The following is a 143,645-nucleotide window of genomic DNA, read 5'->3' on the forward strand; positions in this document are numbered from 1 at the left end:
TACTTGAAGGGGTTCATTAATTCAGTCTGGAGTGATGGCAGAGAGCTAGTGAATGGGTTTGTCAGGTGCCTGAGATTCCCCCCGTCAGAAACAGCAGCGGGTCCTCCACCTGTGATGTGACTAGGACTATTCTTCCAGTGTTCAGCTTCCCAGCACTGTGCAAGCTAAACAGGCAACAGGAAACGTCCCTCTGTAATCCTGCTTCTGTCTCCACAAGTGGCTAATGGTAAAAGGATGCCTCTCTCCGAAACATTCACCCCTCCACCACCATCTGTTTCACTTTTTGAAGAGTGAAAGATTTTCCTGGGGTCTTCTTAAAATATGAGGGGTTGTGTGATTGCCAATTAGAACCAGTCAAGTCTGAGGTGGGAGTAGGTGGTGGCCGAGCGTAAGTAGGAAAGAAGGACTTTAGGAAATTCAGAGTTTGGGAAAGAAGCTGATTCTCCCCCACTGTGGTCTGTGCTCATATCATGGTGGGCTGGTGATAAATCCAGGTTCTGCCTCTTAGCCATCTCCTAATCCTGAACCTTAATCTTCTCAACTACACAATAAAGGCTAATTACACCTGCCTCAATTGCTATGATGAGGATCAAATGAGATCTTGCTTGCTAGCTCCCCAAATGTCTACCAGTTCACTCACAATCCACTAGCACCCCACAACAGTAAAATAGTTTCATTCACTAAGTTTGAAAGGAAAGTGTTTTACCTCACCGACAGTCCCAAGTTCAAGGGACAGGAAGTGCTTTCATCATTTAATGAAACTCTTCACCAAAACCATGAGGAGACTAGAGACTGTCAGGGCCCCTGAGAAATTACATAACCCGAAAGTCAGCAGACAGCTGAATTTCCCCTCTTAGATGTGCTTTTGTGTCCTCTTCCCTTGGAAAGCAGTGGAAATTCAAAAAATGACCTTAAAAACAAACTGAACAGCTAAACAATCTTAGGTCACAACAAACCATAATTAAATGCTTATAAGTTCAGAGTACTTTAGTGGTAACTTTAGAAACTGGTTAAGAAGCCAGCTTTGTGGATAGTGGGTTAAGTCACTGCCTGTGACACTTGCATCCCATATGGGTATGGGTTCAAAACCACTTTTCAAACCAGTTCCCTAATAATGCACCTGGTAACGCAGTAAAGAATGATCCATGACAGCTTGGGCCTCTGCATCCACATGGGATACCTGGAGGAAAAATCTGGCCTCTAACTTTAGCCTGGCCCAGCCATGGTTATTGTGGCCATGTGGGAAGCAAACCAGCAGATGGAATAACTCTATCTCCCTCCCCCTCTCTCCATAATTCTGCATTTAAATAAACGAATAGATCTCTTTAGAATGTTTTTGGTTAGAGGCCAGCACTGTGGCATGGTGGTAAGGCTTTTTCCTGGGATATCCCCAACATCCCACATGGGTGCTCATTTGAGTCCCAGATGTTCCATTTCCAAACTAGCTCCCTGTTAATGTGCCTAGAACAAAAAAAGAGCCCAAGTGTTGGAGCCCTTGATATGGGAGAACAACGTGAAGTTCCTGCCTCTTGGCTTCAGCCTGGCCCAGCCATGGTTATTGCAGCAATCTGGAGAGCAACCAGCAGATGGAAGACCGCTCTCTCCCTCTCTCTCCCTCTCTATAACTCTGCCTTTTAAATAAATAAACAGATCTTTAAAAAAAAAAAAAAAGAAAAAAAGAAAGAAAGAAAGAAAAAGGATTAAGAAACACAAGAATTTTAGCAAGCAAACATCCCACTCTCCACTTTGACTCAGTATGGCCCAGATAACACCTAAGTACTAGGTGATTAGAGAGAAGTGCCCTTCTCACTCTGGGGAGTGGAGCATCAGGCCCAAAAAGCCAAAAGGTAGAATTCAGCCTGGATCCTTCTGACCTTCCTGTTAACCCGGAAGAGGAACAGGGGCCACTAAGAGGCCACCAGATCAGTGCCAGGTAGGAGCCAAAGGAACAGGGGATTCCTAGGAGCAATTGGCTGGCCTCAAACAGCCGCAAGATCTCGCCCCTCGGTGACTGTGCAGAGCTCCTCCCAAACTGACTGCCGTTCCTCAGCCTAAGTAAGATAATGTAAACAAGAGCCGGAGAGGTGTGGTCGTGCCAAAATAAAACAAATAAATACATATTCCAGGGATGTCTTCCTTGCTCAGTGTTCTGTGTGGTCAGTCCTATTTTTCATCAGAATTACTCAGAGTGGTGAATAAACCTAGGTTTCTCTGTCTAAATAACCTTCTAGGAGAGGCAAAAAATACTCCACCAGCCAAATAATGTATTTTCTCTAGACACCAGATTCAAACCAATGAAATACTTATGAGCAAATGTTTAAAATGTACATAATAGATGCCATGCTCCTTACGACAACTCTCTCCCTCACTACAACCAGTTCACTAATTGCAGGGGAGAGAAATTCTATCCCAGATGAATGAGCTCAATTTCTCACGAAATCCATTAAAACACTTGAGGCAGATTATTTTCAGTCTAGGGGGTCCAGCCAAGTCATCTGAGTCCAGGTTTTCTTCATTCACTCATTTAAAAGTCATTCACAGATTTTAATTTTATATCAGAGTGAATGAGGACAGTTTACAAAGTATTTCAATCTGCTTAACTACATTTTCCCATAAACATAGTTTCACAACTCCCCTGCGTGAGGAAGCATACCTCTAAACCCACAAAGCAGACCCAACAGGAGACCTCTATTCTGTGGGAATCATAGTTCCACATTAAGACTGAAGACACCGCGTTACACTGCATTTATGCTACACTCACGCCTCCAGTTCCTCTCTGGCACTAGCATCTTAGTGTTTCCAAGTCTCCGGGGAAGACACCATTCATGGCATCACCAAACACATCCCAGATTTCTTTCCCCAAAAACTCTGCCCCTCAATATTTCACCCCAAAGTAAGTACCATTATTCCCACATCAGAAAGTGATTCAGGGATGAGAACTAGAAACGGGAAAAGGGATGGGGGGAGGTCAGCGCAGGGTGGTGTTGAGCATTCAGTTCAGATACTTTTTTAGACTAAATATCAAATAATGAGAATGTACCTTTATGATTGAAGAATCAAGTCATACAAATGCGTAAAAGCAAATCAACTGTTTCCAGCAGTAATCAGCGGTAACATGGCAAGTACGTGAGTCTGAGGATGATCAGTTTCCTTTTGAGGTTACATGATAAGCAGCAGCTAGGCAGCTTTTTGCTCCAAGCACTCGCCGTCGGACCCCGTGGCAGCAGAAGGCTCGGGCCCAGGCCCCTGCTCCCTTTATAGGGTTTGCCATGGGAGTACGGGCCGAGGGGCGGGGAGCTAAGAATCTGCTTCATCCTCGCTCGACAAGGGTGCGTGGGCACCGCGCAGGGGGTGGCGAGGGGGCGGCGGGGACGAGACTCGTGGATTTTTTTCTGCACCCTGGAAATTCCCAGGCCGAAAAGGTACCGACCCGAGTCCCGGACATTCCCCTTGCCGGCCAGCTCCAAGACCTGGACTGGAACCGCGAGGCGGAATCAGAGGCAGGCAGCGTCTAGAAACTAAACCCTTTTTCTTCAGGACACTTTTTTTTAAATGTGCCCGTGAATACCGCCTCCTCCTTAGCCAGCTCCTACCTAGCCTTTCTGTTACAGCTCCTAAATGTGGGCCTGGACTGGGACCAGGGAGGGAGGTCGGGAAGTGGAGCTTTTACTGCACTTGTCTAAAGTCTGTGCTTTTCATTGACAAAACAGAGGATCCTGAATCTGCCTCCCGAAGAAGCCTCGTCATGGGAACCTCGGTTTACTTTTTATGGGGGAGGGCGATGATGGAGGGAAGATTCAAACAGTAAATAAGCGCTTGCACAGCCCTGAGAAGCTTTCTCCTGGACATTTTCTTTCTCTGTCACTTCTTTTCCTTGTGGGATACATGCTACTGTAACCTTTCAGCGGGTTCCAGTTTTTAAAATTCATCTTCTGACATTGTTCCAATCCAGTTTTGTAATTAGCCAGGAAATGATGGCTGTGGGGCCCTCCAGTAGGAAGGGGCATGCAGAACTACTCAACAGGTCCTTAAACTTCAGAGACTCGCTCTCACTTAACACAGAACATTAAAAAGGAAATCAGACACATGCGAGTTCATGCTCTTCATAATGTTAAAATCTCAGGGCACTTCCAAGAAACACGTTAGATTGGGGATGTGAATTTTGTGCTCTTCCAGCTTCCGAGTTTCTGCCCTCAACAACTCTTTTAATCTTCTCCATGTCCCAGTCCCCCAGGATTCCCAGCAGCCCCCCTCACTCAGAAACTATGGTCCCCCTGTCAAAGAGCAAACAGCAAAGTGGAAATCCTATTTACTTACTGAACACTGAGTGAGTGAAGACTTCGTTGTACACAAATCTGGAATATGCCTAGTTCAGGATTTCTGACATTAGTGATAAGCTAATATTAAAAAGCTGGCTTGACCCAGATCCCACAAGGATAAAGTACAGGGCAGCAGCTTCAGTGGGGGAAGGGCTAAGGATTACTTCTGCCGTTCCCCTTGAGTGCTGATTTCCCTGTACAAAATGTATTTCCATTTCCTTTAACAGGTTCCAAAAACAGACTCATTTCTGGCATTTAACACATGACTATGTAAAGATTTACCATATTTATCCTTACCGAGCACCCTGATTTATCAATGTGAAACTTACCAGCTGAGGCCAGGAATTGTCAGTCAAGTACTTAAGAAAATTACGATTATTCAGAATGATAAAGTGGATACTGGAAAACCAAAGGACTGTTTGGCATTTGCTAAAGATGACATTTGATAAATTAACTTCTCTAAAATGTAATTTGCATACAAGGGGCTGCAAATTATGGATTCTCCCTTTCACAAAGCACCAAGCAATCACCTGCTATCTGAAATATGATATTCACTTATATTAATATTGTTGCTCCTAAATAAGATTTTTATTTTAATCCAATGGAAGTGTATATTTTAAACATTTAAATAAAGTTTGCTGAGTTAAATACTGCTGCTCCAAAATAAAAATCTGTATTTTAACCCAATGGAAGTATATGCAAATTACAGTTCTAACACCTTATTCATACTTTATTAGAAGCTTACATGTCCAGCCATACTGGTCAATTTGTACCAAAATGATAGCACAACCTGCAGGACTGTCAGGTCAACTTTATAGTGATATTATGAAGACTAACATACAAAACTATTTATACTCTGTTAAATAAGACATAGATCTGAATGACATTCTTTATGATTGCACAAGTCAGCCCTCAGCAGCCACTGGAATTGGTTCCAGAAATCCTCTACTGCTGCCCAGCATACCAACTCCAGACGCTCAAACTCCTTATCTAAAATGACCCAGAGTCAGCTGTTCACCACAGTGGTTAGAAATCTCCTGGCGTATCCACATCCCATACCAGAGGCCTGCTTCAGTCCCAACTCTGCTTCCCATCCAGCTTTCTTCTAACGTATACTTGGGGAGATAAAAGACAATAGTTGAGGCACTTGTGTCCCCGCCACCCATGCAGATCCAGACTGAAGTCCCTGTTTCGGCCTAGGCTAGCCCCTACTATTGGGAGATCACTCTATCCTCCAGATAAAATGAAAAGGAACTATTTAATAAAATGGTATATTCTTTGCACATATATCCTTCCATGTAACTTAAATCACCTCTAGATTACTATACCAAAGAACAAAATAAACGTAAACAGGTATCATACTATACTGTTAAGAAAATAAAGAAAAAAAAGTTTGTACATTTCCAGCACGTTTTATTAAATGATTTTTGATCTGCAGTAGGTTGAATCCACAGCTGCAGCACCTAACAAATTGATGTCCTTGGGTTCTGCAACCATGGTTAAAACACCTGCAAGAAGCCAGCATTGTGGAACAAGTCACCACCTGTAACACCAAAATCCCATATGAGCACTGGTTCAAGTCCCAGCTGTTCCACTTCTGATCCAACTTCCTAAGCAGTGAAGATGGACCAAGTACTTGGATCTCTTTCACTCCTGTGAAAGTTCTAGATGGAGTTCTTGGCTCCTGGCTTGAGTCTGGCCCACCCCGGGCTGCTGGGACCCTTTGGGGAATGAATCAGAAGATGGGCGATCTCTCTCACTCTGTCTGCCTCTCTCTGCCCTTAAATTAAACACACAAATCCGAACCTGGGCCTGACATGGTGGCCTAGCAGCTAAAGTTCTTGCCTTGAATGTGCCAAGATCCCATACGAGGGCTGGTTCTAATCCCAGCAGCCCAATTCCCATCCAGCTCCCTGCTTGTGGTCTGGGAAAGCAGTCAAGGACAATCCAAAGCCTTAGGACCCTGTACCCACATGGGAGACCTTGAAGAAGTTCTTGGCTCCTGGCTATGGATTGGTGCAGCTCTGGCTGTTATGGTCACTTGGGGAATGAATCGTCGGATCAAAGATTTTCTTTTCCATCTCTCCTCCTCTGTATATCTGACTTTGCAGTAAAAATAAATAAACAAACCTTAAAAAAAAAAGAATCTGTGCCACTGTGGTACTTTAGCAAGCTAACCCTCTGCCTGCAGTGTTGGCATCCTATATGGGTGCCAGTTTGTATCCCATTGCTCCACTTTCAATCCAGCTTCCTGCTTACAACCCAGGAAACCAGAAGAGGGTGGTTCAAGTTCTTGGGCTGCTACACTCACATAGGAGATCCGATGAGACTCCTCGCTCTGGCTTTAGATCAGCTTAGCTCTAGTCATTTCAGCCATTTGGGGAGTGAACTAGTAGATAGAAAGTCTCTCTCTTGCTCTCTTTCTCTTTCCCTTTCTCTCTCTCCGCTTCTCTGTTAAAATCTGCCTTTCAAATAAAAAGAAATGTTTCAAAATAAATAAATCAATCAATAAATCTTACCCCCAAAATGCAAGAACATAGCCTCAAATGTTACTATTCATTACATAAAGGTTAAAAGAATTTTGGATGTTGTAGTTTTGAATAATAATGACACTCCTATATTTATCATTGAGAACATATCTAAAACAAACTATTAATTTGTAATCATAATATGTAACCCTGGCTTTATTTTTCAGGAGAAGCTTATCACACTTAATGACTCAAAAAATTGCTCTACTGAAGTGTAACAAGTTAACAGTTGAAAGGGAATGTGAACAAAGGTGGTGAGGTATTCAAACCTCTGCCTGATTGTTGAGTCACCAAATAAATACACCATTTTTCCCTGTAGGCATTCTGCAATGCTGTCTGGATCATTGAACTGGCGCATTTTAAACTTTCTGGGCCTCCACTGGTCTTTGTAGTAGTAACCAGAAGGAAAGGTTCCTGGGCCTTGAAACAGTTCTAGGTTCAAACCCAAACCTGAGTTCTTAATCTACAAAATGGAGGTAACGTCACCCACGCCACTAGAGCACGATCAGAGTAAGTTACCGACAAACCCCTGAAATAACAGACAAGCAGTGGTATTTCCCTCATGGTGTCTTCCCTCAGATCTCAAAGCGTAGAATAGCACCACTTCAGCAGAACCACCCAGTGCTTCTTACAAAGGCTGATTCTGTAACTCCTGGAAGTGTGGTCCCCATTCTGCTTTTTTATTACTATTATTATTATTAAACATTAGCAGTGATCCAGTGTCACAGGGTGGTACAGCTAGCTAATCCTCCACCTGCAGCACGGGTATCCCATTTGAGCTCTGGTTCAAGTCCCAGCTGCCCCGCTTCCAATCCAGCTCCCTGCTTATGACCTGGGAAAGCAGCAGAGGAAGGCCCAACTCCTTGAGCTCCTACACTCGTGTGGCAGACCCCAAAGAAGCTCTTGGCTCCCAATTGCAGATGAGCTGAGCTGTGCCTGTTGTAACCATTTGGGAAGTGGACTAGCAAGTGAAACAGTTGTCTGTGTGTGTCCCCATCTTTCTCTGTAGCTCTTTCAAGGAAAACAATTTTTTAAATCATAAAAAAAAAAAAAACTTTTTGGGGGGCCTGGCACAGTGGCCTAGCAGCTAAAGTCCTCACCTTGAACGTGTGGGCATCCTATGAGGGCAATGGTTCTAATCCCGGCGGCCCCGCTTCCCATCCAGCTCCCTGCTTGTAGCCAGGAAAGCAGTCAAGGAAGGCCCAAAGCCTTGGGACCCTGCTCCTGTATGGGAGACCTGGAAGAGTTTGTAGCTCCTGGCTTCAGATCAGTGCAGCTCTGGCCCTTGTGCTCACTTGGGGAGTGAATCATCGGACGGAAGATCTTCCTCTCTGTCTCTCCTCCTCTCGGTATGTCTGACTTTGTAATAAAAATAAATAAATCAGGCCCGGCGCGGTGGTGCAAGTGGTTAAAGGTCCTCGCCTTGCACGCCCGGGATCCCATATGGGCACCGGTTCTAATCCCGGCAGCCCCGCTTCCCTTCCAGCTCCCTGCCTGTGGCCTGGGAAAGCAGTCGAGGACGGCCCAAAGCTTTGGGAACCTGCACCCGCGTGGGAGACCCGGAAGAGGCTCGTGGCTTCGGATCGGCATAGTATCGGCCAGTTGCGCTCACTTGGGGAGTGAATCATCGGACAGAAGATCTTCCTCTCTGTCTCTCCTCTCTGTATATCCGCCTTTCCAATAAAAAAAAAATAATAAAAATAAATCTTTAAAAAAATAAATAAATAAATCTTTCAAAAAAACTTTTTAAAAGAAATGATCCTTACATATACTAAATCTTAAAAAAAATCAGTAAAATTTAGCTACTTCATATATTTAATCATTTGGTCCTCTTCAGACTCAAAAATTTTTTCTTCCCCATGAAATACTTTACAGATATGAGGGTGGTTCTCAAAGAATGCAAAGGATGAATTTCAAAATCCTGTATTCTATGTCAAATACACAGGGTTTTTTTTCCAACCAGTTCTTTTAAAGCCATATTCTTCATGTTTTAAGCATCACAAAAGCTTCCCAAGTCTTCTTACATGTCTGCTTAGGGATAATATTATGCTATAATCTATTATGGCTCAAAAAGAAAATAGGACTAAGTAAATTATTTCAAATTAATTTTAACTCATTTAGAATTGATAAGTTAAATAAAATTCAGTATTCAATTTTTTTTAGTTAGTAGGAATACAACTTTTAACTTCCAAGCATAAGAGAGCATGTTTATCCTTATACTTAAATCAAGAAAAACCTTGACTTTATTTAATAGCTAATTAATTTACAATTATATTTTAATTTCTGGTTTTGGTATATAATTCGAAATAACAATCAAAAAAGAAACATTTAAAATCAGTGGAAAGGAAGCTTTCACAGCTTTTATGATACAAGTCAATTCTTAAACTTCAAGCTTAAGAACATAAAAATAAACTTCCATTTACAGATTTCCCTTCTTCAGATCCAAAAGTAGTTATTCCAGGATACGTTTTCATCACATAAAATGTAGCTGAATCAAGTAAGAATCATTCAATGCAAATATCAATTCAAAGCACAAATTTTATGTGTACTGCTTTCATATTTCCTTTTAACTTCTTTTCTAGATAAAAGCAGAAAATCATTGATATTCTTATTACAGAATTCTGACTAAGCACACTGGCCTTTTCAAGTATTTCAGAACAAGTAGATCATCAAGACAGACTCCTAAAATAGAGCCAGTGTGTTCCCAGGTGCCTGATCAGCTGCCTTCTCCAGCTCACCCCTGGAGACAGACCACGTGAGTTATCCAGGCAGTCATGCTCCACTTCCTATATAGCTGATAAGCTACGAGCACTCCACCAACAACCAAATGAGTTCCTTCCATTTAAGTCAGAACGTGCTTCACATATTCTTTCGCATATTAATTTCTCTCCCCAAGAGAAGCTACTTTAAATATACCCATTAGCATCTCTGCTTATAAGAGCAATGCAGTGTATAGTTGCTGTTAATAAGATTTCTATCATGGCTATGTCAATTGGAAAACAACTCTAGGCAGACACAGATGTGACCACATTTTCTAAGTTCCTGAGAAGTCACCAGAGTCCAGCTCCACTTGAAATGTACATAACAGCAGCAGGTGTCTCTCACAAGGGTCACCTGCATACTTTCTCAGTAATGCAGGTCAACTGGGAAGGTCACTGAATGTGATTCCTCTGGATTCCTCCAAGGCAGGTTAGCCTTCCACAGGACAGACAAAAGACAAGAACATATCCAGCTGGTTCTTCACAATCACTTCGTCTGGATGAAGCTTGTGGGGCAGGTAGTGGGCTAGAGTCATCTCCCAGGCATCGACAAGATATACTCCAACGCCCGAGAACATTCTGCGCAGGATGGTGTCTAGCTGAAAGTTGTACCAGTCACTGTTGAAAAGGCTCACCTCAGGTCCCAGCTCTTGGGCATTTGCTGTCCGGATGACCACCACAGTTTTAGGACTTCGATCCAGGAGCTGAACCACGGCTCGCCGGATATTCCTGAGCCTCCGGATATACACTTCCAAGGGGAAGGTACTGAAGTGAGACCATATGGCTATGGCAACCACTGTATTCTTTCCTCCCACGATGCCATTCAACTCATTTGCCACATAATGAAGCTCACTGCTAAACACAGTCGTGAAGCGGATGGGGGGACCATGGCAACGGTATTTGAGCAGGATGTTGTGTTTCTGATCCACTGCAAGGAAGGGACCCACATTCCTGGGACTGCCCAAATTAAATTCCATTAAGTCTGAAACAAGGAAAAGAGTTCCATTAAAATGTTCAAACGAAATATAAATACATTGATTACTCTTCATGGAGCAGCTTCAGAGGTTCAACAAAAAGATACACTACAAACATAAAGAGAATACTTCATTGCTCCCTGCCCCTTCTCAACCACTGGAGCTCTATTGTAACATTTATTACTAAGTTACTCCATAAATGTAACACTAAAAGAAACAATATCAGAGGGAAGCTTGCTCACTCCCTCTCTCTATAGATAATTCTTTCTTTTTTTTTTTAAGATTTACTTATTTTTTATTGGAAAGGCATGTTCACAGAGAAAGAAGAGACAGAAACATCTCCCATCTGCTGATTAACTTCCCAAATGACTGCACCAGCTGGAGCTGAAGTAATCTGAAGCCAGGAATCTGGAGCCTCTTCCAGATCTCCCACACAAGTGCAGGATCCCAAGACGGACTCCTTTTGGCCCTTTACCACTACCTTCCCAGGCCACGTGCAGGAAAGACGATGGAGAATGGAACAACTGGGACATAAACTGGTACTCATATGGAATCCTGCCACTTGCAACGGAAGATCAGCCCACGGAGCCAGGCTCCAGACCCCAACTTTGACTTTTAAATACCTTTTTTCTTAAAAAAAAGTAACACCATCTACATCTATGTCTCTGTGTCAAAAACAAAATAAAATGTTTACCTCTAAATATCACCTAAAGAAATGTTTCTGATTGCCCTGAATAGTTGAAAAAAAAAATCAACGTGGGAGCTACAGATTATTCTTCTGACAGATGTTATTATTTCTTCTAGAACAAGGGCTATTCTCTCTTGAATGAGTACATATTAGCAACCAAACACCTCTTTTTGCCATTCATATAGATTGAACTAGGGGTGAGTAAGCTAAGCCAACCAAACCAAGCACAGAAAGACAAATACTGCTTTGACCTCAATTACATGTGGAATCTAAAAGCCAGTCTTATAGAACCAGAAGTAGAATGGTGGTCAGCCCAGGCTAGGGGGTTGAGGGACAAAGCAGAGATGCTGATCAGTAAGTACAAGCTTTGACTCAGGAGGAATAAGTGTTCAAGACTGTTGGCACAGCATCATTGCTTTAATTAACTACTGTGCATTTCAAAATCACTTGTCAAAGTAAATATTAAATAATCTCACTAGGTGATAGATATGCTAATTACAATAACATAATCATTCCACAATATATACATATATCAAAATATCACCTGGTATCTAATATACACAATTGTTTGTCAATTAAAATGTAAAAACAAAACAAAGCAATTTAAACTGTAATTATAAAAGAAAAATACCAAAAATACCAATCCCTTTCTATAATATGCAAAAAAAAAAAAAAAGCAATATTGTGGTACATCAGGTTAAGCCACTGCCTGCAATGCCGGCTTCCCACAGGGGTGCCAGCTCAGTCCTTGTTCTACACTTTAAGTTCAACTCCCTGCTAATGTGCCTTGGAAAGCAGCAAGCAATGGACCAAGTACTTGAGTCTCTGCCATCCATGTGGGGAGATGTAGATCTAGGTGCAGCCATCTGGGGAGGGAACCAGCAGATGAAAAATATCTGACTTTGAAATAAATAAATAAATCTTCAGAGAAGAAAGAGAAAGGAAGGAAGGAAGAAAATACTGCTATGTTTCCTTTGTCCATTTTGCCATGTTGAAAAAAAAATCACACATTACAAGGCAGCTTCTATCTCCATCATAAGAACATCTAATAGTAGCGGCAGTATTTAGAACTCACTACTCTCTTTCTCCCTTTATAGATATTTAATCATGAGGAAGCACCATATAAACCCAAAATGAAATACATCCTACAAATTAGCAGACTGTAACTTTCAAAGACAGCCAGGTCATCAAAGCCCAGACTGGAAGAGTCAGAACAGACTTGACGATGAAGTACAGTATGTGTTTTTACATAAGCCCTTTACTGTAAGACATGAGGAGGACACTGGCGACCCTGAAATGTGAGCTGAGCGTTCGGCAGCCGTGTTTTGACTTCTGTGGTTGCACTAAGAGGTTCTGTTTCAACTTCCAGCTCCTCTGAGATGTCCTGAAAGCCCAGTAATCTGGAACCCCTTGTCTCTCCCCTAAAAATCTGTCCAACCCATGCCTAATGATAAAAACATGATCTGACTCACATCCCGACATATTTTCAAAGGCCCTTAGGAATTAGAACACAAAACAGACGAACGTGTTGGCAGTCCAAACACTCCCCAAGCACCACATTAGTGCCAATTATCACAGGTGCCACATGGCAGCAATGTTCAGGTGGAGCTTATAGTCATCAGCCTTCCAGAAGTAGCAGCAGATTACAGCTGTCTCACATTTTTTTACAGTAGGTTTTAGTTTTTCACCCTGCAGTCCAAGGCTTCTCTGCTGGAGTGTCCTAACTCATTACTACTAAGCTTAACATCTAGCCCCACCTAAATGGAATAAAACGCAGGCTACTATTTTCTATTGATTAAGATCAGACACCCACACAGTCGGGTTTTTTTTAATTAGGTGAGATTCTGTGGGTAAAGGGTACAGTGGAAAATAGTCAGTGTGATCATTATTATCAAAGGAAATACCAAGCTGCGTCATTCGAGCTCACGAAGCAAACAGTTATGGAACCTGCAAGATCCTGCCTGGTCAGCATTAAACCATGTGTGCCCCGAATCATGCTGTATAAACTATTTCCCTTTTCCTGATTTTTAATTCATGCTTTAACAACTAGCAAAAAACACAGACAAGAATTTATTTTTCTACATTCTAGGGTAATATTTACCACTTCCTTTCCATCTAAAAATTAAATCTGAAACTAAGTTGATATGATCAATGAAAGCTGATGAAAGATATCGCCAACAACAGCTCACAGCAAACCATGGGAATTTACTTTATGAAAAGCCCTGCCCACTCATACAGGGCCATCAAAAACAGTTCCCACAAAACAGTTTCCTAGTTCTTTGAATCGGAAAGCAGGGTCTTTATTTCTGCTGAGCAGGATCCATCCCTTCTCTGACCCATGTAAACACTTCGCAGCAAAGAGGGACTGCCCACTGTGAATGCAGGATGGGCCTCCAGCAGCCCCACAGCCAAGCAGAGAAACATGTTAAGAAGTGAATGACACTGTACCCAGGACCTTCAGTAGGATCCTAGCTACAGCCCACTGTCACACCAATGGCAGGCCCAACGGGACACAGGGATGGCTTTGCTACAGATGCATTTCAGTGCACAAGAGCTAAAATCTCCCTCTAGTAAAATATATTATAGAGTTGGACCAGACAATGCTAAAAGGAAAATACAAATGCCCACCTCTATTTTCCAACCCAGAATGCTAAAATGAAAGCAACTGTGACGTTACAGTATCTGCTCTCTTATACACAGAATTGAAACCCTAGGAATAAATGACTTGTCCAAGCTCACAGAACTAGTTAATCCTTGGTATGAACCCCAGTGAGAGTCCACTATACTCACCAGTACAGCCCAGTTGCACTATTGACCAGAAACTCTCACATCCCTCCAGGGCTGAAACACCTCTTGAGTCCAGCACAAAGTAACTGTTCCCCTACCTGATCCGTTTCTTCACACACCTGAATCTGCTTAAATCAGAGTTGAGTTCACACATGTAGGAAGCAATGAAAAACAGTTACCAACCTGGAACAAAGGTGGTGAGGTATTCAAACCACTGCCTGATTGTTGAGTCACCAAATAAATACACCATTTTTCCCTGTAGGCATTCTGCAATGCTGTCTGGATCATTGAACTGGCGCATTTTAAAGTTTCTGGGCCTCCACTGGTCTTTGTAGTAGTAACCAGAAGGAAAAGTTCCTGGGCCTTGAAACAGTTCTAGGTCGTTAGATTCTGTAAAGAAAAATGAAAATATATGTACATATTCAGAAGTTCTCCTCCAACAACAGATGAAAAGTGTTCCAAGAAACACAATTATGACCATATGTCAGCATATGAGCAATAAATTTTGATTTTCATATTTCCAGACTTATCCCCTCAACACAAAAGAAAAATTTTTCTTTGTACAAAAATGAGAAGATCTGAAATGAGTTTGGAGATGCTGTTGGACATAGCGAAGGAAACCACTTGGAACAATTCCTTACCAAAGCCACATTTGTCCAGCATTATCCCAGAACAGGTTCTCATTCAAATGCTGTGAGGCAAATGGCACCTTATATTTATACTTTACATATTCAGACTAACACTAGTCTACTGTGTCTCAGCGAGTAAGTTTAATCCATGGATCCTAAAATCAGATTTCACCTTAAGAACCACCACTTAATACAGACAACAACTGATGATCTAGAGTCTAGAGGATTGCTTAGTATACAAGGTTAAGAAGGTCTTTTTGGGGCCCGGCACGATGGCACAGTGGTTAAAGCCCTCACCTTGCACGCCCAGGATCCCATATGGGCGCCGGTTCTAATCCCGGCAGCCCCACTTCCCATCCAGATCCCATATGGGCGCTGGTTCTAATCCCGGCAGCCCCACTTCCCTTCCAGCTCCCTGCTTGTGGCCTGGGAAAGCAGTCGAGAACGGACCAAAGCTTTGGGACCCTGCACTCATGTGGGAGACCCTGAGGAGGCTCCTGGTTTCGGATTGGCTCAGCTCCAGTCGTTGCAGCCGCCTGGGGAGTGAATCATTGGACGGAAGATTTTCCTCTCTGTCTCTCCTCTCTGTATGTCCGCCTTTCCAATAAACATAAAATAAATCTTTTAAAAAAAAAAAAAGAAGGTCTTTTTGCATAATGACCAATACAAAAATACACCAGCAATGTGTATTCAGGGTTATGTCAAGCTATACATGCGATGCAGGCAACGGGGCATCTTGCGGTAAGAGACTGAACATCCTTCCACTCCCCAACACCTCCGCTTGAAAACGCCACTGAGCATACAGCACACTCTACACACTGCAAAACTGGCAGTGATGTCGAACACCTCTTGCAAATGTACTGTGCACTAGCATTTGGAGCAGTTGAACATACCGCTCACATAATGTTCACAATGACCCTCTCCAAAGTCATATACTCCTATAGCAGCTTTCCAGAACAGTCCCGTAACTTGACCAAGATCCCAAGGCTGAGCTAGTAAGTGGCAAAGCCAGGATCCAATTTAGGCAGGTGAATTCCAAAGTCCACATGCTTAATCGCTGCGCAAAACTGCTTCTTGCAAATAAATGTCTAGAAGGAACAGGTGTTTGGTCTGGCTGTTGGGATACCCGTGACCTCTCTCTCAGAGTGCCTGAATTCAATATCCAGCTCAGCCCCGGACTCCAACTTCCCGCTATGCAAAGCTGTATTCCAGCTGAGGATACCTGTGGCCATGCGAGGATAACCAGCAGATGGAGTTCTCTACACCTGCGGCTGCTGTCAGTATAAGAAATCGCATTTTAAATAAAGGAGCAGACATTGCTGCCACTCATATCCCAAATCAGATTTCCCAGTTCAGTCCCGCCTCCTCCACTTCCAACTTGGTTTCCTGCTAATGTACACAGCGAGAGGCAGCAGGTAAGGCTGAAAGGGTTGGGGCCTTGCCACCAAGGCAGGAGACCCGGACTGAGTTCCAGGCAGGCCTGGCTTCAGTCTGGCTCCACACTGGCCTTTGGAGAGTGAGAGAAAGAATGGAAAATACCTCTGTTACTCTGTCCTTTAAATCAAATAAAAATGAACAAACACAAGTTTTTTTTTTTTTTAAGAAAAATCTCTATTGGTATCAGTCATTTTTATTTTTTGGTCTTTTTGTTGAAAGCACACACTTACTCATTTGTTATAATTATTCAAATCTACAATCTCCAAGAAACTGCCATTTTGAATCACTTCCTGACATACCCTGAGGTCCATCTTTAATTACAATCCAGTCATTTCATAGTTACTTGTTAAACTACACTTTTAAAAAATACATTTACATGACCAGAGATTTAAATTTGAATCTTCTTTGTGATTATTTTCAGGTCACATGATTTCTTGATATTATCTGTTACTCCAAGTAATTGTGGATTGTGCCCTTTCAAGAAAACATGTTATTTGATAAATAATACACATCCAATCTTCTTCTCAGTCATCTGCTAGTTCTTTGCAGGCTCAGGGCCCAAGTGAAAAAGTAAACGATGCTGGGCCCGGCAGCATGGCCTAGTGGCTAAAGTCCTTGCCTTGAATGCACCGGGATCCCATATGGGAGCCAGTTCTAATCCTGGCAGCTCCACTTCCCATCCAGCTCCCTGCTTGTGGCCTGGGAAAGCAGTCGAAGATGACCCAGTGCTTTGGGATCCTGCACCCGTGTGGGAGACCCGGAGGAAGTTCCTGGAACATCGGATCAAAGATTTCCTTTTCCGCTTCTCCTCCTCTCTGTATATCTGACTTTGTAATAAAAATAAATAAATCTTTCAAATAAAAAAAAGTAAGCAATGCTTTTCCAAGTTTTACTTCACAAATGTGATCATCAAAGCAAAATGGGGAGAGGGCAGGAGAACACAGAAGAAACTGATTCGGCTTATTCAAAAACAATTTCCCAACACGCTATCAGATGTGGGTTCACCGTGTGACTACCTGCTGCCCAAAACTCCCTCACTGTATCAGCACATCAAGGTTACACCGCCAGAGAGCTGCAAGACACCCGAGCACCGCAGAAAACATGTACTAGAGTGAGAATTTAAATGGATTTTGAAGTTACAATTTTTACCATTGTTAATTTGGTAGACTTGGCATATTATAAAGAAAAGTACATCCCACGCAGGAAACAATTACCACTTCTATTCAAACGCTTATTAGGTTTACCACTGGAGTTAAGTCAAGCAAAGCAAATCAATTACTGAACTTGACATTAACTCTTTAAACATGCCCAGCACTGCACAAGTTTTTAAAGTGAAATGCATGGCCTATGCTGCCCCCTTATGATCACCCAAGACAGAACACTTCCTGATTTTCAACAGAACTTTAATTTTAAGCATTGTGAGATTGTTCTCAAAGTCAGTTGTTCTAAGAATTCAGAATACATGGCCATGTAAGTTAACTGAGATGTAAAAGTCTCTTAAATCGATAGCATATCCCTGATGAACTATTTATGTGGAACAAAAGTAATTAAAACAAAACAGGCCTCCACACTTTTGTGGCTATTGTGAATATTGGTGAAGGGAAAAGTTTACAGGAAAACTTAGAGGCAGATACGCAGAAGGATGCATATGAAAATGGCTATGGAAGATTAGAAGGGACAATTTTGATTATAATTGCATGTTCTGAAATGTCTTAGCTTCTCTTTTAAAATCCCATTTTTACGTCAAAGAACATCATCCATGTCTTCTACTACCAAGACTGAGGGCTATTTGGGCTACAAATGGGAACGCTGGGACTGGTGCGGTGGCTTAGTGGCTGAGGTCCTCACCTTGAGTGTACCGGCATCCCATGTGGGTGCCAGTTCTGGTCCCAGCAGCTCCACTTCCCATCCAGCTCCCTGCTTGAGGCTGGGAAGGCAGTCGAGGACAGCCCAAGACTATGGGACCCTGCGCCTATGTGGGAGACCTGGGGGGCAGTTCCTGGCTCCTAGCTTTGAGTCGGCACAGCACCGGTTATGATCACTTGGGGAGTGAACCATCAGACAGAGGATCTTCCTCTCTGCCTGTCCTCCTCTCTGTATATCCGTCTTTCCAATAAAAAAACAAATAAATCTCTTTTTAAAAAAAATGGGACAAATGTGAAAGAAAAAGGCAGAGATGAATTTCCCTAAACTGTAACTCTTACCTGCATGGCATCATCAGCAGAACTAAGAAGAGCAAAGGACAGGACACCGGGAAGTTTACGTGAGCAGCCCCCCTCCCGCCCGCAAAATGGGAGCGCATGTCTTCCAGGTTAGAATGTTAGGGTTCCTCGGCTACTTACCTGTCATAGTCTAGGGCTCACAAGTGCTAGCAAAAATTCACGTATAATCCTAACACTGGAAAGCCTGCGAAGAAGTAGATGCTTGCTCTAAATGAAGCAGTCCACATGAACTTTTGGAAGTGTGGTCCAGCAGTTGAGCTGACTCTCGGGATGCCCACATCCCATATCGGAGTGCCTGAGCTGAAGCTCCCACTTCTGCTCCCCATCCAGAATCCCACGAAGGTACACCCTGAAAAGTGGCAAGTGGTGGCTCAAGGAGGTGGGTCCCTGCCACGCACGTGGGAGACCTGGCTTACTTCCCAGCTCCCAGCTATTGCGGGAAGCAAGTGAATCAACACACAGTGTTCACCTGCTCTCTCACCCTCTCTCTCTCCCTCTCTGTCAAATAAAGTAAGTTTAAAAAAAAATTACCATATTTGCCTTCAGTTGGAACTGGGAGTAGTATCAGTCATGTCAAGCAGTTCACTGAGGTCGAAATAGACATCTTAAAATAACTTCACCCATAGAAAGATTAGCTAACACGTAAATCAGAAAATTTCACAGGGAAACAAATATCGAAGTATGGGATTCAAAAGTGAAATAACATAAGTAAAAAGATTACCAAACCTTCTCAGAGAATGAACACAGGAAATACAAACTGGGTGACCTACAAAATATAGTGCCAGAAAGTGAGAAGTGTTAAATAAAGAAGAAGAGAGATTGAGAGGGCACAGAAGGCAAACTAGAAAAATTCCCCATTGCCAAAACTAGAACAATAAGGGCTCAATGACCTGGATTATAAACTGAATAATGAATGATAAATCCATACTTACATAAATAAGCAAATACAAAAGATACATTCTTCTTTGCTAGAGATCTCCAATTATTAATCAATAAGTTAGGTCTGCACCAGAAAGCCACAGAAGACATCGTCACAGGCAAGATTTGCTGAATGCTAAGTTTAGTATGTGGAAAGCTTAAGCAAAAACAGTATTTGCATAGCAGGAAAGAAGGGTGGAGGGAATGAGCCTTTGTTTTAGGACTCTTTAGTGCCCCCTGATGGTAATTAGGGTGAACTTCAGTGAAGGTCTGCCAACCACCTGAAAGTCTTTTTTTTTTTTTTTTGAATGAAGAGTAATGTTTAATTAAATTTTTTGTATTACATTTGGTTGTATAATACAGTTTCATAGGCTCTGAGATTCACCCAACCTCTCCTTGTATCCTCCCCCCATGGTCAATTTATCTACCTAGTGGCAGTATTACAGTTCAAATCCAATCCTCATTCTTTCATTGCAAGCATATACTTTGCGCAGTGTCCAGCATCTTACTGTCCAGATAAGTTCAACAGTTTCTTGGGCAAGCCATCTCGGGTCTGAAGGCAGAGCTGGCAGAATATCATCCTGACCAATTAAAAGCCGCAACATGACATCAACTACTGTTTACAACCTTATGGAGTTAAATGGCATGGTACTGAGTGACCAATATATAACATAAAAGCAAACGTCCTCCTCTCTCTCCAGCTACAGATCTACTACAAGATGGTTATCTTAGTCAAACCCAGTCGAGCCTGCTCTGATTTATGGTTAATTTCTCCCTGTAAAAACCCATCAAAATCCTCACTAGTTACTGAATCACTGTCTTCTCTCTCAACAGAACCGCATGCATTTCACAAAGCCAAATCTCTTCCCAGCTCACTTCCAGATCTGTCAGGCACAAGTTAACCATAAAAACTTCCCCAGCTAATCATCCCCTGGGACACACAGTCATCTTAAGGTGAAAGCCAGAAAGTTCTGGCTGTGGGAAAGGAGACTAGATCTGATAGTGGGACGGGGCTTCCTGACGATGTCATACCTGGACAAGTGTGAGTTCCAGACAGATAAAAGTATTTCCAGACCCAGAGCGGTGGCCCAATGGCTAAACCCTTGCCTTGCATGCACCGGGATCCCATACGAGCACTAGTTCGTGTCCCTGCTGCTCCACTTCCCATGCAGTTCCCGGTCTGTGGCCTGGGAAAGCAGTAGAGGATTGCCCAAAGTCCTGGGACCCTGCACCCATGTGGGAGACCCAGAAGCTCAGCTCAGCTCCAGCCATTGTGGCCACTTGGGGAGTGAATCAGCAGATGGCAGATCTTTCTGTGTCTCTCCTTTTCTCTGTAATTCTGTCTTTCCAATAAAAATAAATATTTTTTTAAAAAATAAAAAAGATGAAAATATTTATGCTAATGATATTCCACGTATGTCTCCTCTAAAATTAGTAATACATCTGGGTCAGACAAATGAAGCATAATTCTTTATCAGGAAAATTTGGGAGTAAAATTGTGGGTACCAGAGATTCGAGAGGCAGTGAGTACATCTAGGTCACAAGCAAATTTTATTCAGTATGTCTGGTATTTTAAAAGTTTGAACTGTATATCACTGCTTTAAAATCTGGTGGCAGCACATTCAAAATTTATGACTTGGTTTGTCATGAAAAAAATAATAAAAACCTTACAGATTTGGCCTCAGCGAATTTGTTCCTACACAGTAAAGGAATCAGCAGGAACTGAAGACAGGCCTTTGCCACCCCCAGCCCCCCAATATGAGGCTTGCTCCTGAACCCCTTCCCCACACTCACAGCATGAGCATCACTAGTACCTATTTTGCTTGATCCATGTGCGTTTTACAGTGGTTCCTGCGGCAACGGGGTTTGTATCATCACTGTGCAGGATACTATTGAATAAAACTCTTTCGCTCAAAGAACCTTCCCTGCCATCTACATAAGCCTCCTTAAAAACATTCATGCTTTCTAAAAATTAGCATAACACACACACACTCTGGTTTTCATTCTTTTTTAGGGATCAGAATCCCCTGAGAAGTTTAAGAGACAGACTTCTAAACCCCACCAGTTTTTGATCTGAAATTCTAGCAAGTCCCCATTGATGGCGCTAATAACGTTGGTCCAGAGACCACACTTGCATGAACCACTGTTTTCCAACTCCATGTTTCTTGTTCTCCATGATAATTTTATATACTTTCTTGAGCATCTCTAAAACAATGCTCAAAATAATCTATTGTGATAACAGATACATCCTATATCCTATAAAAAATGCTGCCCAATACAGCAGCCACTAGCCGCACGAAGCTATCGCAAGTGTCACTGAAGAACTGAATTTCAGAAGTAGTTTAACATTCTCATTTTTTTAAAGAATTATTTTATTTTTATTGTAAAGTCAGATATACAGAGAGGAGGAGAGACAGAGAGGAAGATCTTCCATCTGATGATTCACTCGCCAGGTGACCACAACGGCTGGTGCTGCGCCCATCTAAAGCTAGGAGCCAGGAACTGTCCCTCTGCCCAAAGTCTCCCACACAAGTACGGGAACCCAAGGCCTTGGGCCTTCCTCGACTGCTTTCCCAGGCCACAGGCAGGGAGCTGGATGGGAAGTGGAGCTGCTGGAACCAGAACCGGCGTCCATATGGGATCCCGGCGCATTCAGGGCGAGGTCTTTAGCTGCTAGGCCACAGTGCCTGGCCCAACGTTCTCATTTAAACCAGCACATATAACTAGGAACTACCATATTGAACAGCACAGCTCTAAAGGTTCTTGAAGAACCAAAGAGGTTGGGCAGAGGAATACGACTTTTACATCAGACTAAGTAGCAAAGCCTGCAATTAACATGTAAAGTATAACCGAATTTTTAATAACCAAAAAACTATCTTAATAATGTAAATTGTGCCCGGAGGTTACCATGGCATACTGAAAAGGCAGCAAACATTTCTGTAACATCAGGGAAATAACAAAACTTCAAACCACTCAGCAAGAAAAGTCACCATTCTTGAGCTCACTGCTCATCTTACCTTTCGCTCTCCTGGGAATCACAGTCACCCAGTCAGGTCCACTAGAGTTGATGGGCATTTTGATGTTGACACCACTTTAAGAGGTATAAAAAAAAACAAAAATTTAGAGCCATAGACATTTATTTTCAATTATCTGTCTGTACTTACAGTTGAAAGAATGGCTGTTATTTCATAGAACCTTATTACTTCAAAACAAACTTAAAAATAATAACCGAAACACTGAATAAACTAGGCCTGCTATAGTAATTGAAATAATGGATCCAAAAATTGAAAAAGGAATTACACAGATTTTTAACAATTTTTCACTGTACCATAGCCAGGTCCAAGAGTGCCAAACCCTAAGTGAGCAATTCTGAATAGAATGATTTGCTCTCAAGGCCAACAAGAAGGCCTATTCTGTCATTAACTAATTTTCAGGCTGCCTGTGTTTACGCTGTTGAGTCACGAGGTCGATTCCTCAGGCCTTGCCAGCTTCAATGTCTGCTCCCCTTTCTAAAACACATCACCTTGAAGACACGGATTCAGCTTTTCATCTTCATCACCTAGGCCAGGCCCATCCCAGAGCTCAGGCTCAGTAAGTACTGTGAGATTGCTGCATAAAAACCTGGAGGAGAGTAAAGGCCGGGGCACGAATACAGACCTCCCAGCAGAATTATTCCAAAAACCAGATCACACTCATCAGCGTTCTGACACTAACTAAAATTGAACAATCAAAATGTTGGCTTTCCAAAATCCTGGCATGGAAACATGCAGTCACGATTTGTATTTTCCCCTCAATTTCAGGAGATTTGTTCATTCAGGAAAAAACTCTTCAGCTACCACTATGCCCATGTGAGCACTGTCCTTGATGCCAGGGCTATCACAGTTCACAAAACCAACAGCAGCTCCACGGCCATGGAATGCCAGTCTAGCTGGACAGACAGAAAACAAATGAAGGAAGTATATATGGGCAGTTACATGACAGAATGACAGAACTCAGACAAACATTTAGGGGAGAACAAGATTCTAAGAAAGCATGTATCGACAGCTCTGTCATCTGAGTTTCACAGTAAGAAAAGGAAGAAATGTAACTTATTTCTCTATAATTACATAATTACAATTCTACCATAATGTTCCTATAAAATATCTGTAAGAAAATAACCTCTATAATTTTCATGCAAAAAATATTTAACATCAAATTAATCATGTAGCTACAATAAAGTAATTCCAAAGTAAAAAAAGCAGAACAAGCTAAAGAGTTCTTCCCAATTAAAGAGATAACTAAATACAATGTATGACTACAGACAGCAATAGTTAAAACTAAAAGACAGCCATAAAACACAGTACAACAAGTGGAGAAACTTGAATACACACTAGATAACAAAGATTATTGCTGTATCAGAGACAAATGTTCAAAGTAAGGTAATTCCGCGGGCCCAGAGCAATAGCCTAGTGGCTAGTCTTTGCCTTGCATGCACCTGGATCCCATATGGGCACTGGTTCTAATCTTGGCGACCCCACTTCCCATCCAGCTCACTGCCTGTGGCCTGAATAAGCAGTCGAGGATGGTCCAAAGGTTTGGGACCCTGCACCCATGTTGGAGACCCAGAAGAAGAAGCTCCTGGCTCCTGGCTTCGGGTCAACTCATCTCCAGCCATTGAGGATGCTTGGGGAGTGAATCAACAAACAGAAGATCTTTCTCCCTGTATATCTGACTTTGCAATAAAAATAAATAAATATTGAAAAAAAAAAAAAGTAAGGTGATTCTTCTGTTACACGTTGGAGACAGCCATGTCCTTTGCAGACATACACCCATGAAGTGCAGTCCTATGTGTCCACTCCAACTCCGTCCAGGCCGGAAAAGCCATTACATCCACACATACAATAAACACACAGACACAGAGCAACATACACATGGCAAAACATTAACAATGGGGAATCTGGACAAAAGGCTGCTGTGTTCATTATTATTATTCTCACAACATTTCTAAACATTACTTTAAAAAGACTTTCTGGAAAAATTGAGGTTTAATTTTTTTAAAAATATACAACATTAAAAAGAAGAAATCATACAAAAGTAAAGCTTAAGTGATAAATTCATTCTTACAGCCCTTTCAGCTCTATTCATCAAGATCTTTCAAGGAAAGTCCTGCTGCCCTTCCCCAGATCCATACTTTTTTCCCTGATGGATTAAGGACAAAAATTATTTCGCCTCAATCTTCCAACTGTCATTCAGAGAACCAATATCAAGGCTAAACTTCTTATATTTTGATAAATAAAGTTATGAGCCCTCAAGAAAGGAAGGTAAAAATGGACATCAACGTAACACACTCAGGCCATTCCATTCACTAAAAAGACTAACTTCTCTACCTTTCGCTTTTTCTTTTCAGATTCTAGCATAATATTTCAGAACTTGTGCACAGTGAAAAATAAACAGGAAGACAAAAATCAATTATCTGGACTCTATCAAATATTTGGTTTCCAAAAATGTATGTCCTTTCAAATACTGTTTTCCCAGAAAACTCCCAGGGAAAGACATTCGCTACGATTTCACAGCAGTATGATCTCAAGCAGCCGCAGCCACGCCACACCAGTAAGGACAGGATGAAGATAATACTCTTCTAAATTCATAGGTGTTTTATTGGGGTTTTTTTTTTAAAAGATAGTTTAAAAAAAAATTTCCCTGAAAGCAGAATTACAGAGACACATAGAAAAATCTCCCACCCACCAATTCACTCCCCAAATGGCTGCAACAGCCAGGAGTGGGCAGGTGAGTAGCAACGAGCTCAAAGTTTCTTCCGGGTCTTCCACAAAAGGTGCAGGGGCCTAAGCACTTCAGCCACCCTCTGTTGCTTTTCCAGGCATGTCAGCAGTAAGCCAGATCAAACATACAGAAACCAGTACTCAAACTGGTACCCACGCGGGATGATGGGGCTGCAGGCGACACCTTTATCCATTACAGCACAGCGCATAATGTTTTTAATGGTAGGACCTGCCATATTTTAAAGCCTTTCATTTATTTAATTATTTAACCTTTCTCCCACTATTTCCTATGTGGAATTTGAGTAAGTTACAAGTTGTATTTTTTCCTTTGCTCCTAAGCAGCTCAGCAGACTGACAATACCAAATCTAAAAAGGGGCTGATTGACTACCGCAGTCCTCACATATGAGAAAAAAAAATCTCACTGCTGAGACCTGAGCCCAGAATTAAAACTAAATTTTAAAACCAAACTAAAGGGTTAAAACTAAGACTTTTGTTTAGATTTAGATTTTAGGAATTATTTTGTTTAGTATAGTAAATACAACATGGTGAAGTAACTACACAGAATATTGCTTCTTCTGCTAGCCCTCCAAAACAGCATGAGCTGAGTCCACTGTTATAACATGTCAATATTTTATTATAAAGGAATCCTTCAGATCCGTATACCTTATTAAGTAGCAACTGTCCCTTCCTCAGGTTATGCATGGACACAAAACACAAAAGCTTTTAGAGTCTCTATCACTATTCAACAAAAGTACTTTTCGGCTCGGGGGTTTTTGGTTGTTGTTGTTGTTTTTTTTTTTTTTTTTTTTTTACTGGAAAGTCAGATATACAGAGAGGAGGAAAGAGAGAGGAAGATCTTCCATCCATTGATTTACTACTCAAACAGCTGCAATGGCTAGAGCTGGGCCGATTCAAAGCCAGGCGCCCAGAGCCTCCTCCAGTTCTCCCACACGGGTGCAAGGTCCCAAGGCTTTGGGTTGTTCTTGACTGCTTTCCCAGGCCACAGACAGGAAACTGGATAGGAAGTGGAACCAGTGGGATTAGAACCGGTGCACATAGGAAATCCTGGTGCATGCAAGGTGAGGATTTTAGCCACTAGGCTACCGTACTGGGCCCAGAGGTTTTTAAAAGTATGTAATACATTAAAAAGTAAAAAACATTTCTTAAACTAGTGATTAAAGCATCCATGTCCGACGCCAGTCCCCAGCTCCTGCCCCTGACTCTGGATTCCTGCTGATGTCAACCCTGGGAGACACAGAGAAAGCACAAGGGTGCATTCCTGCCACCTGTGAGACTGTGACTGCTTCAGCTCTGAGCTTCAGCCACATCCCTGGGCCAGCTGCTCAGGCTCCTGGGAAATGAACCAGGAGCTGGGAGGTCTTCGTCTTCCCCCATCTCTGCCTCCCAAATAATACATTTTTGAGAAAAGTAGAAAAGGTTTAAAAAAAAAAGACAAAAAATGTAAAAAGAAAAAAATAGAAAAGGTTCCTAAATAAATAAATAAATTGTACTTTTGTACTTTTGACCATACAGTTTTTAAAACTTTTTACTCCATAGGAATGTTATTTTATTTAAGAACACAGAATGGGAAAATGCAAGATGTAATTTGCATACACTGTTCATTCCATTTTGCATATGAGTCCATATATGGATCATTAGGATCAAAATGTTTTATGCTTGCATTTGAAATAGAAACTGGACCACCACAATGCAAAAATTTCAATTTTTCAATACATAAACACGGGTGGGCACGGCTGTATGACAGTTTCAGCCATCGCTGAAGACACCCACACCCCACTGGAGTGCTTATCTGCCAATTCAGCTTCTCACACATGCTCAGCAGCAGCAAAAAACGGCCCAGGGATGGGGGTCCCTGCCATCCACGTGGAACACCTGGACTGAGTCCTGTCCCCTAGCTTTAACCCAGCCCAGCCCTGGATGTTGTGGGGACTAGGAGGAAGGAACTAGCAGACAGAAAATGTATCTCTCTCTTTAATTCTATTTGTCAAATAAAAAAAAAACCTCAAGCAAAATTTTAAATTTTAAAATTTTAAATGCACAGTAGTGTTATGGCATTCCTGTTTTTCCATACTGCCATATTTATACTTTTCTCCTATGAATAAATATCTTTTAAAAACAAGAAAAACAGTACTTAAAAAGCTCTTTAGTTGTTAAAACATGAAGTTAAAATACCAGCCTGATTACTGGAGTCCTAGTATCCCTGTTCTCAGGTGACTTTTCAAAGATGTTTTCTGTGCACAGATGATCTTCTCATAATCTACAAATATGTGCTGATGTTCTAAAGTGAAACATTGACACGTGGGTGAAAAGAATCAATATTCAAATGTAAAAAGATCCTTAACTGGAACCGCAATAAGCACTAGGCCTCCCTTGGAAAACGCTAATAGAAAACACAGACGTGTTGGTTTTCTGAAAAGAACACACAGCCACAACCACAATCTCCCACGCGGGCCGGGGAGAGGGGCTCTGCACCACGCCCAGAGCCAGTGACACCCACCTCTGGAAGAAGGCGCTCTCCGCGCCCGTCAGCAGGCCTTTGAGGTATCCGCCTTTGAAATGGTTGATCCTGCTGCTGCAAGGGAGCTTCTTTGGCTTGACGCAGAACCAGGGCTCTCCTGTATAGAGATCTGTGAAGTTACAAAGCGGAAGACTCCCTGGGAGACACACGTTGCACTCAGTCGTTTCAGAAATTCTTCCTGAACGGAAGAGACTCTTGAAATAAACCCTGTCTGGTTTCTCTTCTTGTAAGTGCTGTAGAACTTCGATGCCCTCGCTTGGGTGGACCAGTGATATAGACACTTTAACTTTGCCTGGCCAAAGCAGAGTAAAGAAAACCTTGTAAAAGCCATTCTGGTAGTCTACCACTCTGCCCACGGCCCCTGCCTGCAGCCTGGGGGAGTGGATCCTGGCCTGTAGATAGTCTCCGCCGTACTTCTTGGGCCTTCTTTCAAAGTCCTGAACGTGCACCAGTACTTCCAGCTGGCTTCCTACCCTGAAGAAGGCTGCAGAGTTCAAGATGACAAAGTAGCTGGAAGAAGGATCAGTGCTTTTCACAAAGGGGACTGGGCCCACTGGGGGTCCCTGCCACTGCAAGGATGCCAGCAACGAGTCCTCCTCCACACGCTCCCGGCTGGAGAGGGTCTGGTGCTCATAGCCGCAGTATGGATGCCGGCTGACCCCTGTCGCCTGGGAGGAAGCAAACTGGCCACTGCTGTCGATGAATGTGGCGGAAACAGTCTCATGGTCCAAGTACTGAAGAGAAAGACACAGAAGAAACCACCACCACAATAAATCTCCAGATACTCAGCCGCACAAATCTTTGCATAAAATCAACTGAGATGACATTATTTCAAAACTATAACAAACAACGTCAACAGGGCTACCTTACTTTAACACAGTGAATTCCAGATGAGCAATACATTTGTAGATGTATTCCCACAATTTTGTGAGGTTTTCTTCCAGGAGCTCTACCAAGCTCTCACAGCCACGCGCCCCTGGCAGGGCAAATGCCTGAGCAACTGTTTTTCTTAACAAATCCTGTCCTCAAGGGAAATTTCTACCTGACCAAACCCATTCATGTTCTACCTCGGTCTAACCAACCCAGGAAAACAGAGAACATTCTATTTCAGACCCACTTAACCTCCTCTCCACCTAGCGGGTGAGAAAATACAAGACCCGGTGATGATCTTCTCAGCCAAGGAGCACGGGCTCACCCAGGCAGTCAAGAACTTCCTTTCTTCCAACAATCTGCTACCACACCGGTAAAGACTGACTTACCCAGAATTCCTTTGACTCTGTACATCATATGCAACAACAACAAAAAAAACCCTGCAAGGCCTGCTAAAAAGGCCAGAATGAATGAGCATCAGAATCAGATGATATAGCACAAAGATATAGCACAGAGAAAAAGCACTAATGCCTTTGACAGGCTCCTTGGAAAGTTGGACACAACTGAGGAAAAGAGTGAGCTTATAGATCGGTCCTCTAGAAATTTCCAAACCGAAAAGCAAAGAGAAAAAAAAGACCAAAATCTCAAAGCTGTGGAACAATTATCAAATGTGCAGCATTTGCATAATGATAATAACAGAAGAAGGGAAGAACAGGAGAAATACTTTTTAAAGCAATGACTGACAATTCCCCCAAAGTAATATCAGTGACCAAACCACAGATCCAGGAAGCAACCTGCATGACAGGCTTCCAAAAAGCTGCACTTAGGGCTTGTCGTATTCAAATTGCAGAAAATTTAAAAAAAAAAAAAAAAAGATCTAGGCCTCCCGCGTCGGCAGCCACTGGAAAGCCACAGCTGTGGCTCTGTACTACCCGTGCCTGTGGACATCTGCAAGAGTCACAACGTTACCAAGAATGTGTGCAAGCCAAGGCACAGCCACCACTGTGGGTACCTTGTCATGCACACCAAGTTCATGCAGGACATGATCCAGGAAGTGTGCGGATCATGGAGCTGCTCAAGGTCTCCAAGGACAAGTGGGCCTTTAACTTCATCAAGAAAAGGGTCAGGTTACACATCTGGGCCAAGAGGAAGCAGGAAGAGCTGGGCAGCTCCTGGCAGCCATAGGAAAATAGCTACCAAGGAGGACCTCGTGTCCTCTTCTGTGTAATGTACCTCTCTGGGGCCTTACCACAGCAACCACTGGCACATGCAAGATCTGTGGCTGGGATCAGGCCTGCTTGGGAAACAAAGGGGATGCCCGGACTGGGTTGTGGTTCCCACTGGTGAATGCAAGGACTGGAGTGGGGACTGCGCTCTGGTCTGGACATGGCTGCAGTTTCCCCCGGCACAAGGGAGCTGGGGTATGTCAGACTGGGTTAGACTCCTGCACTCACTGGAGTGCATGAGAACCTGCACTCACTGGAGTGCGTGAGAACCAGAGCAGGTGTGCAGCACAGGCTAGGTTAGGTTTTTGCCACTGATGAGCCAAGTGTGAGCTGTGTCTGCATGTGGACCAGGCTTGGTTGGGCTGTAACACCCAATAATACAAACCGGAATGAGTTGAAGGCCAGTCAGGAAAGGCCACTGTTCCTACTAGGACAGGAGGTTGACTAAATAGGGCTGGCCCATGGAACCACCCATGTGAGCGAGATCTGGCACTGAGGGAAGTTCTGATGGAGGAACCTGGGCAACTCCTCTGGCAGGACATAGTCAATGCAGGTGAGCACAAGAACCATGATAGAGAGCAGTCCAGACCCGGGGAACAGTACCCACCAGCACACATTTGGGACAGGTCAGGGGTCAATAAGGCAGGGCCAGTTCACAAACCCGCTGGCGAATCCAAGCACCAGCACAGAGTGTGGGTTGCTCCAGGTTCAGTCACAATGCACACCAGTACACATGAGATCTTGGACTAGGTACTGGCTGGAGTGGGCTATGCTGTAGCCTCCACCAATCTGAGCTGGAATTGGGGGTGGGCTGGGCTGGGCCAGGCTGTAGCACCCAGTGACAAAGGCCGATGTGAGGTGGGTCATGCCAGTTTGGTTCAAAGCACCCAACCAGCACACTTGAGACCTGGGAAGGAGGGGACAAAGCTTACTAGGATGGCTGTGAGGGGCCACTGAAGAGCTTGAGTTGGGATGGGGGCAGGCCAGGCAGGGCAGGACTTCAACACCTGTTGGCCTCATGTGAGCTGGACCAGGGAATAGCCAGGCTAGGCAGACTGTTTCTACTGGTGTATGCATAAGCCAGAGTTGGTATGGGTTGGTTGAGCTCTGCAACAGCATCAGCTGGCAGATGCTGGCACGGGTGGCTAATTCTGTCAAGTTAACCTGCAGGATCACTTGGAGAGTGCATGATCTGGGAGTGGGGCCAGTAGGGAAACAGTGGGCACCTCCCTCTTAGATTGTCACTCTGTCTGGTGAGCATGAGAACCAGGACTGACGCAGGCATGGCTAGACAGAGTGGCACCTGCCGGCATGTGTGTGGGCTGGATAGTGGGGTTGGTTGTGTTTATCTAGACTTCAATGCCCACTGACATGTATGAGAGCTGAACAGGATGTGGGACAGATTTGACCAGTCTGCTGTACATACTGGCAGGCACAGGAACCAGGAAAGAGGGTGGGTCTGGCAGGGTTATTGTGGGTTGCTCCGATTAGGCTTCAGCTCCCATTGGTTTGCGTGAAGGCCAAGCATGTGGTGGAGAGCATCGGAATGGGTTCCAACACCCATTGGTTTGTGTAGAAGACAGGGCTGGAGGCAGAACTGACTCAGCAAATGCAAACACCAGCAGATGTATAGGCTGATTGGGCGACAGATTGTGCTGCACCCTGTATTGGCAAGCACACACAAGAATCAGGTCTGGGATCACCTCAGATGACATTTCTTTGGGGATCCCCTAACTGAATCACTGGACTCAGAACCCCAACCATGAAGAAAATTGCAAGTTCCATGGTCTGACTGTGGAGTGCATGTATCAGAGCTGGGTCTCCTCAGTGGTTCAGAAGGAGCAGTAGACAGCATATCCAGGTGCACATGGAGGATATGGTAGTACATTGGAACCCTCAGAGAACACCTAGTACCACATGAGAGGACAGAACAAATCAATCAACTACCCCAGTGAAGTGTTAGCAGTAAAAAATCTGGGCAAGTGGAGATGCTAAGGTGGACTACATTAGCCAGTAGATTCTGAAGAGATTTCATCGTACTTGGAATGATGAGATTGGCAGCAATTCAGAACAGTTAAAATACTGAAACCACTTGAGCAGTGCCTTCGGAGTATGCCCCACATCGGGGACCCTGGGATGGTTGGGAGGGTAGGTGTGGCTTCTCCCTTTGTCTACCTCCTTCCCCCAGATACAGGGAGGAAAAAAGAGAATGTGGAAACAATGGTCTTACCCACTTTCCTGTAGCCCTTGACCCTCTGATCCCTAATCTACTATGTAAAGATCATCAAAATAAAAAAATATATATATATATATATATATATCAACAAATAAGACAAAATAAATCATACTCAAATGTGGTCCTTTTTAATGAGAAATGAAAGAAAAATTATTACTACCACCCTTTTATATTATGTGACATTCTTGCTTAACATTGAGTCTGTGCTTTATAGAAACAATTCAACATTTTTCTCATTGTTCTGGGCAGGCACCAGGGTTCCTGGTGAGGTCCCCTCTCTTCCTGGCTTATGAATAGCCACATGGCCCTTCCTTGCTTATTTTCTCTTCCTATTCTTTTTTTTTTTCTTTTTAAGACTTTTTTTTCTGGAAAATCAGATATACAGAGAGGAGGAGAGACAGAGAGAAAGATCTTTTCTCTTTTGATTCACTCCCCAAGTGGCCACAACAGTCAGAGCTGCGCTGATTCAGTGCCAGGAGCCAGGAGCCTCTTCCCTTCTCCCACATGGGGGCAGAGTCCCAAGGCTCTGGGCTGTCCTCCATTGCTTTCCCAGGCCACAGGCAGGGAGCTGGATGGGAAGAGGGGCCAGCAGGATTAGAACCGGCGCCCATATGGGATCCCAATGCATGCAAGGCAAGGGCTTTAGCTGCTAACCCACTGTGCCGGTCACTCTCTTCCTATTCTTACAAAGGCATTAACCTCATCATGAAGGCCACATCCTAATAACCTAATCAAAAGCTAATCATCAGGATGCCAGTGTTGTGATGCAGTTAGTGAGTTAAGCTGCCATCTTCAATGGCCAGCATCACAAATGAGCACCAGTCGAATCCTGGCTGCTCTACTTCCACTTCAATGCCCTGTTACTGATGTGAGGATGCAGTGTAGTATGCATTTCTGCTTCCAGACAAAGATGGACTTACAATGAAACTGTTTACTATATCTTGACAATAGGATGTTGGACTCTCTGCCATTGTCCATGCCCACAATGATGGACATATGACTGTGTATGAAGAATTATATGTTGATATAGAGGAACTAGATGGGGGGAGGGAATTGGGGAAGGGATAAGGGAACATGGAACTGTATCATAAAATGATAATAATAATAACAATAATAAAAAGTTTAAAAATAATAAGGGGAAATATAGTGAGGAAGGAGGGGAGGAGAGAACGAATGGGGAAAGATGACCTCTATGCATGTAAATCTGTACTGAGGGGAAAAATAAATTAAAAAGATCTGATTTTTTTAAAAAAATGCCCTGTTACTGTATTTGGGGAAACAACAGAATATGGCTCAAGTTCTTGGGCCTTGCCACCCACATGGGAGACCCTGACAAAGTTCCAGCCTCCTGGCTTCAGCCTGTCCCAGCCCTGGCTACTGCAGACATTTGGGAAATGAACCAAATGATGGAAGAGCTCTCTCTGCCTCTCCCTCTCTTTAACTCTGCCTTTCAAATATACAAATAAAATTTTAAAAATAGTTATCTCCCAAAAGGTCCCTCCTTCAAACACCATCAAACTGATAAGGGTTCAATATACGAATTTAGGTGGGAGCACAAATATCCTCCTTCCTCCAGACTTTAGGCATCACTATCATCTACAAGTTAATAAAGACAACCAAGTCAGAGCCAGCAGAGCCCTCTGCTCAACAGCCCCCTCTCTCCTTCAGTGTGCTCATGCAGCAAGTACATGACTACAGCAATATCTACAATTTCACCGTGCCTGACAAAATAGAGAAAACTGCCTGCTCATTTCCTGGAGGATATGTGCAATGTTGCCAGTATATGTCTACACATTTGTGGTTGCTCAAATAGCAGATCAGTTCAACATCAGACCATAACAGTCTACAAGTGGTTCCCGGCTAATCCACCTGTACTTTTGGCTAACTACTCCCATGTATATTTCCCTACTGCTGTCTTTGCTGCTACTGCAGCCCTGATGTAAAGAAGAGTTGGGGAGCTGGATAAAGATATGGGAGTGAACAAGTGCTTTTGCTGCAGAAGCAGTGGATATGGGCACCGAGAACCATATCCCGACTGCCAAGGAGGTCTCAGGGAATGTGAGTGCCCTCACAGACTCTGAGGTCACTCATTTCCTATCAAATTTCCCACGTGGGATGGAAGCTGCCCAGCACCCTGCTCATAGGGTCTGATGACATCAGGTAGCCAGGAGCCCCAGGTGGCTTGCAGAGATAAATTTCCTTTTGTACTTCAGGTCAGGAGCTTTCTATGGTCCTCACCTAGTTCCAACCTTGGCTCCCAGGCCTCTCTAACAGCACTCATCAGTGTTGCTCAGGAGCCCCGAAATTAGTTCAGATATATTAGGTTTGGAACAGTCAGGAAAAAGGCCAGCTAGCCTACAATCACTTAACCTGCACATACTGATAAGGCTTCCTAATTGACTTCTCCTAGACTTCACTACATAGGATGTAGAGCTCAGTTCTTCCTCACTCACTGAGTTGTTGGGGATTTCTCTGTTCACCTGCCTAAGACTTTTCTATTCTTCAACTGTTAACATATGACTTACTAGAATTATAAAACTTTTTTGATTATCCTAAAATTCACAAAGTTTTGTAGAATCATGCTTGAATACTATAAACTGCAAAGTTTAAATTGTGGATTAAGATTCTCCCCAAAAGAAAGGCACCCTCCTCCTTCACTGCTGGTGGGAGTGCAGGCTAGTACAACCACTGTGGAAATCAGTATGGAGAGTGCTTGGAAAATTGCAAATAAATCTGCCATATGGCCCAGCTATCCCACTCCTAGGAATATATCCAATAAAAGTGAAATCTGCATGTGAGAAGGGGATCTGTAATCCTATATTTGCAGCAGCACAATCTACAATAGCAAAGACATGGAAACAATCCAGATGTGCGTCCAAAGGAAGAGTGGTTAAAGAAACTGTGGTACATCTAATCTGTGGAATATTATTCAGCTATTAAGAAGAATGAAATTATACTATTTACAACTAGGTGGCCCCAACTGAGAGACCATTATGCTCAGTGAAATGGGTCAATCACAAAAGAACAAATACCATACGTTCTCTCTTATATAAGGAAACCAACATGGAAAGTGTAACTTCAATAATCCAATCCATACTTTTTTTGCTTGTTTGTTTGTTTGGCTATATCCCATGTGTTTTGATATTTTTTATTTCAGTTTTGTTTATTCCAAATAATTTCTTTCCTCCTGTCAAAAAAAAATTATGATTATTATTATTACTGTTCCCCACACGCACTGAAAATAGCAGGTCCATAGGAAAGAAATCTACCTGCCTCCTTTACCACCACCACATCCTGTGTACATCACCGTTTATGACCACTAGAGGTGCTCGACCCTTACTGAGCAAATGAAAACAAGCCCTGGAACTAAGCACCCTAATGTCCAACATTTCTTCAGAAAAGCTAGTCCCACATCCTCATAACCCGCCTTGGTTATGAAGGCATGTGCTGGGTACTCACCTCAACCTGGGTCACATTGACGACCAGCACCACCACCATGAGCACTGCAAGCAGACCGCACAACAGCCGGATTTTGGAAACACTGCTCCACATGGTCTGGCTGTAGCTTCATCACCCATGGCCGACACCATGCTATCTTCATTGCTCAAAACTCCATGTCTTTATTTTCTGGACGGCAAACAAGCTTTCAATTTGCCTATCACACTGGTACCCGTAAGAGTTCTTTTGGTAGAGACTACAGTTGATTGAAGAAACACATTTTTCTTCAACTAATTCCTTCAAAGAGGAAATATGAGAAAACATTATCAACTGCAAGCGCTTAGATGGTAAGAGAAGAAAAACCACATTCTCTCTTCCTTAACCTTATGCAAGGCCCAAGTCACAAGGAGAAAGCAAAGAGCCAGAATACAGTAATATCCATTCCACATTCAGATGACCTCCTCAGAGTTCCCTCTCACCATTCTGGGCTTCACTGTAAATCCAGCAAAATCTACTACTACAGTAAAAACTTATATACTCATATACTACTTATATATACTTATATAATACCCTTTTACTTATTTAGATTTTACCTTTTAAATGAATAAAAATGAATGCCTTCAAACTCAGAAACTACAAAACAAAACTGTTAAACTTCCAGAGATATAAATAAAAAAATAATTTCCCTTCCCAAATAGCTTGACTTTTGCAACATTACTGTATTAACTAAAGAACATTATGATTAATACATTAATATAACTATTAATTATAAAATTAATATAATTACATTAATAAAATGTTTCTTTCACCATAATATAATGATGTTAATGTAAATATTAGCATTAATTTTTTTAATTTTAATATTGTTTACATAGTTGAGAGGGATGCACACCCATATGGGTCTCTACTTAGGATGGGATGGGTATAGCTGATGGACAGAACAAATGTTTCCATTTTTTTTCTCCTAGTCTACAGGGGGGAAAGGGAAGGGAGCCATTCCTTGCTTTCAAACTGCATCAGAATCAAGGATAGAGAAGGTCATCCTTAGGAACCCTGATGGATGGGGGACAGGGGACTGGCACAATGGCTCAATTGATTAATCTTCCCCCTATAAGTGCCAGCATTTGCTTATGCCCTGGGGAAGTAGTGGAGAAGGCTCCAAAGCCATGGGACCCTGAACCCATGTTGGCGACCCAGGAGAAGTTCTTGGCTTCACATTGGCTTCGTTCTGGCTATTGTAGCCATTTGGGGAGTGAGCCAGCAAATGGAAGATCTTTTTCTCTGTCTCTCCTTCTCTGTGTAAATCTATCATTCCAATAAAAATAAATGAATAAGAAAGAAAGAAAGAAAGAAAGAAAGAAAGAAAGAAAGAAAGAAAGAAAGAAAGAAAGAAAGAAAGCGAGCAAGTGCAAGCCAGCCAGCCAGCCTGCCGGATGTGGGGAAGAGTGCTCTGAGGGTGTTACTTGAGTGGTTTTGATAGTTCTGACACCACTGGCTTCATTGCACCAGGATTGAGAAAATCTTTACAAGGTCTACTGGCTGACCAAGTCTACCTTAGTGCATCCACAGACCCAGGAACATGCTGTAAAGCTTGGACAAGACAGTGGTCCATGCTCTCTGCTTTCCATCCTGACAAGGCTGTGGGCGAGTGGTGCGCCGGGACCTGACCCCACGTGTATGAGGGGCCGCCACAAGATGGCGGCTGGCCCAGGGCCAGGAGGCGGGATTTGTCCCACCAGCAGGTAAACAGGAAGTCACAGGGATAGGCTAGCGATTATGTCATTGCTATTGGCCTATCGGGTAGTGCCCAGTGGACCCACAGAGAGAAGTGATTGGTAGAGAACTGTATATAAGCAGCACTTTCGGCAATAAACCTTTTCATTGGCCTGCCCCTTTTCGTTCGTCTCTCCTTTCTTGTTTGCCTGTTCGTTTGTGTGTGTGTGTGTTCATTCAGTGTGTGTGTGCCGGTTGTGGTGGCAGTTCCAGGCCCTCGAGATTCGTCGTCACTTTTAGTGTCACCGCAGGATGGCGACACAAGGCCTCCTCAGCTGGTCTAGATAAGCTGGCTGTCATGTTCCCCATAAACTTCCGGACATGCTATCCACTGCAAAGGCATCAGCAACTGAAGAAGCCTAGTTCCAATACATGCATTCAAGATCAGACCACATAGCATGTGACTTTCCCTGTGGCAGGGGTCTGAGTCCACCAGTCCAGTTGAAAAGCCCCCAAAACACCTCACCTGGGGTGACTTCAGACTCGACCCATGCGCACCAGCTAGCGCAGGCTGAGGTTTGGTCCATCACCTTCATCAGTCAATGCACTTAATAGTAGATGCAGCTGCCTGGTCAGTTCCACTCCCAGCCCCATCTCTCATATGAACTGGGGTACTGCAGCCCAGCCCACCACAGGTTGTCTTCACGCACATCAACCTAGTCAGGGCATCTCCCAATAACCCCTACCAAGTCCACACCTAACCCCAGTTTTTGCATGTACTGCAGCCTAACCTAGTCCATCCCACATCTCATCTGGCTCTCTTCTAAACCCGTGAATACTATTTCTTAGCTCAGCCTGGTCTGCTCCCAGACGTAGCACACACATATACCAACAGGTGCTGCCACTTTGACCAGTCTAGCCTGCTCCCAGCCCTGACTCTTCGGCTCACCTGTGGGAGCTGCAGTCCAACAGGGGCATGCCCACAGTTTCCCTACCCAGTCTGCTCCCAGGCCCAGGTCTTGAACACGTTGGTTGGTGCCTCATTCCAGTCTTATGACCTATCTGCAGTCTGAGCTCTCACTGGCAAGCGTTACAGCATAGCCCAGCAAAGCACAGACCACACCCTGTCTTGGCTCTTGTCATGTTTGTGGGTCAGAAGGTCTGGCCCAGGCTGACTTGTACCTTGACCAAGCTCAAACAAATGCAGGTAAGTGTTACAATCCTGCCTGGTCTGGTCCACCCCCAGCCCCCACTACTGTGCTCCCTAGTGGGAGTTAAGGCCTAGCAGGGGAGTTCCCCAACTTCCCCTATCAAGCCTTTTCCAGCTCCAGATCTCATGCATGCCAGCAGGTGCCACAACCTTGTTTGGCATAGTCTGCCCTCAGTTTTGGCCTTTGCATGTACCAGCGAGTGCTGCAGCCTGGCCCTGCCCGGCCTCCACCTAGCCCCAGCTCCCCTGAGTGTCATGTGAGTTCTGCAGCCTAACCCAGTCAGGTATGCCCACCAGCCTCAGCTTCTGTATGCATTAGCAGGCAGCAGGCAATGCTACTTAGCCCAGCCCAGGTCTCCCACATGGATGGATGCCTTGGCCTGATCCAGACTTGTCCTCCAGTCCCCCCACCACACCTATAAACCACCACATCCCAGCTCCCTCGCTTATCTGCAAGTGCAGTGGTCCAGTCTGAGGAAGACCCTAGAAGTTATTCCTTCCCTGTGAAATATGCCCTCAGCTGTTCCCACTAACAGCACGTCCCTAGACACCAATGCCCAAGCAGTCTGCAACTCCTCCTCCCCCAACCTAAGGGCTGGGGTGGTGTGTCCTGGCCCAACATTCTCTGCCTTCCTCACATATCTTTAAAGAAAAAAAAAAAAGGCAGGATAGACAACTATGCTGGCACAATGGTATAGTTAACATTGAGTTGGCATCAATCAGGCCCAAAATGTCTTGCCTGCTACAGCCTGCTTTTCTCCCAGCAGTGTAACACCTTAATAAAATAAAGCAAAGTTTAGGGGCCCGGCGTGATAGTGTAGTGGTTAAGGTCCTTGCCTTGCATGCACAGGGATCCCATATGGGCGCCGGTTCTAATCCCGACAGCCCTGCTTCCCATCCAGCTCCCTGCTTGTGGCCTAGGAAGGCAGGTGAGGACAGCCCAAATCTTTGAGACCCTGCACCCACGTGGGAGACCTGGAAGAGTTCCTGGATCCTGGCTTCGGATTGGCTCAGCTCCAGCCATTGCAGTTGCTTAAGGAGTGAACCATCGGACGGAAGATCTTCCTCTCTGTCTGTCCTCCTCTCTGTATAATCTGCCTTTCCAATAAAAATAAAATAAATCTTTAAAAAATAAATAAAGTTTATAAAAAATAATTTAGCTGCCTCATGCACAGGTGAGGCTTTGGGTTGCCAAAAATTTGGGATATCAGAAATTCAGAGGACACCAGTATGGTTCTGAGCTATTTATCAGCAGCTCAGTGGTAAATACTCAGAGGTGTTTTACTCAGAGGTAAATGATGTAGAAGGGTGATCAAGGCCCCTTACAACTAAAGGCTTCTAGTGACTCAGAAGATCCAACCTCTTGCAATACACAAGCAGAAACCTGACTTTACAAGTGGCAGACCCACTTGTAAAAGCAGATGCTGTCTGCACCTACCAGTCACATGAGAGCTGGGGTGCGGTTGGGTCCAACCAAATAAGTTACATGCACTGATACACGCACTGGTTAGTGCAGGGATCAGGCTGAGTCTGGACCCTGCACCAGCTAATGCACAAGAGAGCCAAGTCTAAGGACCTCCTGAGGGAGGTTTCTTGGGAGACTCCCCAGATAGACCTCAGGAAAAATCACATGGGCACATGGTCTGACCTCAGAGTACATACTGCAGGACAAGCCACCTCAGCTGCTACCTCGTGTGTAAGAATGGAGAACATACCCAGATGCACAGAAAAGGCAAGACAGTCAGCTCATCTAAGGCAACAGAGGAATCCGAGTATCTCATCAAAACACAGAAAGCAGGACAGATCAAACAACACTCCAGCCTAGATAACCACATTGGTCTATGGGCACACGGAAGTAGACAAGAGCAGCCAACAGGCCTTAGAAAGAACTTTTCACCTCTAAACAATCAAGGTCACTTCTCAGAACAATCAAGGCCACTCAAGTAACAACCTCAGAACTTTCTTCACCACATCCAGGTCTCCAATGTAACATCCTCTCCTGGGCTATGATGTAGTCTGAAGGCAAGGAGCGATGTACTCTCCCCACACAACAAACACAAGAGGAAAAACTGAATCATTTCTCACCCACCTTCCCCCTCCAAACCCGACCCTCTCCACCTTAATCAAAAGCCCACGAGTGGGCAATGCTCTTACCTTTGTAATCATTATTAAAAGAAAAATTTAAAAGAAAGAAAAAAGAAAAAAGAAATCCAGAATTTTAAAAAAAAAAAAAAACATACTGCCTGAGGAACACTATACAGACCTCTCTTGGAAAAGATGTATTTGTTTTTCATTTTATTTTATTTTGATGTTGTCTACATGGTTGACAAGAAGGCAGACCCAAGAAGACCACTGAATAGGGTGCGGAGGGTTGAGGTATGGTGGAAGGAAGGTGGGACAAATGCTCCCAGTTTTCCTTTTCTCCCCTTTTCTCCTTTATGGGAGAGGGGAGGAAGAAAGAGGGAGGAACCCCAACTGCTAAACTAATCAGTACTAATCAGTGGATGGGGATGTCCACTCGATGTCAAAAAGATGAGTTCTAGAATGTTCACACCTGTCACCTTCAAGGCAATTTTTATTTTCTCCTTTATCTCATTTACATCCTATTTTTTAAACCAGGAAATAAAGGTCATAAATGCAAAAAAATAAAGTTGATTTCTAAAAGCAAAGATGAAAAATGTGATATATGCTGGGGAAAAAACAATCCCATTTAAAATCAACTATTTCTCGGGCCCGGTGTGATAGCACAGCAGTTAAAGTCCTAACCTTGCACATGCCAGGATCTCATATGGGCACCGGTTCTAATCCCAGTGGCTCCACTTCCCATCCAGCTCCCTGCTTGGACCCTGGAACTGCTTGAGAGACCTGGAAGAAGCTCCTGGTTTTGGAGCAGCTTGGCTCTGGGCATTGCAGCCACTTGGGGAGGAACTCATAGACAGATCTTTCTCTTTGTATATTTACTTTTCCAATAAAAAGAAATAGATCTCTTTTTTTAGATTTTATTATTTATTTTTATTGGAAAGGTAGATATACAAAGAGGAGAAGAGACAGAGAGGAAGATCTTCGGTCCAAAGGTTCACTCCCCAAGTGGCCGCAATAGCTGGAGCTGAGCCAATCTAAAGCCAGGAGCCAGGAGATCTTCCGGGTCTCCCACACGGGTGCAGGGTCCTAAGGCTTTGGGCAGTCCTCCACTGCTTTTCCCAGGCCACAAGCAGGGAGCTGGATTGGAAGCAGGGCCGCTTGGATTAGAACCGGCACCCATATGGCATCCCAGCGTGTGCAACGTGAGGACCTTAACCACTACACTATCACGCTGGGCCTAAAAAGAAATAGATCTTAAAAAAAAAAAAAGTCTGTACTCCACATCAAAGTACCCGGGTTTCACTGCTAGCTTCAACTCCAGATTCTAGCTTCCTGTTAATGTGGACCCTGACAGTTGGGAGCGATGGCTCAAGTAATTAGGTCCCCACCACCACGATGGAGACTGTATTGCATTCCAGGCTCCCAGCTTTAGCCACAGTCACTGTGAGCATTTGGGGAATGAACCAGTAATTGAAGGGGAGCTCTCTCTCACAAATAAATGTATTACATAACTGGCTGTTTATATATATTAAATCCAACCTGAAAAGTCACTCTCAAATCTTAGTTGGGCCTGGCAGCGTGGCCTAGTGGCTAAAGCCCTCACTTTGTTCGCACCGGGATCACATATGGGCACCGGTTCTAATCCCGGCAGCTCCACTTCCCATCCAGCTCCTTGCTTGTGGCCTGGGAAAGCAGTCGAGGACAGACCAAAGCTTTGAGACCCTGCACCCGTGTGGGAGACTCGGAAGAAGTTCCTGGATCCTGGCTTCGGATTGGCATAGCATTGACCATTGTGCTTACTTGGGGAGTGAATCATCGGACGGAAGATCTTCCTCTCTGTATATCTGACTTTCCAATAAATAAATAAATCCTAAAAAAAAAAAAAATCTTAGTTAAAGGTCAAACATTTATAAATATCAAAGCAACTAAAAAACATACAAACCAAAGACAAAAAGCTCCAAAGGTTATTTTTCCTAAAAGTTTAGAACAATCTTGTGGTTAAATAATGTATCCTTCCACTTTATAAGAGATAGCTGTAGAGATCTCAATAAAATGCATGATACAAGGCATCTTACCTGGAGCAGTCTTGTTTTCAAATCTTTATGAAATATTAGAACACCATTTATTTGTGCTTAAGTTTTATGTACAAAGGATAAACAACAAACAAAAACGCATGGTGTGCCTTGCAGGTGCAGCCCCGTATTTGTTGGGACCAGCCTGTCACATTTTGGCTGACACTGCCCAGTTCAAAATGCAGGGGCACGTGAAAATGAAGGACCTCCTTAATGGTCTGCAGCAACAATCCTAGACTGCCATCAGGTACCCGACTTCCTACTCCGACTGCACAGGGAATCACAAAGCGCCTGCTTACCTCACAACTGTCAATAACACAAATCAAGTATCTCAGTTTAGACACTAAACAAAGAAAATTAGCAACTCCAACCTCTGGGAAAACACTGCTCTCAGGCCAAGACAACAAATTAGAGGACAGTCCCTCTCCCAAACACTCTGCTAGGATCTACGTAAGTGCAAGAGTGCCAGTCCGAGCAAATATCTGGATCTTTTTTTTTAATTCAGAAAGGCGGTCCCCTACAGCAAAACTAAAAGGACAGAGTGACACAAAACACATATTTCAAACTTTCCAAAAAGCAATTGTATTTCTCACACTGCTGAGGAAGGCCCGGAAACTTAGCAGGGTAGGGTGGACAGATGGAAGAACTGGGAACCCACGCCAAGACTAAGACAACAACAGGCCAATCCTTAAACAAAGATGAAGTAGACAGAGATCTGCAAGATTTGCTCTAAGAGGTTCCATTCCTCTTCGTGTACCCCCACCTTGCAAGCCCAAAGTGCTGACTCACCTAGCCCTTCCAAGGCTGCCCTTCCAAGGCAGGATCCGATGGAAGGTTCAAAATGCATACAATGAATCACAAAGCCCCAAGTGCTATCAGGCAACCAAGACGTAGATAAATCAGGTATACTGTCAGGTCATGGTGTTTACCCTACACAAATAATAAACATTTGGAAACTTTTTAAAATACCAGTGGGTGGTTCCCACCCACCCAATTGCAACAATACAGGCAGAAACACACCCAAAAGGCAACTTCCTGAAAAGGTCCCCATACAGCCGCACAGGATAAACACCAGCACAGAGTGTCAGCGATGCTATTTGTGTCCGTCGGTAACAGCCTTTCTGAAAAGATGCCTGGGTTGTCCCGGAGGTCAGCCCAAACTGCAGAGCAATGCAGACGGGCAACCCTACTTCAATGGAACAAACAGCACTTCAGGAGCGCATGTGAGAATGACAGACGCCAGAGGACACTAACACAAAAGAGAGCAGAACCAAACCCCGTGGAGGAATAGCATGCGCTGCCTCACTGCATGCAAAACAATTAGTTCTCAGGGTCTGGGAGTCCCGCCAGCTTCAAATACACCCAGATGTTCCAAACGATAATTAACCACAATAGGGGCCGGGGGCGGGCAGGCCCACCAGAGCAATGTGATTCTGTATCTTTAGGAAATGCGGCAACAACCTCTCCTAGAATGAATTGAAAGAAAGAAAAGTGTACGAAGCATGTCACATACACGTTATAAACCTTGCGTGAGAATCCACCACCTAATGGGCTCTGATATAGCAAAGCTCAGCGACCACAGGCTGGGCTCTCCACATCACACCTTGTGAAGACCCACGTCTCCCCACGGCAGTCCCCTCTGCGGCAGCAGCCAAGAGGCAGCGCACAGGGTCGGGGCTGGGCAAGCGGCGTGGTCAGGCGCCCAGCAGCGGGGTCGCAGGGGTCCGAGGCTGCGGCGTGGCAGCGAGCAGAGCGCATCGCGACGCTCACGCCCCCCACCACCGCTCCCTCCCGGCCTGGGGCGCCTCGGGGCCAAGGCTGAGACAGCCCGGACCTCCAAGTCGGCGACCGCCTCGGGCCGCAGCCCCACCCGGCAGCCCGGGGCTCCCAGCCAGGACCCTCCCGTCAGGGCTGCGGCCGGCGGCTGCGACCCTCCCGTCAGGGCTGCGCCTGCTCCTTCGCCCCTCGGCCGGAACGCACCCGGCGCGCGGAGGGAGGCGCTTTGCAGCCGAGGGGCGCTGGAGCAGCAGGCCCTGCCCGGCGCCCACACAACCCTGCAGCGTCTCGCCCACCTCGCAGTCCGGCCGCGTGCGCTCGCATCTCTCCCGGCCGGTACCCGGCCGCCCTGCCCAGTCGCGGAGGCATCGAAACATCGGCTCTCGGCTTCCTGCCCCGGCTGCGGCGGCTTACCCCCGACCCTCAGCTCCGATTGGACAAGCTCCTGGGAGGGGCGGGACGAGGATGTTGATGGACAGCAGCACGCTCTTAGCGCAGTCGGCCGGGTGGGGAGGACTCGCAGCTGTCGCTCTCCCGACTCCTGGTCGCCACACCAGTATGCGGGAAGTGACCCTGCTGCTCCCGAAGAGAAAGCCGGATTCTGCTCGGGGCGTCCGCCTCAAACCTTTTTCTCTGGTCAGCGAAGTGCCCAGAACCAGAGACGGCTGCGCTTGGACAGGCATTCTGTGTGGTGAGGAAGTTTTCGTCCCTGAGACACACTATCGGCCAGGCATGAGCTGGGAAATAACCCAGCCTGGAATCTGTCCTTGCTTTGGAAATAATTGATTTCTTCTCTTCGCCCTTAAAATAGCCTTCCTTTTAGTCTTACTGTGCGTAATATGGATCTCCTGGCAATAAAGAATATTCTCCACCACCACCCCCCTTACACCCCGATTCTGGATCATGCTATTTTGGCAAAAGTTGGTCACGGTTCTGTGAAATTGAGGAACCGAGAGTTTTGTTCAGAAGATAGCCAGAAGCTTACTGAGGAAGCTAGAAAATGTTGTTATTCCCTGTTTCTCAGTGCCCCGATACAGAAGAGTTAACCGAATTTATGTGAGAACGGTGACCCAGAAAGTAAACCAGCAGCCAGACGGTTGCTCCAAGGTTGAGGAAGAAGAATTAATATAACTCATAACTGACAGGAATTATTTTTATATTTGTTGACCACAATGGACCCTATGTGCTCATTTTCATGGCAGGCATGCCACGCATGAGTAACCAGACGCATAAATGGGATAAACGACGCTAGGCTGTGGTTAGTCATTTCTGGGTAGCCACTTCTTTCTCCTTCTGCCTTGGGGAAAAAAGTCTTCTGGGATCTCTAGAATGAAAAGCAGGACCCAGACTCTTGTCTGTCTCCTTAACCCAAGGTGTCCTTGCGTGTCCTATGCCAAAAGGAATTGCAGGCCATTCCAGGGACTCAGCAACCCTGCTCAGCCCAGCTCTGCCCAACCCAGCCCAGCCTTGTTGCATCCACTCAACTGCTAACAGAGTATTACTCACACCAGTGACAGTCACAACAAGCTATAATTACAATGGGAGGGAAGGCAACGGACCAACCTGCCGGGACCAACACCGCTTACCAGAGTGCAACCACTAACAGCACATTTGCAGTTTTTATAGGGGCAGTTTACAGTGGTTTGCATAGTGTAGCAAGAGAGATGGCATTGCACATTCCTTGCCTATCTCAGCTGGGCATCCTGTGCTGACTCCCCTCCAGTCCAGCAGTCCAGATAACCATACTCGGGCCTCGGCAACATCCGTGAGATAACCGGACGTGGACCTGAATCCCTGGGAACTGGGTACCATTCATGTTGAAGGTCCCATAGGAGGCTCGGGCTGTGAGCCTACATGGTCTCATACAATTTCATAGCCAAGCAGGCAAAGCAGGAGTTACAAAAGCAAGAAATATTGCAGTTTAGCAATGAGCCATGTTTACTCCATTTTTATTTCAATTCTACAGCCTTATCAGCCCAATTGGTCACTTGTCAGTGCAGCTAACCGAAGGCATGCCTAAGGCTTGCATGGTCCCAGCAACTGAAATGCAAAAGCACTTTGCACCTGGCAGCTGTGGTTATAGATCACAGAACTGCCGTCGCTGGTGCTGCTGTTCTCAATACAGAAAAGCTACGTGCAGCCTGCCCAGCTTCCTGCTCTGTGTTTTGCGGTAAATACCTACTTTCCCCCACCACCCTAATGTCAGTGATTGTCTGCTATAGGTGGACTCCCCGTCATCCATCCTTCATAAATTGGCCGACAAGTGGCAAATATTTAACAGATTGGTTAATGGTGATTTCAAAGTCATTGTTTTTTTAAATATTTATTTATTTATTTATTGCAAAGTCAGATATACAGAGAGAGGAGGAGAGACAGAGACAGGAAGATCTTCCATCCAATGATTCACTCCCCAAATGACTGCAACAGCCAGGTCTGCACCGATCTGAAGCCAAGAGCCAGGAGCTCTTCTGGGTCCCCCACATGGGTGCAGGGTCCCAAGGCTTTGGGACATCCTCAACTGCTTTCCCAGGCCACAAGCAGGGAGCTGGATGGGAAGCAGGACTGTTGGGATTAGAACCAGCAACCATATGGGATCCCGGCACATGCAAGGCAAGGACTTTAGCCACTAGGCTACTGCGCCAGGCCCAACTTTGTTTCTTAATAACAGTACCATCATAGGCAACTTAAAGGACTTCTCTGAGCATCTTTCTTTTGGTTAATGAAAAATTAAGGGAAACACCACCTACACCTAGAAATAAATGAGATGGCAAATAAAAAAAAAATACTGTGGTAGGCACAGTAGTTCAACAGGCTAATCCTCCACCTATGGCAATGGCATCCCCTATAGGCAGCAGTTCATGTCCTGGCTGTCTACTTTCAAATGCAGCTCCTTGCTTATGGCCTGAGAAAGCAGAGGATGGCCCAAGTCCTGGGACCCTGCACTCACATGGGAGACCCAGAAGGGGATCCTGACTCCTAGCTTTGGGTTAACTAAGCTACAGCTATTATGGCTGTTGGGGAAATGGGCCAGCAGATGGAAGATCTCTCTGTCTCTCCTTCTCTCAGCAAATCTGCCTTTCAAATAAAAATGAATAAATCTTTACAACAAAAGTAAATGGGCCCAGCACAGTAACCTAGTGGCTAAAGTCTTCACTTTGCACATGCCAGGATCCCATATGTGTGCTTGTTCAAATCCTGCAGCCCCACTTCCCTTCCAGCTCCCTGCTTGTGGCCTGGGAAGGCAGTCAAGGATGCCCCAAAGCCTTGGGACTCTGTACCTGCATGGGAGACCCAGAGGAAGCTCCTGGCTCCTGGCTCTGGTTCAGCTCAGCTCCATTTGTTGTGGTCACTTGGGGAGTGAATCATCTCCTTCTCTCTGTATATATCTGCCTTGTCAATAGCAACAAATCTTTAAAAAGAAGGAAGGAAGGAAGGAAGGAAGGAAGGAAGGAAGGAAGGAAGGAAGGAAGGAAGGAAGGAAGGAAGGAAGACAAATGAAAAATGCATAGCCCAATGTCAAAGATCTCTTCTTCAAATTGAACTTCTTATCTCAGGTTGTGGAATTTTTTTATATTTTATTTTTAATATTGTTTACATAGTTCAGAGGGATGCATACCCGTGTGGGCCTCTGATTAGAGTGGGGAGGATCATGTATGGAGGAAGGTGGGTGGGACACAGGCTTCAGTCTTCTTTTTTTTCTCCTGTGTCTGCAGGGTAGTAAGAGGAGAGGGCCACTTCTTCCTGGCAGACTACATCAGTGCTTGGGGATGGGGGTATTTTTTTTATGACGCCCCAGAGACCCTAATGTGAAGAGTGTTCTGAGGATGTTATTTGAGTGGTCTCAATAACTGCAAGATATTGTTAGTTTCATTGATACAGGGTTGAGAAAATTTTTCCAAAGTCTACTGGTTGACAAAGTCCACTTTAGTGCATCCACAGACCCAGGAACATGCTGCAAAGCTCGGCCAGAATTGTCCAACCTATTCTGCTTTCTAACCTCTGATAAGGCAGTAGATGTCCCCTGCTGGCCTAGATGAGCTGGCTGTCATGTCCCCTGTGTGTACCTGGGCCTACTGTCCACTGCGAAAGCATCAGCAACTGAGGAGGCCCAGCCCCAGTATATAGTATTCCAAGGTGGAACTGTGATTTTTCCTGTGGCCAGGGTCTGAGTCCAGCAGTCTGGGGGTTTCCCAGGAAAGCTCATCTGGGGTGACCTGAGACTTGACTCTCTGTGTACACCAACGAGTGCAGGGTCAGGTTTGGTCTGTCACCTGCACCAGCCAAAGCACATACTGGTGAATGCAACCGTCTGATCAATTCTCCCTCAGCCCCATATATCACGCAAACTGACAGATGTTGTGGCCCTATCAGCATGCCACAGACCTAGTCCTCATGCATATTAGCAGGTGCTGTGGTCTAGTCAGGGCAGCTTCCAATAGCCCCCATGAGGCACCCCCTCAACCCTGCTATGGTCCAGCCTAGTCCAGCCCACATCCCATCCAATGCTCATGCATACCCACAGGTGGTGATCTTAGCTCAATCCAACCAGCCTCCAGACTTGGCCCTCATAAGTATGCTGACAGGTGCTGCCACCTTGTCCAGGCTGGCCCACCCCCAGCCCTATTTCTTGTACTTACCAGTGATAAGTACAGCCTAGCAGAGAAATGTTCACAGTTCCCCTGCCAGGTGTGTTGTCAGCCCTGGATCTTGTGCCTGCCAAGGGGTATTGCAATCCAGCCTCCAGCCTGACATGACTCACATCCAGTCCTGGTACTTGCCAGCTACTGCTGCAGCCTAGCTTGGCTACACAGCATCCATTTTTGGCTCTCATAAACACAAATGGGTACCAGCCTGGTCCACAACCAGACCCAGCCCCGCCCCGCCCCTCCCGGCATCCCTCCCCCCCCCCCAAGTCGCAGCTCAAACACATACCAATGAAAGCAGCAACCCAGTAAGGAAGTCCCTGAAGTTCCCCAACCAGGCCTGCTTCTAGCCCTAGGTCTTACACATGGCAGCAGATGCTGTGGCCCAGACTGAGATGAACTACTCCCAATAATCTTGGCATTCAATAGCAGGTGCTACAGCCTGGATCAGCCTGGCCTGTCCCTAGTCCCAGTTCTCGCCAGCAGGTACAGCAGCCTCGCCCAGCCTGGCTCACCCCCAGACCTCATGTGAACTGGTAGGTGTTGCAGTCCAATCCAGCCTGGCCTGCACCCTGTCGTGAGTATAGCTTGTGCCAGTGTGTGTGTGAACTGACCCTGCCTGACCCACCCTCAGATCCAGCTCACACATGTACCAACATATGCTGCAGCCCACCCTGGTCTAAGCTGCCCCTAGCCCTGACTCTCACACTCACCAATGAGAGTTGTGCCTAGCAGGGGAGTTCCCCAAGTTTTCTTTCCAGGCCTGATTCCAGCAATGAATTTTGCATGTGCCATTGGGTGTTACTACCCAGACTGACATAGCCAGCCCCCAGTCTTGGTGTTCACTGGTGGGTACTGTGGCCTCAACCAACTGACCCATATCCATTCTGGCTCTCACCAGTAGGTGCTACAACCTAGGCTAGCCTGGTCCACACAGATACAATTCTCATGTGACCTGGTGGGTGCCATGGCCTAGCCTGGCCTGCCCCACACCTATTCTAGCTCTTGGGAGTCAGCACATGTTGGAGCCTAGCCCAGTTTAATGCTGGGCCCACAAGCATGCTGGTGGGTGATAAGGCCTTGCTCGACTTGGTTATCCCACAGTCCCAGCCCTCATATTCACCAATGGGAGCTGTGGTCCAGCAGGGGAGTCCCCATTGTTCCCCTATCAGACCCATTCCCAGACCAAAGTCTTATGCATGTTTTGACCCAGCCTGGCATGGTCCACCTGTAGCTTTAACTCTCAGTAGCAGATGTTGCAGCCCAACCCAGCTGAGCATGGCTTACACTCTGTCTTGGTTCTCATTCATTCCAGTGAGTGCCAAGGCCTGGCCCAGTCTGGCCTGGCCTAGACTCTGCCCACACAAATGCTGATCACTGCTGCAACCTTGCCTCAGTCTGGCCCACTCCCAACTCTGGCTCCCATGCTCCCCAGAGGGAGCTTGGGACTAACAGGGGAATATACCAATCTCCCTACCAGTCTTGTTCCCAGTCCCAGATCTCACATGTTCCAGCCAGGGCAGCAGCCCTGCTTGGCATGATCTGCCCTCAGATTCAACCCTTGCTTGAGCCAACAGATACTGCTGCCTAGCCCCAGCCAGTCTTCTAGCCCCAGCCCCTGCTCCTTTGAGTGTCAGATGAGTTCCTGTCAGGTGAGTTCATGTTCCAACCTGGTTCTGCCCACCACCACCCCAGCTCTCCATGTAAATTGGCAGATATTACAATCTCAGAAGTGAGTCCACAATTCTTCTGTAGAATCTTGTCCCAGATCTGGTTCACTCACATTCTAGTGGGTGATGTGGGCCAGCCTGACATGACCCACCCCATGCTCCAACACTCGCAGATGAGTACTGCAGCCTAGCCCAGCCAGGAATGACCCCCAAGCCCTGGGTTTTCCATGCCCCAGCAGGTGGCAGGCGATGCTATTTAGCCCAGGCTATGTTTCCCACATGGGTCAGTATCTTCGCCTGACCCAGACTTGTCCTCTGGTTTCCCCCCTCTACACTATTCCATCTTAGCTCCCTTGCCTGCCTCTGAGTACAATGGCCCAGTCTGTGCTAGATCCCAGAATTCATGCCTTCCCTGTCAAACATGCCCTCAGCCACTTATACTCCAATACATATCCCTGGAATCTGCAGCTCCCCCACCTGGCGGCTGGGGTGGTATATTGCAGGCCAGAACATTTATCTTGAAGAAAAAGAAAAACTGGAAAAGAAGGAGGAAGAAGAAGGGGAGGAGGTGGAGAAGAAGGAGAAGGAGAAAGAGGAGAAAGAGAAGGAAAAAGAGGAGAAGGAAAGAGGAGAAAGGAGAAGAGTAACTGACCCTCTCTGACCACTTAGATGGTTGTGTTAGTAAACTGTTTTTAAGCATAGCAATGTAATTGAGCCTATTCGGGTTTTTTTTTTTGGGGGGGGGGCTGTTGTTTTCACTTATTTGGGGTCAGCCTGACTAGACTACAGCCAGGGCTGCGAGCGCAGTGGACCAGGAGTATACACCAACCAGTGCACTGTAGTCAGGTGTGAGGACCTTCTAGATGGGGTTTCTTGGGGGAATCCCCCAAAAACCACTGCACTTGATTCCCAGCCTCAGGGCAAAATCACATGGGCATGTGGTCTGACTCCAGAGTACACGTTGGAGGAGTGGGCTGCCTCAATCGTTGACTCCTGTGCAAAGAAAGAGAATATACCTGGATGTACATGAAGTGCAAGGCAGCCAGCTCATCAAATGCAACAAAAGATTTTTAGTACTTCCTTAAAAGGTGGAGGGAAAAAGCAAGTTGAATAACACTTCAGGCCAGGATTTACAGCAAGCACCTAGGTCTGTGGACACACTCAGGTGAACATGGACAGCAAACAGACCTTAGAATAGACCTTCTCATCTCTGGTGTAATGAGATCCTGCAATTTATCAGAACCATCAAGACTGCTCAAGTAACACCCTCAGAACATTCTTGCCCTCATTGGGTCTCTAATGAAACATCAGATGACTATCTTCATCTCTGGGTATTGATGTGATCTAACAGCAAGAAGTGGAGCACCCTCTCCAACCCTCGTCCCACATGGACACAGGATAGAGAATGGAAGCATTTCTCACTTACCTTCCTTCTGGCCACACAACCCTCTCCATTCTAATTGGAGGCCTGCATGGATCCATAAGCACCTCACCTTTGTGATAAATATTAAAATACGTTTTTTAAAGTCTTAATATTTTGAATGTCTGAGTTACACAATGGGAGAGAAACATAGAATCTTCTATCCATTGGTTCATCCACCAAGTGACTGCAAAGGGCAGGTCTGAGCCAGGCCAAATCCAGGAACCTGGAGTGTCATCTGAGTCTCCCACATGAGTTGTAAAGGCTCAAGTGTGTGGGACATCTTCTCCTTTTTTCCTGAACCATTAGAAGAAAGCTGAATCAGAAATGGAGCAACTAGACATGAATTGGGTGCCCATAAATAATGTGATAGTTTAAGCCTGTGATGCTGGTATCCCATTCAGGCAATAGTTGGAATCCCAAAGGTTCCACTCTTGATCAGGCTTCCTACTGTTATACCTAGAAAGCAGCAGTAGATAGCCCAAGTACTTTTGTTCCTGCAACCCACATGATCACACGAGAGACCAGAATGGGAATCCTGGCTTCTGGTTTCAGTCTAATCCTAACCTTAATCCTTTATTTAGATGTCACCAGTTGTTCTGTTAATGTCCTTTTCTGTTAAAATATACCATGATGCACTTAAGCACTTTATCTCTTTAATCCTTTCCAATCTGTAGCGGTTTTTCAGTTTTCCCCTGTTTTTCATGACCTTGGAACTTTTGGAAAGCATTGGCCAGGTGTTGTGTAAATTGTCTTTCAGTTTGCATTTGTCTACTATTTACTTACGATGACACCGAATTTTGTATTTGGGAGAATATCAGAATGAAGTGTTCTTCACTTTTATTTGAAAGACTGAGAAGAGACAGAGAAAAAAAGACAGATACCCCATTCATTGGTTCACTCCGCAATTGCCCACAATCGTCAGGGCCGTGCTAGGCAACAACCAGGAGCCTGGAGCTCAAACATGTCTCCCAAGGGTTTTCATGATGACTCTTCTAGAAGTACACACATGGACACATCCCAAAGCACCCTCTTCATCTTTTGTGAGCTTTCTTTGTATTATTTTTCTCTTGCTTTTCTTTTTTGTTTGTTTTGTTTTCTTTGTTTATCTATTTTTTATTTTTTGATGTTTTTTGTTTATGTATCTTTTTTTCTTCTCTATTTTTTTTGCTTTTCTACTAGTAGTGTTGTTCTGCTAAGAGCTGATAATTTCATATATAAAAGGGAGATAATTATGTTACTTCTTGCATTTTCAATCATATATACTTTTAATTTTTGACTTCTTCCTTAAACATCTGATTTCTTACATAAATAACTGATTTTTGGCAACTTCTGACTGAATACTCTTTTTTTTTTAAAGATTTATTTATTGTTATTGCAAAGTCAGATATGCAGAGAGAAGAGACAGGAAGATCTTCTGTCCGATGATTCACTCCCCAAGTAGCCACAACGGCCAGTGCTGTGCCGATCTGAAGCCAGGAGCCAGGAACTTCCTCCAGGTCTCTCACGCAGGTGCAACCCAAGGTTTTGGGCCGTCCTTGACTGCTTTCCCAAGCCACAAGCAGGGAGCTGGATGGGAGGGGGGGCCACCGTGACACAAACTGGCACCCATATGAAATCCCAGCGCGTTCACGGCTAGGACTTTAGCCACTAGACCACCACACCGGGCCCCTGACTGAATACTCTTACCATATTACTACTCACCTATACCCATGGGTTCTGCTGCAACCTTTGTAACTCTGCTGTCTTTTCTTCATTTATCATTTTTGTGTCACATACAACTGCATTAAAACAAATTTTGCATTCACTGTGCTTCTGTATATGTATATTTTTCTGATTGATCTCACTGTACTGATCTACTCATGATTGCATGCACCTAAACCAGTCATTAATCCCCCCAGTATGGGGCCCAGCTAGGTAGCCTAGTAGCTCAAGTCCTCACCTTGTACATACCGGTGTCTCATATGGACGCCGGTTCTAATCCCGACAGCCCTGCTTCCCATCTAGCTCCCTGCTTGTGGCATGGGAAGGCAGTCGAGGATGACCCAAAGCCTTGGGACCCTGCACCCACGTGGGAGATCCAGAAGAGCTCCTGGCTTCGGATTGGCTCAGCTCTGGCTGTTGTGGCTACTTGGGGAGTGAATCATCGGACAGAAGATCTTCCTCTCTGTCTCTCCTCCTCTCTGTGTATCTGACTTTGCAATGAAAAACAAATAAATCTCTAAAAATAAAATCCATCCAATCTGACTGCTTAATAGGAATATGACTGGAAAAATGAAAAGCAATTTTTTCTTGACATATCTGTGTTGAATTAAAACATTTGCTGTCTGGCAAAACTGTTGTGTACTTGTCAGATTATATCCTACTTACTCATTGCCAAACCTTTCATAGACATATGAGAACTTCATGAAAGTTAACCTCTGGAAATTCTCGCTAAAAGGACATCAGGATGGGTACAACTCAATAACACACTCTATGGCTTAAGTAGTGCAAGTATTAATGACTTGCTTTATAAAAAATATTGTCACGTCTGAGTCACAGTGCCTGCTGGCTCTTCTTGATGTCACTTGAGAAGAAAAAGTAGCCTATGAACTGACTTTTTCAAAATTCTCAGGCTATAAACTCCATTGTTTCTTCTGTATGGGCTCCTTTAATGAGTTCAGTAAAGATTGTTCCTTCGCTTTCCGTGAGGCACTGATTCCCAACATTGCTTGTCATGGCCCTAGCTGCACATCATTCCACTTCCCCTCTCACTTTGCATAGCTCCCTGTACCAGCTGCCACTGGTCGAAGAGCTCACAAACATACCCTGGCAGTTTCCTAAAATTAAATATACATCTATTTTTTTTAGCTGCCACACTTCTACATATTTATTCCCTCAAAAAGTGAAAGTACAAGGAGTCGTCAACAAGTTCATAGAAAATATGTATTATGAAAAACTTATGCATGAATTTTAAACTTTACCCAAAATAAACTCATACTAATTTGCTGTTACATGTCTGAACAAGACATAGTTGGAGGCACTGAGAAAAATAAGACATCAGTTTGAAAAGTCCTTATCAGGGCAAGATGAGGTTTGGTAAAATAATAACCAGCATCAGAGAAATAATGATCTCATTGATGCATTATAAGGTTTTGGGGGATAATGTCACAAAGATATCAGCAGTTTTCAAATGTAAAACTTTTTTTGAAGCTTGGCTTTCTTAAGATTTATTGGAAATGTAGATATATAGAGATGGAGAGACAGAGAGAAAGATCTTCCATCCACTGGTTCACTCCCCAAGTGATTACAGTGGCCGAAGCTGAGCCAATGTGAAGCCAGGAGCCAAGAGCTTCTTCCAGGTCTCCCACACGGGTGCAGAGTCCCAAGGCGTTGGGCCGTCCTCAACTGCTTTCCCAGGCCACAAGCAGGAAGCAGGAAGGGAATTGGAGTAGCCAGAGTATGAACCAGCACCCATATGAGATCCCAGCAGTTGCAAGATAAAGATTTAGCTGCTTGGCTATCACACCGGAGTCTTAAGATTTATATTTTTGTTTGAAAGGTAGATCAATAGAGAGAAGGAAAGAGAGAAAGGTTTTTCATCTGCTGGTTCACTCCCCAAATGGTTGCAAAATCCAGAGCTTAGCCAATCCAAAGCCAGGAGCTTGTTCTGGGTCTCCCATGCAGGTGCAGGGTCCCAAGACTGGGCTGTCCTTGACTGCCTTCCCAGGCCACAAACAGGGAGCTAGATGGGAAGCAGGACATGAACCAGTGCCCATATAGGACCCAAGGTATGCAAGGTGAGGAATTTAGCCACTAGGCTACCACACCAGGCACTGTCTTTTACTCTTTATAGATAGATCATCACTTACAAAGTAGTCTTGAACTTAATGGCATTTATGTTGAGAAATAAAGTCTATTTTTAAAATCTCTTCATTTCACTTTCCATACACTTCCTGAAGCCCCTTTTATGTTTCTACAAAGACATATCCCCAAAAGTTCATAAGCAGCTTCATTTCCAACAGTCCAAAATTTGGAAACACCCCAAATATCCAACAGCAGATTATAGATAACAAATTAAGGCAAATATATACAATGGAATTCTACTCTACAATAAAAAAGAATCAGCTGAATCAAAAAATGACTGAGTAGAAGGAACCAGAAAAAAAGCAGAGAGAAATGCTGTAAAGGGCACGAGTAATCTTCTGAGCATAATGAATATACATATTGACTGTTATGATGACTTAATGGTACATATATATGCCAAAAATATCAAATTGTCCACTTTAAATATGTGCAGTTGACTGTATGTAAATGATATCTCAACAAGGATAAGGCTTATGGGATATGTATCTCCCATCTCCCGATTCCTTGTTCATCATGATTCCCAGCACACAGTGTCTCCACCAGCACCTGGGGATAAGAGCTGCTCTTCCCCACCCAGACAATTCTGCAAGTATCCTAGAGTTAATGAAACTCAATGAGTGTTTCTGTTTCTACATACCCATTTTATAAGGCTTCAACCATTCTATTACAAATTCACTTTATTCAATGACAGTCGGAACATTCCTTAAGACAGTTTTGTCTGAATCTTGTTCTTAAGTTTATCTACCCATTAGCAGCGAGAACACAGTATAATAATCATACTAATAGTCACTAAAATAAACAGGTGAAGCACTCAAACGTATAAACCTTTTATTTAAAATTGGAGAATCAAAACAAACTAAATAAGTATAAAATATTAAGCCTTCATAAAACATACCATACCCACGTCAAATCATCTACTTTTTCCACAACAAAATTAAAGACAAATCTGTAATGAAATTTACTTTTACATTTTTATTGACAACATTAAGACTATTACAAAACACTCAAATGAACTTGAAAATGAACAAAACCATTACAGAACAATTCCTGCTATTCACGAAAACCAATAAAGGAATCCAGACTCACTTAATTTTAAAGAAAACTATTTCTCATAGCAGCTGTGAGGACTGTTAACTCGACTTTTAATTTTAATATGGCACATTGGCTTAATCTGTGACAGCAATATCAAAAGTTTACAGTGTTTCTCACAGGCCTTTTCTACTTCAGTTTGTGAATGAGGGTATCATACATTTAGGATTTTAAACATTGCAGTATGATAAATATCTTCTAATAAAAAATGTGGCAAAAATATATATTAAACATTAAGTCCTTTTTCTAATCTTGAATGGGGAATTTATCAGCACATTCATTTTTTATTATGTCCAAATTGTACAGGGGAAGGGAAGAAGGGCTAAATTTTATATTATTAATGTTATAAATCCAATTCTAACATTTTGCAGAAAAAAAGTATAAAAGGAGACAATGTAATATCCTAAGCTCCATTTTCCTCAAAATGTTGATTAAAAGTGAAACTAGACTTGTCCTACATGGATAAAAGGAAAATAAATTATGGTATGTTAAATTTTAAAATATTCCAAAAGAAATGAAAGCACACACTCAAGAATGGCACCCATATTACCCAAAATAAAATTATTTACATATATACAAATAATTGTGCGGCTAAGTAAATGAGCATTTTCCTAAACCATGCATATTGTGAGGTCTCTTATAATTAAACTTATAAAACCAAACTAAGTTATGTACTATCAACTCTCATGGTTAGAACTTCACTCGTCACAGGAAGAGTTAAACATTTATCTTTTGCCTTCTAAAACTGAAGATAAAATATAATGAAACTCAGAATCTTACTAAAACATTTTACTTGTCTCTGCAGCCTGTCATACTGCCTTCATCAACTAAATGAACTCTAAGATGCAGTTATTTTTCTCCATAAGAATTATTTTTGCTATTGCTCTTTAAAGCCATTTTAATAGCACCTAATTTCCTGAAAAGATTCACTCAGGACTCTGAAAAGTTTTTCTGTGAACACCTCTATTTGGTGCAGGATTATACTTCTTAGAGGGGCACTGAGTCACTTAAGTGTAAAGGCTCATGCAGAGGGTAGAACATCATTTTGGAATACAAGTACAAGTTTTCATAGTTTATTTACCACTAACTTAAGTAAATCAATTAACTTCTCTTGATTTGGCTTCATCTTTTTAAACAGATTAGATTATTTCCCTAAGTTTTTTTCTACCTATCACATGGTATGATTTTGTGCCTCTGCATGAATTTCTTATTGATAAACTGTATCTTCCATAAATTAAGAAAACAGATAAGATTTGAAATGGCACAGCTGAACTAAACTTCTCCCTGTTAGAAAAACACAAAGACCATGTTCAAAATTCAGCTTCCCAAACCACCTCTCCCTAATCCAGAGGAATCAACAGCCCAGAGTTAAAACCAGAAATCCTAGGTATATAAATTACTTTGAAATTACAGTGTAAATTCATCAAAATATATTAAGTCTATGTCACGGCTTTCCTACAAAGATTTACATTATTTTCATTCTGTCTACATTCAAAATAATCTGCACAGTTAAGAGAGGCAGTTACTTGATATTCTTACATTTGTTTTCCTACAAAGATTTACATTATTTTCGCTGTATCTACACTTAAGATAATCTGCACAGTGAAGAGGGGGTTACTTAATATTCTTACATTTTGAAACACTAGTAAAACTTAAACATACATGAGGAACAGAATTTTAATAACTCATTCATGTTTTGCCAAATTTTTGACAGTATGCTTAACCCTGTTTTTGACTTAGAAAACAAGGCAAAGGTAAAAGGAAATCCTAATAACATGCTGATGAGCAAATGAATTTTGTCATGTTTTGGCATTACTTTAAAAAAAGAGAGGAAAGGAAAGGTGTTAGCAGAAATTTATTTAGGTAATACTGAACCAGACATTTCAACAGTTTTCATGAAAAAATTATTATGAAGTATTATTTTGGTACTAGTGCAGTGCAAATTGGTTTGTCTTTGTTTAACTACAGGCAGCAAATGAGGCACTTAACTGTAAAATAGAAAAATAGGGTATTCAAAATCATTCACAAAAGATATTAGCAGTATTCAAAAAATTTAAAAATTCAGTTTTAATTTAACATGCATTCAGTGTTATACGTACTTCACTGGAGAAAATACTTTTAAAGGTAAAACTGTTGTTTTGTTTGTAAGAGACAGAAAACATTCCCTTTTCATGGAATTCTAGATTTCTGAGAATGAAATCCAAGTCTTTTGACCTGAGTGCTGCATATTCATAAACCAAGAAAAACACACCTTATCATACTGGAGAAAGGTTTATAACTATCAGTGAAGTATACCACGTAATCCTCAACTTTATCCTAAAGGATCAGAAGTTTTTATGTTTTATGACTTCACCGAGAGGGATCTAATGATTATAACAGAATAATAAAAACTTATTTAGCACCTAAATTTGGAGAACACTGAAGTATTGCTACAGTTTTAAATAGCTATATATCCATAGGTTAGGGAAAATCAGGTCTGATTTATTCAATGACATTATAACACATTATAACATTCTCAAAGATCAAAATGCCAACCTACAAAAGTTATCTTTGATTTACAAGCACCTTCACCTAAAACATTCAAACACAATCTATTTTTTTTAAGTTACACATTCTTTTTTAACAAGAAAAGTGTGGTTTATTTTTCTCTTCACTACAATCAAATTGCCTTTCAAATGTGGCACTATTTCAGAGAGTTAAACACAAAACAATTCTTTAAGCAAAAAGTCACTAATATTCTACCACATATAATATTGTAAATATTCTCTCTTGTGAGGCACAGGTCAAAAGAGAAGTGACTGATCTCGGACCCTCTGCTGAAATATTATAAGCAGGAACTGAGAAGATGAGCTTGCGTTAGTTTTTGACCATATATTGGCACATAAATGCTTATCTGTAGGGTAAAAGAGCATTGATAAAAAAGATAATTGTTACACCAGGAGATCATTCTAGCAAATGCAATATAAATGACTCCTTTCTTTTTATCAAAGACAAATGTGCTTTTGTTGCCTAAATAAGCTTGATTATAATGCTGGATGGAGCATTTTATTTTAAATGTTAAAACTAATGTACAACATTAAGTTTTTTATGAACCAATTTAGTCGTCTCCACTGAGGAACCCTTACCTTTTCTTCCTAAATTTGGTTAAAAGACTTTCTTTCCCTCAGAAAGGAAAAAAAAAAGGCTTTATAAAAACATATTCTCATGCTATGGAAATGGGCAAATTTCAGTAGTTCACAATCCTCTTCTTGTTTGTATTCACTTTAACACATGCACTCCTTGCTACATAATTAATCCCCTCAGATTTAAAAAAAATCAAAATCCTCTTACACCGTTCATTTTTCTATTCTCTTTCAAATAATTGATTTTATTCTTGAAAGGAAATAAGCACATGAAAAGACATAGGAACACTGATACAACTATTAAGAAATAAAGTGCATATAGCTTTAAATATAAATATTGTTTGGTATGTTACAGCCAAGTAAAAAGCTAGCAAAATCAAAACAAGACTCAGCTCACTACCTAGAATCTGAAAAATATGGGACAAGAATATAAATTCAATATAAATAGTAACAAAGTTGGGAGAAGTATTACCTTTCAAAAAAAAAAAGAGTAACTAAAATGCTCTTACAGTTAAGGGCATTTCTGCTTCCCAAGAAACCAGGCATGCTAAACTGTAGCACCAACATGCAAAGCCTGAAATGCAGAATCACATTCTGGCTGCTGCCCTTGAACTTCTGCGTTTGATTCACAATTCTCTGGTGTCTGACTGATTTCACCTCGTACAGTAGGAGACAGCCGGTGAGCCCCGTGTTCAGAAGCACTGTCAGACAAGGGATCTAACTTTTCCTGAGAATAAGCAATGTGAAGCTTCCTATCTCTCACGTCTTCCTCACCATTTGTCCTCTCATCAGCTTCTTCCAGTTGCTGAACTGAAGTTAAATACTCTTCAAGCAGACTATTATCCTGCTCGTCGTTTGAGTTCTCCTTATTCCATTCACCATGTTCTTCACTGCCATTCTCTAAGTCTGATTCTTTGCCATATTTGACTGTGTCAATGGACTTTTCCATTATGGAACTTTCACTGCCTTCTGTGGAACTTTTTTCAAAATCCAAAGAATTCTGTAAACATTGCACTTGTTCTGTTAAAGAAGAATGAAAACCAGAGTCTGGAAATTCTAGTAAAGACTTCTCTTGTGGAATTTCATTAGAAGCAATGAGGCAATCAGAATTTTGATCACAAGATGGCTCCTGCCTTTGCGTGGGTAATGGAGATTTAGATGGCACGAGGGTACTGGAGATAGGAGGTATATCCACATGACAGGAATTTAGATACTGGTCCACTGTCTGTTGCCAAACTTGCAGAGATCTTACCTGTAGGTCAGGGGATACAGTTTCATTATAAAATAAAAACCATAGCTGTCTTACAAATGTCCCCAGAAGTCATGAAGTTGGTAAACGGCAGGACTGGAGTTAGGAACTTCAAGACTCCCGTTATGCTTTCCAGGGTGGTGTGCCCTAAACCAGTGTGGTGGTATGCACCCTTGGTAACAGAAAGCCCTCTCACAAGAGTGGGGAAGGGTCAAAGCAGTTCTCCTGCTTGTAGTAGAAAAAACAATCCAAAGTACAAACAGACATGTCTAGCTAACTACAGGGTCAATTCTATGCTCAGCACACAATGAAGTCTATTCGATTAGACAGATTAGTTTATTAATATAGATATGTCCTGTAAAAATAAGTCTCATTTTAAAGACATTCATGTAGAGATAAGTTTTCAAGAATGATCTAATATGCTATACAACTATGTATAATATCTAAAAATATCTCATTCATATTAATATATTTATATTTTCTAAGTATAACAAATTTATCAAAAATTAACTGTAAATAAGAAAGCAACGTACAGGATTTTTAGTTTCCAACTGATCATTATCCAAGATAATCCCTGACAGCAGTTTGATATGTAGCCTTCTAAACTCCTTTCTACGTATTTTCAAATACATTGAGTGTTTAAAATCAAGCATCCTGGTGTTTTTTCATTAGGCAGTGTAATTTTGGAGATCTTTCCATGTTGATCTACACTCTAACATTATTTTTAACTGCTCCCTACTGCTATCATTCTATAACTTACCATTTTCCTACTAACAATAATTACAAAATCTTAAAAATCCAACAGTTTTTAACTTTATAGGTTAAATCCTATTATAACAAATTCCTCAATAAAAATGTTTCCATGGGTGGGTGTTTGGCAAGAACACTAGGTATACTTGCATCCCCTATTGGAGTTCCAGCTTCCTGCTGGTATTCTGCTTTGGAAGCAGCAGGCGATGGTTCCAGTACGTCAGGCTCTGCCGTGTGGGAGACCCAGGTTGAGTTCTAGACTCCTAGCTTTAGCCTGAACCAACTCCAGCTTTTGGCAGGTATTTGGGGAGTGAATCAGTAGATAGAAGATCGCTCTTTATGTCTGTCCTTTAAACAAATGAAAATAAGTATATAAAAATTTTAGGCTACACCTCCAAGAGGTGATTGTTTGCTAGCAATTAAAATGCCTTTTGGGATGTCTGTATCCTGTTTCAAAATGCCTGGCTTCAGGTCTTGGTTCTACTTCCGATTCAGCTTCCTACTGTATATCCTGCGAGGCTACAAGCTCTGGCTCAAGTCCTTGAGTGATTGCCATCTAAGAAACATGAGCTGAATTCCAGGATTCCATCTAACACAGCCCCATCTATTGCAGACATCTGGGGAAAGAATGAGCAGATGGAACATGTCTGTGCTTCTTTCTCAAATACATAGATAAAAATTTTAAATATAAATGCCCACTAAACTATCATTATGAAGTGTCTGATATAATTCTAATAAAAGCCAATCACCTAAACTGTCCCTAAAGTACTGTATCAAACTTATTCTCCTAAGTAGTCATGCAATTTTTAGGACTTAAATATTGTGTTATCACATATCACATTAGTCACTTTTCATCCAGACTTCCCAAAAAAGATAGTTACATAAACTTAAAAATTGGATTTTTAACATTTATTTGAAAGTCATGGTAACATTTTTCTTTTTTTTAATTTATATTTTTAATTTTGAATTTTATGACACAATCTGGGATATTTCCACAAATTCTCACCCCCTGACTCATTTTCCCCATATTGCACAGTAACATCTTTCAATTAAACCATTTTCCAATATCCACAATATTGAGAAAGGTGCTTTAATATACTCAGCTACTCTGTGATTATCTCAATGAGACTGAAATTTTTCTTTGTTTGTAATTAGGTAAATCAACAGGATTAAGTTTACCTGATTCCAAAGGAATTTAACAGCTTCTTCTTGTACAATGTTTTTAACACGTTCTTCATCTCTTTCTTTTCTTAACCTAAAATAATTCAAAATGTATTACTGACTGACAAGGAAAAGTGATTTGACCTACAATTCCTGCTTAAACTACCTAATGCAGATATGGGGGAAAGATTCATAATCTTAGAACAGTTCTTTTGTTTTTAGACTGCATTTAAAGTAAGATCTGAGTTTTAAATGATGACTCAAAACAAAGCCAAATGAGATACAGCTGAAATTCATATATTATTTCTACAATGTATTATCAGTGACAGAGATGAAAATAATATTAAAATGCCTTCAATTTCCTGGTCAAAAACACAAAAGGGGCAGGAAGCACAGAACGATGTAGTGAGTCAAGGCCTTCTGAATAGTTAAGGATTAAACTTGAATTAAGTACTCAGAATCACAGCTTGAGACATCTCTTTTAAGAGTCTAGCAAGACCAATCCCATCAAACCTTGCTTCTCTTTTTGTTACAGTCCTTGATCACTCCCTGCTATATACAGAATTCAACATCCACCACTCTCCCACATTCATTAAAATCTTAGTTCCACGTCCATGCCATGATCTCCACACCTACGCCTATGAGAAACATAAGCCTCCTATTTTCTTTCTTTCTTTTTTTTTTTTTAAGATTTATTTGTTTGAAAGGCAGAATAAGAGAGTAAGAGAGAAATGTGGGTATGTGTGTGAAAGAAAGAATCATCAGTAGACTGGTTCACTTTCCAAATGGCCACAGTGACTTGGCCAAAGCCAGGAATCTCTAATTCCATCCAGGTCTCCCACGTGGGTGGCAGAAGTCCAAGCATTTGGGCCATCTTCTGTCGATTTCCCAGGCGCATTAGCAGGGAGCTGGGTCAGAAGTGGAGCACCTTATTGCCAATGAAAACAAAGATGGTCCAAAAGCTTGGGATCCTGCACCCATGTGGCAGACCCAGAAGCACCTGGCTGTGGAGCAGCTCAGCTCCAGCTGTTGTGGCCACTTGGGGAGTGAACCAGTGGATGGAAGATCTTTCTTCTCTCCTTTTCTCTGTAAAACCAATTCTCTGCCATTTAAATAAAAATAAATAAATTTCAAACAAGAAAGAAAGAAAAGAAAAGCAGCCAGACTTAAACTGGTAACTCACTCGTGCTGGATGCTGGCAATGCAAGCAACAGCTTACCCCAGTAAGCCCCAACAGGTTCCTTTAGTGAGTGATCCATTATCACCCAGTCTACCACCACTACTTTATACTTAACTATTTTATACCACTACTTTATACTTAATTCCTGACTCAATTCTCTACTTTCCTTAGCCTCCCCAAACTTTCTCCTGTGCCATCTGGAACTCCCACAGTGATTTTTAAGAGCAAATTTAGTGACAGGGGAAGTTGAAGTACAGCTCCCTGCTAATGTGCCTGCTCAACATTTAGTGCACTACTGCAGCTATGTACCAGTTGCTCTGCTGAGGATGGTGATATATAATCTTCACCTTCAAAATGTTTTTAGGGTGCCAGCATTGTGGTATGCTTGGTTAAACTGCCACCTGCAATCCCAGCATCCTATATGGGCACTAGTTTGAATCCTGGCTGTTCCACTTCTGATTTAGTTATCTGCTAATATGCCTGGGAAAGCAGCAGAAGTTGGCTCCTGCCACCCATATGGGATATTCAAATAGAGTTCAGATTCTTGGGTTCAGTTTAGCCCAGCACTGACTGTTGCAAACATCTGAAGATTGAAACAGGGCTTGTCATGGTAGCCTAGTGCTACAGTCGTTGCCTTGCATGCACCAGGATCCCATATGGGTGCTAGTTCATGTCCCAGCTGCTCCACTTCCCATCCAGCTTCCTGTTTGTGGCCTATGAAAGCAGTAGAGGATGGCCCAAGGCTGTGGGACCCTGCACTCGCATGGGAGATCCTGAGAGGGCCCCTGACTTCAGATCAGCTTTCAGTCAATGTGCCTAAGGAAAGCAGAACACAACCCATGTGTTGTGCCCCTGCACCCACATGGAAAAGCTGGAAGAAGCTCCTGGCTCCTGGATTTGGACCAGCCCACCTCTGGCCATTGTGACCATATAGGGGAGGGAATCAGCAAATGGAAGTTCTCTCTCCCTCTCTGTGTAACTCTGCCTTCAAATAACAAAGAAATTTTGAAGAAAAAAAAAAGAAGAAATGATCAAAGAACCTGAATAGACAGATATTAAAAGAAGAAATATACATGGCCAACAAATATATGCAAAATGTTCAATGACACTAGCCTTCATGGCAATGCAAATCAAAAAAATCTGCATTTCAAACAAATAAAGTCACTCTTTCAAATAAATAAATGAAATAAATCGTTTTTAAAATTTGCTATTGGTTCCCAACTTTACAGGATTGGAGAAAAAAGTCATAAATATCCAAATATATTCTCTCAACACACACACACATATTTATACACACACATACATAAATATGTACACAAATACATACATGTCTACGGTTAGAAATTATAAAAAGATTTTCTTGTTATTTGGTTTATGTTAAAGGAATACTGAATTTTAATCAGCAAAGAAAACATCTTAGCTGTACATACTAAGACTGAAAATGTACATTTACATTTTCATGTTAGAAGGGAATACTCAGGACGTTAAAAAAAACAACTGACATTCCCAAACCAACAAAACAGATCTCCAATGGGAATTTTAACCCACCTCCGTATTTCATCAGTTAAGCAGACAATGTGCTCCTGCATCCTGCGCAGCCGGATCTCACAGCGCACATCTTTGGCTTGAGGGTTGTACTTCCGGGCATAAAAACCCCGCCAACAGGCCTGAAGCTTGGTGGCCGCGTCACTCAATTTCTGAAGCACAATTTTATCTTGTCCCAAAGCAACGGATCTCTGGGTTAAAACCCTGCAAGGAAGTTTTTCTGAAGCTGTTTGAGACGCGGCTTCTTCACTAACTGGCTGCGAATGGGGAACATCCTGTCTGACTGACTCAGGAGATGTGAGGTTACAATTACCATCGTTCAACATGGCGCTGATGACTGCTGGCTCAGGACATGGTAATAGCCCACCTTTCTCATTTGCCTCTGTGCACACCTCACTTTTTATCATTTCAACAGAACTCTCTTTTGAAGCCCATAAAGCTTTTTCTTCTTCCTTATCCAAGCTCTGGCTTTCTAGCCGTATCACAGATCCATCTGTAATACCATCGTCTTCTAGGCTCAGGTTAATGCCCTGTAATCTTAGTTCAACTGTAGGAGAGACTGGAGATAGTCCTGATGCAACTGGCATAAAAGTAGACTCTGAAGAGAGAAGGCTACAGTTTAACTTGTCCTCATCTGTCTGTATGTCTTCTAGGTGTAGATCATTTCGAGAATATCTTGAAGTATGCACAGAGGCTGCGAGGTGATTCTTAACAGCATACAGTTGGTCATCATTACTGCTTATCCCAACCCAAGAATTCACTTGAACGAAGGGTTCTGGAAGAATCAACACAGCATCATTTAAACCACTAAACAGTTAAATAATTTTTTCAGTTATATCATTTGAATGAAATCTAATCCTTGAAATATAGTAAAATGCAAGAAGCCTTCACTGATTTCCCCCAACATGTCTAATATATCAAACCGAACATTCTTAAGAAAATGAATTATTGCAATAATGATAATCAAAATATCAGGTCTATGCAAAAGGTAGCAGCGTTTGTTTTAAAAATTGTAAACCTGATGTAATAACATACAAACACATGCACATATCCACAAAAGCACCCAAACCATTACTGAAGTTACCAAACCAGAAAAAAAGTTACTAAAAAGTGTCCTTTTTTTCCTGCTTTATGACAGTTCACAAATCAAGCAATCTGGAGAAAGGGATCAGAGAGCAACCAGTTTCTTACCACTTTCCTGGACTGACTGGGAATCCTGAACGGGACTGGCACGCTCAGGCGCAGGGTTTGCCCGTGCTTCAACGGGAACAAGGGAAGACAACTCTTCATTCTGGCTTTGCTTCATCAGCTGCCTCTGATGAAACCTAAAAATCAGTAACATCTGCTGGGATCTAACACAATCCATAAGTGGAAGGGCTTTCTGCTCCTAAGTAACACTGCCGAAAACGTAGAAATGGACAAGTTTTCAAAGTACACGCTTTTTTTTTGGTGACATTAATTTATTTTAGTTTCACCTACTTCAAAGACAAAGCAACAAAGAGACAGACATCTTTCACGGAATGGTTCACTGCCCAAATGTTTCTAACAGTCAGCCAGGGGCCCAAGTACCCAAGCCGCCATCTGCTTCCCCAAAGCATGTGAGCAGCAGGAAGCAGAATCCAAAGCTCAAGAGTTAGCACTCTGGGCTGAGAAGCTGGCATCACAAGCAGCGGCTGACAACTACGCACAAAGCCCACCACCGCAGCAGGCACTGTGCAGCACCGTCAAATTAAAACTCTGATTCTAAGAACGAGACAGAACCCTCACACACACACAATTAACACTTGCACAAACATTCAAAAGCAGGTGAGAAGTAACTGAATACTTCTACCTACGCTCCTGTTTTTGTTTTGTTTTCCTTTTTGCTGTTTTAGGTGGCGGTGTTCTAACAAGGTGCATTTAGTGGCTTTCTATTTATTTATTTATTTTTAGATTTATTTATTTTTATTGGACAGGCAGAAATACAGAGAGAAGGAGAGACAGAGAGAAGATCTTCCATCCGCCAGTTCACTCCCCAAGCAGCTGTAACAGCTGCAACTGAGCCAATCCGAAGCCAGGAGCCAGGAACTTCTTCCGGGTCTCCCAAGCAGGTGCAGGGTCCCAAGGCTTTGGGCCGTCCTCAACTGCCTTCCCAGGTCACAAGCAGGGAGCTGCATGGGAAGCAGGGCTGCCAGGATATGAACTGGCGTCCATATAGGATCCCGGCATGTTCAAGGTGAGGACTTTAGCCGCTAGGCTATCGTGCCGGGCCCTCAGTGGCTTTTTAATGCACAAGTAAAACATATTTCTTTCCTTTCCTTCCAGCTTTTGTCTTTTCTATTGTTTTCCTTATTACTTTTAAGGCTGGACTGCATTTTTGTCAATTGTTTTTTGTGTTGTTGTTTTTAAATCTCCCAGGCTTTAGAGACTCTCTGTTCTGTGCTCTGATAAGGCCCCCACCCCCAAAGGTCAAGGCACCTCGGGTGTGGGTGTGGTGAGGGGGCACCTGGGCATCCACGCTTTATCCACCATCTCCAGGAAGTCCTGACCACACTCCACAGTGTCAGTTTGAGTATTCAAACTCCTCTTCTGCATTCTGAGATTATAGCTCCCAACCAATCCTGTGCCAGGCACCCCCAACCTCACCTCCAGGAAGACTGCTTCCTCAGCCTAAACAGCATTTTAAAATAAAACTGCAAACATAAGCATCTTTCTAAGAAAAAAATAAGATCTTTTTTCTGTTGGTTAAAAAAAATCTTTCCTGTTTTCCTTTCCAACTATCTCATCTCCTACAATCCTGGCTGCCTGAACCCTCTCTCATCTGAAGAAGAAAGGGGTGGGGGGCCCTGACTCCTGCCTGGGTCTTACTTCCTGAGGTGCAGCTGCTCCTGTGTAGCCCTGTGCAAACAGCCCTCATCTTGAAGGACGACCCTGGGAAGGGCTAGGGGACCCTGCTTAGAAGGTAGGATGTCTGTCTACCACCAGGACTCCACAGTCACATCGTTGGGGGTGGGGGGTTCCCAGCTGAACAGCCTAGGCAACGAACTTCGACATTGGCGAGCTGAGCTTGCCTGGGACTGATCCAGCCTTTCCTTGGTTTACTGGTTGATATGCATACATTTCCTTAATCTCCAAAGGTAAAGCAGAAGGAACAGCTACTTCAGGGAGCACAGTGTCTCTCCTTGCTGGGCCCCAGAGGTGGAGCTGCTGCAGGTGTGTGCCCCCCAGCCTCTACACGCAGTGCCCCCAGGACTGGCCCTCAAACACTTTCACACATCCACAAAGCCTCACCAGATTGGAAATAATGGTTTTGCTTTCATTTCTTTTGTTCTTTTTCTTTTTTTTGCACCTGACATTTGAAACACAAACATAACACAAAACACCCCCCCTACAAACAATGACAAAAACATTCTCCTCTTCCTAGTTAAGTTGGCAAGACCCTCCTCAAAAGATTTTTGTTTTCTGAAATGCAGGCATTCAGTACTCATGCTTTTATCACGACTTTAATTTAAAATATAAAAATAAAATCCATCCATAACTATACACAGTAGGTGACTGCGGGGGCAGGGCTGGGTAAAGGCAGGGGAGAGGCAGCATTTCGGGTCCCTGCAGAGCCTGTGGGCCCCAGGACTGGTTGGCAGTGAAGGCAGGCAGTGCTGGGGGAAGCCAATTCCCAAGGTGTTCCTCTGTGGGCTTGCAGCCCCGTTCCTCCTGGATACCCAGAGGGCTTTGTCCCTCGAAGGCTGGTGGCCCCAAGTGGCCAGACTGATATTTCTTATTTTTAAATATTCATATTTTTAACTTACTTAAAAACCCATATAAGGGGCAGCCACTGATTGTAATGTCTATATCTCAGGATATTGTCTCGGCACCAATACTCACCCAAGATGACAGCAAGTAATGCTTCCAGAAAAGAGAGACCTGGATTAAGTTTCCAGCTCTCCAGTTTCAGCTTAACCCAGCCCTAGCTGTTGTGGGCATTTCAGAAGTGCATCATGGGCCCGGCGCCATGGCCTAGCAGCTAAAGTCCTCGCCTTGAACATCCGGGATCCCATATGGGTGCCAGTTCTAATCCCGGCAGCTCCATTTCCCATCCAGCTCCCTGCTTGTAGCCTGGGAGAGCAGTCAAGGATGGCCCAAAGCCTTGGGACCCTGTACCCATGTGGGAGACCTGGAAGAAGTTCCTGGATCCTGGCTTCGGATCGGCATAGCACCGACTGTTGCGGCCGCTTGGGGAGTGAATCATCAGACAGAAGATCTTCCTCTCTATCTCTCCTCCTCTCTGTATATCTGACTTTCCAATAAATAAATAAATCTTTAAAAAAAAGATTATCAAATAAAATAATTTAGAAAAAAAAGTAAATTAAAGATTCAGGAAGGGCCTGGCACAGTGGCCTAGGGGTTAAGCCCTCGCCTTGAACAGGCCAAAACCCCATATGGTCACTGGTTCTAATCCTGGCAGCTCTACTTCCCATCCAGCTCCCTGCTTGTGGCCTGGGAAAGCAGTCGAGGATGGACCAAAGCCTTGGGACCCTGCACCCATGTGGGAGACGCCGAGGAGGTTCCTGGCTCCTTGGCTTTGGATCGGCTCAGTTCCGGCCACCCGGCCACTGAAGTCACTTGGGGAGTGAATCATTGGACAGAAGATCTTCCTCTCTGCATATCTGACTTTCTAATAATAATAAATAAGTAAATAAATAAATGTTCAGGGAAAACAAACAAACAAAACACAGGATTTAAGCCTTTTTCTTGGCAAGGGCCCCAAAAGGCCCAGCACACGGCTGCAACACTTGCCTTCAGGGCACTATCATCAGAACAGATATTTTCACCTGTGAATCCTTCAGCTGCCACAGATGAATGAGCTTACCTCTGTTTGCTCAGAATCTTCTCCAGTTTGGCATCCTCTGCAGTCTGCAGGCCCAGCGCAGAGGTGAGAGGACAGACTGTAGCCAGATACTGGACAAGCTGAACGTGCTGACCCGGCCGGTATGCTCTCCCTTTGCCTTGACTATAGAGCCATTCGGCTTTCAGACTGAAATTTCAACAACAAAAGAAGAGATGACACGATGTAATCAAAATATATTGCTGATAATATATTACCTTTATGCTGGATATTTCTTAAGAATAAGATTTTCCCAAGTTTTAAAAATATCTCTTCCCAACTCACTTTCATTGCTTGAATAATGTTTTAGATATTCTTCCCCATAGAGTTGCGCTAATGATTCCAAGTATTTTAAAATTACTTTCAAGGAAGGGATCATATTTTATCCATTAATTCTGTCAAACTAAGGTACTTAAAAACATCAATTACATCATCAGCTATTAGATCATACTAGCTTTTTTTTTTTTTAAAAAAAAAAAGGTAATTGGTTATAGCTGCAGAATGCTAGTAAGCTTCCCCCAACTCATTTTTAAAATTTATTTTTCACTTATTTGAAACTCAGGGATTCAGAGAAAGAGCAAAGATAGAAAATCTTCCACCTGATGGTTCACTCCCCAAATGGCCACAATGACCAAGCTAAAGCCAGGAGCCCAGCGCTTCTTCTTGGTCTTCTATGTGAGTGCAGGAGTCCAAGTACTTGTGCCATCTCTTGCTGCTTTCCCAGGGGCATTAACAGAGAACTGGATCAGAAGAGAAGCAGCTGAGACTCAAACTGCTGCCCATCTGAGATGCTGGTGTCACAAGCAGAAGATTCATTTTTTAAGAGCTGACAAAGGGTGAATATTGTGGTACAATGGGTTAAGCCACTACTTGAATGCGTCCATCCAATACTAGAGTACCTGGAATTGAGTCCTGCCTCTAATTCCAACCCAGTTTTCTGCTACTGCATACCCTGAGAGGAGCAGAGGATGGCTTGGGTCCCTATCATTGCATGGAAGACCCAGACTGGAGTTTCCAGGCCTTCAGCCTAGCCCAACCACAGCTATGTGGGCATTTGTTATATATTAAATATATATATTACATTTAATCCTAACACATCTTATAGACAAAAAACTTAGATTCATAGAAACTGAAGAACTTACCAAAGCCACACAGCTGATACATGGCAGGGAAAGATGGGAAGCGTTCCCTTAGCTCTCCTAACTAGGTCACTCTTTAAACTACACCCTTATTCATGTTCATATTCACTTCACCATGCTACTCCTCAGGTATTAAAATACTGCCAGTCCTACTGCCATAGAAAAATCCCGATTTTCTTTTCTTAAAGGAAGATCCAGAGATTCTAATTCAAGTTAACTCCATATTATAGCTTTAGAACTACTCATGGTTTAAAAAACCATCAAACTATTAAAGGAAAACACAGGAAATACTCTCCAAGAAATAGGAACAGGGAAAGTCTTCTTAGAAAGGACACCAAAAGCACAGGCAGTTAAAGACAAAACAAAAAAAAATGGGTCTACATCAAACTAAAAAGCTTCTGTACAGCAAAGGAAACAATTAACAAAGCTAAGAAGCAACCCACAGAATGGGAGAAAATTTTTGCACACTACACAAGTGGTAGGGGACTAATATCCAAGATTTACAAAGAGCTTCAGAAACCCAGGGACAGTAAAAAAAAAAAAAAAAAAACAAACAAAAAAGAAAAAACCAAGAAACTGAGAAAAAATAGGAAATGAACACGAACAGACATTTTTCAAAAAGAACAGATTCAAATGGCTAACATACATATGAAAAGATGCTCAGGCTCCCTAACCATCAGAAAGATACAAATGAAAACCACGTTGAGGTATACCTAACTCCAGTCAGATTGGCCTACATTCAGAACTCAACTATCAACACCTGCAGAGTGGATGTGGGGAGAAAGGTACCCTCCTTCACTGCTGGTGGGAGTGTAGGCTAATACAACCACTACGGAAAGCAGCATGGAGAGTATATAGAGAATTGCAAATAAACCTGCCATATGACCCAGTATCCCACTCCTAGGAATATACCTAAAGGAAATGAAAACTGCATATGAGAAAGGAATCTGTAATCATGTACTTACAGCAGCACAATCTATAATAGCAAAGACACAGAAGCAATCCAGATGCCCATCCAAAGAGAAGTGGTTAAAGAAACTATGGTACGGCCCAATGTGTTAGCGTAGTGGTTAAAGTCCTCACCTTGAATGCACCAGGGTCCCATGTGGGTGCTGGTTCTAATCCTAGCGGCTCCACTTCCCATCCAGCTCCCTGCTTGTGGCCTGGGAAAGCAGTTGAGGACAACCCAATGCTTTGGGATCCTGCACCCGCATGGGAGACCCGGAAGAGGCTCCTGGCTTCAGATTGGCTCAGTTCCAGCCGTTGTGGTCACTTGGGGAGTGAACCATCAGACGGAAGATCTTCCTCTCTGTCTCTCTTCCTCTCTGTATATCTGCCTTTCCAATAAAAATAAATAAATCTTTAAAACAAACAAACAAAAAAAGAAACTGTGGTACATCTACTCCATGGAATATTACTAGGCCACTAAAAAGAATAAAATTATACAATTTGTGGGCCCGGCAGTGTGGCCTAGCGGCTAAAGTCCTCACCTTGAACATGCCGGGATCCCATATGGGTGCCAGTTCTAATCCCGGCAGCTCCACCTCCCATCCAGCTCCCTGCTTGTGGCCTGGGAAAGCAGTTGAGGACGGCCCAAAGCCTTGGGACCCTGCACCCATGTGGGAGACCTGGAAGAAGTGCCTGGCTCCTGGCTTCAGATCAGCACAGCACCAGCAGTTGCAGTCACTTGGGGAGTGAATCATCGGATGAAGATCTTCCTCTCTGTCTCTCTTCCTCTCTGTATATCTGACTTTGTAATGAAAATAAAATGAATCTTTATAAAAACAAACAAACAAAAAAGAAATTACACAATTTGCAACCAGATAGTCCCAATTAGAAACTATTATGCTCTGTGAAATAAGTCAATCACAAAAAGATAAACACCATATGTTCTCTCTAATATAAGGAAACCATCATGCAGATTGGAATGTACACTGATGGAGCAATGGAGACTACCACGTCCAGATGTGAAGACACATGCAGCATGCATCCCTACTTCCAAAGAAAAGATGGACTCCTAATGAAAGTGTTGGACATATCTAGACAATGGGACGATAAACTCTGACACTGTACCAGCAGTGTCGGAGCACTCTCAAATAGTAGAGCGTTGAAATTGTAACTCCTTACGAAATAATGTCCTGTTGTGACAATGTAGGGAAAATCAGCTGGGTGGATGGGAACTCAGGGGGAGGGGAATCCCAGACTACATAGAACTGTACCATAAAATTCAAAATTTTAAATAAAATTTTAAAAATAAAGAAATAAACAAAATCACAGCTATTTTCAAAGTAACATTTACTGTGGGAAAAAGGAAAACCCATGCTTTTATTTAGGGAAAACTGGACCTAACAAATGTTCTTCACCCAACACCAGTTTGTAGCTCCCAGTTCCTAGTCCTCTTTGCCCCTATAGACCCACACAATACTTCTGGGGAGAAGCAAATGGGAATTGCTGTCTGTAACGTATTGTTCATCCTCCCACTAGAAAACTCAAGTGTTTCAAGTATTGGAATGAAGGACAAGTAAAAATGAAAAAAAAAAAAAAAAAAAAAGAAGAAGATGAATAGCGAGAAAATGTCCAAATGCAATGAAAGGTACTATGGCTCAGAGTGTGATGAGGCATAAACAGAATGAAGTCATCCCAACCCCCAATCTTGCTCCAGCTTCACTCTGCCTTGCCAAGCCTAGTTCCTTACTTCCTGTAAAGCTTTAACTCTATTGATCACGAGCCAGTGTCCTGAAGCCCCCCACCCTGGATCCCAGCTTCAAGCCACACACACCATCAATTATAGGATAAAGGAAATGACCACTTCTTTTAGTTCATAGGTAGAAGAAAGGGAAGACTCATCAGCAGATCTGCTACCAGTTCCAAACTGCAACTCTGCCTGCTGTTTCCCAGAGTTATCATATTAAAAGGTAATTAGGTTCTAAGATATTATGAATACTACCATTACAGACAAGCTTTTGTAGGACTGAACTGAGATCCTATATAAGCCTTCTATGCAAAAATGTCAAGCTCCAAATTAAAGATTAATAAAAGCATTTTCAGAAATCAAACTGTTCTATGTTGGACACTATGTTGTGCTCCCAAGTGCCAATCCCAGAAACTAATATTTCTTATTCTTTTTAGAAAGCAAAAAAATCCTAAACAACCAGCACATGTTGTGCTACGTGACTATACTAATGCTATTAATTTCTAAAAGCACATTTTAAGAAATATTCAACTTATTAATCTGCAGTAAGCTAGAAATGGTCTTTTCAGCAATTTCCATGATTCACATGATGTTATAAAGAAGACATGTTCACCTTTCCTTCTGAGAAATCACATATCCATCTAGGACTCTGAGGTTTAAGCACCAACTGACAATGTATGGCCGATAATCAAACCCTGGAATGGAAGGTGTTGCCATCACACAAGGATTGTTCATGATCGACAACTGCTCCAATTCGGTTAACGATGCCAAAAATGAGATCTGGAACAAAAGATACCTTTGTTGGATAAAATGGATTATTCAGTATCAAGCACAGGGTTACAACTGATTACACATCTTTGGCAGCATTTGAGAATGTAACAATCCCCTCTTGTACTGACAAGTGACAAATAATATTCTTCTATTATCCATGACTTTCCAAAATTCCAACAATATGGCCGTCTGTCCCTGCTGTACAAAGTCCTTTACAAAATATCAGTGCTATTTCCTAGCAAAGAGAACTCTATTTTGAGAACATAACAGCAGCCAGGGGAAAGTATTTTATTAAACCCTATATCACAGATATGTATCACTAGTCACAGCCCGATGGAAGAATAATTGTACTAATACAAAAGAAATTAATTCTTAATGATACGCTGACATTAAGGAAAAGCAGAAAGAAAAATTATATTCATCTGGAACAAAGTGGTCTCCTTGATGCCAGTCTCTTCCCAGACACAGTCTAAATGATATCATAACCCTCTCCTGTGTCTCTTCTGAACTTCCTACCTCCCTGAATCCCACAGAATAACCTCAAATTTTACCTCATTTAAGTCCCGGACTTCATTTTCTGCCAAAGAAAGAATAGCAAGACTTCTGGGTAGATAAGTGGGTGCCATTCTAAGAGTAGTGATAATGTTTCCATGTAAAAGCAGAGTCTTGAAAGCAAAAACAGTATGAATTATTAATGGGAAGATTATACATCTATGTATCTTGATATCATCAAAATTATATATAACCTATTTTATTATGCTTTTGAGCATACACAAATCAGATCGTTAATGCCAAAATGGTTCTGGGTGGCCTTCTTGTCCAACTCTCCTTTTCAGGTCAACATCCTAAGCTCACAAAAGTCTAAAGGCATGTCTAAAAATACTTCCTTAGTGGAGCAACTATTATGCTGTGAGATTTAAGTTACTAGACATTAAACAAATTCCAACATAGTTATTCCTATCTTTTTCAAACATCAAAATAGAATGTGAAAAGTGAGGTAAGGATGTCATCAAAGAGCTAGCATTGCAGCATAGCTAAGTTAAGCTGCTGCTTGCAACACCAGCATACCATGTGAGCACTGGTTTGTGTCCCAACTGTTCCACTTCTGGTCCCTGCCAATGGCATGAGAAAAGCATGGAAGATGGTCCAAGTTTTTAGCTATCTGCCACTCATATAGGAGACCCAGATGAAGTTCTGGGCTCTAACTGGTCACACGTGGCAGGGTCAAGACACTAACCAGCATGTGAGAGAACTTGGTCCAGGGGTAGACTTTGTGGAGGAAGTGTGGGCCCAATCCTGTGGAAATACAAGTCCCACAGGTTAGCTTGCGAGCTGGGGTGGCAATGACCATGGCACTTGCCATCACTTACAGGTAAAGAAACCAATAAAGTCTGGGCAGGTCAAGGCAGTAGCACCCAAAGGTGCATCCTAAAATAGGATGTGGGGTGGACTCAGCTGCAACTGGAAGGGGGTGGATCAGGCAGGGCCAAGCAAACTTCAACTCACAAGAAAGAACAGAAATCAGGATGGAGCTCATGTCATGCCGAACTAGGCTCTTACACCGACTGGTCTGCACCAGCCATGGATACTAAATCACAGCATCAAAGGCAAAGGCTGAAACAAGTGAGGGGCTCTGCCAAGCTGGGTCAGAGCAATCACAGGCATGTGCATAATCTAGGGATGGGAATAGACTCAGATGGGGAGCAATAAGAGTGCACCCTTGCTGGGTTGGGGTTTCCACAGGAGAGTGCAGGGACTGGAGTGGTGGCTGCGTGCTGGTCTGGATATGGATACAATCTCCCTTGGCACAAGTGTGGACTGGGGCTGGGTGCACCAAGCCAGGCTAGACTCCAGCACAATCTGTTGCTGTGGAGAACGTGGGTAGATGTAGGATGTACTAGGCTGGGTCTCTGCCCCTACTGAGTCATGTGTGAGCAGTGTCTGGGTATGGACAAACCTTGGCTGGACTGAAACAGCCAACATCAAGAACTGGAATGGACTGAAGGCCAGCAATGAGGGCCCGTGGAACCACCAGTACACACAAGATCTGGCATAGGGAGAGGTTCTGATGAGGGAGCTTGGGAAACTCCTGTGTCAGGACACAACCCTACAGATAAGTGCAAGAACCATGATAACAAGCAACCCAGACCAGGCCAGAGGAAGATACCCACCAGCATACATATGGCATAGGTGGGGGGAAGACCAGGCTGAACCCGTTCACTTCACCTACTGGCAAATCGAAACACCAGAACAGAGTGTGGGTCGGGGCGGGTTTGGTTGAGACACAAACCAGTGCACGTTACGGAATGCCAAGGTGGGGTGAGCCGGACCAGATGTAGTTGCAGCACCCAAACAACACATGTGAGAACCAGCGGTGGGTAGGGGGAAGGAGGCAAAGCCGGTTGGGGAAATGTGGGCTTCCCTGTTAGACAACCACTCTCACTGGAGAGCATGATTTGGGATGGGGGCAGACTAGACCAGGCAGGGCTACAATATCTGTGGGCCTCATGTATGCTAGATCAGGGAATGGCCACCTTGGGCTGACTGTTCCTACTGGTGCTAGTAAAAATTAGAGTGAGTGTGGGTTGGTTGGGCTTTGCCGTGGCATCAGCTGGCAGAGGCTGGCACTGGGAGCTTAATCTGTCAAGTTAAACTACAGAACCACCCGGAAAGTGCATGATCTGGGAGTGGAAGTGGCCTAGTAGGGAGATAGTGGGCACCTTCCTCTTGGGTTACCACTCCCACTGGAGAGCACAAAAACCAGGACAGGGGCAGGGGTGGCTAGACAGAAAGGCACCCGCGAGTAGGTGTATGGGCTGGATAGTAGGGTTGATTGGGTTGAACTAGGCTTCAATGCCCATTGACATGTACGAGAGCTGAATGTGGGACAGACTGAATCAGTCTGCAGTACATACTGGCATGCATGGGAACCAGAGGAGGGAGCAAGCCTGGTGGGGGTTATGGGGAGTCACCCCAACTAGGCTGCAGCTCCCACTGGTTTGCGTGAGGGCCGAGTATGAAGTGGGTAGGACTGGGCTGGACTGCAACACCCATCGGTTCATGTGGAAGACAGGGCTGGAAACAGAACTGACCCAGCAATTGAAACGACCAGCATGTGCATAAGCTGATTGGAGTGACAGACCTGTACTGGTAAATTCACACAAGAACCAGATTTGGGATCATCTCAGATGAAGTTTCTTTGGAGATCCCTTCAACTGAACTGCTAATCTCAGAACCCCAAGCATGAAGAGACTATGTCAGCCAGTGGATTCTGAATAGATTTCATCGCAATTGGAATGGTGAGATTGGCAGCAATTCAGAACTGTTGAACTATCAAAATTGTTTGAGCAGGACCCTGGGAGCGTGCCTCACATCAGGGACCTGGGATGGGTGGAAGGCTGGGTGGAGCATCTCGCTTTGTTTTTCCCCTCTCCCCAGATATAGGGGGAAAATGATGATATTAGAGTGGAAACAATGGTCTTATCCACTTTCCTGTAGCCTTTGACCTTTTGTACCCTAATCAACTAAGTAAGATATTTAAAAAAAAGAAGAAAAAGTTCTGGGCTCCAGGATTCAGCCTGCTCTAACTCTGGCAACTGCTGCTGTGTGGAGCGTGAATCAACACATGGAATTTCTCCCCTTTCCTGTAATTCTGACTTCAAAAAAAAAAATCTTTTATAAATAGGTCATGAAATAAGCATGTAAATTTTCCAAAAGCTACCCATAACCATAACATGCAATTATATTTTCTTAGGAACTAAAATCCAGAGCAAAGCAGAATGTAATCATTGCAGATGAAGTTAATTAACATTAAGTCAGCAATAACCAGGAGTAAACTCAAGCCTCTGAACACCCAGAATTCTGATCAGCTAATCATGCCTTCAGTAGCCCTCAGGTTCATTTGAATTCTTTTAGCAACCATCAGGACAGCATCTGGTGGCATCAAATTGTTTAGAATAATTGTTGCTAAAAATGACTGCTGCTAAAGACCTGGGGAAAACAGATCTGAACCGCTGCTTTGGGGCCCACTGAGGTCATCTAATGATAACATCAGACGAAAAAAAGGAAAGGGCTCATGTGTGTTTTTTGGAAGCTGCAATTCCAACTATTACTTACCATATAACACACTCTTCTTTTTTTAAAGAAAAGATTTATCTTAATTTTATTTTTAAATCAAATATACAGATCTGTCCGTTGATTCACTCCCCAAGCGGCCCTAATGGCCACTGCTGAGCCAATCTGAAGCCAGGAACTTCTTCCAGGTCTCCCACACGGGTGCAGGGTACCAAGGCTTTGAGCTGTCCTCAACTGCTTTCCCAGGCCACAGGCAGGGAGCTGGATGGGAAGTGGAGCTGCCAGGACATGAACCGGTACGCATAGGGGATACCAGTGCTGCAAGGCAAGGACTTTAGCCACTAGGCTACTGCACCAGGCCAAACACACTCTCTTCTATACAAAGTGTTATATACTATATGTTTACTTTTAAATTAAAATGAAAGAGTTTTGATACGTAATTATTATTATTATTATATAAGTGCAATCTTCAGTGTCCAAAAAACGTATGGAAAGGATAAGTGTTTGGCACAGTGGTTAAGGTACCACTTAGAACTTCAGCATCCCACACTGAATTCCTAAATTCAAGTCCTTGCTCTGCTTCTGATTCTAGCTTCTTCTTTTTCTAAGTTTTATTTATTTTCATTAGGAAGTCAAGAATTTACAGAGAGAAGGAAAGATAGAAAAAGGATTTCCCATCCGTTGGTTTACTCCACAGCTTTCCGCAACAACCAGGACATGAACCAGAACCAATACGCAACCCCAGCATATGCAAGGTGAGGACTTTAACCACTAGGCTACTGCGCTGGGCCCAGATTCTAGCTTCTTAAGACTTACCATGGGAAGCATCTGGTGACGGTTCATGTAATTGGGTCTCTGCCATTCAGTTGAGACCCAGATTGGGTTCCTAGCTCCTGTTTTTGGCCTAGTCCAGCACTGGCTGCTATATCTAGGGAGTTAATCAGGACATGAAAAATTCTCTCCCTGAGCCTTTTAAGTAAAATAAATATAAATAATATAACAACAACAAAATGATTCAGGGTTAGGAACAATGTGACTAAAGTCCTTGTCTGGCATGCTGAGTTCCCATATGGGCACTGGTTCATGTCCCAGCAGCCCTGCTTCCCACCCAGCTCCCTGCTAGTGGCATGAAAAAGCAGTGAAGCATGGCTCAAAGCCTTGGGACCCTGCACCCACGTGGGAGACCCGGAAGAAGCTCCTGGGCCCCGGCGCAATGGCCTAGTGGCTAATGTCCTGGCCTTGAACTCGCCTGGATGCCATATGGGTGCCAGTTCTAATCCCGGCAGCTCCACTTCCCATCCAACTCCCTGCTTGTGGCCTGGGAAAGCAGTCGAGGATGGCCCAAAGCCTTGGTACCCTGCACCTGTGTGGGAGACATAGAAAAAGTTCCTGGCTCCTGGCTTCGGATCAGCTCAGCCCTGGCTGTTGCAGCTACTTGGAGAGTGACGCATCAGACAAAAGATCTTCCTGTCTCTCCTCCTCTTTCTATATCTGACATCCCAATAAAAATAAATTAATTTAAAAAGAAAACAAAAACAGATTCAGACCTGGCACTGTAGCCTAGTGGCTAAAGTCCTCGCCTTGCATGCCAGTATCCCAAATAGGTGCCAGTTCTAATCCTGGCTGCCCCGCTTCCCATCCAGCTCCCTGCTTATGGCCTGGGAAAGCAGTCGAGGATGGCCCAAAGCTTTGGGACCCTGCACCCGCGTGGGAGTGCCAGAAGAAATTCCTGGCTCCTGGCTTCGGATTGGCTCAGCTCCAGCCATTGCGGCTGCTTGGGGAGTGAACCACTGGACGGAAGATCTTCCTCTCTGTCTCTCCTCCTCTCTGTGTATATCTGCCTTTCCAATAAAAATAAATAAACTTTTAGGGAAAAAAAAAAAGCTAGATTCTAGCTCAGGAATGATTATGCTAAGCCTCATCACCATGTTATACACTGCATAACTAAATCTACTAGCAGTGGTGAATTAAGCATGAAGGGAGTTCAATCATGTTCAGAGAATGGCAAAAAGAATTAACCTGCAAAGGTTGTGTTCCCTAAAAGTTCATGTGTTAGGAATCTAATCCCCAGGTTCACACGTTATGGGAGGTAATTACAATTGGATTAGGCCAAGATGGCATAACAACGTCAGTGACTTTATAAGCAGAGGAGTAAGGCTGGAGCTAGCATGCTTGCTTGTCCACCATCTTACGATATATCAAAAAGCTGTGCAGATTCTGAGGCCTTGCTTGGCTTGCCCAATGTCTAGAACTAAGAACCAAATAAATTCTTCTTTATAAACAATGCAATTTCAAATACTGTGTTAAAGCAACAACAACAAAAAACCAGCACACTGGCATAACTATAGTAAGCAGTTTCACACGAAATACAACAGTTCTTGTATAAAAGTAACAGTAATTTCCACACTAATTTCTAATATTCTAATAGCATTCTCATGATAACGAAACAATCTGCTTTTCACATGCTGCACATAAACTTAGGATAATCACTCACTTTCTGTTGGTATCTTGGTGTAAAATTTCAGAAATGACATAGAAAATGTGCTTACCTTCAGGGACACCAATTTAGATAGGTCACCTATCTGGGGTATGTTGTTGTCGGATAAATCGAGATGCTGCAGAGCTGTGCAGCTATTGATGGGCTCCATGGCCTACCGCAAGAAAAGTATGTCAATAAGTGCAGATAAAGTGAAAAAATGCAATTCCCTAATCCTGGCAGCTGAAGAAAGTCCCCCATCTCCCTTCAAGTAGCAGAGCTTAGCAACAAAAGAGCAGACAGTATTAACAGAACTTACAAATTGCTGTCACATCGCTTCCACCTTCGTTTTCTAAAACTAGAGCCTGCTAACTGGCTCATAACATCCTAGATGCTGCAACTTGAAGAAACCTCAGTAATAACCTAGGACAGCTGGTGCAGAACACAGTATACAAGAGTGAAGCCAAACCACCCCGATTTACATCCAACCTCTGCAACTTCCTGGCTGTGAGATCTTAGATAAGTTATCTAACTTTTCTGTGATTCTGTTTTGTTATCTCTGTAATCAGCATATACCTTTTAGTCTATCACGAGATAGCATGTATTAATATGGACAAGGTGTTTAGCACAGTAGTCACATAAATTGTCCAATAAAAAGCAGCAGTTAATACACCTTAATCTAGCCCCTTCACCCAGCCTATTAAAAATAAGACAGAGATACAGAAAAGTACTAAGTAGCGAATCAAACTACAGATCTCCTAACTTTCATAACAGTATATTACCCACTACACTATTAAAATTTACTTAAAACTTAATTCAACACAATAGACTCCCTCCTAACAATTGTATTAGTTCATCTATGTTTTGTAATATATATTCTTCATTCACAATCAAAAGAATATTAAACCATTATGTGTTTCCAAATGCTGTGTTTTTAATTTGCTAACAGAAATTATCTCTGGGGAGTGGGATGAGTACTCTGTTTTTCTATATGTATCTTTTTTTTTTTTTTTGTTCCAACCTGGAATATGACCCAGAACCCGGGCAGCAGTAGTTAAAAAAAATAAAAAGGCAGACAGAAGGGAAGGAAGGAAAGGAGAAAAGATCAGGGAGCTGGGAGCAGTGAACAGGGAAGGGAAACCGGACCCAGAAAGCTTTCCGACGGCCTATAGTCTAGATATACACGCATTTTAAAACCTAACAAAACCGCTCACCTTGAGATTATTTCCTGCCAAATTCAGCCATTCCAAATGTACTAGTTCCTTCAGCCCTTCCACATAGCCAATGCTATTATGAGGCAAATTTAAAACACGAAGTTGGGTCAGTTTCGCCACACCCATCATCCGTACAAGCCGATTATTAGCCACTGACAACTGTGGAAAGGAAAAACAGTTATTCAAAAGAACAATATATATATGATTTTCATATTATGGAAGTTTAAAAACAAGGTTTGTTTAGAAGGTCAAACATTCCTGAATACACAAGCCCAACTTATACTTCTCACAGTTATGGGGATATTTCAAAAGGTCATGGAAACTAAAGATGAGATGATCCTGCTGCAAAACAAATTTGAAATCCATGAATAGTTCTTTCATAATATGAGATTTCATGAACTTTTTTAAAGTCTTCATATGCATGGAACATGTTGGATAAAGCTCAGTGAGCAAGTCTCGTCCAGTTCCTAGAGATATTTTTAACACATCAGCAACCTGAGAAAATTTAATTCCACGAGAATGGAACTCAAGGCCAATATTGTGGCATAGCTAGTTAAGCCACTGTCTGTGAATGCAGCACCCCATATGGGCACCAGTTCAAGTCCCAGCTGCTTCCACTTCCTATTCAGCTCCACACTAATGACCTGAGAAAAGCAGATGGCTCAAGTGTTTGGGCCCATGACACCCATGTGGAGACCCCCCAAAATTCCTAGTTCTTGGCTTTGGCCTGGCCAAGCCCTGGCCTTTGCAGCCATTTAGGGAGTGAACCAATGGATGAGAGATTTCTTTTTCTCTCCCTTTAACTCTCTCAAAGAAATAAATCTTTAAGAGATTAAAACACTGGAATCCTATTGTCTCAGTCAAAGCCTAGAACAAGACATAAAAGAGGGACCCAAGAAACATTTCAGATGAATAAATGAATCAATTCTCTATTCCCATGATATAAAAGGTTATCTTCATAACATAGTATTTTGCTAATATAAAATGTTTTCTTTCTTTTTTTTAAAAAAAGATTTATTTTTATTATTTTTTATTGGAAAGGCGGATATACAGAGAGGAGAGACAGAGAGGAAAACCTTCCGTCCGATGATTCACTCCCCAAGTGAGCGCAACGGCCGATGCTATGCCAATGCGAAGCCAGGAGCCTCTTCCGGGTCTCCCACACGTGGGTGCAGGGTCCCAATGCTTTGGGCTGTCCTCGACTGCCTTTTCGGGCCACAGGCAGGGAGCTGGAAGGGAAGCAGGGCTGCCGGGATTAGAACCGGCGCCCATATGGGATCCCGGGTGTGCAAGGCGAGGACCTTTAACCACTTGCGCCACCGCGCCGGGCCCAAAATGTTTTCTTTCTTAAACAATGCTCTTTTCCTATTCTGCCCTTAACGTAACACATATGCATTCAACCGCAGGAGAAGCTATCTTATAAAAATTTAAAGCAACATTTACTACTCTCAAGGACTGCTGAGTTCTTGTCAGGTTATTTGGTTTTATTTTGTTTAACAACAAATTGGTCCTGTAGAACTAATCCCCAAATAGCAATACCCACCTGTATTAATCGTTTGCATTTCTCCAGATTTTCCAATTTAATAATCTGATTTTTATCCAGAATCAAGGTGTGAATGTCAGCTTCACAGGGTAAATTTGGACCTAATTTCTGTAATCCTTGCCCTGACCAATTGACCACTGATCCTTAAAGACAGAAGGGACTTTGTTAGAAAACACAAATAAAACAAATACAACTTCAGTAATTTGTAGCTAGGCAATATCAGCGTTTTTAAAATGGAACTAAACTTTCCATGGGAATAACAAAAGTATACACACTATTTTGAAAATTACAATATAATTAATTTGCCTGTAAAACAGAAAAATACACCTATCTCACAAGGTTGGTATGAGGCTTAAAAGAGAAACCATAAGAATAGGACACATCCCCAGTCTTGGCACCCAGCATTAATAAAAACACTTCAGTATATAACATTCAGTCCCAGCCACACCCGACCCAATTTCTGGAACCTTCCAAGATCAGCCACCACAAAGCTAAACTTGTTCCAAAGACTAAGAAATCTTGACTTCCACTCCCAACAACACTGAAACCACTGTATGGCTTTGGACAGGTCATTTAGCCTCCTCAGAACCATTGTGCTATTAACAATAAAATCTGTACACAGTGGGATGTGGAGGGAGCATGCAAAAAATAAATCTCGGAACCATTAATTAACTACTGTAGCATCTTAGACAAGTCAATGATCTATTTGGGGCTCACTTTCCACTCTGTAAAACGTGTTCTTCCAAATGAACTCAGAAGTCTCCATAAATGTTACCTACCCTTATCGTCTTGCTGGGCTAGAAGGTGCAGCTTACCAGAAGCAGCTATTGGAGGGGGCGGGGCCAGCGAACCAGCCAATTTCAAATTTATGCCTGAAATAGGACTACTTGGGCAAAGAATTAGGCGAGACTATTTCCCACTGTGTAATGGCTCTCACAACGTGAGAGATCATAAGCTCCTCAAAGAACTGGATGAAAGCTGTACTGGTCCCAGAAAAACACACCAGCTCTGCAGAGAATTCCAAGGGTCGTCAAACCTCGTGGAACCACCGACCAACTCTGCTCCCTACAATCCATAGCTCCTGGACAAGGAGTTCCTGGTCCACACTGTGGACACTGGCCTCATCCACCGGCCCTGCTCCCGACTGGGACGGTCCTGCCCAGCATCCGAGCCGTAACCAAAACAAAAGCTCACGTCCAGCGCCTCCAGAGTGGGATCTCCCAGCCTCAGGAGCCCCCACAGCCGCGCTCTGCTGGGCGGCCACCAAACCCGATCCCAAGACCGCTTCTGAAGATAAAGGACAGCAAACTGTGCAACCTAAGTCGCCCCAGATCTCATCACGGCAACCGGTTACTTCAAAAGGAGGGTGCTAAGTCAGTATACGGAGTGGTGTTCGAGAAAAGATTTCCTGAACGTTCTAGGATCCTAGGGGAAGGGGGGTTGTATGAAGCGAAACAGAGAGACCGTACAAATTCCACTTGCGCACCCAGAACTCAAAGTAATCGCCCAAGAACCGTGACAGCGGCTCGAAACCCACCGCCCAGCCAGCCTTGGTAGCGCGGGAGTGGAGGCGCGGGACCACGCGAAGGCCCCTGGGAGCTGTAGTTCCTTGCTCAATCCTGGCTGCAACCACGCCGAACTGGGCCGCGTCCGAGAACCACAACTCCCAGAAGGCAGCGCGCCCCCACGACGCCCACAGCTTCCCATCAAAAGAATTGGTCCAAAGCTGCACCTCGAAACCCCGGCTTCTCCTCTCCACTAGGCAACTATGTAAATCAACTGGATGGAGTGAGCTGTGCAACTCAGGAGTGAGAACCGTCTTACCCTCTCCGGTAGGCAAAGTCGCGTCGACGCGCGCCACCGCCATACTTGGCGCTTGCTAGTAATCCCCGGCAACCGTCCTCCAGCGGCTCCGCGGAGCGTGTAGTCTGAAGGAGAGAGCCGGAAACTACGACTCCCAGGATGCACGGCGCCCGGACTGCCCAATGGGCTCCCTACATCTACTGATGGGAAACCGGGGCTAGAGTGTGAGAGCTGATGAGCTCCGGGGCCCTAGTCAACAGCCTTGTTACAGAAAAGATAGACCTGCATTGTTACCTGATCTTTTCACGGCCTGCCCAGGTGTGTGCGAAAGTTCACACTTTCACGACAGGAAAGACCATAGGACGTTACTCAATACAGACGAAATTTGATTGCTTATTTCTAGAAGTCTGTACGGACCCTGCCCCTTGTTTTGACACTTCTAAATGAATTGAACGATTTCCATTCTGCTTTCTTGTTGTCAAATGGATACGTTTTATTTGAAGATTGCTACTTACAGAAGTAACAAACTATTGTATTTTATGTGGTTATTCTTGCATATTTAGAATTTTTGCCTTAAATTTAACTAATTTTATATGTACGTTAAACCCAATACCTCTGTCCAAACTGGGGAGTCTACTAATTAAAGCTGTGAACGCTGCAGCAAGATAGTATTTCTTTGGCAGGCCCAGACCTTACAAGACTTTGTTTTTTTTCCCTTCAGCACAGTTCACCCGATCCCTGTAACAGCCTATCGCCCTGGCCTGTCTACCCCATCTCTAGTTCACCCGCCACTGCTATTAGCATCCTCTGAGTAAAACAGTATCTCTTAGTGTGTTAATTCCCTCCCCCAAAATGTCCCACTTGAAATTCTGTTATCAAGAGCCACACTGATCTGACTTTCCCGACATCCGTTCCATTAGATTTTATTTGGTGTTTTTGAGTAAGGCATTGACATAATGAAACTTCCTTTTTAAAAAGGTTACATTGCTCGTATAACAAAGATAAACTTGAAGAATAGTGGCAAGAAGGACACCATCGAAATACTGGTGGTAGCTTCTAACATAACCGTTTCATGAAGCTAAAACACCAGGCAGATAAGAAACTGGAACATTTGCAAACACCCCAATTTACCTTGACAACATGACGATGGCCTTGAACTTCTATTTGAAAGTAAATATAATAACTTGGAGATTTTTTTAAGTTTTAAAATGAAAATGTTATTAATATAAAGAATTCTGAGCCTGTAAATATTGAGGAAATGTGCAATCTCAATTTTAAAATGTTTTTATATAAAGGTTTAGATATTTAAAATCCAATATTCCGGGGCCCGGCACAGTGGCCTAGCGGCCAAAGGCCTAGCCTTGAACGTGCCAGGATCCCATATGGGCACCGGTTCTAATCCCAGCAGCCCCATTTCCCATCCAACTCCCTGCTTGTAGCCTGGGAAGGCAGTTGAGGATGGCCCAAAGCTTTGGGACTCTGCACCTGTGTGGGAGACCCAGATGAAGCTCCTGGTTCCTGGCTTTGGATCTGCTCAGCTCCAGTCATTGTGGTCACCTGGAAAGTGAACCATCAGACAAAAGATCTTCCTCTTTGTCTCTCCTACTCTCCATATGTCTGACTTTGCAATAAAACATAAAATAATCATCTTCAAATATAAATAATAAAATCAACTATTCCTTGGTTAGTATCCATTGGTAGAATAATGGTCCTGTTTCCCTTTTCTTTCTTTCTTTCTTCTTTATTTTTACTGGAAAGACAGATTAACAGAGAGGAGGAGAGAAGAACGATCTTCCATTTTCTGGTTCGCTCCCCAAATGGTCACAACAGCCAGAGCTAAACCAATCTGAAGCCAAGAGCCAGGAACTTCCTCCCAGTCTCCCACATGGCTGCAGGGTCCCAAAGCTTTGGGCCATTCTCTACTGCTTTCCCAGACCACAGGCTGGGAGCTGGACGGGAAATGGGGCAGCTGGAACACAAACCGGTAACCACATGGGATTCTCGTGCACGCAAGGTGAGGATGTTAGCACTTTCTTATCTATGAACTATGACATGGAAGGAGAGATGGCCACCATAAAATATCTACTCACAGGTTATCTAGAAGCTCCCAGAGAACATTAATTTTACTCATTATTAGCTGTTACCATTATTAAACTCCTGTTATGTCCTAGGTTTTGTGATTACATATATTAAGTCAAAAATTTTTAAATGAATTTCATGAGACCACCTAAGTCTTTTTTTTTTTTTAAGATTTTTTTTTTATTGGAAAGTCAGATATACAGAGAGCAAGAGAGACAGAAAAGAAGATCTTCCGTCCGTTTGATTCACTCCCCAAGTGGACACAATGGCCAGAGCCAAGCCAATATGAAGCCAGGGGCCTCTTCCGGGTCTCCCACGCAGGTGCAGGGTCCCAAGGCTTTGGACCATCCTCGGCTGCTTTCCCAGGCCACAAGCAAGGAAAGCAGGGATGGAAAGCAGGGCTGCCAGGAATAGAACCAGTGCCCATATGGGATACCAGCATGTTCAAGGCGAGGACTTTAGCCACTAGACTACCGCACTTGAGCCTTCAAGTCTTTTTGTAAAGATTTGTTTATCCATTTATTTGAACAACAGATTTAATGAGAGACAGACAAGAAATCTTCCCAAATGGGCACAACAGCCAGGGTAGGGCAAGGTTGAAGCCAGAAGCAAGGCATTCCTTAGGCTCTTGCACTTGGATAGCAAGGGATCAAGGAGTTTCGTCATCTTCTACTGCCTTCCTAGGCACATTAATCAAAGACTGGATCAGAATTGGAACTCAAATTGGTGCCCATATGTGATGCTGGCACTGCAGGGTCCAATTTTTCAGTATTCCCATTCCTACAAGTAGATGTCATTAATTTCTGTTGTAATTGCGAGATGAATACACTTAGTGAAATTTGAATTTCAGATCAACAATGGATAATATTTAGTGAATGTGTATATCTTGAAATATAATTGTGTGGGCCCAGCGTGGTAGCCTAGTGGTTAAAGTCCTTGCCTCACATGCTCTGGGGTCACATATGGGCGCCGGTTCTAATTCTGGCAGCCCCGCTTCCCATCCAGCTCCTTGCTTATGGCCTGGGAAAGCAGTCGAAGATGGTCCAAAGCCTTGGGACCCTGAACTTTCATGGGAGACCTGGAAGGAGTTCCTGGCTCTTGGCTTTGGATTCATGCAACACCAGCCATGGCAGTCACTTGGGGAGTGAATCATTGGACAAAATATCTCCTCCTCTCCGTATATCTGACTTTGCAATAAAAATAAATAATTAGATATATATATGATATATATGTCTTGCAATATATGTCTCATGCAATATTTAGGACAAGCATACTAAAAAGACATTTCTTAAGTAGAAATTCAAACTTAACTTGGTGTCATATTTTTATTTTCATTTTACTTGTATTGTGACTTTCTTGCAACTTAACAAGAGGTAACCTATCAAGGACAGAGAGATTTTAGAATCCACGTGCAACCAAAATTGAATCAGAAAAGGTGTTAGCTGCATATATATATTTCGTTATACTTGAATGAATGTGTAGGCACATTCATATGTTTGGAAAGGATTCTTATATGATCCACAAGAAACTATTTACTATAGTTGAGGAGAATCTCGTTAATGAATATTCACATAACTTTCTAGTCATATGAATGGATTATATATTCAATGTATTCCATTGTAAAAGAATGTAGGACTTGTGTTTAGCCTAATGGTTAGGATTCTGGTTCAGAATTCATATCTCATATCAGAGCACCTGAGTTTTATACCAGTCTACCTCCTGATTCAGCTTGCTGCTAATGTAGGATCCTGGGAGGCCGTGATGACGGCTTGAATGACTGGGTCCCTGCCACCCCCATGGAAGACCTGAATTGAATTTCTGGCTCCTGACTTTACCTCAGCCAAGCCCCTGCTCTTACAAGCTTTTGTAGAGTGAACTGTTTCTGTTTGTATCTTTCTGTCTGTCTCTCTGCTTCCTGGATGCTCCCACTACTGATTCAGCTCCATGCTAACAGCCTGCGAAAAGCAAGTGGCCCAGGGTTTTGGGCACCTACCACTCCCACGGGAAACCTGAAAGAGCACCTGATTCCTGGTTTCAGCCTGGCCCAGCTCCGGCCATTGTGGCCATCTGAGCTAATGGAGTGTGTGTGTCCCTCTTTCTGTGTTACTCTTTCAAGTAAATAAACAAATCATTTACAAAGGAGAAAGAATAAGAGTGGTTGTGGCACCATTGAATAAGTGCCTCCACTATTCATATAGAGGTGCAACTGCTTGCCCACAATTCTCCACATTAAGATTTCAGGAGGGTGGACATAACACTCTTAAAGCACCAATCCTAAACCAAATGCGAAGTCAGGATCAAACTGATGAATACAAAAAGAGCCAGCCATCTCCAGACAATATTCTGACATATTGATTTCATTTTCCCCTGTATAAGCTGTAGGAAACAGAAGGGGTGAGAGACAGATATTTAGCTTAGTGGCAAAGATAACCACGTCCCATTTGTGAGTACCTGGGTCAGTATTTGCTTTGCTCTTGACTGCATCATGCTGATACAGATCCTGTGAGGTAGAGGTTCATGTCGCATACATAGGAGCCTTGAAGTGCCTTCTTGGTTCCTGGAATCAGCCCCAGCCATGCCCAGCTGTTGTAGCCATTTGGAGAGGGAATTAGTGGATTGAGCTTTCTCTGTCCCTCTCTTTCTGCCTCCCAGTAAGTAATGTAAAAGTGAATTTGGGACACTGAGTTCTGCTCTCCCAGTATCCAGGTCCTTCCCATATATGCTCACACAGGTGTGGAAGAAGCAGTGAACATGGACTTAGGGGCAAGTGTCGTAATTACAGTGCAGAAAGAATTCTAGAGAAAGCCAGGGTGGTATGGAAGGTAGCTAAAGAATATGGGCAGCACGGTCTAGGCTTGGAGGAGGAATCAGCAAGTCTAGAGTTAGGGACTGGGCTTCAGCCTCTTTCCTGAGTGAAGGGGGGAAAGCCTCTAACTAACAAACTTCAGATGCAGCCCTTCCAGACAGGCTAACAGACTGAGCAGAAGTCAAGGTTTATTCATGCATAACAGAACCAGCCAGGGGAACCTTTCTTTAACAGTAGAGATTGCAATGCTGCCTCCTGCTTTTAACTTCTCATTGTGGTTTGCATGGATTTCTTTTTAAGATTTATTTACTTTTGGGGCCCGGCGCGGTGGCGCAGTGGCGCAGTGGCGCAGTGGTTAAGGTCCTCACCTTGCACGCCCCAGGATCCCAAATGGGCGCCGGTTCTAATCCCGGCGGCCCCGCTTCCCATCCAGTTCCCTGCCTGTGGCCTGGGAAAGCAGTCGAGGACGGCCCAAGGCTTTGGGACCCTGCACCCGCGTGGAAGACCTGGAAGAGGCTCCTGGCTTCGGATCGGCATAGCATCAACCGTTGCGCTCACTTGGGGAGTGAATCATCGGACGGAAGATCTTCCTCTCTGTCTCTCCTCCTCTCTGTATATCCGCCTTTCCAATAAAAATAAAATAAATCTTTAAAAAAAAAGATTTATTTACTTTTATTGGAAAGGCAGTTTAGATTCACAGAGAAGAGAGACACAGAGAAAGATCCTCCATCCTCTGACTCACTCCCCAAGAGACCACAGCTGTCAGAGGTAAGACGGATCCGAACCCAGGAGCCTCCTCTGGGTTTTGGCTCCTGCACGATCCCAAAGCCTCAGGCCATCTTCCACTATTTTCACATGCCATAAGCAGAAAGCTGGATGGAAAGTGGAGCAGCGGGGACACAAGCAGGTGCCCACGTGGGATCTGGTGCTTGCAAGCTGAGGATTTAGTTATTGAACATCATGCCAGGCCTGCTTTGGTGAATTTTGTCTTTTTTTTTTTTTTTTTTTTTGTACTTGAAGAGAATACCTGCTGCTAAGTTGCCTGGTTCTTTTTTCATGACAAATCTGTTTATGAGAAGTTGGAGTAGCTTGTAGGAGACTCTGCCATCAAGCCTGGAACGGAGTGGGCCCATGGCTACTGGCCAGTAGAACACCGCAGCTTCTTGGTGACATTATATTGATTTTGGATCATTACATTTTTTTATGGTAATAAAAAGTTCCTTGGAGTCTCAAAAAAGGTACATTTAAAAATAGACAATGAAGGGCCTGGCGCGGTGGCGCAAGTGGTTAAAGGTCCTCGCCTTGCACGCCCGGGATCCCATATGGGCGCCGGTTCTAATCCCGGCAGCCCCGCTTTCCATCCAGCTCCCTGCCCGTGGCCCGGGAAGGTAGTCGAGGATGGCCCAAAGCTTTGGGACCCTGCACCCACATGGGAGACCCGGAAGAGGCTCCTGGCTTCAGATTGGCATAGCATCAGCCGTTGCGCTCACTTGGGGAGTGAATCATCGAACGGAAGATCTTCCTCTCTGTATATCTGCCTTTCCAATAAAAAAATAATAATAAAAATAAATCTTTAAAAAAAATAGACATTGAAGTATAAACAAGTTCTTCAGTTGAAAATTAAGCTAGTTTATTTATACCTTGAAGATTTTAGTACTTAAAAGCTTAGACGGGCAAGCCAGGCTAAGCCAGCTCATATCACCCGCTGGCAAATTGGAGAACCAGAATGGTGTGGGTCGTGCCTGGACGGACTGTAATACCAGCCAGTTCACATTAGGGCTGGGACTGGGGGGCTGGTTGGGCTGGCTATGCTGTATTCCCCACCAGCGTGAGCTAGAATTGGGGGTGGGCCGGGCCAGGCCAGGTTATAGCACCCACTGGTAAATGCCGAGGTGAAGTGGACCATGCCATACTGGGTCACAGCACCCAAGCAGCATACCTGAGACCCACAGGGAGAGCGGGCAAATCTGATATGGAAGCTATGAGGGGCTCCCCTGCTGGGCCACTATTCCCACTGGTGAGTGTGAGAATTGGGATTGGGGGCAGACCAGGCCGGGCAGGGGGCTACAACACCAGTTGGCCTCATGTGAGCTGGATCGGGGACAAGCCAGGCTGGGCAGACTGTACCTGCTGGTACATTCATAAGCCAGAGTGGTTATGGATTGGTTGGGCTTTGCGGCAGCATCAGCTAGCAGATGCTGGCACATGGAGTAAACTCTGTCAAGCTAAACCGCAGTACCACCTGGAGAGCGCAAAACCCGGGAGTGGGAGTAGGCCCATTAGGGAAACAGTGGGCACCTCTCTGATGAGCTGCAACTCCCGTTAGTGAGTGTGAAAACCAGGACTATGGGAAGGCATGGTATACAGAGTGACACCTGCCAGCACGTGTGTGGGCTGGATAGTGGGGCCGGTTGGGTTGAACTAGGCTTCAATGCCCATTGACATGTAGGAGAGCAGAATGAGATGTGGAACAGACTGGACCAGTCTGCTGTTCATGCAAGTAAGCACGGGAACCAGGGCAAGGGTTGGGCCTGGTGGGGGTTATTGTGGGTCACTCCACAATATGTGAGGGCCAAGTGTGTGATGGCCAGGATTGGGCTGGACTGCAACACCCATCAGTTTGCGTAAAATACAAGGTTGGAGACAGAACTGACCCAGCAATTGCAACTACCAGAGTATGTATAAGCTGATTTGGCCGACGGACTGTGCCGGGCCCTATACTGGTATGCACACACAAGAAATGGGTCTGGGATCACCTCACATGAAGTTGATTTGGGGATCCCCCCACCCCAGCTGAATTGCTGAACTCAGGACCCCAACCATGAAGAGAACTGCAAGTTCCATGGTCTGACCATGGAGTGCATGTATCAGAGGTGGGCCTCTTCAGTGGCTTAGATGGAGCAGCAGACAGCATATCCAGGTGCACATGGAGGATACGGCGGTCCATCGGAGGCTGCAGAAGACAGCTGGTACCATAACAGAGGACGAAGGACAGAACAAATCGATCAACTACCTCAGCCAAGCATTGGCAGTGAAAATCTGGGCAAATGGAGATACTAGGGTAAACTACATCAGACAGTGGATTCTGGAGAGATTTCATCATGATTGGAATGGTGAGATTGGCAGCAATACAGAACTGTTGAACTATCAAAACCACTTGAACAGGATCCTTGGAGCATGCCCCACATCGGGGACCCTGGGATGGGTAGGAGGCTGAGTGTGGCTTCTCCCCTTCTCTCTCCCCTTCCCCCAGATACAGGAATGAAAAAAAGAGAATGTGGAAACAGTGGTCTCACCCACTTTCCCCTAGCCTTTGACCCTTTGCATCTTAATCAAATATGTAAAAGTTAACAAAAATAAAATTTAGACAAAAAAGCTTAGAAGGGGGACTAGAAATAGGCAAATCCTCCTTTTGCAACACTGGCATCCCACATGAGCACTAGTTTGAGTCCTGGCGATTCCACTTCTGATCCAACTCTCTGCTAATGGCCTGGGAAAGCAGTGTGGTATCCTGCTTTGGAACCCTGAACCCGCATAGGAGACCCAGAAGCTCTTGACTCCCAGCCACAGACCAGGCTTGCTGTAGCCATTGATGGCCATTTTGGGGAGTGAATCAGCAGATGCAAGATTTCTCTCTGTGTGTCTCTCCATCACTCACTCTGTAAATCTGACTTTCAAGTAAAACAAATATATTTTTTTAAAAGCTTAGAATGTTTTTTGAAAGTGGTAGTTTTTGCTCTCCACTTTACCTTTGATTCATTTTTTAAAATAGAACAGATGTGATGGTTGTATGTGTAAGTCAACGTGGCTGAGATATAGCTTCCAGATATGTGACAAATCTGTGAGAGTGGTGAGATTAAAATCTAAACCCATGACTTGGTTTTTTAAATATATATTTTTATTTTGCAAGAATTTTGTATTAGAGTTTTAGAACCAATACATGTACTCCAAGATCATACTGCATATTTTTCCCTATTGCTGGGATTTGAGTCCAGCAATCTAGTTGGGAAGTCTCCCAAGCCATCTCTCCTGGAGTGACCTCAGACCTGATTCTTGTGCACACCGGCTAGTGCAGGATCAGGTTCAGTCAGTCACCCCCCACTGGCATAGCCTGTCCTTCCCCCAGCCATGGCTGTTGCACTGACCAGCAGGAGTTGTGCCTAGCCTGACAAGAGCTCTTACCCATGGGTACCACCATCTAACCCAGCCTGGCCCATCCCCAGGCTCACATGTGAGCCAGCAGGTGCCTTGGCCTGGCCCAACCTGGCCCACACCCATTCTGACTTTTTTTTAATAAGATTTATTTACTTTTATTACAAAGTCAGATATACAGACAAGAGGAGAGACAGAGAGGAAGATCTTCTATCCGATGATTCACTCCCCAAGTGACTGCAATGGCCGGTGCTATGCCGATCTGAAGCCAGGAGCCAGGAACTTCCTCCATGTCACCCACATGGGTGCAGGGTCCCAAGGCTTTGGACCGTCCTCGACTGCTTTCCCAGGCCACAGGCAGGGAGCTGGATGGGAAGTAGAGCTGCTGGGATTAGAACCAGTGTCCATATGGGATCCCGGATGTTCAAGGCAAGGACTTTAGCCACTAGGCCATGGTGCCAGGCCCCCATTCTGACTTTCATGAACATCAACAGGTACTACAGCCTTGCCGAACCCTGACTACTCCTAATCCCAGCTCTCACACTCACCAGTAGGAGCTGCAGCCTAGCAAGGGAGTCCCCAGAGTTCTCTTACCTAGCCCATTCTCAGACCGGGATCTCACGCCTGCCAGCAGATACAATGGCCCTGCCCTCATTCCCAGCCTTTGGATATACTGATGGGTGCTGCGGCTTGTCCCGTCCCAGCCTCCTTTCTACCCTCAAATCCCATGAGTGTCAGGTGGATTCCTGTCAGACAAGTTCCACAGTCCACTCTGGCTCAGTGCAATGGATACTGCAGTTCCACAGAGGCAAGCCTACAAGTCCTCTACAGAATCTGCCCTCAGATCTGGTTCTCTCAGGTTCGGGTGGATGCTGAGAACCAGCCTGACATGGCCCAAACTCTGCCCTAACAGTCACTGGTGGGTACTGCTGCCTAGTGCAGCTTGCCATGACCCCCAGCCCTAGCTTTTGCATGTGTTAGCCGGCAGTGGATGATGCTGCTAAGCCCAGCCCAAGTCTCCTATGTAGGCAGGTGCCTTGACCTGCCTGGGGGCCAGGGTGGTATGTCCCAGGATGGCATTTCCCAACTTTCCCACATATCTTTAAAAAAAAATAGACAACTATGCTAGCACACCATAATAGTTAACACAGATTTGGCATTAATCAGGCCCAGAATGCCTACCTACTATTAACTTATTTCTCCTAACAACGTAAGGCTTGCCTAGGTACAAGACAACCTAGGCAGTCGCCCACAGCTGGGGCACACAGTTTTTCAACCTATTTTTTTAATGTTCTGTTTATTTTATTCACTTGAAAGTGAACCCAGGATTTCCAGTATGGGTTGTAGGTACCCCAAGTAAAAGCTACACATCTCCTAGTTTTTGTATTTTTTTAAAAAGATATACTTATTTATTTATTTTTTCATAAAGAGTTAGAGAGTGGGAGAGACAAAATCAGAGACAGAGAGGTCTTCCAGCCCTGGGTTCACGCCTCAGATGGCCACAATAGCCAGGGATGCTCCAGCTTGAAGCCAAAAGCCAAGAGCTTTATGCAGGTCTCCTCTGTGGAAGACAGGAGCCCAAACACTTTGTCATCTTCGGCTTTTCCCAGGCCATCAGCAGGGAGCTGGATCAGAAGTGGAGCAAGGAGGACACAAACTGGTGTCTGTCATACCACAGATGCCTGTCCCAACCTTTGCATTTTAAATGACTGGGAAAATATTAAAAGAATAAATGATTACATGATATTCCCCGAGAAACCTTGCCTGGGATGACCTGACTCTTGTGTGCACCAGCCAGTGTAGGGTCAATTTCAGTCTGTCACCTACAGCAGCCTACATGCAAAATGGTGGATGCAACTGCCTGCTCAGTTCCATCCCTCGCTCCATCTCTCACGGGTGCTGTGGCCCAGACCAGACCAGCCCACCACAGGCCCGGGCTTCATACACACCAGAGGGAGTGGTTAGAATGACCACTGCTAAGTTCCACCAGGCCTACTCCAGCTCTGGTTTTCGCATGTGCTGGCATATTCTGTGGCACAATCTGTCCTGAATCTCATCTGGCTCTCCTACACACCCATGGATGCTGGGGTTTGGTTCAACTCGATCTGCCCCCAGATCTGGTCCACAAGTATGCTGACAGGTGCTGCCACCTTGGCCATCCTGACCTCCCCCAGTCCTGGCTCTCCTTTTCATTATCAGGAACTACAGCTCCACAGACGAGTGCCCAGTTTCCTTATAAGGCCCACACTAGCCCTGGATCATATGCCTGCCAGGGTTACTATGGTCCAGCTTAACATGATGTGTACACAGTCCTGGCACTTGCACTTGTAGCCTGGGCTACCTCCAGACTGCCCCAACCCAAGTCAGCTCTCACACTCACCCGTGGTAGCAGCAGTCCAGCAAGGGAGCCCCCAAAGTTCCTCCAAAGGCCTGCTCCCAGCTCCAGGTCTTGTGAATGTCAGCTGGTGCTGGTGCTGTGGCCTAGTCTGACTTGGCCTGCCCTTAGTCTTGGCATTCAACAGCAGGTCTATGCCTGGCTCAGCCTGGGCTGCCCCCGGTCTCAGATCTTGTCAACAGGTGCAGCAACTTAGCCCAGCCTATCCCAACATCATCCCTCATGTGAACTGGCAGGTGTTATAGTTTGGCCAGGCCAGGCCTGTGCCCTGTCCTGGCTCTCACTTATACCAGTGTGTGTGGGGGACAGGCCTGGCCCAGCCCACCCCAGACCCAGCTTATACGTATGCCAATGGGTGCTACAGCCCTCCTGGCCTGGCCTGCCCTAACCTAGCTCTTGTGCTCACCAGTGGGAGCTGCAGATTATGAGGTGAGTTCCCCAATTCCCCTGTCATGCCCACTCCCGGCCTGGTGCTCACGTGTGCTACCAGATGCTGTGACCCAGCACGACAATGCTGGCCTCCAGTCCTGGCACTCACTGGCCTGAGTGACCCGCACCCTTTCTGGCTCTCAGCTACAGCCTAGCTCAGCCTGGCTTAAACCTAGACCTGGCTCTTATGTGACCTGATGGGTGCCACAGTCTATCCTAACCTGACCCACACCCATGCTAGCTCTCACGAGTGCAGCAGGTACTAGAGCCTTGCCCAGTTTGACCCACCCCCCAGACCTAGCCTATCTGCATGCTGATGGGTGCCACAGCCTTACCCACTCAGGTCCACTCACAGCCCAGCTCTCACACTCACCAGTGGGAAGATATAGCCCAGCAAGGGAGTCTCCAGAGTTCCTTACCAGGCCTATTCCAAGCCCCTGGTCTTGCATGCGCTGGCAGATGTTTATCCTAGCCTGGCATGCCCTACTTGTAGTCTCAGCTCTAGCTGGCAGGGGTTGCAGCCTAGAGAAGCCGTGTGTGGCCCGCACCCTGCCCTGGCTGTTGTGCACACAAGCGGGTGTTAAGGCCTGGCCCAATCTGACTCACCTGCAAACCTGGCTCACACATGCCAGTGGGTACTGCAGCCCTGTCTGGCCTCACTTGCCCCCAGCCCTGACTCTCATGCTCATATGCGAGGGCTGCAGCCCAGAAGGGGAATTCCCAAAGTTCTCCTACCAGACCCACTCACAGTCCCAGATCTCATGCATTGCCACAGGTGCTACAGCCTTGCCTAGCCTGGCCCAGCCCCCTACCAGTCCCAGATCCCATGAGTGTCAGGTGAGTGCCATGGTCCTGTCTGGCTAGGCCCTTCAACACCCCCAGCTTGCCGCACATACTGGTGAGTGCTGCAGTCCAGAAGATGCAAGCCCACAAGTCATCTACAGAATTTGCACTTAGATATGGTTCTCTCACATTCTGGTGGGTGCTGTGGCTCAGCATCTGCTCTGACATTTGCAGGCAGGTACCGCAGCCTCACCCAGCCTAAAATGACCCTCAGCCTCAGCTTTTGCATGTGCCAGTGGGCAGGAAGTGATGCTATTTAGGCTAGCACAGGTCTCCCATATGGGTGGGTGCCTTGGCCTGACCCAAACATACCCTCTGCCTTCACACCTCTGAATCACTGCATCTCAGCTCCCTTGCCTACCTGCAAATGCAGTGACCTGGCCCATGGAAGACTCTACAATTCATTCCTCCCCTGCAAAACATGCCTTCAGCTTCTCCAACCCCAACATGTCCTCAGACCTGCTTCCCTAGGTTATTGGTAGCCCACCTAGGGGTCAAGGTAGCATGTCCCAGGTCAGCGTTTCCCACCTTCCCCACATATCTTTTTTTTTTTTAAGATTTATGCATTTTTATTACAAAGTCAGATATACAGAGAGGAGAAGAGATAGATCTTCCATCTGCTGGTTCACTCCCTAAGTGGTCGCAATGGCTGGAGCTAATCCAATCCGAAGCCAGGAGCCAGGAACTTCTTCCAGGTCTCCCATGTGGGTGCAGGGTCCCAAGGCTTTGGGCCATCCTCAACTGCTTTCCCAGGCCACAAGCAGGGAGCTGGATTGAAGGGAAGTGGAGCAGCTGGAACATGAACAGGTGCCCATATGGGATCCCAGCATATGCAAGTAGTGGGTTAGCCAATAGGCCATTGCATCACCACCCCCACAAACCCATATCGCAAAAAAAAATTAGAATAGTCAGCTCTGCTGGCATACCATAATAGGTAACTCAGATTTGGCATTAACTAGGCCCAGGATGCCTGCAGCTACTGGCTGCTTTTCTCCTAGCAATGTAAGGCTTGCCTAGATACAAGGCAACCTAGGCAGCTGCCTTCAGCTGGGGAATAAACAAATATTAAAAAAAAAAAAAAAAAGAAAAGAAAAGAAAAAGAAATGGGCTCTCGGGGTCCCTCTAGTGGGGACGGGAGATGTAACAACTGCGCTGAGCAGAATCAGGACACAGGATGTCGAGGCAAGAGGAACCAACGCAAGCTTTATGAGTTATAATAGCTGGGCAACTTATACCATAATTTTTGCAGGGCAAGCAGGCAGATGAAAGTTACTAGTTAACTAGACAATAGCAGACAAGCTACTCTAACAACAGATCACAAGGGACTGGAAAACAATCACCAGGTCTCAGGCAACAGGATAAACAAACAGGAGTTACAGGAACCAATACTGGTAAACAAACAGCTCTAACTAGAAAAGGAATCTACCAGAACATTGTCAGTACTCAGATACATTCAGGCCACAATCAGTAAGAGAAGAGGAAGATGGTGGAGACGCCTCACACCTCTCCAGGCACACTCAGGCAGCAAGGCGGCCCACAGTCTCAGCGGCAAGTTTGCTTCCTGTATAACTCTGCTGAGAACGGCTGAGATTTGGGGTCCCTCGGGCATTTGCTGTTGTGACTGAGGGGATAAATGTCCACAATGGGCACAGTATATGAACAGGCATTTTTCAAAGCATGAAATTCAAATGTCCAACAGATACAGGGAGTAAGAACATGCTCAGGATAACTAACCATCAGGGAAATGCAAATAAAAACCACAATGGGGTTGGGGGGAGCTCGCACCATGGCATAGTAGGCTAAGCCTCTATCTGTGGTGCAGACATCCCATTTAGGCAACTGTTCCTATCCAGACTGCTCCATTTCTACTCCAGCTCCCTTCTTACGGCCTAGGAAGGCAGCGGAGGATGCCCTGAGTCCTTCGGTCCCTGCTCCCAGGTGGGAGACCCAGAAGAAGCTCCTAGCCCTGACTTCAGTTGGGCTCAACTCCGGTCACTGCAGCCATTTGGGGAGTGAACCAAATCTTGTGGTGTAAGTTAAAACAAAAAGCAAGATCTCCACACCAACATAAGTCTGCAAAAAAAATAATTACTAATTTGGAATCCAATTGTAGTACCAGGTGCCTCCCAGGAGATGGCGCACCTGCATTACCTTTTCAAAATAGGCTACATTGCAAAAGCAAAATTGGAATTTTACAACGCTTAGCATTTTAATTCTACTAGCATCACTTTCTTTTTTTTTTTTTTAAGACTTATTTATTTTTATTACAAAGGCAGGTATACAGAAAGGAGGAGAGAAAGAGAAGAAGATCCTCCATCCGATGATTCACACCCCAAGTGAGCACAACGGCTGGTACTGCACCAATCCAAAGCCGGGAACTAGGAACCTCTTCCGGGTCTCCCATGTGGGTGCAGGGTCCCTAAGCTTTGGGCCGTCCTCGACTGCTTTCCCAAGCCACAGGCAGGGAGCTGGAAGGGAAGCGGGGCTGCCGGGATAGAACCGGTGCCCATATGGGATCCTGGGGCACTTTCAAGATGAGGATTCTAGCCACTAGGCTAGCGCTCTGGGGCCATGTACAGATTTTTAAAAAATAATTTTTTATTTGCAAAGCAGATTTACAGCAACAGGACAGAGAAAGATCTTCCCCTGGCTGGTTCACTCTCCAAATGGCTGCAGGGGGCAGTGGTGGGCCAATCCAAAGGCAGAAGCCTGGAGCTTCTTCTGGGTCTCTCCTGTAGGTAAAAGGGCCCAGGGACCTGAGCCATTTTTTTTCACTGATTTCCTAGGTACTCAAGAGGAAGATGGATCAGAGGTGGAGCCGTTTGGGCTCCAACTCCTGCCTAAATGGGATGGTCGCACCACAGGAGTCTCAACCTGCTATGCCATGGTGCTGGCCCCTCATGGAATTCTAACTGCAATGGACTGTATCTCCTTCGATTCAACTATTCAAAGTCTTTTAGTTTACTCTCTCTTCCTCCATTGCTTAAATATTGTCATTTTCTGATTCCTACTTTTTTCTGATTCATGCTATGGTCACTAGTAGAAAGGGTATATCCAGGGCCCGGCGCAGTGGCGCAAGTGGTTAAAGGTCCTCACCTTGCACGCCCGGGATCCCATATGGGCGCCGGTTCTAATCCCGGCAGCCCCGCTTCCCTTCCAGCTCCCTGCCTGTGGCCTGGGAAAGCAGTCGAGGACGGCCCAAAGCTTTGGGAACCTGCACCCGCGTGGGAGACCCGGAAGAGGCTCCTGGCATAGTATCGGCCTGTTGCGCTCACTTGGGGAGTAAATCATCGGACGGGAGATCTTCCTCTGTCTCTCCTCTCTCTGTATATCCACCTTTCCAATGAAAAAATAATAAAAATAAATCTTAAAAAAAAAAAAAAAAAAAGGGTATATCCAAGTTACACTTCAAGAAACTTTTAAATAATAAAATGAGGGCCCAGCACGATCGCCTTGAATGCACAAGGATCCCATATGGTCATCGGTTCTAATCCCAGCAGCACCAGTTCCCTTCCAGCTCCCTGCTTGTGGCCTGGGAAAGCAGTCAAGGACGGCCCGAGGCCTTGGGACCCTGTACCCATGTGGGAGACCTGGAGGAGGTTCCTGGCTCCCAGCTTTGGATTGGCTCAGCATGAGCCGTTGCGGTCACTTGGGGAGTGAATCATTGGATGGAAGATCTTCCTGTCTCTCCTATTCTCTGTATATCCACCTTTCCAATAAAAATAAGTCTTTAAAATAAAAATAGGGCCCGGCGGCGTGGCCTAGCCTTAAAAGCGCCTGGATCCCATATGGGCACCGGTTCTAATCCTGGCAGCTCCACTTCCCATCCAGCTCCCTGCTTGTGGCCTGGGGAAGCAGTCGAGGACAGCCCAAAGCTTTGGGACGCTGCACCCGTGTGGGAGACCCAGAAGAGGCTCTAGGCTCCTGGCTTCAGATCGGCATAGTACCGGCCGTTGTGCTCACTTGAGGAATGAATCATCAGTTGGAGATCTTCTTCTCTTTCTCTCCTCTTTGTATATCTGACTTTGTAAAAGAAAATAAAAAATAAAATAATTAAATAATAATAAAATAAGTAATACAAGTAATAAATATGAATATGTAAATAATAAACATAAATAATATAATAACACATAAATACATACAATTTTTTAAAACTGCCCAACAGTGGACAGTGTGTGCTGCACTGTTCCCTGTCAACAGCGCACGGCCCAGTTGCTGGGACGCTGCTTGGGGTCATGATCGTCTCAGGGCAAGAACCCAGACCTGACCGCTGAGCAAGGAACAGTAATTAGAAACTTGTGTCCATCCCAACACAGAACATTCGTAGAGTAATAACTGTTCCACAATCCCTGGCAGGGTTCACTGAGGCTTTGTTGGGTCTGTCATATACTTAAATTCCAATGCTTTCACAGGAGTTACCTGTAACACCTATGTTGCATCACCAACTTAGCTTCAGTATCTGCCTGCAGAGAGGCCAGCCTGGAACATTAGATGTTACCCCATGCATTTGTCTGTTTATTTGCAAGGCAGAGTCACGAGGAGGGAGACAATTGCCCTGGCTAGCTCACTCTCCCAGACTGCAATGACTGGGGGCCAAGCCCAGAGCCAGCAACTGCAGCCTGGTGTCCCAAGTGGACTGCAGCAGCCAAGCACTTGGGCCGGGTTCCACTGCCTTTCCAGGGATGTTAATAGGGCGCCGCACTGGATGTCCAGTAATGGGGACTGGAGGTGGTACCCGCTGTGCCACATGGCTGGTCGGAACTGTCACCTTACTCCTGAAACCTGTTCTATTCTATTCCACTGTTCTGAACCTAACTTCCTACTGCACATCTATCTTCAAGTTTAACGGGAATCTTGAGCCCAACCTTTCCAAAAGCAACACTCTGGGGGCAGTTTTTGTGGCCTCACTCTTGCATCCCAAATGGGCCCAAGTGAGCCCTTACTGCTTCACTTTCGACCCAGTTCCCTGATAATGGGTTGGGAAAGCAGCAGCAGACGGCCCCAAATCTGGCCCCCTGCACCCACGTAGGAAGCCTGGAAGAAGTTGGAGGTGCCTAGCTTCCAACTGGTCCAGCTCCAGTTACTGGGATCATTTGAATTATGAACCAGCAGATTCAAGCTATCACTCTGGCTGGCTGGTTGGGGAACGATTCACTTTTATTATTTAAAACTTTCCTGTTGGATGTGAGGCATCTTCCATCCCACAGCTTTTTTTTTTTTTTTCAGATTTATTTTTAATTGGAAAGGCAGATTTAGAGAGATAAGTGTCTCTGCTCCACTGGTTCACTCCTCAAGTGGCCACAACAACCATAGCTAAGCCAGTCCGAAGCCAGAAGCCAGGAGTTCTTCCAGGTCTCTCCCACGCGGGTGCAGGGTCCCAAGGCTTTGGGCCGTCCTCGTCTGCTTTCCCAGGCCACAGGCAGGGAGCTGGATGGGAACCGGGGCCACCGGGATTAGAACCAGCGCCCACCCGGGATCCCGGCCTGTGCATGGTGAACATTTGGCCGCTGAGCCATCACGCCGCTGAGCCATCACGCTCACTTCTAGGCCGACAGCAGGGCGAGGACCTCAGCCTGGAGGGGGGCGGTGGCCGGGAGCGCAGCCCCGGGGCCGTGGGTCGTCCACCGCCACAAGGCTCGCGCACCCTGGTCTCTCTCCTTCTCATTGCTTGCAGGGAATCGCTGGCCCTAGGATACCTGACCCACGCACAGCGGACACCCATCGTGCTCCGTCACAGACCCTAGGACGCCTCCGGCCGAAATCCTCAGACGGAACGCCGTCTCGGACGGCTCGGAGGCGTGCGTGGGACGTCATCACCCGGCGCGGCGTCTATGACGCCACAAAGGGGCGGGGATTCTCTGGAACCATATAAGGTCTCTTCCCATGATCCTCCTCTTCCCTTCGCCATCTTTCCTCTTCCAGGGGAGCCGCCGCCATGAAGTAAGCAAGAGCCAGGCCTCCAATCTGTTCCCATCCTCGGGCAGGGCGTTTGTCCCGTGCCTTAGGAATGGCTTCTCCGCGCCGTAGACACCCTCCCTGATGGGTTTTCGCTTTTTGTTACAGGGTTGAACTCTGCAGTTTCAGTGGGTACAAGATCTACCCCGGACACGGGCGGCGCTACGCCAGGACCGACGGGAAGGTACGAGGCCTCGTCGGCTAAGGGCAGCGCTGGGGCTCGCGGGAGGAAGGGCTGTCCTGATCGTAGACGGGGTCGTTGGTGTCGGAAGCTGCGACTCGTGTGCGGTGTTGCGCCAGCGGCGCCCGCGCAGCGCGTCGGTCTCGGTGCGGGGGGATCGGGGTGTCCTGGCTGTACCCGCGATGTCCGTGGACCTGGCCGTCGTACGGGCACCAGGTCTTCGGTGGGGGGTCGCCCTGGCTTCCCCCGTGGTTCGGCTTGCGTGCTCCGGGGACAGATGAAAGGCGGCACCTTCCCTGGTGCAGCCCTCTTAGCTCCCGGCTGCGTGAGATGAACTTGGCGGTGTCCGTGAGCCACCATTTCCTTAGAGGTGAAGCTAGAGCATCGACGTCCTCAGGACTCCACCCGCAGCCTTTCCTGCTTTCTACAGTGGAGTAATTTGGAATGTCTGTCTCCAGGTTTTCCAGTTTCTTAACGCAAAATGCGAGTCTGCGTTTCTTTCCAAGAGGAATCCGCGGCAGATCAACTGGACTGTCCTTTACCGAAGGAAACACAAAAAGGGGCAGTCGGTAAGTGGACTTCATTTTGACGGTGTGAGAGGTAGATAGGTAGGTTGTTGTATGAGCACTTTTTGCTCCTCTGTGAAGGTATGCCTCGGGGGGAGGGTATGCGGAGTTGCTGTGAACTGAAGCATCAATGACGTGGAAGTGGACAGTAGGTCTAGGCGGGCTCACCGGTGTATGGGGTAGTCGGTAGCCGAAGAAAGGAGGTTGGGCTATGTTTAGTTTGTGATTATGCGGGTAATGTGTCTTAATTAGGTGTTTGTGGAAACGTGTCAGCTCTGAATATGCAGAGGGAACAGTGGTACTTTAACCAAAAGTGGTTTTGACTTGCTTTCGAAAAAAGTGGGTATGAAATCTTTGTGAGAATCCCAAAACTTTGGCATCCTTATGTCTTGCTCAAGGTAAAAGAAATAATCGCTAAGGAGAAGCCCCATGTTTTCGGTAGGGCTCAGTGAGGTTTGCTTTGTGGCTGCGTAAGCTAAGCTGTCAGCAGCAACCCCAGGCATCTGATTGCTGCATCGAATCCTGGCTGCTCTGCTGATGTGCCTGCGAAGGCCGCAGTAGATGCCCGAATACTTGAGCCGGAAGTGGGCTGCTGGCTTCTGCCAGGACATTTAAAAAAGAAAAAGATCCACTACTTCATTCTTAAGTATGTGCCTGAATGAATTGAAAATGGGAATTCAAACAGATGTGCTGTGCACTTTAGATTAGTGTTGTTCATGATAGCTGAGGTAGAAAGAATACAGAATGATTCATAAGAGACCAAAAATGCTGCAGAACTAAAACATTGGTTAATTTACGTTAACCAAATGTGAAGTTTTGTATTTATAAGAACCCATTTAACATGCTTGAAAGGGGATGAACTCTTTCAGCTGTAGTGTCAGGAGAGGTCAGGAGTAGAATTTTCCTTAGGTTCTTTGCATAAGGCTCTTGTTTGGACCAAGGGGTAACCCTCTTTTCACTAAACTGGAGTATCATTAAACCTGGAAAACATGACAGTGAACTTGTAGGGACCTCAAAGACATACTAAGTGAAATCGGCCAGACAAGGATGAACTGTGTGATTCCACCTTTACAAGATACTCGGAACAGGTGGATACACAAGGATATGGTGGAGTAGAGGTTCCTAGGGCCTGAGGATGGAAGGGTGGATAATTAGATTAAATGGGGAAAGTCCATTTATTTGAATGGCAGAGTTAGGACCGACCGGGAGAGGTTCTGTGTCACTCCCCAATTTGCTGTAACTGCCAGAGTGAAATGGAGCCAGCAGCTTTTTTCTGGTCTCCATGTGGGTGTAGCGCACTGCTTGGTTGCATAATGTGGGAGCTAAATAAGATATAGGGACTTAACTTGCTGTGCCACAAGTCCTGGTCCCTCATTTTACTCTATCTTGACCGAACCATTGTTGACTTGTAATAAATGCTTGCCTAAGTTGAATGTTTCTTCCAATCATAGTAAGTTTTTAAAAAGTTGGCACAGGCATTGTGATGTGGATTTCCCGCACCATTTCAATGTGCCAGTCTGAGAGCTAGATGTTGGCCTTAGATCTGGTTACTGGTTATGCCCGGGGGCGGGGGGCACAGATGGTAACCTGCTCTATGGGTTGTCAGGATTGAACTCCTGGCACCTGGCTTTGTGTAGAGGATGTATTTTATTTTTGAGAGTGGGAGTCGGGGAGAGACAGTATATCTCTTGGGCTTCGCTAGCTTACTATAAGTCTCAGTAAAATGTAATCCAACTTTGGGTAGATTTAAAGCTAGGGTTTGTAACATAAATAAGTCTTTGAGTGTGCTTCTTGTCGTTTCGCTTTGTAGGAAGAAATTCAAAAGAAAAGAACCCGTCGTGCAGTCAAATTCCAGAGAGCCATCACTGGTGCATCTCTTGCTGATATCATGGCCAAGAGAAATCAGAAGCCTGAAGTAAGGAAGGCTCAACGAGAACAAGCTATCAGGTGAATATTTAAATAGGGACATTTCAGCTTTGTTTGGGTTTGTAAGTACAGGAACCTAATTTCATAGATTTTGTGTGCTGATGCTTGCCATACCTACGAGGTTGTTGATAAATACAATAGAAAGCACCAAATGGAGTTGATATCCTGTGTATAATAAAGTTGGTGCATGAATAGCTGATTAAATGAATACAGGGGAGAAATATGGTAATTTTACTTACCCAAAAGCTCTAATTTCCTGTTAATAAACTGTATAGGGAGTAAAGTAGTTTATACCTAAAATTACTTTTTTTTTTTTTTTTTTTTTTTTTTTTTTACTTGCAGGGCTGCCAAGGAAGCAAAAAAGGCTAAGCAGGCATCTAAAAAGACAGCAATGGCTGCTGCTAAGGTAAACATTTTCTTGGATTTTTTAAAAGAAAAAAATAATACAACAGGAAAGTTCTTAAATTTAGTGTAAGCTGTAATGGAAATGATTTTTTTTTTTTTTTTTTTTTTTTTGTTGTTGTTGTTGTTGTTGAGTGTTTGTGTCTCCAGATATATTCTCTTTGGGAGACAAATCCGTTGAGGTCAGAGAGGAATTTGGGAAGATAAAGCAGGAGAAGCAGAAGTTTCACCTGATAGTTTACTTCCTAAAGAGCTGCAGCAGCCAGGGCTGGTCCAGACTGGTGTGAGGAGCTGTTAAGGCACAGACGGGAAGTGGAGTAACAGACAGGTGCTCCATTATGGGATGCTGCTGTTGTAGGCATTAACTCAGTCCTCTGCATCATGATATTAACCCCCCCCAAGTAAGCTATTTTTTTGTTTGCTTTTAAAGATTTCCCTTTCTGAAAGGAGAAATACAGGGTCCTTCTGTCTGTTGGCTCATGCCCCAATGGTCAATAGGCTAGGGCTAAAGCAAGCTGAAGCCAGAAGGTAATCAGAAAAGCCCAGGCACTTGGGCTGTCCTCCGACTTTCCCAATCACATCCGCTGGGGACTGGATTGGAAGTGAAGCATCTGAGACTCCACCAGCACTCAAAAGGAATGCCATCATTACAGGCAATGGCCTAAACTCTGTCACAACACCATTTCTTGCTTTTAAAATTTTTTTTTTCTCATTTTTATTGGAGAGGCAGATTTACGGAGACAGATCTTCCATCCAATAGTGCGCTCCCCAAGTGGCTGCAACGGCTAGACCTTAGCCAGGACCAGGATCATCTTCCCGGTCTCATGAGGGTGCAGTGTCCCAAGGGCTTGAGCCGTTTGCTACTGCTTTTCCAGGCTACAAGCCCGGAGCTGGTGGAAAGTGGAGCAGCTGGAACGTAAACCAGTGCCCACGTGGGATGCCAGCACATGCAAGGCTAAGGGCTTTAGCTGCTAGGCTAACACACCAGGCCCTAACTTGATTTTGAACTAATTCCAGATCAGAATAGTAACAGCTTAGCCCCCACTCATTGTTAACACTTTAAAGGTAAAAAAAATTTTTTTTGAAGTAGGTAAAAAAATATTTTCACTGTTAGACTACAATTCAGAATCCTACATTGCGTTTAGCATACCTACTTTCTCCGATATGACAATACTGTAGCTTTGTCTTTCATGATAGAGGTTAACTTGGAATGTTACATGGAAAAAGATGATCATATTGGCGGTACGGTTAAATTAGCAAGAAAGCTGAGTTAGAATGCATACAGAGTCTACATTTAAGATGGAGGTGATAAATTTAATGCAATAATGTTACTTTGTGTTGTTTTATTACAGGCTCCTACAAAGGCAGCACCTAAGCAAAAGATTGTAAAGCCTGTGAAGGTTTCAGCTCCCCGAGTTGGTGGAAAACGCTAAATTGGCACATCGGCTTTTTAAATAAACATTGGAGTATCATTCTAGGTTGTGCAGTATTTTGTTTTCATGATAAGCACTTTGGCTATTAGATGAGCTGTACAGTTGGGACTTAAGCAGTATGCACCATTTGTGAAGTGGTTTGTCATGAGTTAATGACTCCTCCTGTGTGTTGGGAGTGGTGAAGACATCTAGATGGTGGAATGCTGGGTTTACTTAGCTGTAGAGCAGCTTACAAATGTCACAAGATAGTTTTGTTTGCCAAGTTGCCATTTCCTGTAGCATTTATTTTGTGTTGGGTTTTCATTCTACTCATTGGTATGATTTAAAGGTCATAAAAACTGTCAGCTCTGCTCGTGATCCTAGACCAGCCTAAAGGAAGAGTATGCTGTACTTGCATAGTGAAACAGCCATGTCGTGTTGCAGATGCCTTTCATAGCCTGGTATTCCAGATCAGCAAAAAGCAACACAGAAAACAGTGGTTGTTGGGCATTTTTGTAGGTAAAGGTGTAATCCTCATCCAGATGTGTTAAATATTTGGACATGGAGTAAAGTGTCCCTTTAGGGCACTGTATTAGTGTTCCAAAGCCAAACTGCCAATTTGAATTTTCCCATCTTGGGTTTCCCAGGAGCTAGAAGTAAAACCTACTTAGTACAAATAGGTTTCACTCTGGAAGACAATTTGACCACAGCCCAAACGAAATTCAGTATAAGGGTTCGCTTGTGCCCTCATGCCTTGTTTAGTAGAAGCTAAGTTGGTGATAGGTTTATACCTGTTACGTGGTTGTCACGTGTGTGTTTACTATAAACTTAGCACACTGAAGTGTTGTGAGATAGTTTGGAGAAGAGGCAGCAGGGCTGGGCCTAGCTGAAACGCCATCTCGCCATCTCATTGCTTTCCCAGGTGTCTTAGCTGAATGGAAGCTTTCTAACCACGTGGAAGACAGGCTTAGGCCACTGAGCCACAGAAAGGGCTTCTATTCAAGGGAGTAGATACGGCCCGGCAAACACAAGCAGTGGATTTGGATCCACTGATCTCAACTGTTCTACAAAAAAACTCTCCCGTTCAATTTCATTCCTTCCATCTGCAGGCTAAGTCTTAGTGCATACCAGGCCTGATAAGGATTTCTTTTCCTCTGGACATTGGGAACTTGATCCCTACTGGGCTGGAGTTGGCGACTGGGATTGTAAGATTTATTTTAATTGCAAAGTCAGATATACAAAGAGGAAGCAAGACAGAGGAAGATCTGTCTGATAGTTGACTCCCCAAGTGACCACAACAGCCAGTGCTGTGCTGATCCGAAGCCAGGAACTTCCGGGTATCCAACCGGAGTGCAGGTCCCAAGACTTGAGGCCCTTCTCCACAGCTTTCCCAGGTCACAGACAGGGCGCTGGATGGAAAGTGGAGCTCCCGGGATTAGAACCAGCGCCCTAGGATCCTGGCGCGTTCAAGGCGAGGATTTTAGCACTAGGCCCCGCCTGGGAGATCTGGAGGAAGTTCCTGGTTCCAGGCTTCAGATTGGGTTGTTGCTTGAAGATCTTCCTCTCTGTGTCTCCTCCTCTCTATATAAGTCTTACTTTGCATTAAAAAATAAGAGCCTGCGCACCCATGGGATCCAAGCTCGTTCAAGGCGAGGACTTTATTTTGAGGAGAAGCGTCACCATATATGCTGATCATTCTAGAAAAATCCCGATTATTCCTTGGTAGTTTAGAGTTGAGCTGTTGGATTTTACAATGTCAGCGATTTGATTTTATAACGCTTACGGGGTGGGCCCTATATTTGCACAGGAATGAGGGAGGCTGTCTTTCGTCCAGTATCCTCGTGCTAACACTGCTAAGAAAGACGCTTCCTGAAGAAGGGTGCCTGCAATTATTAGACATAAAATGGATTTGGCCTTGGACAGGACTGCAAATGACTGTGAGGCGCTATGCGTGGCTCCTCAGAGTGCAGGAAAAACGGAGAAAAATGAAAGGGCAAACTGCCAGGACTTAACATGTCTGCTCAAAGCCCTTTCGAGCTATCACAGGAAGCGTCTTCCCGCTTCCAAAATGTCTGCCCGCAGCACTGACGTCACTAGATCCGCTCCAGACAGCCAGGCAGCCAACGAGCTCCAACCAAGCCCAAGCGCCTCCTTCGCTCTGCGGCACTTCCGGTGGTGCAGCAGCCATTTTGTCAGCCGCCAGTGGATCCGCGCGCCGCAGAAGTGCAGTTCCCCCTGGTTACCGGCCCGTCCGTTCTCCCGAGGCGCCGAGGGCGCCGTCGAGGAGCGCTCACCGGAGGCACGGCCGTGCGGGCGCCCAGTGCCTCCCGCCGCCGCATCCGCCCGGGGCTCGGGCGCTGGCTTCCGCCCTCCTCGCTGACAGGCGCCCCCGGAGCCGCCGTCCGCGATGTCAAGCGAGGAGAGCTACCGGGCCATCCTGCGCTACCTGACGAACGAGCGCGAGCCGTACGCTCCGGGCACCGAAGGCAATGTCAAGCGCAAGATCCGCAAGGCCGCCGCCTGTTACGTGGTGCGAGGCGGCACCCTGTACTACCAGCGGCGGCAGCGGCACCGCAAGACCTTCGCCGAGCTGGAGGTGGTCCTGCAGCCCGAGCGGCGCCGCGGCCTCATCGAGGCGGCACACCTGGGCCCCGGCGGCACTCACCACACCCGGCACCAGACCTGGCACGACCTGTCCAAGACCTACTGGTGGCGAGGTGAGGCGCGGCGAGGAGGTGGGCTGGGGAGGCTCGCGGCCCCGAGGGGCTCGGGCTGCAGCCGGGCGGTCGGAGGGTCCCGGCTCGGGCTGGGGCTGGGGCCGGGCGGGCGGAGGGTGCCGGCTCGGGCTGGGGCTGGGGCCGGGCGGGCGGAGGGTGCCGGCTCGGGCTCGGGCTCGGGCTGGGCTGGGCCGGGCGGGTGGAGGGTCCCGGCTCGGGCTGCAGCCGGGCGGGTGGAGGGTCCCGGCACGGGCTCGGGCTGGGCTGGGCCGGGCGGGTGGAGGGTCCCGGCTCGGGCTGCAGCCGGGCGGGTGGAGGGTCCCGGCTCGGGCTGGGCTGGGCCGGGCGGGTGGAGGGTCCCGGCTCGGGCTGCAGCCGGGCGGGTGGAGGGTCCCGGCTCGGGCTGCAGCCGGGCGGGTGGAGGGTCCCGGCACGGGCTCGGGCTGGGCTGGGCCGGGCGGGTGGAGGGTCCCGGCTCGGGCTGCAGCCGGGCGGGTGGAGGGTCCCGGCTCGGGCTGGGCTGGGCCGGGCGGGTGGAGGGTCCCGGCTCGGGCTGCAGCCGGGCGGGTGGAGGGTACCGGGACGGGCTCGGGCTGGGCTGGGCCGGGCGGGTCCGCCCCCCTGGGCCGGCCCTGCGGCTGTGCCGGGGCCCTGGGGAGCTCGCGGGCGGTACCGGAGGCGAGGTCGGCGCGGAGCTTGGGGCTGCTTGCTGCCTGCAGGCAGTTCTGCTCCGCTGCTTGCAGCGACAGTTTGGAGGTTCCCTGCACCCTCCCCGGCACGAATAATGACTAATATGTGCAGGAGGGTTAAGTGACGGTGAGAGCTATTGTCTGGAGCTTTATTTTTAGTGCAGTTGTGAAGAGTCTAGAATATTCAGTTAATTCCTACTCCTGAATGGTTTAATACTTCTATGAAAAGGGCTTTGGGAATTGTGAGGCACAGTGGTTTTCTTTAAATTGTTACAAAGTACAGCTCTTTAAAGCTTCTTGGTTCCTCAGGTGTGTAACAAGTGGTTTCTGGGCCGCCTACGCTTTCCACAAAGTTGAATATTTATTTTAAACCGCTGTCTGGATTACTTGGCTCTAGAGAAAGCCAGCTGTAATGTTGTATACGTCAATATTGTAATAGCAGTTATTGAAATAGTAAATATTGGCTGATCCCTGCGTTTCATTAGGATTGATTGGGCAGACTATTGTTTTGCCATCAAATGTGTCATTTAATACTGTATGGTGAGTGAAGGCTAAAGGTAACATTGATCAAACATGCATAGTTTTTTTATTAAAGATTTATTTATGTTTATTACAAAATCAGATATACAGAGAGGAGGAGAGACAGAGAGGAAGATCTTATGTCTGATGATTCACTCCCCAAGTGACTGCAACGGCCGGTACTATGCCGATCTGAAGCCAGGAGCCTAGAGCCTGTTCCGGGTCTCCCACACAGGTGCAGGGTCCCAAAGCTTTGGGCTGTCCTCAACTGCTTTCCCAGGCCACAGGCAGGGAACTGGATGGCAAGTGGAGCTGCCGGGATTAGAACTGTCACCCATATGGGATCCCGGGGCGTTCTAGGTGAGCACTTTAGCCGTCAGGCCACACCGCGGGGGGGGGGGGGGGGGGTGATGGCCGAAAGACTTGGGATCCTGCACCTGTGTGGGAGACCGGGAGGAGGCTCCTGACTCCTGGCTTTGGATTGGCTCAGCTCCAGCCATTGCGGCTGCTTGGGGAGTGAACCATCAGACAGAAGATCTTCCTCTCTGTGTCTCCTCCTTTATCTGTAAAATAAAATAAAAAGGTAATAAAAGACTATTTTTATTGGAAAGTCAGATGTACAAAGAGGTTAGACAAAAAGTTCTTCCATCCACTGTTTTACTCCCCAAATGGCTGCAATGGCCAGAACTGAGCTGATCGGAAGCCAGGTGCCAGGAGCTTCTTCTGGTTCTCCAACATGGGTGCAGGGTCCCAAGGACTTGAGCCATCTTCTGCTGCTTTCCCAAGCCACACACAGAGAGCTGGGTCAGAAGTGGAGCAGCTGACCCTGGAACCAATGTCCTTATAGGATGCTGGCGCCACTACCAACTGGCTCCAGATTGCATCTCTTAACTACTGTTACAGTTTTAGCGTTGAGAGTTGATTATCTGTAGCTTTCTCTTGCTTAATGTGGCTTACTAGTTAACTAGCTCAGTTATTATTTGTATGCAGTGTCCAGAAAGAAAGTAAAATACAGTATTACCTAATTTTAAGACTGATCTATTTCCTTGAAGGTGAATTAACAGAGAGAAGATGGAGAGACAGATAAAGAACTCTTAGCATCTAATGACTTATTCCTCAGATGGCCAAAACAGCCAGCCCTGGGCCAAGTTAAAGCCAGGGCCAGGAACTCCATGTTGGTTTCCCACATAGGTAGCAGGGCCCCAAGTCCTCAGGGCCATCTTCCACTGCCACAAGGAGCTGGAGCTGAAGTGGAGCGGCCAGGGCTCACACTGCTTCCTAGATGGGATACAGGTTTTGTAGGTGGCTTTTAAACTACTGTGCTACAATAATGGTCCAGTGTTAATCTTTGTTTTTGTATACTTGAAAGAACAATAAGGAAAATCTTCCTGGTTTACTAACCAAGTACCTGAACGAACCAGGACAGGCCAGGCTGAAAAGCAGAGGTATAGCTCCGTCTAGGTCTCTCACCTGGGTTGCACAGATCTAAACAGTTGTGCTAGCGCAATCTGCCTCGCAGGCACATTAGCAGGAAACTGGCTTGTAAGCACAGAGTCTTCATGCAAGGCACTTGGATGAGAGTTGTGGGCACTGCTGTACTGCAATACCTACCATCACCTTAATTGAAAAATGAAAGATGTTTGTGGTAACTCTGTGTAACTGCTTTCAAAGCAGTGCATTTAAAAAAAATAGTTGAGAGAACTACAGCTACAGAGAGAGAGGGAAGTATGTCGGGGAGCAGGTTGTTGAGGTTGATAATTGTGTATCCCTTGGTCCATTCCCCAAACAGCTACAATAGCCAAGGCTGAGCCAGGCCAAGCAATGCCGGTGCTCACCAGCCCAGGGGCGGTGGACGGCAAGCACTTGGGCTGTGTATCCCTGATCTACACACAGCAGCAGGGAGCTTGATCAGAAGTGGAGCAGCTTGGAACTTCAGCCAACACCCACTGGAAGTCTGGCTCAACTCACTGGGTCACAACACTGGCCCCAGTAATTGAAGTTTTTTATTTTGTTTTGTTTTAAACGTGATTGATTCTAGTTTTTTGTTTGTAAGATTTCTTTTTTGGGGTCTGTCATGTTAGCTCAACTGGCTAATTTTCTGCTGTAAGCATTGGCATCCATATAGATGCTAGTGTGTGCCCTTGCTGTTCCACTTCCCATCCAGCTCTCTGCTTGTGCCCTGGGAAAGCAGTGAAGGACGGCCCAAGGTCTTGGGACAGAGTCACTCAGGCTTGATTCCTCACCAACATGCACTGTGTCCTCATTCATTGATGTCCCTAGACAGCAGTTCCTGATCTCCAATGCCCCAGAGCTTGCCACCAGGTGGCCAGCAGGTGGAGCCTGGTGCCGGTTGGCACGCTGACCCCCCAAAGCCTGGTACTTGCTCACCGCATGACAACAGTTGCTATGGCCAGGGCCTCAGGCATTGAGTTCAACCTGGCTTGATACCCCCAGCACCTGCTGGAAGCTCCCACCAACCAGGCCCTCAGGTCTAATTCCCCTAGGTCCCGCTAGATGGTGGTGGCAGTGGAACCAGGGCCCGCCCTTGCTCCTGGTTACTATTTTTCATGATACAGTTCCATAAAGGCTCAGGGATTTCCCCTTCCGCCCTTCTCACATACCTTCCTCCCTATATTATAATAGTAGGAAAGTGTTAATAGATATTTTTCCCTATCTTTGTTATCCCATATTGTTTGTTAGAGTTTCAAAATGACTGGACCTGATACAATGGCCCAGCTGTCTATTTTATTTGAAAGGGCTAAAGAGGTCTGCTATTTGCGGGTTCATTCTTCATTGGCTGCACCAGCTGAGCCAGTCTGAAACCAAGAGCCAGGAACCTCTTCTGAGTCTCCCACATGGCTGCAGTGGCTCGAAGCCTGGTTCATCCTCCACAGCTTACATTAGCTGAGATTGGCTAGACTGGAAGTGGAGCAGTCAGGACAAACTGATATCCATATGGGATACCAGCGCTGAAGGTCACGGCTGCAACCACTACATCACAGCACCGGTCCTCTTGAAATGTATTTTTTTTTCTTACATATATATTTACTTACTTTTGTTGAAAAGTCAGATTTACAGAGAGAAGGAGAGACAGAAGGATCTTCCATCTGCTGATTAACTCTCCATGTGGCCACACGGCCAGAGCTGAGCTAATCTGAAGCTAGGAGCTTCCTCAGGGTCTCCCACTTGCGTGTGGGGTCCCAAGGCCTTGGACCATCATCCTCTACTGCTTTCCCAGGCCCCAAGCTGGGACCTGGATATGACCTGGCACCCATATGGGATCCTGGTAAAGGCAAGGCAAGGCAAGGACTTTAGCCACTAGGCTACTGCACTATGCCCTAAAAAGGTTTTTGTCTTTTTAGATTTATTTTGGGTTTTCTTATTGGAAAGGCAAATATACAGAGAGAAGGAGAAACAGAAATATCATCGTCCTATGGTTGATTCCCAGATGGCTGAAATGGCCAGAGCTAAGCCAATCCGAAGCCAGGAGTCAGAAGCTTCCTCCAAATTGCCCATGTGGGTGCAGGGTCTCGGGGTTTTGGGCCGTCCTTGACTGCTTTCCCAGGCCACAGACAGGGAGCTGGAGGGGAAGTGGAGCTCCAGGAAATGAACCAGCACACTAGGAGATCCTGGAGGTTGCAAGGCTCTCACTCTGGGTTCCTTTCCTCACATATTTCATCTCTTTTTCCACATATCCGTTTTTTTATATCGTGACAAAATACAAACAACATAAAATGTGCTCCCCTTGTTTTTGAAAGATTTATTTTATTGGACAGTCAGAAACACTGAGAGGAGGAGAGAAAAAGAAGGTCTCCCATCTGTTGATTTGCTCCCTAAGCTACCACAGTGGCTGGAGCTGAGCCAATCCGAAGCCAGGAGCCAGGAGCCTGGAACCTCTTCTGGGTCTCCCACATGGGTGCAGGGTCCCAAGGCTTTGGGCCATCCTCGACTGCTTTCCCAGGCTACAGGCAGGGAGCTGGAATGGAAGCAGGGCTGCTAGGATTAGAATCAGTGCCCATATGAAATTCCAGCATGTGAGGCAAGAACTTTAGCTGCTAGGCTACAGCGCCAGACCCCAAATAAGCCCCTTTTTTAAAAAAGACGTATTTATTTATTTGAAAGAGTTACAAAGAAGAGACAGATTCTTTCATTCACTGCTTCATTCCTTGAATGACAGGGACCTGGAGGTTCTTCCAGGTCTGGCACGTGAGTGCCGGCACCAAAGTACTTGGTCCATTTTCAGGTACTTTCCCAGGCACAATAACAGGGAGCTGGATCAAAACTGGAGCTGCTTGGACCTGAAATGCTGCCTGTATGGAATTCTGGTATTGTGAGCAGAGGCTTAACTTGCTAAATCCCAACAGCAACCTCCCCTTCCAAATTTGTGTCTTGACAAATTTCATAGGTGTGATTAAGTGACATTAAGTCCATGTGTATTGTTGTGTTCGCTGTCCTGCAGTGGTGGACTTTGTGCACAGAGCCTGAAATAATGCACGTGGACCACTGTCTCGATGAGGTAGCCGGAAGTTTATTTTATTAGTGGCACCAGACTTATAGACTGAGGGTCGCACAGGATAAGGGAGGAGGTATTGAGCTTAAGTAGGTCCCATAAGCCTTTATAAAACTCATTAATTGTTTGGAACCATCTTTTGTTTTGTATATCCCATCAAGCATTCTCATTTAAATGATATCCTATCAGTTGTTTTTGTATGAAAACAGAAATGTAAGTTGTAGAAATGATATCCTATCAGTTGTAATCCTGTGTTCATTGTCCTTCTATGATCATGCTGTCCTTCTGCATTGTGGTACAACTAGCACTGCTGTTCTTTTCTAGAAAGTTCTCATTATACTGGCCCATTTACTCTTAAATGTATATGAAATATGGATACATAGACACCCCTTACTATGGTATCATTTTAAAAACCTGATACTATACCTCACATATAAATAGATTTCATTTTAAAACATTTATTTGAGAGGCAGAATTACAGAGAGAAAGAGCGATCTTCCGTCTGCCGACTTACTGCACAAATGGCAGCAGTGGCTGGGCAGGCTGATTCCAAGATCTTCATCTTTGTCTCCGGCGTGGGTTCAAGGGCCCAGGTGGTTGGACCATCTTCAGCTGCTTTCCCAGGTGCATTTTGAGGGAGGTGGATCATAAGTGGAGCAGCTAGGACTCAAACCACTCCAATACAAGATGCTGACATCACAGTCAGCAACTTAACCCACTTGTAGACAACACTGGCCCTCAAATACACATAGTATGCAGAAATTAAGTGTCATGTTGTTGTGCCCAGATTTTGAGATGCCCGGAAATCACCAGGAGTCTGAAGTCAATCCAAGTGCACAAGGATGGTTTATTCAAGCTCAGCATGTCCGAGCCTGGGTTCTTGGTTGAGAGCAGGCAGCTGGCAGACGGACACACCGTACGGGAGTGCAGCCCGGAACAGCACATTCATAGAGTTTTTATAGGGGCAGTCCACAGTAGCTTAGAGAGGGGGCAATTCACAATATCCTGCAAGGTGAGCGAAGATACCACACATTCCCTACCTATCATGGCTGGACAGCCCATGCCTCCAGCAACTAAGGTAAGTGCCCACTTAACTACCTGGAGCCACCTGTGAGATAACCAGACATAGGTGGGCCTTGATTCATGAGAGTTGGGGCCCATCTGTGCTAAAGGTCACATAGGCCGTTTGGCCTGCAAGCTCACAGTTTCTTAGTAACAGTGAGTCATGAACAAATGGACAAATGGTTGGGATTTTGATACTGAGGTTCTTCAATATTAAGTTTTTATATGGAAACCGTGTTGGGTTTGACTTGTTCATTTCATTTTTATTTTAGGCATATTAAAGCAAGTCAAGGATTACATTAAACAGTGTAGCAAATGCCAGGAGAAACTAGATCGTTCTCGTCCGATATCAGATACTTCGGAAATGTTGGAAGAATTGGGACTAGACCTTGAATCTGGAGAAGAAAGTAATGAATCTGAGGATGACCTGAGTAACTTTACTTCGCCTCCAAGCACAGCCTCCAAGCCTACCAAAAAGAAGCCGGTCTCCAAACATGAACTTGTTTTTGTAAGTGGTACTTTGCGTTCAGCTTTTACGTTTGTGATAGGCGTACCAGTATTTACAGGGTTGGTCAATTTTATCTTTCTCAAGCCACTAGCCTGGTTGATACTGGTGTTAATGTTGCAGTTTTAGAAGCGTTTCTGTGTATCTGAAGTACAGCCTATTGTTTAAAGCGAAGTAGGTAATATATTATGTTGCTGTTTAAGGTAAAAGTAAGTTAATGCTGCCTCATGTTGATCATAGGTGTCAAATCATTCTCTTTAAAATAAATCTGGTAACCTGTTGGTTGGTTCATTACTTTTCATCCCCATGCCTCCTCTACCCCCCACTTTTTTTTAGGGATTCTTTTAATTTGAAATGCAGAGTTACAGAGTAAAAGCAAGAGATACAGAAAATAAAGTGATCTTCCCTTCTCTGGTTCACTTTCTAAATGGTGGCAGTGGCCCAAATACTTGCCGTATTTCACTGCTTTCCCAGGTGCATTACAAAACAGAATCAGGGGCCCGGCGCGGTGGCGCAGTAGTTAAGGTCCTCGCCTTGCAAGCCCGGGATCCCATATGGATGCCGGTTCCATCCCGGCAGCCCCGCTTCCCATCCAGCTCCCTGCCTGTGGCCCGGGAAAGCAGTCGAGGACAGCCCAAAGCTTTGGGACCCTGCACCCGCACAGGAGACCTGGAAGAGCCTCCTGGCTTCAGATTGGCATAGCATTGGCCGTTGCGCTCACTTGGGGAGTGAATCATCGGACGGAAGATCTTCCTCTCTGTCTCTCCTCTCTGTATATCTGCCTTTCCAATAAAAAATAATAAAAATAAATCTTTAAAAAAAAAAAACTGGATCAGGAGTGGAGCAGCTGGTACCACAGCCAATCCCGAGCGGGTTGTGGGTTATCAGTGTTGCGGTGGTGGCTGAACCTTGCTGTGCCACAGCTCTGGTCCCTCTTCCCTTTTGTAATGATATATGCGTACTGAGAAGCAGACTGTCTGCAAGAAGTTCCTGGGGCTTTCCACAAGGCAGATTTAATCTGGCTAGTTTTTGTTGGTTCCCCCCCCCCTTCATCCACTTCATACAACATCGCCTTCTGAGCAGCAAGAACAGGCAGTGACAAGCGAGGTAACAAGTTTTTATTACGTATATTGCAATAATGATAGCAGAAAATAGGACAGTATGTCCTTAAGCACAAGGGTGAAGAGTGTTACGTCACTACTTCATATTTGTTAAAAGCTGTTTTGTTTTAGAAGTTTGCTTAAAAAAAAGTGTTGGTGAATGCTACAGTTATTGTTCTCAATTTGTTAGGTTGACACCAAAGGAGTGGTGAAACGTTCTTCGCCAAAGCACTGTCAGGCCGTCTTAAAACAGCTGAATGAGCAGAGACTTTCCAATCAGTTCTGCGATGTTACTTTGTTGATTGAAGGAGAAGAGTATAAAGCTCATAAATCTGTCTTGTCAGCTAATAGTGAATATTTTCGAGATCTTTTTATTGAAAAAGGAGCTGTTTCCAGTCATGAAGCTGTAGTGGATCTTTCTGGTAAGAATTTTCTCATATTATTTTTCTTTGTAAATACTACCAGAAGCGGCTTTGTGTATCTTTTCCAAATAGAGGCTGTATGCTTAAAGAAGTCCGTATACAGTAGCAGACTGTGCTGAATGTAAAAGTACCTGTTCAGCAAAGGTTTCAAGATAAGAGCTGTGTTGCGCCGGGCGTGGTGGCCTAGCTGCTAAAGTGCTCCCCTTGAACACACCAGGATCCCATGTGGGTGCTGGTTCTGATCCCGGAAGAGGCCCCACTTCCTATCCAGCTCCCTGGTTCAGTGCAACATCAGCCATTGCAGTTACCTGGGAAGTGAATCATCAGATGGAAAATCTTCCTCTCTGTCTCTCCTCCTCATTGTATATCTGACTTTGTAATAAAAATAAATTTTTTTTTTTTAAGATAAGAGGTCTGGAAAAATTCACTGCCTCTTAGGAGTTACAAAATAGAAGAATTTTTGGTATTTCAACTGTTTAAAAAAACACTTTCAGAGAAATTCATAACTGCATCAATATAATTACACTAAGTGAATGCTATTTAAAAATTAACTGTTTGTGTCATGTTAAGATTTATTTATTTTTATTAGAAAGTCAGATTTACAGAGAGAGAGAAAGATCTTGCATCCAGCTCCCTGCTTGTTCCCTGGAAAGCAGAAGAAGCTGGCCTATGTGTTTGGGCCCCTTACATGGGAGACCAGGAAGAAACTCCTGGCTGCTGGCTTCTAGCTTTGGACCTATTCAGCTCCAACTGTTGTGGCCATTTTGGAAATGAACTAATGGTTGGAATTTTTTTTTCTTTTTTAAGATCTTTCTTGTTTTATTTTTTTAATGGAAAAAAGGATTTACAGAGAGAAGGAGATACTAAGAGAAAGATCTTCCATCCACTGCCTCACTCCCCAAGTGGCTGCAATGGCCAGAGATGAGCTGAACCAGATCTTCCAGCTCTCCCTTGCAGGTGTAGGCTCCCAAGGCTTTGGGCCATCCTCTGTTGCTTGCCCAAATCACAGGCAGGGAGCTCGGAGAGAAGTGGAACAGTTGGGACAGAACTAGTACTCATAAGTGATTTAGTTGCTTCCAAGGTAAGGATTTAGCCACAGAGCCATAGTGCCAGGCCCAGTGAGATTTTTCTGTGTAACTCTGCCTTTGAAAAACATAAACTACATTTTTTTTTTATAAGAAACTATGCAATTCTTCTGATTTTAGATTATGCAAATACATAGAATAAGACATCGCTTTTAAATATGAAGCACTTGGGCCCAGCATGGTGGCCTAGTCACTAAAGTTCTCACCTTGAACACACTGGGATCCCAGATGGGCACCGATTCTAGTGCTGGCGGGCCTGCTTCCCATCCACCTTCCTGCTTGTGGCCTGGGAAAGCAGTCGAGGACGGCCCAAGGCCTTGGGACCCTGAACACATTTGGGAGACGTAGAAGAGGCTCGTGGCTCCTGGCTTTGGATTGGTTCAGCTCCAGCTGTTGTGGTTGCTTCTCCTCCTCTCTGTATATCTGACTTTCCAATAAGACTAAGCAAATTTTTTTTTTCTTTTTTTCATATATATATTTTTTTATTTTGACAATCTTTACAAAGTTAATTAGGGTAGAAAGGTTCAAAGGCTACAGGAAAGTGGATAAGACTATTATTTTTTCCATATTGTTTCCTTCATGTTTAAAGGAGGGTATTATTAAAGGAGAAGGCCCATCCAATTTCCCACCCTCCCCAGGTTCCGGATGTAGGGTATGCTCCGAGGTTCTTGCTCAGGTGGCTTGATATTTCAACAGTTATGAATCACTGCCAATCTTGCCACTCCAATCACTGTGAGGTCTTTGAAAAATCCAGTCCATCATAGCTGAGATGGATGGTTGACTTGTTCTGTCTTCTCTCTTTTCTTCGTTAGGGTTCTGAGTCCAGCATTTTGATTGGGGAGATCTCCAAAGAAACTTTGTCTGAGGTGTTCTCAAACCAGATTCTTGTATGTGCTAGCAAGTACAGGGCCCGGCACAGTCCATCGCCCCGATCAGCTGGTGTTTGCAATTGCTGGGTTGGTTCTGTTTCCAGCCCTGTCTTCCACTCAAACCAATGGGTGTTGCAGTCCAGCCTGGTTCTGCCCAGCACATACTTGGCCCTCACATAAACCAGTGGGAGCTGCAGCCTTGTTGGAGCGACCCACAATAACCCCCACCAGGCCCGCCCCCTACCCTGGATTGCCAGTATGTGTAGCAGTAGTCCAGTCTGTCCCACACCCCATTCCACCCCAGCCGCTGTCCTAGTTGTATGTCCTCCCATGGAAGTGGTAACCCAAGAGAGAGGAGCCCACTATTTCCCTCCCAGGCCTCTCCCACTCCCAGATTATGCACTCTCCAGATAGTTCTGTGGTTGAACTTGACAGAACTAGCCCCCAGTGCCAGCTTCTGCCAGCTGATGCTGTTGCTAACCCCATACAACCCTCAACCACTCTAATTTTGTTTGCACCAGTAGGAATAATCAGCCCAGCCTGGCTTTTTCCTGATCTAGTCCACATGAGGCGCACAGGTGTTGTAGCCCTGTTTAGTCTGGTCTGCCCCCATCCCAGCCTACATTCTCCAGCGGGAGTAGCCGTCCAGCAAAGGAACCACCCCTTATTCCCCTGCCGGCTCTGCACCCTTGTTCTCATGCTTGCTGGTTGGGCGCTGCGGTCACTTCCAGTACAGGCAACCTCACCTTAGCATTCCATATTGTGCACTAGTCTTTGTTGCGACCGAACCTGGCTCGACTCACACTGTTCTGGTGCTTGGATTTGCCTGTGGATGGCGTGAACAGATTCAGCCTGGTCTTCCCCCGACCCAATTGTATGCCAGTGGGTAACTTTCCATGGCCTGTTCTGGGCTGGTTCTGGGCTGTTTCCTATCATGTTTCTTGCCGGATCTGTGCCCTTCCAGAGGAGTTGCCCAGGCTCCTTCATCAGAACCTCTCCCAATGCCAGGTTTCACGTTTTACCGGTGGATCCATGAGCCAGCTCTACTCAGTCCACCTCCTGTCATAGCAGGAACAGTGGCTTTTCCTGACTGGCCTTCAATCCAAGCTGGTTCTTGTTGGGTGTTTCAGCCCAGCCATGGTTTGTCCATACCCACATATGGCTCACACATGGCTCAGTAGGGGTTTGAGACCTTGCCTAGTCCATCGCACATCTACCCTGGTCCTCCAGGACATCAGAGGGTGTTGGGGTCTGGCCCAGCCCGGTGCATCCAATCCCAGTCCACACTTGTAACAGGGAAGACTACAACCATTTCTCGATCAGAACGCAGCCTCCATTCCAGGCCACACGCCCCTTGGTGGGAACCTCAACCCAGCTAGGGTTGTCCCCTTAGCTCCCCAACCGGGCCTGTTCCCAGCCATAGGTCACATGCATGCCAGTGGTTGCTCTGACTCAGCTTGGCACAGCCCCTCACCTGTCCCTACCTCTGCCTTAGACACTGTGGCGTGGCGTTTCTGGCTCACGCAGAGCAGTAGGTCTGAGAGTCTAGCTTGGCATGACATGTGCTCCCTTTTGGTTTCTAGTTTTGCTTGTGGGCTAAGGATTGCTCCGTCCTGCCTGATCTACCCTGTTCCATTACCAGTTGACACATTAGCCAGCTGTTGGAGCTACTTGGACCAGCTTGTCCGACCCCCAGGTCTGGACCACATGTATATCCAGTAAGAATAAGCAAATATTTTCAAAAATCAAAGTCAAGCACTGAATACTTAGAAGTGAAATAAACTTACTTTATTTTCCCACATAAAATAACCATCAGTCTTTAAGGTAGAATCTTGTTCCTTCTAAATAGAATCACATAAGCACATATCCATAGCATCATCTACCTTTGCAGTGCAGTACTGCGCACCCCTGTGGCCAGCGATACTATCAGGCATCTTGCATAAAATTATTGATTGTTGTCTTAGATTTGGTGTTCAGTCAAATTTTTATATTGACCAGTGTTAAAACATACCTATATTTACTGAAATAAGGTTTGGCCATAGGTTAATTAAACCATGAGTACACAATCACTTGCCCCCTTTTTTTCCTTCCATTTTTCTTTTTTTTTAATTTAATTTTATTATTATCATTATTATTATCATTTTATGATACAGTTCCATATTCCCCTATTCCCTCCCCCCGCACCTAGTTGCTCTATATCATTAATAACATATAGTTCTTCATACTCAGTCATATGCCCATCATTGTGGGCATGGACAATGGCAGAGAGTCCAGAATCCTATTGTCAAGATATAATGAACAGTTTTATTGTAAGTCCATCTTTGTCTGGAAGCAGAAATGCATGCTTCACTGCATCCTCACATCTGGATGTTAGTCTACATTTCATAGCTACTGTACATAGCTACATGACATGTTACTAGATATGACAGTCTTCATTACACAACTACTATACATTCCCTTAAATGAAGAGCTACAAAACAAAGTCAACATCAGGGAGAAAAAAGAGAAAAAAGAAATTAACACCAAGAAGTTAAAAACGTGCTACTAAATGGCTAACGTGTAGCTGAAGAAGTGAAAATCAAGAACCTTCTTGAAGAAAATGATGCCACTGCATGATCTACGAGTCATTGAATGATTTAATCAGAAGAAAGTGTTTTGAAGAGATGAAACCAACAGAAAATAACTAAACCCATGTGATATAGTTTCCGCTGATCTTTGTTGAAGTGTGTCTGCTAAAGATAATAAACAGATGTCTACTAATCTATGACGTTTGATTAAGCTTAAGCCATTTACATTCAGAGTTAAATATACATGGGTGGTACTTTGGTCCTAGCATTTTAAGAATGGGTTGTTCATTGATTTAGTCTTCTATTGTCATTTTACTGGGATGTTCTTCCCATTTGCCTTTGGTTTTGGTAGGTGCTATTCCTCTTCTCTGTCAAGAGAACATCTTGAAGTATCATTTGTAGGGCAGGTTAGAAAGAGGCAAATTCTTTTAACTTTTCCACTGTACTTTTAATTTGCTCTACTGTGTTCTTAATTTCTGTTATATCATCCTTGATTTGCTTTACTGTTTCCTTAAATTCCTTGAACTCTTGCATGAGCTGCTCATTTTTTATCAGAAGCTTTAAAATGAGTTTTATGGATTCTGTGTCCCCCATTTTCTTGATGTCTTCCTCAGTTAACTCTGAGGTTTTGGTCCTTTGCAGGGGAGTTTTCAGTAATATTCATTGTGCCTTTGTCTCTTTTTTTGCTCTTGGTCATTGTACTTCTGGTTAGCAGAGTCTTCTCCTTGAGGCAGGTTTCTAAGCTCTGTCACCCACAGCTCTACAATGCGATTTTACTTATTGCAGTTGTTACACAACTTTTTGCTTGCAGCCGCTTGTGCCACAACCTCCAGCGAGTTCCATTTCCACTGTGGTCTCCACAGCCTCAGCTCTTGGCTCACCACTCTCCCGCCTACTGTGATAACATGCTGAGGCTGCACCGTTGTCTCTGCAACCTTTCTCCTACTTCTGGTTGGAGCAGGTGCCAAGATTAGTGAGATACCAGGTGTCCTATATAATTAGGTTGTTAGTGGTGTTGATCTTGTCGAAACTTGTTGGACATTAGGTCTGGGTGCCACATGGACCTATTTTGTCCCATACAATGCCATAGTCGGTATTATTTTCCTGGTGGACCAGTGCAATCCACGGGTCTCAGTGAGTTATTGTTAGCTCAGCACATGCGCAGTTCACTGTTGTCCCCTGCAGTCCTGAAGCTATTGCCACAGTGTGCAGAATGGCACCTGATGTACCACCACTACAGTTCTTGATCTGCTGGCGGTCAGATCTGAGAGCTACCCAGACCTGCCACAGTGGAACCCGTAGAATGCCACGTTGTTGCAGTTCACCGAGTCAGAAATGAGCTCACTCCCAGCTCAGTGAATGCTCAGTCTTTTCCCTTGCCCTTTCCTCCTTACGCAAAATGGCACCCAATTCAGCTCTAGGGTTCTGATTGGGCTATGAAATTCATCCTGTTCTTGCACTGTCTGTCTGAGATCTGCTTCTGCTTCTCTGCTCCTGGTCAAATCAAATGAACCAGCAGGCCGGACAGTTTTTTGTCTGGGTTCACCTCCCAAGCTCCCAGTGAAAGTCCTTTCCCACCTGGTTGCTGGTGGAGTTCCGGCTGCTAGTGGAATTCAGATCGCTGTGCTGGAGTATCAGTCACTGCAACACCACACTGCTGTGCCCGCTGCCTTCCTGTGTCTGTCAGTCTCCAGGTACCCCTCTGCTGTTGCTCTGTCCTTTCCTATTTCCTGAAATATGTCCTCTCTGCTTCATCCTGATTAAATGTTTCTCTGTCCATTTAAACGTGTCCTTACCTTATTCTGCCATCTTTATTCTCCCTCCTTTCATTTTTCATCAGCTATTTTTTGAGCAATTCAAGGAACACTTAGAGGTCTAAGGAATATGGTTTGAAAATAACTGCCTATTCTTGAGGTAGTAAGCCTTTTACTCTTTTCTGTATTAAATGTTAAGAGGTTCAGCTGTTAACAGTGAGTTTAATTAATAAACCAAAGTTTTAGTTAATAAAACAAACCCAGAAGAGATCCATTGCCTAATGAAAGGTTCTGTTTCTCTTTTTGTTATGTTTTGCACTGCCATAAATCTATATCAGTTGTTCTTGTAAGATGGTTTTATTGGCTCTAGACAATTTTTTCCCTGCATTTCTTGTTTCTTGCAGGTTTTTGTAAGGCCAGCTTCCTTCCTCTGCTGGAATTTGCCTATACTTCTGTGCTAAGTTTCGACTTCTGTAGCATGGCTGATGTTGCTGTCCTAGCTCGTCATCTGTTCATGTCAGAAGTTCTAGAAATTTGTGAAAGTGTGCATAAACTAATGGAGGAGAAGCAGCTAACAGTATATAAGAAGGGTGAAGTACAAACAGTTGCTGCCACGCAGGACTTACCAGAACAGAATGGAGGTACAACCCCTCCTGTGACTAGCAATGAGGGAACAGCAACAACTTTATCTACTGGACTTGAGGATTGTGAAATTGTACTACTCATAAATGGAGAATTGGTTGAAACTGGACAGAATGGAGTAGTAGGAAGACAGTCTGGCCCCCAGGTTTCTTCACAGGCCAAAGCTGTCCTTCCAGCTGTGGAGTGTGCGTCTGATTCCTGTTCAGAAATGGAATGTGTTAATTCAGTAACAAAAAACAACCAAACAGAGCTAGAAGCTTCAAACATCAGAGAAGATAGCACAGTTGCTAACCTGCCTTCTAGTCTCTCAAGAGAGACTGTGATCAGTAGCCCTCCAGAGAATAGTGACATGGGAAATGTTACATCGACCGGCAATGACTGTACCGAAGACATTCCAAAACACGAACACAGCCTTGGACAACCTTTAGAAAATGTAGAGAATCCAGTTGCAGTAACAGCAAAGACAGACCTCGGGCCTGAAGATGATACCTACCGGAGCAGGCTTAGGCAACGTTCTGTGAACGAAGGAGGGTATATTCGACTACACAAAGGCATGGAAAAAAAACTACAGAAACGAAAAGCCATTCCCAAGTCAGCGGTTCAACAGGTATGATGTAAAGAGTTAACCTTTGTAGGTGTGGCTTTGGGTTGAAAACATTCAATTTAAACTTATGTCTGTGGTAGGCATTATTTGGGAGTGGAGATGGCCTCATGACAGCAACTCTGCTTTAGATACCAATATTAATCAGATTATATGTGTTTCAAATATTGTTATGAATTTAGAACATGACTTAGAACTTTCAAAATCATAGTATATTTACTTATATTGTTTTATATCTCTTACTTAGGTGGCCCAAAAATTAGTTCAAAGAGGAAAAAAGATGAAACCACCAAAAAGGGATGCTAAAGAGAACACTGAAGAAGCACCCCACAAATGTGGGGAATGTGGAATGGTTTTTCAGAGACGATATGCTCTTATAACACACACACTAAAACATGAAAGAACTAGAGATTACAAATGTCCAGTAAGTATCCGGACAGCAACTTGAAGGTGGTAGAAAATTCATTTAAGGAACAGAATGCAATTTACCATCTGATCATTACCCTGCCACCTGCATTGTCTGTTTCTCTTAGGTTGCTGTAAGAGTTATGTTCTGGTTTGCAAGTCATGTCCTTTCCCTTGTTCAGTGCTAAACGTTTACTTTTTGATAAAGTTGTTAAAAAAAAAAAATTAAAGATGATGTCAAAGACAAACTCAGAAGACAGAGGAAACAGAACAGACCTTGGCAGCTGATTCCTGAACATTAATTAATAGATGGAATGATTCAGCAGTATTGATTCATCTTAGTAGAGAAGTTAAGACTCCAGCCAAACTGTATGGCAGAACCACCAGAAACTGAAATTATTGGTTATTCTATTGTCTTTATTATTCTACTTACCTACAAAGTCAAAGCAACTAAGTCGCCACTTTTGTCCTCTAATCTGAAAACCCTTCTGCTCTCTGAAAAGGATAAAATCTTACTTGCTCTGGGGACCACTGTTGACAGAGTCAATGTACTATTCCTAAAACAGGTAAAAGTGAAAAGCCTACATCTTGACTATCAAGGTCTTTCAGATCATCTTTTTTTTGTCCTTTTTATGTTTTAAACATTTCTGTTTTTTTCTTCCAAGGTTTGTTTTGGGGAATAGCATAGTAGGCTACCGTTCAAGTCCTGGATACTCCACTTTCTCTCCAGCTCTGTGCTTATGGCCTGGGAGGGCAGTGGAGGATGGCTCAAGTTTTTTTTTTTTTTTTTAAGATTTATTTTTATTATTTTTTTATTGGAAAGGCGGATATACAGAGGAGAGACAGAGAGGAAGATCTTCCATCCGATGATTCACTCCCCAAGTGAGCGCAACGGGCCGATACTATGCCGATCCGAAGCCAGGAGCCTCTTCCGGGTCTCCCACATGGGTGCAGGGTCCCAAAGCTTTGGGCCGTCCTCGACTGCTTTCCCAGACCACAGGCAGGGAGCTGGAAGGGAAGCGGGGCTGCCGGGATTAGAACCGGCGCCCATATGGGATCCTGGGCGTGCAAGGCGAGGACCTTTAACCACTTGCGCCACCGCGCCGGGCCCGGCTCAAGTTTTTGGGCGCGTGAAATTATATAAGAGACCTGGCTGAGACTTCTAGGTTCTGACTGGCCCGGCTCTGACTGCTGTGGCCGTTTGGGAGGCAGGTAAACCAGCGTATAGATCAGCCTCTCTCTATCTTCTCCTCTTTCTGTATTTCTACCTTTCAAGTAAAAATAAATGCATTTTGGTACACACATACACACACACATATGATTTTACTTGAAAGAATAACAGGGAGAGAACAAGCTTCTACTCTCTGGTTCACCCCCCTTCCCCCCCCCATAGTCACAGTGGCTAGAGCCCTGGGTCTCCCACATGGATGCAGAGCCCAGCCACTTAAGCCATCCTTGCTGCTTTCCAGGTACATTAGCAGGCAGCTGTATGGGAAGTGGAGCAGCTAGGACTTGAACCCCTGCCTAAAAAGGATTAACTTGATGCTCTACCACAGCAGCCCTCAAGTTCTCTGTTGCTTTTTTTAAGATTTGTTTTTATTTTACTGGAAAGGCAGATCTACAGAGAAAAGGAGAAACAGAAATATCTTCCACCTGCTGGTTTACTCCCAGAGTGGCCACAATGATCAGCGCTGAACCGCTCCAAACAAAGGAGCTTCTTCCGGGTCTCCCATGGCATGCAGGGTCCCAAGGCTTTAGGCTATCCTTGACTACTCTCCCAGGCCACAAGCAGCTCAGTGGGAAGTGGAGCAGCCAGGATACAAACTGGCACTCATACGGGATCTCAGTGCATGCAAGGAGAAGACTTCAGCCACTAGGCTACTGTCCCAGGCCCTCATGTTCTCTATTCTTACTGTCAAGTCCCAAGATCTTATTATTCAGATTCTTAACCCTCAAGCAGAAAAATTTTTCCAGAGATGGGAAATCTGATATCCAATAGCAAAGGACCTAAAGATGTTGCTGTCTAAAACTCGAGGCTGAGAGCCCCCATACAGAAACTTCTCCATGGAAATTCCGGTTTGTTTTATTTTGTTTTTTTAAAGATTTATTTCTTTTTATTGCAAAGTTACATATACAGAGAGGAGGAGAGACAGAGAGGAAGATCTTGCATTCAATGATTCACTCCCCAAGTGAGCGCAATGGCCGGTGCTATGCCGATTTGAAGCCAGGAGCCAGGAATTTCTTTCAAGTCTCCCACATGGGTGAAGGATCCCAAAGCATTGGGCTGTCCTCTACTGCTTTCCCAGGCCACAAGCAGGGAGCTGGATGGGAAGTGGAGCTGCTGGGATTAGAACCGGCACCCGTATGTGATCCTGGTGTGTTCAAGGCGAGGACTTTAGCCACTACGCCACCGGGCCCCCAGTTCTTTTTTTTTTTTTTTTTTTTCCAAGATTTATTTCATTTTTATTAGAAAGGCGGATATACAGAGAGGAGAGACAGAGAGGAAGATCTTCCATCTGATGATTCACTCCCCAAGTAGCCGCAACGGCTGGAGCTGAGCCAATCTGAAGCCAGGAGCCTCTTCCGGGTCTCCCACACGGGTACAGGGTCCCAAAGCTTTGGGCCGTCCTCAACTGCTTTCCGAGGCCGCAGGCAGGGAGCTGGAAGGGAAGCGGGGCTGCCAGGATTAGAACCGGTGCCAATATGAGAACCTGGGTGTGCAAGGCGAGGACCTTAACCACTATTGCCATTGCACCGAGCCCACCAGTTCATTTTTTAATATCTGATTTTGAAGTATAAACAGACATCCAAGATCATCATATTCATATCAAGAAATTTCAAGGAAAAAGTAATTGAGCAATCTAGGGCTATAGAGAAAGCAAACTGAACTCACAAAGTACGGTTTACATAAATAAATGAAAAAGTTGTTTCTGTAAAAAGTAATCTGATACAGTTTGCTCTTCATATCCTTTTATGCTTCAGTTCAGCATTTGCAGAGTCAGTCAACTTCAGATAAAGTTTTTTTAACATTTATTTTTATTGTAAACTCAGATATACAGAGAGAAGGAGAGATAGGGAGGAAGAGCTTCGTCCGATTATTAATTTTCCAAATTGCCACAACAGCCGGACCTGAGCAATCCGAAGCCAGAAACTTCTCCAGGTCTCCCATGCAGGTGCAGGGTTCCACGGCTTTGGGCTTTCCTCAACTTCTTTCCCAGGCCACAAGCAGGGAACTATATAGGAAATGGGGTCTCCAGGATTAGAAATGGCACCCATATGGGATCCTGGCACATTCAAGGCAAGGACTTTAGCCGCTAGGCTACCATACCAGTCCCAGATAAATTACTTTTTTTAACAGTTGCATCTGTATTAAACATATTCATATGTCATGTCTTTCCCTAAATGATGTAATATTAAGAGCTATATACATAGCATTTGCATTGTTATAAGCATTGTAGGTAATCTAGTGATGTTTTTTAAGTGTGCAACAAAAATATACATGGGTTATATGGAAATGCCACACTGTTTTAAAGAACTTGCACCTTGGTACATTTTGTTATCTACAGTGGTCCTGGAACCAATCACCTCGGTAAGGAGTGACCAGTGTGCTCTGGTTAAAAGGGGCAGGCAGCTTGACTGAATAGAAGAGCCTTTTAGGAAATAAAATACAGATGGTACCTCATTGATAAAGGCTCCACATGTAGGTATTCCATTAAGATGGGTTTGTCAGGGTATTAACTAAATTTTTTACGTAGGTTTTTTTTGTTTGTTTGTTTTGGTTTGTTTTTTGCTTTTTGTTTTTATTAGAAAGGCAAATTTATAGAGAGAGAGACAGAAAGATCTTCCGCTCACTGGTTCACTCCCCAAGTGTCTGCCATGGCCAAAGCTGAGCCAGTCTGAAGCGAGGAGCCAAGAGCTTCCTCCAGGTCTCCTATATAGGTGCAGGATCCCAAGGCTTTGGGCCTGCTTTTCCAGGCCACAGGCAGAGAGATAGATGGGAAGTGGAGCAGTCAATACAAACTGGCACCCCTATGGGATCCTGTTCCTTGCAAGGCGAGGCTTTAGCCATTGAACCATTTTGTCAGGCCCTGTTTTAGGATATGTTTTACTTGGGTCAATTTACCAGGATATGAACACATCATTAGTCAAGGAATATCTGTATGTAGCAACATATACATATCAAATTCTCAGAGGAGTTGAAAAATCTAATTCGCTAATGCTTACAGAAAGCAGAGACAAAAAAAAAAAATGGAAAATGAGAGTGAAAGATACAAGATTGGTCTAAAATGCATAGTATTTCACTAATGTTTTGAGATAATGTAGAAAAAAAGAAATTACTTATAAAATTGTCAAAGAAAATTTTCAAAACTGAAATATTGAAAGTTTCGCTGGCAGGGAGGGGCCTGTGTATGGGGCTCAGCAGGCTAGCCCTGCGTAGCTCAGGTTGGATTCTGGCTGCTCCGCTTTTGATCAGCGTTTTGCAGATGTTCTTAGGAAGGTGGCTGAAGGTGGAACAAACACTTGGGCTCCTGCTACTCTTGTGGGAGAACCTGATGCAGCCCCAGTCTTGTAGCTTTGGCCTGGCTCGTCCCCCGCCACTGTGGCCCTCTGAGGGGTAAGTCAACAGATGGAGAAAATCTGTATGTATTTCTCTCTGCTTTTCTGTGTTATAAAATTTCAGGTTCAGAGACAACGGAAAAAAAAAATGTGACATCAGGGGCTTTAATTTTTGTTTTCAAATAAGTATTTATTTATTTGAAAGTTACAGAAAGGAAGAATACGAAAGAATCTTCCATCTGCTCGTTCACTCCCCAGATTCGTATGATGGCCAGGGCTAGGCTAGACCAAACCAGAAGCTTCATCGAGGTCTCCCGAGCTGGGTGACAAAGGCCCCAGCACGTGGTGCATGTGCTGCTGCTTTCCCAGGTCATTAACAGGGAGCTGCATTTGGACATGGAGCAGCTAGGGCATGAACCAGTACCCATATAGTGTTTAAGACACTGAAACTGGGTCATGTCTTGGGTGCTCATTTCTTTTTGTGTTTTGTTTTTGTTGTTTTGAAGATTTATTTGTATTGGAAAATCAGATATACAGAGGGAAGGAAAGACAGAGGAAGATCTTCATATGTTGATTTACTTCCTAAGTGACCTGAACAGCAGGAGCTGCATCAATCTGAAGCCAGGAGCTAGGAGCCTCTTCCAAGTCTTCGCATGTGGGTGCAGGGTTCCAAGGCTTTGGGCTCCCCTCAACTGCTTTCCCAGGCCACAAGCAGGGAGCTGGAAGGGAAGTGCAACAGCCGGGATAAGAACCAGTGCCCATATGGGATCCCAGCATGTGCAAGGCAGCTGCTAAGCTACCGTGCTGGGCCCATGGTTGCTCATTTCTCATCTAGGTCTCTGCTTATGGCCTAGAAAAGCAACAGGGGATGACCCAAGTCTTGGACCCTGCACCTGCATGTGAGACCCTCTTAAGTTCCTGACTCACAGCTTCAGGTCCGTTCAGCTCCGACTGGGCCATTTGGAAATTGAACCTGCAAATGGTGTGCCTTTCTCTCCTCTCTGTTAAATATGATCTGCCTTTCCAATAAAAAATAGTCTTCAAAAATAAGTAAATAAATATATAATAACTCAAAAGTGTCAGTTTGATTATTGGCAGGCATCTTGTACTAAAATATGAGCAAGGCATGAGGAAACAGGAAGTATGACATGCAGTTTACCCTGAGCCCAAGGGGTTCATCAATACAGTAGTGGAGGAAGATCCCATGATGCAGCTGTGTGCCACACAGAGGAAACAGCCTGTTCGGGTTGCAACAGGATTTGGAATCTCTGTGGACAATCAGGAGAAGGGCTGGTGATGAATTAGTAGTAAAATACAAAGAGAAGAAAGCAGAACATAAAACAGCAAGAAAACAAAGAATTATAGTACAGGGCCTGGCATGATAGCTCAGTGACTAAATCCTCCCCTGCATGCACCGGATTTCAGTGGGTGCCAGTTTGTGTGTCAGTTGCTCCACTTCCCATCCAGCTCCCTGCTTGTGGCCTGGCAAAGCAATACAGGATGGCCCAAAATCGGGACCCTGCACCTACATGTGAGACCCAGAAGAAGCGCCTGGCTTTGGATCAGCTCAGCTCTGGACACTTGGGGAGTGAATCAGCAAACAGAAAATCTGTCTCTCCTCCTTTGCAGATATGCCTTTCCAATAAAAATAAATCTTTTTTTTTTTTTTAATTAAATCAATCTTTACGGAAGAAGTATTATAGTGCTTGCCATGTGTCTTAGCGTCAGTAACATTTACACCTTAATGTAAACATGCAAAGTGACCTAATGTCAAAGTAAATGCTAAATAATTTACATTTGTTTTTTGATTTGATGTTACGTTGAGATGCCAAGTGGAAGTATGAGTTAAGTTTCACAAAACAGTGTGATGGAAATGTGCGTGAGACATTTTATGTCCTCTTTCTTCCAGTTGTGTAAAAAGCAGTTCCAATATAGTGCCTCCTTGCGCGCACACCTTATCCGACATACCAGAAAAGATGCACCCTCTTCGTCCTCTTCCAATTCTGCATCTAATGAGTCATCGGGATCATCATCTGAGAAGGGCAGAACAAAACGAGAATTTATATGTTCCATTTGTGGAAGGACATTGCCTAAGTTATATTCACTTCGAATACACATGTTAAAGCACACAGGTGTAAAGCCACATGCGTGCCAGGTAAGGTGCTGGTCAGTGTGGTATTTGGAATGGGAACCTGTCGTTGGGAGTACTCATTCTCCCTATAGCTATAAGTATTTTTTTTTAAACAGCCATACTATTTAGTTGTTTAAGGGAAATTGGGACTGAATAATGGTGATGAAACTTGGTTATATGTACTCTGGGGTCACCTTCAAACTTGTGAATTGCCAAGGAGATTTATGACTCTTCTAAGTTTCTTGCCTAGATCACAGTTGATTCCCTCTTATATCTAATTTGCTGCTGTTATTTGAGAGAAATCTGTTTTGGGTGTCTGTGAAACTTGTTTGAGAACAGAATATAAGAGAATAGGATAAACCTTTGTGTACTTTTCATCCTACTTCAGTAGTTGCGAGCTTTTTGTCAAATGTGTTTTAGCTATATGTTCGAATTCACAGCTTGGTCCCTTCCCCAATTATTCTGTTGTCCAATCGTAAACATTGTTTTATTGATAAGTTAAACTTCAAGCGTTACATTATGTATCACCCAAAATGTACAGTCAGGGGGCAAGCATTTTGAACACCAGTGACGAGGCCTGTGTGATGCCTGTTTCTTGGGGTCTGCCTCTGCTTCTGGTTCCAGCTGCTTGCCAATACTTCCTAGGAGCAGCAGGTGATAGCTTACATGCTTGCTATCACCTGTTGCCCACAGAGAAGGCCCAGATTAAGTTCAGGGATCCTGGATGTAGCCTGGCCGGCCCACCCCTGGCTATTGCAGGCTTTGGGGGAGAGAACTCATGGGACGTCGAATCATCCATCTATTTCTCACAATTTCTCTTTTCTCTCTTCCTCTACCTCCTTCCCCTTTCCCTCCCCCATCTCCTTTTTTTCAAATAAGTAAAAGTAAGAGGAAATGTGTGTTTCATGGAAAGGGAAGACATTTAGAAAGAAACCCAGGAATTTGACATGCCTGACACGTTACTTGTGATTATTAAAAATTTCCCTACTAGATTGGGGAAAGAGAATATGATTGATTCTTCATCACAGTTTTGGAAAGCATTGTTCTGTTTGATATAAAGAGAATCATTATTTTGCTCTTGATTGAGTTGCTACATCTTTAATACAGAGGTACACTGTTTTGAGTTGCGCTGGTGATAGTGTGGATTTAATGATCCAACAATATGTACTGAGTCAGAGCAGTGGTTAGCTGGATAATATCCTTGCCAGTTGTGGTTTTGATTTTTACTCTGTCATTTTATTTAAATTGTATAATTAGCTTAAATGCTCAGTACACTAACTTCTCTATCTTCATGCTTCAAGAACAACATTTGTGCTTGTTTTGTTTTTCTGATTTAAACATCCCTACCTTAGGTCTGTGGAAAGAGTTTTATCTACAAGCATGGTCTGAAGTTACACCAGAGTCTACATCAGACCCAAAAGCAGTTCCAGTGTGAACTTTGTGTTAAATCATTCGTTACCAAACGGAGTCTTCAAGAACATAAGAGTATTCACACAGGTAATGAGCAGTTTTTATCGACAGTTACTTTTGTAAAATGATACATAAAAATTAATAGTTATAGGGCACCTTTGGCATTTTCATGCATGTGCACATCATGTAATATTCAAATCAGAATAAACAGATCTGCCTCCTTAGATCTTTATTGCGAAATTCAATGCTTCTGACTTTTTTTTAAGAAAATGCGCAGTGCAGTACATTGTTATCTGTCGACAACCTGCTGTGGTATATTTTATACGTTATTAATTTGCTACTGATTGTGCTGTAATTATCAAATTATGTTGTTATATTTGTTATAATGACATACCATGTGTACAACTTTTTTATCAGTGAAACCAAAGTCTTAATTTACATGCATAAGAATATTGTTTCTAAATTATGTATAGTTGAGATCCAGGAATCCAAAGAAATGCTTGTTGTTGTTGGGGTTTTTTTTTTTTGCTTTTTTGTATCATGTTATTATTTTCCATAGTATAGCTTTATAGGTATAGGGTTTCCCTGCTCTGCCTTGCATTGCTCCTCTCTCCTCCCAATGGTTTTCCTCCATATTATTCTAGTAGTACATAGTCTGTCAGCGACAGTTGCAAGCCTAACACTATGCTGTTTAAGTGTATCATAGCATTGTCGGTATATAGGCGGTGGTAGAAAGTCTGGTATCTTACTGTCAAGGTATAATTAGCAGTTTCTTTGGGAGTACTCCTTTTTATTCAGGAGTAGAGATGCATATTGTAGTGTATCATCACTTCTCAGTATTCCAGTCTCCATTATATAGATGCATTAGTAGATCGATATATATTTATACACGTGTTTACCTATATATCTATTGATCTTGTATTTTTCATGAAGGTTGCCTTATATCAGAAGGTATAGTACTTACTCTTTTGGCATGAGCTTATTTTTTCATTTTTATAGGTGAATCCAAGTACCTTTGCGCAGTCTGTGGAAAGTCTTTTCACAGGGGCTCTGGACTCAGCAAACACTTAAAGAAACATCAGCCGAAGCCTGAAGTTCGAGGATATCATTGTACCCAGTAAGTATTTAATGTGTAAGTGATTCAAATGATCTCATTGTGTTCTGTTCATTTAAAACCTTTTTTCAAAAAAAAAAAAAAAAAAACTTAATATTAACCTCTAATTTAAGTTAACTCATGATTTTTGTCAGCTTACTAAGGTACATTATTTGCAGAGCTATAACTCCTGGCTCCAGATGGCTATGGTTAATTAATTACATTTTCCTCTAAATCTTTTCAGCCAAGTCACTACCCATAATCCTCAGCCCTAAGACAGAAGAAATGAAGATAAAAAGTGGCTCCTTCACAGAGTCATGACATAAGGCAGAATAGGCAAAAAGTTTTTTCAGTGCCAGGAATCAGTATGGGAAATGCAGGCTATATGCCAGGACAACTTTAAAATAGCATGAAACTGCCTTCCAGAGATTGAACAAAACAATTTTATTTGTTTATCTTAAGTGGAAAGACTGATTTACAAAGAGAAGGAGCGACAGAAAAAAAAAGTTTTTTTCCATCCACTGTGTAGTGCACTCCTCAGGTGGCCACAATGGCTAGAGCTGAGCTGATCTGAAGCCAGGAGCCAAGAGCTGCTTCTGGGTCTCCCACATGGGCTCAGCGGCCCAAGGATTGGGCTGTTCACTGTTTTCCCAGGCCGCAGTGAGGGGACTGGGTGGGAGGCAGAGCAGCAGGGACACAAACTGGCAGCCGTGTGGTAGGCCGTACTTAGAAATGAAGGATTAGCCAGTTGAGCCTTTGTGTTATCCCGAACATCTTTTTCTTGATTATACATTTGCCTGGTAACTGTAAATTTTGGTTACTTTCTTACAGTTCCCCACTCTACCTGGTTTCCTTGCCTTCCTGTGAGTGATCTGGTCCATGGAAGACCCCAGAAATCATTTGTTTCCTGTCAAACATGCCCCAGGCTGCTCCCATTCCCAACATGTCCCCAGACCCCTTCGCTTGAAAATCTATAGCATATCCCCCCTCACCTCCTAATATCTTTAAAAAGGAAAAAGAGAGGAAAAGAATAATAAGCAGTATAGATAACACAAGTTTGGCATTAACCAAGCCCAGAATGCCTTCCAGCTATTGGGTGCCTTTCTCCTTAATAGGGTAACACTTGCCTAGGTACAAGGCAGCCTAAGCAATTGCCTATAGCTGGAGAAATTATCCACTAGTACTTTTGTTTTTTGTTTTTTTGTCATTTGTTTTGTTTTAGCTTTGGGTTTTTGTTGTTGTTGTTTATTTTTTAGTTAAAGAGAAAGAAACCAAATCAAAATTTCCTTGAATGAAAGGGAAGGTCTAAATGTCTGTGCGGTGTAATGTAAATTGGATTCCAGCCCATCTGTGTTTGCTTTCTCTCTGCATGGACAAAGAAACTAACAGCAGTGATTGGAAATTGTGTAAATTTACAGCCTTGATGCATGAACAGTATGTAAAGAGAGGAGAGGCAAATGCTAGAGGAAGAGAGATGGGCAGCAAATTCCCTCTGTGGAACTTTGCTTGGTTTTTATGAATCATTTTAGCGCTGTAGAGTTAATAGAAATTAAAATCCTGCAACCTTGATGCAAGATTGGGATGACAGGGAAAGCTTTTTTTGTTTTAATTTGATCAGCAGGTGGGTCTAGGAACCATACAAATATACTGTGTCCTTAGCAATTTGTTTTAAAGGAAAAAGATGATCCACTTTACTGAACTGCATTGCAGATGTGAGAAAAGTTTCTTTGAAGCCAGAGATCTTCGTCAGCACATGAATAAGCACCTTGGTGTGAAACCATTCCAGTGCCAATTTTGTGATAAGTGCTATAGTTGGAAAAAAGATTGGTATTCCCACGTGAAGTCTCATTCTGTCACTGAGCCTTATAGGTGAGTAAATTTGAGAAAGAGCTAAGCATAAAAAATTGAAATACATATTGAGATGCATGCACATACTCACACCCACTACTTCAGCCAATCTTATATCAAGAATTGGTTTAGAAAACAAAATTTACGTCTTTTCTCCTGTTTTAGGTGTAATATATGTGGCAAAGAGTTTTATGAAAAAGCGTTATTTAGAAGGCATGTAAAGAAAGCTACTCATGGAAAAAAAGGAAGAGCAAAGCAAAATCTGGAACGGGTGTGTGAACAATGTGGGAAAAAATTCACTCAGCTGAGAGAGTACAGGAGACACATGAACAACCACGAAGGTAACCGTGCTTGTTATCTTGTGTATCTCATGAACAATAAAACCAGTCCGGTAGTGATGTTTTTTCCTGAATCAGTCCTGTTGGCTATTATGTTGCTTTCCTCAATAAGAGATTAATGCCATATCTTGAAAGACTTATTCAAGTGACAGAGCTGATATTGAGCCAAGCACTTAGTTATTTATACAGATTGCTTTCAGTGAACATAATTTTGTATCAGCATTTTTAAGTTAAATTGTATGAAGTCTCTGCTTATCTTAGGATTATAGGGTAGCTGTCATGAAACAGATATTGTACACACAAACTCAAGTTTCTGTCAGTTCATTAACTTCTATCGGTGGAGACATCTTCCTAGAAAATGCGGTGCTGTTTTTTTGTAAGGACAGTTCATGTTCCTAAATGAGAGATTGCCATAGTGAAAACAGAATGGCTATGGTTACTGTACTTTAAAAAAAAAAAAAAAAAATATATATATATATATATATATGTTAAGTATTTTGGTATTTGTACCTCATCACACCCACATATCCCAAATTTTTTGTTTTGTTCTGTATTTTTTTTTTTTTAGGCGTTAAACCATTTGAGTGCTTAACATGTGGAGTAGCTTGGGCTGATGCCCGATCTCTAAAACGCCACGTCAGAACACATACTGGTGAACGGCCCTATGTCTGTCCGGTGTGTAGTGAAGCCTACATAGATGCTCGAACACTTCGTAAACATATGACGAAGTTCCACAGAGACTATGTGCCTTGCAAAATTATGCTGGAAAAAGATACCCTTCAGTTTCATAATCAAGGAACTCAAGTGGAGCATGCTGTTAGTATTGTAACCACAGACATGCAGGAACAAGAAATTAGTGCTCCTCAGGAACTTGAGACTGTAGTGGTGACAGGAGAAACAGTGGAAGCTCTGGAAGCAGTTGCGGCCACTGAAGAGTGCCCATCGGTATCTACACTTTCTGACCAAAGTATTATGCAAGTAGTTAATTATGTATTGGCACAGCAGCAGGGACAGAAGCTGTCGGAAGTTGCAGAAGCTATTCAAACTGTTGAAGTAGAAGTGGCACATATATCAGAAGCAGAATGAATGTAGTTATGAAAATGAAAAAGAGTGACAGATATCTCATGTATACTAAACTCACAGAAGATTTGTTTACAATACCATGCAACTGTCTGCTTAGAGTTCCTGTGTCAAGACTCTGGGCTTGGTGATGTGATATTTCTGAACAATTTGTGCAGTGAAATCTTTAGAAAGTTTGTTTTCTGTGAAGAAATTGAAAACAAATCTACGTAATGGCAGTGATTTGTCATAGTATTCCTTTTATGCATAAATGGTTATAAATGTACTAAATTTAAGGCTGTACAGTTTCATTTACATTTCAGCATTGTTTCATTATATATTTTGAGTTTAAAGGTTAGACCATTTGTTGTGTTTTTTTTTTTTTCTTCTCAAAATGTAGAGGTTCTGTGATTTTACCCTGTTTGTGAATTAAAAAGAAAATTCTAATATAAAACATTTCATTAGATTTATAGATATAATAGGATTTTTAAAAATGCTTTAGATTGTAATTTTTGGCTTATTATTTATTTTTAACCCCTCTTAAGTCAGGGATTGTTTATTTTGTTTTGAAAGCACTTAATGAGTTACATGTTGTAATCAAGTTTGCACAATATACTTATCTTTATGGGAAACCCATAAAAGGATAGCTAATTTTTAATATGCCATTAAAATGCATGAAATGCCTGTTGAAGCCTTACTCTGCTTTCTCTTCAAGGCAATTAACTGACCATGAGGGAAGAACATCACTAGTAAACATTATTCATGGAAAATGTTCCTGGTAAAATAGGAAAATAAGTGAAAGGCAAAAAAAGGAAGGTGTTATTCTGTTATTAAAGAATGAGCAAGTTAGGTTTACTGTATTTTCAGCTGTTGTATCATGTTTGTTTAATTTTGTTGGAAAACTTCAGTTGAGAAATAGAATTACAGTGGCCCTGTGGATACTATATAATTGCCAAATACTTTAGAATATTATTTAATGCAGTGCTCACTATAATATATTACTTGAATAAATTGATAATGATTTCACCAAATTGTTGAAAGTATAAATTATTTGTAAGTTATCTGGAAACTAAATTATATTATTTCATGTGTTTGATTTTTTTTTTAAGTTCCCACCCCTTTAAGCTGTCCACACTTCTGGTTTTCCAAATAACCAGGAGGAGATGCCACATTTCTCTGTATGAAACTATTATTCAAGCTATAATTGTGAAAAATCAGCTCTTAGTTTTTAGAAGCTATAAAGTGTAAAATTAAGATACAAGCAGGTCGTATGTAAATCATTCCTAAAGCACAAGTACAGAATGTGCCTTGATGTACATATGTTAAGATGCTTATTCCAGTTTACTCTAAAAATGGCTTTAAGGATGAAGAATAAATGTGATAGTCATGCATGCATTATATCTGTGTGTAATATTTGCATTTGCAAATTTCCAATTGTTTAGTAGCTGTGTGGCTTTCAATTTTAACAAGTGAATTGACATACAGCCCATAACTTGATAATGGCTGCTCATTTAGTGTGTATCTTTTCATTTAGTGAAAAAGTATTTCCATCTGATAAAAATTTGGAATTGTGTCTTTTATGTTTCATTCTTACTGTTGTTAGATTTAGTTGTGTAAGATCATTAATGTATGTCATAAATATGTAAATAAAAGATGTTGAATCTTGTTTAAAAGTCTAAATTTTGAAGTTGGGCTTCTCACTATTTTCAGTTCATAAATCACTCATTGGATGTTTAATAAGTTTAAGGGAAAGGGAACTGCACATTAAAAAACAACTATTGGGTAACAAAATACACTAGCCTGCAATACTTGCATCCTGTATGGGCAATGGCTTGACTCCTGGGTGTCCCACTTCCAACTCAGCTGCTTACTAAGCCATCTGGGGAAGCAACGGAAGGCTCATTGGCACCCATGTGGAGAACTTCAGGTAGTTGCAGATTTGCTTTGATTTGGCCCAGCCTCAGGCCCCAGTCATTTAGGGTAAAAATCTCTCTTCTCTGCTTTAAAATATTGGGATTTTTTTATTGGAAAGGCAGATATATGGAGAGGAGGAGAGACAGAGAGGAAGATCTGTGTCTAAGCGGCTGCAACAGCTGGAATTGAGGCAATCTGAAGCCAGGAACTTCTTCCATATCTCCCACACAAGTGCAGGATCCCAGGGCTTCGGGAGCCCTCAGCTGCTTTC

The 143,645-nt window shown here is 44.3% G+C and overlaps 4 protein-coding genes and 1 pseudogene across 6 annotated transcripts; 2 read left to right on the forward strand and 3 right to left on the reverse strand.

Annotated features, from left to right (window-relative positions):
* Positions 1-9,072: 9,072 nt before the first annotated feature.
* On the reverse strand, positions 9,073-44,565 carry NXPE3 (neurexophilin and PC-esterase domain family member 3). 2 transcript variants are annotated; one of them, XM_040980541.1, is made up of 7 exons: positions 44,480-44,565; positions 43,197-43,337; positions 35,352-35,627; positions 27,540-28,294; positions 22,279-22,352; positions 14,239-14,445; positions 9,073-10,588 (listed from the first exon to the last, which is right to left on the reverse strand). In XM_040980541.1, exons 3-7 carry the CDS (start codon positions 35,442-35,444, stop codon positions 10,038-10,040), a joined length of 1,680 nt encoding a protein of 559 aa, XP_040836475.1. In that variant the 5' UTR covers positions 35,445-35,627; positions 43,197-43,337; positions 44,480-44,565; the 3' UTR covers positions 9,073-10,037. The 2 variants fall into 2 exon arrangements, with proteins under 2 accessions (XP_040836475.1, XP_040836476.1); XM_040980542.1 differs by lacking the exon at positions 43,197-43,337 and having other exon boundaries at positions 44,480-44,554.
* A 6,857-nt stretch (positions 44,566-51,422) lies between these two features.
* LOC121156942 lies at positions 51,423-54,634 on the reverse strand (annotated as a pseudogene).
* A 5,318-nt stretch (positions 54,635-59,952) lies between these two features.
* On the reverse strand, positions 59,953-86,519 carry CEP97 (centrosomal protein 97). Of its 2 annotated transcripts, none has more exons than XM_040980544.1 (11): positions 86,453-86,519; positions 84,629-84,771; positions 83,086-83,244; positions 81,945-82,046; positions 75,873-75,986; positions 75,164-75,330; positions 70,705-70,869; positions 67,050-67,183; positions 65,862-66,456; positions 63,152-63,227; positions 59,953-61,225 (listed from the first exon to the last, which is right to left on the reverse strand). In XM_040980544.1, exons 1-11 carry the CDS (start codon positions 86,493-86,495, stop codon positions 60,521-60,523), a joined length of 2,403 nt encoding a protein of 800 aa, XP_040836478.1. In that variant the 5' UTR covers positions 86,496-86,519; the 3' UTR covers positions 59,953-60,520. The 2 variants fall into 2 exon arrangements, with proteins under 2 accessions (XP_040836478.1, XP_040836477.1); XM_040980543.1 differs by having other exon boundaries at positions 65,862-66,633.
* Positions 86,520-104,974: 18,455 nt separating this feature from the next.
* Positions 104,975-109,635, forward strand: RPL24 (ribosomal protein L24). The gene is made up of 6 exons (XM_040980545.1): positions 104,975-105,075; positions 105,199-105,274; positions 105,730-105,840; positions 107,648-107,784; positions 108,106-108,169; positions 109,518-109,635. The coding sequence occupies exons 1-6, from the start codon at positions 105,071-105,073 to the stop codon at positions 109,596-109,598; spliced, it is 474 nt and encodes a 157-aa protein (XP_040836479.1). The 5' UTR covers positions 104,975-105,070; the 3' UTR covers positions 109,599-109,635.
* Positions 109,636-111,751: 2,116 nt separating this feature from the next.
* On the forward strand, positions 111,752-142,372 carry ZBTB11 (zinc finger and BTB domain containing 11). The gene is made up of 11 exons (XM_040980546.1): positions 111,752-112,294; positions 119,347-119,582; positions 120,870-121,101; positions 127,781-128,625; positions 128,867-129,043; positions 135,491-135,736; positions 137,065-137,209; positions 138,122-138,239; positions 139,926-140,084; positions 140,229-140,404; positions 140,970-142,372. Exons 1-11 carry the CDS (start codon positions 111,985-111,987, stop codon positions 141,485-141,487), a joined length of 3,162 nt encoding a protein of 1,053 aa, XP_040836480.1. The 5' UTR covers positions 111,752-111,984; the 3' UTR covers positions 141,488-142,372.
* The last annotated feature ends 1,273 nt before the right edge of the window (positions 142,373-143,645 follow it).

This window comes from Ochotona curzoniae, unplaced genomic scaffold (assembly GCF_017591425.1).
Source record: "Ochotona curzoniae isolate NIBS_2020 unplaced genomic scaffold, NIBS_Ocur_1.0 contig_3498, whole genome shotgun sequence".
NCBI lineage: Eukaryota > Metazoa > Chordata > Mammalia > Lagomorpha > Ochotonidae > Ochotona > Ochotona curzoniae.

Excerpts from the sequence above, each read along its gene's own strand:
- ZBTB11 (XM_040980546.1), top strand. The coding sequence starts at position 111,985 with ATGTCAAGCGAGGAGAGCTACCGGGCCATCCTGCGCTACCTGACGAAC. Across the intron at positions 121,102-127,780 it reads AGCTGTAGTGGATCTTTCTG|GTTTTTGTAAGGCCAGCTTC; the intron begins GTAAGAATTTTC and ends TGTTTCTTGCAG. Across the intron at positions 140,405-140,969 it reads ACACATGAACAACCACGAAG|GCGTTAAACCATTTGAGTGC; the intron begins GTAACCGTGCTT and ends TTTTTTTTTTAG.
- CEP97 (XM_040980543.1), bottom strand. The coding sequence starts at position 86,495 with ATGGCGGTGGCGCGCGTCGACGCGACTTTGCCTACCGGAGAGG. Across the intron at positions 75,331-75,872 it reads AAGTCCGGGACTTAAATGAG|ATCTCATTTTTGGCATCGTT; the intron begins GTAAAATTTGAG and ends CTTTTGTTCCAG. Across the intron at positions 67,184-70,704 it reads AAGATTCTGAGCAAACAGAG|GTTTCATCAGAGGCAGCTGA; the intron begins GTAAGCTCATTC and ends ACTGATTTTTAG.
- NXPE3 (XM_040980541.1), bottom strand. The coding sequence starts at position 35,444 with ATGTGGAGCAGTGTTTCCAAAATCCGGCTGTTGTGCGGTCTGCTTGCA. Across the intron at positions 14,446-22,278 it reads GATTCCCAGGAGAGCGAAAG|AATCTAACGACCTAGAACTG; the intron begins GTAAGATGAGCA and ends TTTTCTTTACAG. Across the intron at positions 10,589-14,238 it reads CCTCACCACCTTTGTTCCAG|ACTTAATGGAATTTAATTTG; the intron begins GTTGGTAACTGT and ends TCCTTGTTTCAG.
- RPL24 (XM_040980545.1), top strand. Across the intron at positions 105,275-105,729 it reads ACGCCAGGACCGACGGGAAG|GTTTTCCAGTTTCTTAACGC; the intron begins GTACGAGGCCTC and ends GTCTGTCTCCAG. Across the intron at positions 108,170-109,517 it reads CAGCAATGGCTGCTGCTAAG|GCTCCTACAAAGGCAGCACC; the intron begins GTAAACATTTTC and ends GTTTTATTACAG.